At 39.2% G+C, this 144,179-nt stretch overlaps 10 protein-coding genes and 2 long non-coding RNA genes across 14 annotated transcripts in view; 1 reads left to right on the top strand and 11 right to left on the bottom strand.

Moving 5' to 3' along the window:
* Positions 1–42,265: 42,265 nt before the first annotated feature.
* Positions 42,266–44,733, bottom strand: LOC117825768. The gene is made up of 2 exons (XR_004633898.1): positions 44,704–44,733; positions 42,266–42,739 (listed from the first exon to the last, which is right to left on the bottom strand). It is a non-coding gene; the product is annotated as an uncharacterized LOC117825768 (long non-coding RNA).
* Positions 44,734–48,668: 3,935 nt separating this feature from the next.
* Positions 48,669–53,211, bottom strand: LOC117825514. Its single transcript, XR_004633859.1, has 2 exons — positions 53,067–53,211; positions 48,669–50,541 (listed from the first exon to the last, which is right to left on the bottom strand). It is a non-coding gene; the product is annotated as an uncharacterized LOC117825514 (long non-coding RNA).
* A 15,595-nt stretch (positions 53,212–68,806) lies between these two features.
* Positions 68,807–70,836, bottom strand: LOC117825527 (protein FAM181B). Its single transcript, XM_034701420.1, has one exon. It carries the CDS (start codon positions 70,590–70,592, stop codon positions 69,633–69,635), a length of 960 nt encoding a protein of 319 aa, XP_034557311.1. The 5' UTR covers positions 70,593–70,836; the 3' UTR covers positions 68,807–69,632.
* Positions 70,837–74,408: 3,572 nt separating this feature from the next.
* Positions 74,409–86,903, bottom strand: prcp (prolylcarboxypeptidase (angiotensinase C)). Its single transcript, XM_034700861.1, has 9 exons — positions 86,396–86,903; positions 80,976–81,116; positions 80,792–80,893; positions 80,395–80,576; positions 80,154–80,311; positions 78,439–78,611; positions 76,396–76,563; positions 76,099–76,286; positions 74,409–75,330 (listed from the first exon to the last, which is right to left on the bottom strand). The coding sequence occupies exons 1-9, from the start codon at positions 86,567–86,569 to the stop codon at positions 75,117–75,119; spliced, it is 1,500 nt and encodes a 499-aa protein (XP_034556752.1). The 5' UTR covers positions 86,570–86,903; the 3' UTR covers positions 74,409–75,116.
* A 1,817-nt stretch (positions 86,904–88,720) lies between these two features.
* Positions 88,721–93,590, bottom strand: rab30 (RAB30, member RAS oncogene family). The gene is made up of 5 exons (XM_034700862.1): positions 93,423–93,590; positions 91,320–91,418; positions 91,154–91,237; positions 90,881–91,064; positions 88,721–90,411 (listed from the first exon to the last, which is right to left on the bottom strand). The coding sequence occupies exons 2-5, from the start codon at positions 91,410–91,412 to the stop codon at positions 90,161–90,163; spliced, it is 612 nt and encodes a 203-aa protein (XP_034556753.1). The 5' UTR covers positions 91,413–91,418; positions 93,423–93,590; the 3' UTR covers positions 88,721–90,160.
* A 1,621-nt stretch (positions 93,591–95,211) lies between these two features.
* ndufc2 (NADH:ubiquinone oxidoreductase subunit C2) lies at positions 95,212–96,807 on the top strand. The gene is made up of 3 exons (XM_034700274.1): positions 95,212–95,481; positions 96,014–96,157; positions 96,627–96,807. The coding sequence occupies exons 1-3, from the start codon at positions 95,343–95,345 to the stop codon at positions 96,674–96,676; spliced, it is 333 nt and encodes a 110-aa protein (XP_034556165.1). The 5' UTR covers positions 95,212–95,342; the 3' UTR covers positions 96,677–96,807.
* A 135-nt stretch (positions 96,808–96,942) lies between these two features.
* thrsp (thyroid hormone responsive) lies at positions 96,943–97,658 on the bottom strand. Its single transcript, XM_034700273.1, has one exon. It carries the CDS (start codon positions 97,484–97,486, stop codon positions 97,067–97,069), a length of 420 nt encoding a protein of 139 aa, XP_034556164.1. The 5' UTR covers positions 97,487–97,658; the 3' UTR covers positions 96,943–97,066.
* A 1,318-nt stretch (positions 97,659–98,976) lies between these two features.
* On the bottom strand, positions 98,977–101,450 carry guca1c (guanylate cyclase activator 1C). The gene is made up of 4 exons (XM_034701483.1): positions 101,256–101,450; positions 100,561–100,710; positions 100,004–100,091; positions 98,977–99,827 (listed from the first exon to the last, which is right to left on the bottom strand). The coding sequence occupies exons 1-4, from the start codon at positions 101,448–101,450 to the stop codon at positions 99,688–99,690; spliced, it is 573 nt and encodes a 190-aa protein (XP_034557374.1). The 3' UTR covers positions 98,977–99,687.
* Positions 101,451–106,323: 4,873 nt separating this feature from the next.
* On the bottom strand, positions 106,324–110,996 carry LOC117824823 (TPA-induced transmembrane protein homolog). Its single transcript, XM_034700291.1, has 8 exons — positions 110,603–110,996; positions 109,246–109,323; positions 108,920–108,997; positions 108,573–108,653; positions 108,114–108,237; positions 107,857–107,990; positions 107,223–107,293; positions 106,324–107,074 (listed from the first exon to the last, which is right to left on the bottom strand). The coding sequence occupies exons 1-8, from the start codon at positions 110,681–110,683 to the stop codon at positions 106,879–106,881; spliced, it is 843 nt and encodes a 280-aa protein (XP_034556182.1). The 5' UTR covers positions 110,684–110,996; the 3' UTR covers positions 106,324–106,878.
* A 1,828-nt stretch (positions 110,997–112,824) lies between these two features.
* zgc:153184 (uncharacterized protein LOC751652 homolog) lies at positions 112,825–130,207 on the bottom strand. Its single transcript, XM_034701991.1, has 6 exons — positions 130,008–130,207; positions 118,314–118,400; positions 117,137–117,202; positions 116,613–116,681; positions 115,231–115,458; positions 112,825–114,604 (listed from the first exon to the last, which is right to left on the bottom strand). The coding sequence occupies exons 1-6, from the start codon at positions 130,011–130,013 to the stop codon at positions 114,176–114,178; spliced, it is 885 nt and encodes a 294-aa protein (XP_034557882.1). The 5' UTR covers positions 130,014–130,207; the 3' UTR covers positions 112,825–114,175.
* Positions 130,208–134,927: 4,720 nt separating this feature from the next.
* mlnr (motilin receptor) lies at positions 134,928–138,666 on the bottom strand. The gene is made up of 2 exons (XM_034701484.1): positions 137,843–138,666; positions 134,928–135,292 (listed from the first exon to the last, which is right to left on the bottom strand). The coding sequence occupies exons 1-2, from the start codon at positions 138,624–138,626 to the stop codon at positions 135,003–135,005; spliced, it is 1,074 nt and encodes a 357-aa protein (XP_034557375.1). The 5' UTR covers positions 138,627–138,666; the 3' UTR covers positions 134,928–135,002.
* Positions 138,667–143,645: 4,979 nt separating this feature from the next.
* The window catches only part of fndc3a (fibronectin type III domain containing 3A), a 64,969-nt gene continuing 64,435 nt past the window's right edge, over positions 143,646–144,179 (bottom strand). For all 3 annotated transcript variants that reach the window (XM_034700719.1, XM_034700720.1, XM_034700717.1), the window contains one exon: positions 143,646–144,179. This exon is cut by the window's right edge and continues 661 nt beyond it. The gene's annotated coding sequence lies outside the window, so the exon portion shown is untranslated.

The raw sequence follows: 144,179 nt of genomic DNA, 5'->3' as shown, positions 1-144,179 counted from the left end.
GATCGCTGATAACTTCAAGATGAATTACACTGCAGCAGTGTATACGGCCATTAGCAGTCTATTCATACGACCAACCAGAGGGTTTTGAGCAGGCAGTGTAACATAAAACCAGAAGAATTGTATTCATGTCTCTGCCTCTGGCCTGCCTGTGAGTGATGATTACCTGTGTAATTACTTCCATGAACATATTCACTAACTGAAAACCATGTGCACTGTATTATTTCTCAATAGCATACTGCGGTAAAGTTTTTGGTATGTGTAGTGCAACAATGTGAAATTATTTATTTCTACTGCTGTTGTTGTGTAAATAGCACTCTCAAATGCCGCACACCATTTGAATACCCAGACAGCTGGACATTTTTATTCTCAATGAAGATAAACAACTAGTTCCTCTCTCTCGCTGTGTTAACACAAGGCATGATGTTTTAAGCGGTTAACTCGATCCTTTCATTTGGTTTTTGAGTGTTTTTGCAAATACAGAATGGCATTTGAACTTGGGTTGCACAAAATAATCAGATTTAGAAACCCAGATGTCTTCCCAGTAAACTGATTTGTTGGGGAAAAAAAGCAGAAGCCAAGCAAGCTGAAGAAGCTCAAGAAGAGAAAATGTGGATTTTACATGAAGAAGGGAAGAGATATTTCTACTGATATTGTAAAGACAGCAGGAATTTCATGTGGCTTGGCTCAAGTTTATGGGAAGTAGCGTTTGAAACCAGTTAAGTATCTTCTTTAACAGATTTTTGGTGAGCAAAACCTTTTGGGATCCCAGGCAATCATTTCATACAACCAAGTATCACAGCCAAGTTTTCTGTCTTTTGCCATAAAAAACATTTCAGATGAAAAACAGGAACAGATTTGATCAGTCTAAGAAAACTGTGTTCATTTTGGGACCAACATTTATGTTGTGTTACATTTTGCTCTCTGCATTCACACACACAAACCTTTTCTGTCTTTTCTATAGAGCTTACTTGTCATTATGATTCTGTTCAGAACATGGTTGTGTAACTTTTTTGATATTGTTTGTATTTCTAATTGTCTGCTCGTCTTGTCCTGACAGCCTTATCTCTACCACATAAGAAGTTTGTATGCCTTTGTCTTGAGAATTTCTGACATTCTATTTAGGTGCTTGGAAATGTTATGGATGGATGTATAAAATAAACAATCTTCTACAAAACTTCTTAAATACAAGTGAATACTTGCTCAAGGGCAAGAAAAAGAATGTTTTTTTACATTTATTCTAAATGATATTACACAGTCTTAACACTGCCACTGAACAATTCAGCCAAACAAAATATACTTCACCTTTCAAACAGCAAATATCCTTGTGTTCTCTTGGCTTGAAATGCTGCAAGGATGCCAGAGAGCCTCTGGCTCTAACTCTAAAAAGTTATATCTAATTAATTCAGTCAACAGTTATGCCACCGATCAGGAAACATTGACATTTAATCATTTCATTTATCTTTGCAATATTAAACCATATGATGTAGAACATGCCTGTTGTAAAGCAGAAGCAGACATACCTCAGCAGGCAAAAACAAAAGTGAAAAAATAGTTTAGAAAGACGAGCAAAACATTTTTTTCTTTGCAGGATCTAACAGCTGATAAGGTGTGAAAGTTACACCATCGCAGGAAATGCTCCTGGTGTGTTTACACATAATAGATAACAACAAAGGTGCTAATGCTGCATGTAAATGTATCCTGAAGATGCAAAACTCATCAACAAATCTTCCCCATCACTCAGGCTTTTCCACCAGAACATCAGCTACTAGTTGAAGGACGTTCAAGGTTGTGAAAGGTTGTGCTTCCAAAAATAAATGATCCCTGAGGTGACAGAATGAACCGTCTGGATGGAGAAGATTCACAAGTACGTGATACATGCAGGGACAGGTGTTCATATGGTGCACTATTCTGAGTTTTACAGATACTGATTTAGTTATCTTTGCAATATCAGAGTCATGACTTCACTACTGGATGTACTAGTCCATCATTGGCATCATTCACTTAATAACCCAAAAGTCTCTGAAATGATCACTGAACTGTTAAATTGAACTTTTATTCATGAGCTTCAACTGCATATGTTAGACATGCAGGTACCAGGGGAGGAATGCTCATATAGACACCATATTATATGTTTTATATGATGTCATAATGTAGGGTAATACTAGTAATCATTTGTATAATGAAAGTGACTTTAAAGTCTTCGAAATTATGATGTCCAACTATTTATAGGATCAAAGCAAGCCTGCACTGATCCCAGTTTCTCTTACATAAATATACTATGCCTTGAAATGAAAATGTAATCATGTAATTTATCTCTGCAGGTTTAATATAATGGACCCCCTGCATATGTTGCATTTATATCACACAAGCAGTACAAAGCTCTTATAAATAAATACTGTTTTAAGGAATTATCAGCTGAAAATACATTTTAAAGGGGCCAAAACTAAAAATACAAAGTAGCAAAGCCATAGTGTCATATACAATTGAAACTGAAGTTTCAATATGCCAATGAGTCTCACTGGGATCTGTGTAGAAACAATGCATGTTTTTAAATTCAATCCTATACATTGCAGGTACAAGACCTGCAAGACATCTCATATACTGTGACATACAATAGTCTTGTAAGATATTGTATATTGAGCAGAGATGGGTTCAATCATATCACAATTATAAATTCAACATTCAATCACCAAGTGCATTCAGGCAGTGTGATATACACCATGAATGAAACAGTACACGAAATGTACAGAGCGTCCAGAGGTGCACTACATCAGCGAAACATGAGGTAGTTTTACAGAATTGAAAATGACACACAAAATGAATTATGAACATTGTAGAGAATGGATGTAATACTTGGGGCTGAGAAGTGGCATTGTGTGGGAGGACTGAGTCCCAAAGGGTGGCAGATGGTGTGAATAGTGACAGATAGAGCACATGAAGCTTTGTTAATAATATCCAGGTCAGTCCAGAGACAGAGAGGAGGCTAACCACCCTACATTTTATTCTTTCTGGGATTCTGGAGATAATGAACCAAATGACAAAATACAATCATTTTGACAGAACACTTCTGATAACCTACAGAAAGATTGATATTAACTGACTAAAGAATACAGGAAATAAAGTAAGGGAAGTTATTGCTAAAGAAGGAACTGGGATTTTCACTTGAGGGTTCATTTTTCTTTTTACCACCCCAACTCAACAAAATAAGGCAGTCACACTATACAATAGCTGTTTTCAGTTGACAGCATGCATTACACAAACATAATCTCTGTCTCAAATTTTCCAAAGTGACAGATTCTCTATTTCACAGAAAAACTGCCTCCAGACATTTCTGATTTTAATTTTCAGGACATATCTGACAATAATCATGCTGTCAAAAATGTGCCCAGGAGCTAAAGACAGCAGTTAAACAGGGGCACAAAACCTTCTTACAATAATGGGCAATTAGGCTCCATAACAACCCTTCCATGGTGCCAATCCTGAAAAAATACCATATGACAGCCAAGCAAATAAATGCCCAGTCTAGGGTTTGGGGTTGTGTCTTTACAGTCAGAAGCAGCCTGACATGCTGCAAACCAACAGTGAAATTGACTCTTACTACATTAAGCCATTTATTATTTCAGTATAATGAAGTAAGTCTAATGTAATTTTAAAAACTCTGAAGAAGCTGAACTGTGACTTACAGTGCACAGCAACTGAACACTTAGCCGCTCTCTTTGTGAAGTAACCTATAATCAGTCTATTCACTAAAGGTGCATCTCATGACTCCAACTTCTCTTACGACATTTCAGTCTTCTATTAACACTGAGAGCATGTGCTTATCTTACAGTTTACACCAGAACTATCTCTGCACTCCATAAACATTCAACCGCAAACTGATTCAACCACAGGTACAAATCTTCAGCAGTACTGTGAATCTGCATTTCTAATCATCTGCAATTCCTGTGACATGTTTTCCTTGCCAAAAATGCTTACCATTATCATTGCTGTAACTAATTGCTACCTTTTGGGGGCCATTGGAAGCAATGTAATCATGCTGCGACAGAAGAGGGGGCACTACAGCGGATTTTCTGAGCTCTCAGATTCATATTTGGAGTCATGTTCTCTGACCATCAAGTTATGAAAATTCAGTCTATGTGTCTAAACCTGAAAGTTACACACTTTATGCCATGAGTTATTTGATAACTGTTTCTTATCTGGCACATTTGTAAAGAGGTCTATTTTTGTTAAACCTGCATCTATGAGTGCATAAAAATATCAATGACATCTCATTTTGGAATCCAATATAAGATCTGGTTTGAGAAAACATAAAGCTTGTGCTCTTTTGAATATATTTGGCCTGGTCTACAAAAGTGAGAAAATATGTTTGGCTTAATAAACCGATCAGCTCAGAGATTACCAATGATGTATTTGGACTGCATCTCAGAGATGAAATATCTTCACTTGGTAAGTTCTCATTTGTCTGTTTTTTGAAACAAGTTTAAAGTTGTACTGATACCTTTTTATGTAAATATTATTATGTCGCTTTTGGCTATCATGATAAAGTTTCAAAACACTGAGGATTCATTGAAATATTGTATGTTTATGGTAACACATTTCTTAGCTGATGCTAAAGTCCTTATATAGATGCACTGATGCTTGGATATCACAATTATGATGGGCGACAGCAGGAATAAAAGGACACCAATTTGGACTAACAACCCAAGCATTTTCTGATATGTAAATAATCATCTACAGTACATCAGCACTGATACCAAAGTGTGCCTAAATGAAATGCTTAATTGGAGGAAGCTCGTAATTACCAATAAAAACAAGATTCAAAGTGTGCATGATAACAACAGTGGGGATCTTGAAAGTAAGTTGATGTGATTGCCATGATGTTACACTGTTATTTGCTTTATATGGCTAATTTACTAACAGAAAATATAACAAATTATATAGGATAGTACTGGAGCTCTTGACATTGTAAGGCTTTTACTGCTTTCTCTAAAGTGGAAACCTTTAAGCACAAAAAAAGTACACTTCAAATTACAATACTCATTAATCCACAGAGCTAATTACTGAGACTTTGAAAGGGTGAGAAAAATAATGAGCACCATCCTTGACAAACAAAATAGATGGATAATAACAATGCTGCTAGATACAAATTGTTGACAGCATGTCAACAAAGCCTTTCATTCAGGAAATGAACCAATCTAAAGGGTGATTCTCAATGCATGAATTTCCAAGCTGAAGAACTCAATTTGCACTTAGATTTTGCAGTGAAGCTTGAGCAGTCCTCAACTTTGCTCCCCCGAATGTGTTACTAGTTAGGATGAACATTTTAGTTTTGTCTGCAGCAACAGGGGTAGAAGATAAAATATGGTTGCATTGCCTTGTAATCTTACACATTGGAGCAACTTGGTCATAAAGTTACCCAGAGTTGACACATTGTGAAACTTTGTTAATTTCAGTATCACAATTCTCATTGGTGGAGCATTACAAGATACTTTAAACAACAAATTAGCCAAACAATCTCACTACAAACAGAATACAGACTAAGGATATAAGTTAATGACCATACAAGAATCTCTTTTTTGATTTATTGGTATAATGTTGGTATTAATGAAAATGTACCTTCTCCAAAGCAGTGGCGGTTCTATACCAATTTTACTGGGGGGGGGGGCAAACTGGGGCCAAGGGTGTTGTCAGAGGCACACATTCAACCCTGACAAAAGAGATTGAGAAGGGTGAGGACCGGCTGAGAACAAACTGGCAAAACATCAGTGCATCCCTATATACTAGACATATATACTACTGTGTACAATATCAACATGCAGACTGACAGCAGCTGTTTGGCTGTTTACACTCAACATGAGTCCCTTAGTGCTCTAAGGGACTGGAACCAAGTGCCACACGCATGTGTTCTGCCTGTAACATCGGCGCAATACTGAAGCTTATTTATTGTATAATATTTGTTTGGTGTGGAGGGGTTGGCCCCTGCCCAGAACCACCACTGCTCCAAAGTCATGATGCATGAAGCAAGGGTTGTTAAAAGTCACAAAACTTAAATTATTATCAAACCATAATAATTTAATTCTTCTGTTTCAGATAATATTGCTGTGAGTTTATTAATCCAAAGACTTGAAAAGATCAAAGATAACAACAAGCCAGGTTGAACAATGAGTACAAAGTAGTAAATTACTGGAGAAAAGTTCCTTTTTAATGCTTTGAGGCAGTTACATTTCGAGGCATTAACAAACACCCCCACACCTTCCTAAAACACAGAATCTTGGATTTTGTTTAATGCAAGAAAAGCTCAGGTTTCATCCTGCCTGCTGCGGGTGGCCTCTTGGCCCTGCTCTCGGTCACACCTGCAGCTTTCTCAACATCCACATCCCAGCAGCTTTCTTCTTATCCCAGGGTCTTCAAATACCAATGCTTTGTCACAGCCCACTGGTGTCTCATACGGACGCACAAGGTACCCTTTAGCATCCAGCCAAAGGGTTGCATACAGCCAGAGAGGAGAGAGAGCAGTGTAGCCCGTCGCTACATTTTTTAGGGGGGGGGGACCTGACCTCACATCCTGCATGCTGTTGGCTGGAAGCTACGCATCACTACCCAAAGGCTTATGCCCGGAAAGGAAATGAAAAAATCCTGGCTAAGGGTGAGGTACTGGTATTTGTTCAACCAATGTTCTGTACCAGCACTGTGTGCAGGTAATACAAAAGGAAATGATCCTCTTTCTTTGTGTCTAGAACTGAATTTTCTTTTACATGTTTTGACGATCCAACAGAAACCTTAGAAAAATGCTCTCTGACTAATGAAGATCTCTTTTCTGTGGACAACTAGGGACCTGACAGCAAACGTGATGATCAGGGGCGGATCTAGAAAAATATTTATGGGGTGGCAAGAGGGGGGCAGTACGATTTTGATTGGTGGCAACATGGCAGACGTCTATGTGCTGAATTCATTTAAATACATATACTTGATATTTTGAAGATTTATTAAAGACACAGCATACAGCTCACATCTCTGATCATCCTGGACAGACAGACAGACCCAAAACCCAAGAAGCGCCCCTTTCCTCTGCTTTTATGGCCTCTTATCGACGTCACTGTTCTACGTTTATCCGGATAGTTACTATGGTGACAACCTCCTACATGGAGGTCTTGCTTAATACCTCTCGCATCCCATCAACATATTGTGTAACTGGGACACGTACGAAGTGTTTCATCATGTTGACCTGAGTATCTGTGGTTTTTGGGAAACTATGTAACACCCCGTGTAGTGCCAACTGTTCCCCTTATATCATGTTGACCTGAGTACTTGTTTGTGAGAACGTGAACCAATGAACCCCTTTAAGGACAAATAGAGGGAACATCTGGTTTTTGGGAAACCACTTTCTCATGCACATTTCTGGGACTTTGGATAAGTGAATTCGCCACGCCACCTAGCCCTAACCTTAAAGCTGGGGTTGGTAATCAGATTTAGATACACTTTTTGTCATACTGGTTAAAATGATCTTTATGTCCTGATGGCAATCATTACATGATGTGTTTCTGATCATCTTATGTTTGCTTGAGTTTCATTCTGGTACCGGTTATGTTTGCTTGAGTTCGGTTCTGGTTAATTACTGGTTCGGTTCTGGTTCGGTTCGGTTCTGGTTCGGTTCTGGTTCGGTTCTGGTTCGGTTCTGGTTCGGTTCTGGATCTGTTTGCTTGTGTTCGGTTCTGCTTCAGTTCTGGTTCGGTTCTGCTTGAGTTCGGTTCTGGTTCGGTTTGCTTGAGTTCGGTTCTGGTTCGGTTCTGGTTCGGTTCTGGTTAGGTTCTGGTTAGGTTCTGGTTAGTTTCTGGTTTGGTTTGCTTAAGTTCGGTTCTGGTTCGGTTCTGGTTCGGTTTGCTTGAGTTTGGTTCTGGTTCGGTTCTGGTTTGGTTCTGGTTCTGGTTCGGTTCTGGTTGGTTCTGGTTTGGTTCTGGTTCGTTTCTGGTTTGGTTCTGGTTCGATTCTGGTTCGGTTCTGGTTGCTTCAGTTTGGTTCTGGTTCTGTTTGCTTGAGTTTGGTTCTGGTTCTGTTTGCATGAGTTTGGTTCTGGTTCGGTTTGCTTGAGTTCGGTTCTGGTTCGGTTCTGGTTCGGTTCTGGTTCGGTTCTGGTTCGGTTTGCTTGAGATCGGTTCTGGTTCGGTTCTGGTTCGGTTTGCTTGAGTTTTAGTTCTGGTTCGGTTCTGGTTCGGTTCTGGTTCGGTTCTGGTTCGGTTCTGGTTCGGTTCTGGTTTGTTCTGGTTCGGTTCTGGTTCGTTTCTGGTTCGGTTCTGGTTAGGTTCTGGTTCGGTTCTGGTTGCTTGAGTTTGGTTCTGGTTCTGTTTGCTTGAGTTTGGTTCTGGTTCTGTTTGCATGAGTTTGGTTCTGGTTCTGTTTGCCTAAGTTTAGTTCTGGTTCTAACCCTAATCCTAACCCTAACCCTAATCCTAACCCTAACCCTAACCCTAACCCTAATCCTAACCCTAACCCTAATCCAAACCCTAACACTAACCCTAACCCTAACCCTAATCCTAACCCTAACCCTAACCCTAACCCTAACCCTAATCCTAACCCTAACCCTAATCCTAACCCTAACCCTAACACTATCCCTAACCCTAACCCTAACCCTAACCCTAACCTTTAGCCTAACCCTAACCATAACCCTAACCCTAACCCTAACCCTAATCCTAACCCTAACCCTAACCCTAACCCTAACCTTTAGCCTAACCCTAACCCTAACCCTAATCCTAACCCTAACCCTAACCCTAACCCTAACCCTAACCCTAATCCTAACCCTAACCCTAACCCTAACCTTTAGCCTAACCCTAACCCTAACCCTAATCCTAACCCTAACCCTAACCCTAACCCTAACCCTAATCCTAACCCTAACCCTAATCCTAATCCTAACCCTAACCCTAACCCTAACCCTAATCCTAACCCTAACCCTAATCCTAACCCTAACCCTAACCCTAATCCTAACCCTAACCCTAACCTTTAGCCTAACCCTAATCCTAACCCTAACCCTAACCCTAATCCTAACCCTAACCCTAATCCTAACCCTAATCCTAACCCTAACCCTAATCCTAACCCTAACCCTAACCCTAACCCTAATCCTAACCCTAATCCTAATCCTAACCCTAACCCTAACCCTAACCCTAATCCTAACCCTAACCTTTAGCCTAACCCTAAACCTAACACTAACCCTAATCCTAACCCTAATCCTAACCCTAATCCTAACCCTAACCCTAATCCTAACCCTAACCCTAATCCTAACCCTAACCCTAACCCTAATCCTAACCCTAACCCTAACCCTAACCCTAACCCTAATTCTAACCCTAACCCTAATCCTAACCCTAACCCTAACACTATCCCTAACCCTAATCCTAACCCTAACCCTAACCCTAACCTTTAGCCTAACCCTAACCATAACCCTAATCCTAACCCTAACCCTAACCCTAACCCTAACCCTAACCCTAATCCTAATCCTAACCCTAACCCTAACCTTTAGCCTAACCCTAACCCTAACCCTAATCCTAACCCTAACCCTAACCCTAACCCTAATCCTAACCCTTACCCTAACCCTAACCCTAACCCTAATCCTAACCCTAACCCTAATCCTAACCCTAACCCTAACCCTAATCCTAACCCTAACCTTTAGCCTAACCCTAATCCTAACCCTAACCCTAACCCTAACCCTAATCCTAACCCTAACCCTAATCCTAACCCTAATCCTAACCCTAACCCTAATCCTAACCCTAACCCTAACCCTAATCCTAACCCTAATCCTAACCCTAACCCTAATCCTAACCCTAACCCTAACCCTAACCCTAATCCTAACCCTAACCCTAACCTTTAGCCTAACCCTAACCCTAATCCTAACCCTAATCCTAACCCTAACCCTAACCCTAACCCTAATCCTAACCCTAACCTTTAGCCTAACCCTAACCCCAGGGTTAGACTAAGAATGGTTTTGTAACAGAATAAATGCACAAAACTTTGCAATTTTAAGGCTTCTCATAAACACAGTGTACGTAAAAGGGTTTTCAACAGACAAACCATTAGTTTTTGCAAAGTTAAGGTAAAATATACGGATACAAAAGATCCTAAATTAAGATCCGTTTGGGAGTCAAAAGAGCCGGCTCTCTGAAAAGAGCCGAGCTTCCCATCACCAATGCAGAGAGGATTTCCATGTTAAAGTAAAAATTGTTGTCTGCTATAAACCAACCAGTTTAGTTCTTCAAAGCTAAAACATGTCACTCATACATAAAGACTACCTCCAGCTCCCATTCTGTATCAAAGTAGACATTTGTGCCTCTTTCAGTCCCAATAGTTTAGTTTTCCAGCTCTTTCACATTGTAGTGTTTTTAAATGCTTATTTTTGCTGGACATGAGAAGTATAGTGCAGTCAGAATGTCTGATGGAAGCCCTGTTTTAGTTGTTATTCTTTGAAACTGCATACTTGTCTGGGACTGAGAGACTTTTATTTATTAGTTAGTTATTAATTACTCTCCTGTTATTTGCTTTCTCTCTCATCTGCTGTATGTGCCACACAGTGAAGAGACCAATGGGGAATTAATGCATTAATAATTATCACTCACATATAATAAAGACAATATACTGTTGGTTATTTTCCATTTCTGATAATCCTCCTCACTGTTGACTGCTTTAAGAGCTGTTCCTAATTAGAACAGATAAAGACTACTGTAGTGTTTAATAGCTTAGCTAATATCAGTTTAGATTTGTTTTTATAAATGATAGAAAATATGTCTTATGCACTCATTGTATCTTGAGAGCTTAAAAGCCTGTCACCATAACGTTTATGGTACTTAATTGGTCATTAATTTAAAGTCTGAAAAGGCAAAATCATTGTAAATGTTGAATGCAGCCACTGATGATTTTCTTATGCAGACAGTGTAAAGCTTATTTGGGCAACACGTTCTTGATTGTTAAAGATCCTTAAACAAGCAGAGAAGAGGAGGAAGAGGAGGCGGGATTAAATCATTGGGATGTGCTGCTAAAACTAATGTGACCCTATATTTCTGTATAAATCATGTTCATGATGCAAAATATTAAAAAGTAGCAATTTGACCCTCCCTCTGCTCTGATCCTGCAGTAGGGATTGGTTCTGTGCTGTTGGGTACTCATCTCCTGTGTGGCACAGTATTTAATCACACAGTCCTGTGGTTCATTTACAGAGCACAGATGACTGCTTAAAAAGAGAGATCCATTAAAACATCATCCAATTCAGGCTGAATTTGGAAAATGTGGTTTCACTGCTCTGGTATCCTTAGACCGGCCCAGTAATAAGTGTAAGTATTGTGTTATCCTCATTTAGCCTCAGCCTAAAGCCACAACTTTCAAGGTTCTGGCCTCAGGAGTAGTGACTTCAACTTGTTGATGGGGCTGTGGCAGTTTTTGGGATCTGTGACCTCTTGGGCTGTCATTAAAACAAGCAATGCTAAATAAGTTACCAATAATATTAAATTATTTTTACTAAGCTGAAAATGTAACTTAAAGGCCCTATGAGGAGTTTTTAACCAGTTGAGAAACAGACTGAAACCAACACTGATGCCTCTTTATGACCTTCAAAAGCCAACAAGACCATGAACAACAACACTGATACCTTCTGTGTTGTCATTTTTAATGCCTTAAACCACTCAGAGGGGGTAGGTGTCAGACCACATGATTGACATTTGGCTTTAGAAACATCCTGTTTTCATGGCAAATAATCACATTGAGTGATAAATCTGGCTGTTAAAGACAGCAGGGTGAGTTCTGTGTTGAAAACACTACTTTTGCATGTACAGCACAAAAGATAAGAGGTAACACTTTGTCCACAAGGGGGGCCCAAAATTGATATAAATCAAAAGTTCCTCACAGCAGCTTTAAGAATGAACCCAAACTAAATCAGCTGTTTATGACACTACCGCCATGTGACCATAACATTGCTGGTGATGAAAGGTTTCAGAGGCTTGTTCTTCCCAAATTAAAGAAGCAAGTATTTAGATATGAACCCTGCATATAAACAGCAAGGAGTCAATGATGCTGTTCTGACTCTATTGCATGGTGCTTAAACTCGTCTTTAGAGGCTCAAAGTCTGTGAGATAATCATGTTTGTGGACTTTTCAAGTGCCTTTCACAGTGCAACCTCACACCATGACAAAAGAGTTGCTGTTGATGGGTGTCAACCCAAAATTGATTCTGTGTCTTCTTTCTTTTCTGACAGAAAGGAATCAGGTGGTGAGATTAAATGCTTCACTGGAGCCCCACAAGGATCTGTCCTCTCACCTGTGCTCTTCACCTTATACACTAACAACTGCAGAAGCTGAAACTCGGAAATAACCTACATTAAATACTCGGACGATGCAGTCATTGTAGATTTCACAAACTCTGAATGGCACTTCCAAACTGAGACAGACAGTGGTGTTGTGAGAACAGCCTGGACCTTAACTCTGAGCTGCTCATAGACTTCCGTTGTGGACAGTTCATCGTCCCCACACTGAAAATCAACGGCCAGTCTATTGAGGTGGTCGTACAAAAATCTCGGCACCAAAACAGCAAACTCTCACATTCAAAGCAAACAGCGGTTATCTTTTCCAAATGTCAACATTGACAGGAAACTGTAAAATGCAGGTCCATCTACCAGTTTTACCAGCTTTTTATAGGTGCTTCATTGAATCCATTGACACTTTCCACATAACAGCTGGTTTTGGTGCTATATGAGAAACATACACTTCAACCTTCTTCACAAGATAATTCTAGTAAAATCATTATACTGGACCTTGAGCCTCTAAGCAGCATCCAAAGCAGAAGGAATAAAGAAAGGACTACAAAAAGCCTCTGACACCTCACACACTCATAACTACTACAGTTACCTTCAGGATGCAGATACAGATCCCTCCTATTAAAGACAAAATGTGCCATCATGCCTAGCTTTGTGTCAATGCCATCAGACTCATTAAAACTTGAGCTTGTGTGTGTGCATGGCCCACTTGAAATGCTTTCATTTATTGACTTTATCATTTATTAATTCATCCATTCATGAATATTTATAGTCTAAATTATTTCCACTCTTGACTTTTTGAACTGCTTTCTTTATTAAAGCTGCACATGTCTCTTGTCTACTTTTGCTTTTACAAAAATGTGTTATCTAACAGAAAATTAAAATTCCTCAAAGTTGAAAGGATTTTTAACTCCTTTCAAATCGATAGATTATTTTTAAACCATTAGCTGTTAAAGTCACAAGCATTCACACATTTGCAGGACAGTTTACAAGCAAAAGGCTTTTGCCCCCTCTTGGCATGAGTAAGAATATTGATCTTTCCTTCTTGATGACAGGAGTCAGCTGTAACTGATCCAAATCAATTAAAGCACCAAGTTTCCTGATCACTATCAGGAAACTCCAGAGTGTGAAAGCCAATAGTATCAGAGAGTGCACTCAGTTATTGTGTCTCTGACCCTGCCAAAGCCTTTGAATGAAGAAGTTAATTATAACGCATGGTGTGATACTTCCTGCTGATTGTTATTTGATTTTAATAACCAAATCAGATGTATCATAGTAAAGACACATTTTTATTTCACCTTTAAAAGTGAGGTTACTGTACAATATTTGTATTCCTTTTATCTCAAGTTAGATTTTTAATGAATAAAGTGAAAAGATCAGAATGAATTGAATCCAACACCATCCCCAGCATTATATGGAAAAATGTTCCTTACACTATAACAAAGGTTTACAGGAGTAACAAAAGAGACAACCTTAGAAGTTGCATGCTGTAAAGATGTTAATCATTGACATACTCGGTGCATCTTTCTCCTGAGCTCTGTGTTTCTGCTGATACTCCAAAATGTAATCAACCGCTTTAATTGATTGAATAATCTTATTCCTGTAAATTGCATCTTTAACTTCTAAGCTTCAAGTCATTAAAAGATAAAGTTTGGGGGCAAATGGGGCGTTTGAGTCCCTGCCAATACTGTAAAAATATCCACCAATGATCCAACTGGGATATTGTTTTTGATACTGCATGGTGCTTTTTATTAGAGTTTTAATAAATCAATAGAATAAGATCCTTTCAGTAGGTTTTAGTCTAGTCTGCAGCAATACTCTCTGTATAGGACAACATTATGAAGCAAACAGCACTGTTTTTTTTAAAGCACAAAACAAAAACTTGAGGTCCATCTCCAGAACAGATGCACTCGGTCTATCATTGCCAAAGACAAACTGTTTTCAGAACTCATCCTCACCATATGTTGATAATGTCTGCTCGCACAAACTTTTACACTAACGAAAGTTATCCATCTTAGTGCTTCCATTCCTGTGAAGTAATGAGACATGCCCTATTTTCAATAAACATGAATGACTATATTGACTGGAATTTCCTAGAAAATCACATCACACCACAAGTGTCGACCACTCCTGTGCTCTGAAATCATCAGGGACAGAGACAGACCTCTGCAAGCTGTCCATAATCATTGTTTTCAGCTGGTTTCACATATCTCCAGGCACAAAATATGTTTACGGGGTCAATCACCTGCCACCTACTCACTCTGAGTAACTGGAAATGACAACTGTTATAAATTGTATTTCCAGCAGAGAGCAAATATAGTTAGCGGTTCTGTGCTTGAGAAATTCTTATTGCATCAGCAGGGTCCTTTTTGCTTTACATAAACATCTGCTTGAGCACCCTTCAGAGGTTGTTGCCATGAATTTACATTAGATAGTGTGTCTGACAGTAGCCAATAAAAGAGCTCAGTGAACACTCAAAGACCAAGTAAACAAAGCTAACCCAGGGCCATAAATGAAGATAGAAAAAAAAAAGAGATCAGCAAAAGAAATAATTCAAACTTTAACAAGTTGCTGGAAATAAACATTACGTCACATGAAGAGTGCTGAAAGGTATTTAAAGCAGAGAAGTTAACACAATCGACATTCATCACCTTCCACTGTTGCTGTTATTTCACCTAACAGAAAAGTCCATCAGTCAAATCATTAAATATCAGTGCTAAATGAAAATAAATAATTGCAGGAGTCAGAGTATTTAATCAATACAGAACGAGGAATTAACAGAGTGCAAAATTACAGAGCCATTTGCTAATAATGACTATAAGGAACTCATTCATTACAGTATTTACAAAAGCTTTGGTATATGCCAGTTTAGCTTTTTAGAATAATGAAAGCTAATGACAAAGACTGTGTTTGTCCTTCACATTACTCCCCTAAAATAACATTAACAGCCCCACCCAACTTAACAGCAGAACTACTTGTTTCAATTAGAGCTAAAGTGCCATTAACCAAAGTAATGAGAGGCACTCTCTTTAATTTTAGTCCCTATGTACTGTAGGGTAATAATGAAAAGACGACTTACCTTTTTAGTGGGGAAAATGTAATCAAATTTATTCTGCAATTGAACGCTCTGGGAATAGATATATAAACAAAAAGCACAAAGGCAGAAGAGATGTTCACGCTCATTGTTCACAGAAATGATGATGTCCAAAACTATGTTTATTACATCTGCTTATTCTATTCTCGTTGTTTTAAAAGCTCCTGCCAGAAGTAGTGGGCGTGTAAGAGACGGTAAAGCATGTCAATCATTTAAGGCACTGGAGGTAAACAAGATGAGACATCATAATAACATCAGTCTTGTGTAGGGCTATCTTTAAGCTGCAGATTATTTTATACAATAGAAATAAATATCATGAAAATGTACACAAAATTGACCTGTGTTTCATAACCATTTGTCAGAAATGTAATAAAATGTGGGAGCAAAGAGGGATTTCAACTTTACTGAACATATTATACCATAAGATGTCTAATGCTATTTATACTCTAGCTTTTCTAAGCTGGAATAAAAGTACATGTGAGTAATCTCTCAGTGTTGTGAAGTAGAAGACAGTGTTGCTGCAACCTTATTAATAGTTTAAATATAGTGAAGTCCTGTCACCTAGCATAATTAATATAATTATCTGCATTTCTCCCTCCACAGTGATGGAAAACTCAAGATCAAATGAGGACCTCTTCAAGTAGAGGACTGATAATTGGAACCTGTTCAGAGCAGAATCAAACGTGGGGGTTTATTAGTGTGTAGAAGTGTGAGTTTTTCCAGTGTGGTTTCTCCATATGAGGATTACAGCACTTCCTGTTTCACCTTCCTTTTCAGTTTTGCTTGACATAAATACAAATGAACTTTCGGAACAAAGTGAACGCCATAATAAAGCTTTATGATCAGAGCCAGGCCGTTACCCAGCACATGTAGAGAGGGATGTATTATAGTTATTAGAGGATTAATATCTTATCTAAACTTCCTATCAGCACAAGATTAATGGCATAATAAGATGAACCAGATCCGAGGGTGGACAAGGTCACAGGAACCTTTTCAGCTGAATCCATGTATATCGACGTTTAACAGCCAAGGGTGCAGAGCAGAGTCAAAGACTAATGTGAAGTTTTAACACTCAGTGTCGAAGGTAGAAGCTCTCCCTGATAAATTCACTTCTGTGTATGAAGAGCAATGATATATACAGAAGCCTAAGGCAGACATGAATCAATACATTTCACTAACTTCCAGTGATAACAAGTTCATTTTGATTTTCTCAAGATCTGGACTTAACGTCAGACGATCCTGACTCATGTCCCAAGAGTTGAGGGGAACATAGAGACATATAAATAGGCTTAAATAACCTTATTAGTGTGAGCAATGGCAGTGATCTATCACAGTGATCAATCTTTTGTTTTGCTTTGAGATCAGAAGAACATTATCCCATTATCATGAGAAAATTGGCTTTCGTTATCTTGAGGTATTGACATAAGTTAATCCGTTATTATAGGAGGATCGACTTTTTTGTCCTCAGATAAAGAAAATAGGGATCTCGAGAAAGCAACTCAAGTTAACTCGTTATCACTTGTAAACGAGGATACTTGCCTCAAGCTAAGGACAAATAAGTTGAGATCTTGAGGAAAGAACTGGTATGACTCATCATTACAGGAGAGACGAGTAAATAAAATGATGTCATCATCATCAACCTTTATTTATACTCGAGAGAGAGATCATTGAAGGGCAACCCTCATTTACAATGAGTCAGTTACAGTGACATTTAAAAAGACAAACAACAAACAAACAACAAGGCATCAAGAGTATCAAAGTCATCCAATAGGATAATTTGTGATTTGGAGATAAAAACAATTAAAAGATCAAATAAAATAATACAAATAAAAGGAGGTGTATTGGATTGACTATGAAAGCACTAAAATAAGAAGGGACTATAGATTCAAATGATACAATAAAGATATACAGGTAAACCTAGCTAAAACAGTTACACAGATGGGTTGAAAGGTTGAAAATTAGGTTTCTAAATTGTCCAAAATGTATATCCACTTAGAGATTTCATAAATACGAGGCACATGCCATTAACTCCTTATTTAAACACGGATCAGGTTAATAGAGAGCTTTTTTTTTTTTTTTTTTTTTTTTTACAATTTCTCAGTTTATGTTTGATTTTCCCAAAGTGTTACACAATACAACCACAATCTTGCCACCTCTGTCTCTGACTCTAAGTAACTCCTTCATATCTGTTGTGCTGCCAGCTAAGTGGTCCAGATACACATCCCCATCCTGACCTGTGTGATACAATTATCAACCAGTGGAACCAGATACCGATATCTTAACTGAAGAAAATATGGCGCTCTAAATCAATTTCCCTGCCAATTTCATTCAACACGTCACTACTTCATGACTCCACATGGTGGCACTAGTGATACAAATGAGGATTACTTGAACAAAAGCTAACCGACCGAATAAGAAGTTGGCGGCAGCATAATACCAGAAGAAGACAGCAGGAGGATACAATCAAACAGCTGTGAGAAGAAGTTAAGAGATTGGCGAGCTACTTCCAAAACCAAAATGATTATTGCTGTATAGTGATGTTGTCGTTATTGTGGGCCATGTATCATCTCTCTTATGGTTTGGTTTGGTATGGTATGAGTCACCTGGTGATTACCAGCCATACTTTATTACTGATTCAAATTTTGATTGTCATCTTCAAATACTAAGAACGGTTTGGAACCGCCACCCAACCAATACACTAATGTACTCATATCCCATAGTCTTATCTGTAATCTATGAAATGGGCCTGCCATGTTATGGCCTCTTAGTACAGCTTTCTAGTCTTTAAAACAAAGAATAGCATGCCCACAGCACACATCGTGTGTGATGCATCCCAAAAACCAAAGTGAAAACATTTTCAGCTTAGCTCTTCCATCCCCACAGGCACTGCTGGTCAAACATAAGTGAAAGGAAAACAACTAATTCATGCAAATTTCCACGTTGTTAGCAGTCTAATGAATTTTAATGCAGGTTATCAATTCTGGAGCAAGCAATTCACCGGAAAATAAGAGGCTTTGCCTTACTAAGCTGCTGTCTGCTGTGCAAACTATCAGTCAAAGAGGCTATTCCCTAAGTATGAGAAACCCTAATGAAATTTTTTTTTTATTTCCCATTAAAACTTTTCTTTTATCTTTGAAACTTTTTTTTTTTTTAAATTGCATTGAAATCTGACATTTGTATGTATGAAATAATGAACTGATCTCATTAAACTAGAGATAAAAACAAAACATGGTGGATGACAGGGATCATATGGTAAAATACTTTTGCTTTTTGTCAACCCCAAAAGGATAAATCACCTTCAATGGTGAAGGAGAAAAGCAGAAAGACTGACATCCATTTATTCTATCTGTAGATTCTCAGAAGAGACAAGCATGTAAACAAGTGTGTTTTGGAGTCTATGGTACAGTCGGCCAGAATATTTTATGTAAATAAAGCTGCAACCATTTAATCCCAGAGGAAAATAAAAAGTGGCTTAACTGCTTAGGGAAGGAGGAACTGGCCCTCAAGTTGTGACTGTGCATTATTATCAAGACTGGATGAGGAAATTTGATATTGGCCACAGTTATTTATGTGAGTAAACTATCAGGTGTTTTAAGGAAATAATCACTTCATTTTATTGTGATAAATAAAAATACATGTTTGAATCTGAAGCCTTGGAGTTTGTTTTGTACAAGAAGTATTAGTAATGTAAGAGGTAGAGCCTTCAGTTATCAGCCCCCTCTCCTTTTTGATAAAGCTTATAGTTGGGGGCTGACTGCCAGAGAAACTGGCACACTGAGCTCCTGTCTCACCCTCTCTCTCCTCTATCTGTCTGCTGGTCACTAACTTTAAATCCTCATGCCCCTTTAAAGTTACTAACCATAAATCTTTTTGGGATTCCCTGAGCTGACCTGTCTTGTTCCTCTGGATCTTTGCTGTAGTCTGCCTGCTGCTGCGGACCTGTCAGATTCCAGCTGCTTCAGCTATTAATATCAGTCTCACCATTATCATCACCATCACTGTTACAATGCTAAAGTTAATTTCAGGCCCACACTACCCCAACTGCTGTAACTGATGCTTTCATTCCTAACCCTATTAAGGACATTGTATTATTGTCGTTGTTGATGCTAATGTGAGACCTGTTGACTGTAACTGCTACAACTATTGAGATCAGTCCATTATCATTAATGTTTAGTCCCTGCAAATAGCACTCATACTTTTAACATTGTTGCTGGCACTGTAACCATCAGTCTGCATGAGCTGCTTTTTTCTTGTTGTACTGTTTGTCTGTCTCTATCCATCTCACTCTGCATCTCCCTCTATCCTCTTTCCAACCCCAACACAGTAGAGGCAGATGGCAGTTCAACATGAGTCTGGTTCTACTCAAGGTTTATGCCTGTTAAAAGAACGTTCTTAATTGCCACTGTAACTTTCTAAAAGCTGCAAAGTGCTCTGCTCATGGTGGACTAAGATAAGATAAGACTGAGTCTTGGGGGCCATTGGCCTAGTGGTCTAAGCGCGCACCCTATATACAGAGGCTGTAGCCCTCGTCCCAGAGACCCCAAGTTTGATTCCAACCTCGACCATTCACTGCACGTCCTCCCCCACTCTCTACTCCCCACATTTCCCGTCTCTCCTAAGCTGTCCTATCCATTAAAAGGCAAAAATGCCCCAAAATATTAAAAAAATAAATAAATACTGAGTCTTACCCTGTACAATGGGACTTTATGACCCTCATAGAAGAGGGTGGGGTCTTCATTAGGGTTCACTTAAAACATTTTTTTAAATTTTAGAAAGATTTTTTGTCAATGTGCTATTTAGGAAACTTAACAAAAGGTGTGGTGCTGTTTATTCAGCAAGGCTTAATTCATTCATAAGCACAATGCCACGGCAAAGAATAAAAACTTTGCTGATATTCAGGACAAAGCACTTCCATCTGAGGAGTTTCTACAAGAGGCAAGTAAAAAGTAAAGAAACACAGCAAAACAGCTACTTCACTGCAACTGTGCTGTTGCTGAGCAACATATAAATGTTCTCCTTCTCATCTTAGGGCACGTCTACACTTTACAGAGACCAGACACTTTGTATTACCTACATTTATGTCCTTTTATGGTCTAAATAGCAATATGACAGCCTGTTGAGAGTTACTTTGTTGAAGTAAATCAGAAAAAGACCTTATGGTAAAATTAACAGTATTAACTATGTCTGAAGCAGAGCCACAGTTTAAAGTCCTGGTGCCTTTTTGTCAGCACTCTCAGAAATCTCGTATCCAATCGAATTACTTTGTTGGTACCAAGTGTTCCAGAACAGCCTGTAACTGAAGGTAAACTGCAGCCTTTTCATTCTTATTCCTTATTATTAACTGCTCTAAATGAAAGACTAAATAGATCTGATGGCTCTAGACAATGGAGGCATAAATCAATCAAAACACACAGAATCCACAAATAGTGAAAGAACATAGAGAACTTGTTTAAAGCTATAATAGCTTTTCTCCCTTGATCTCAGTAATTGTGACTTTAGTTTGATTGGTTCATCTCATTGTCTTATCTCCACGCCAACTGCAGGCATGACCACACATGTGGTTAACTAATTGGTCAGACATTTTAGCATGATACATATCTCATGTTGTGATCTAATTGTAGAGCTTCCACGCCAATGAGTCACAAGTTCACTTTGAGATTCATTACTCTCCTTTTGTTTGAAGGCTACTCTGCTGCAGGAAAGTCTGAGTAAAATGTGTGGAGTGACTGAGATGCAAACGCCTCTCCTTTGTGTCTGGCACAGTATTCACCCTCACTATCTCGTTTCTCCTACTCTCCTCTGAGGACATCATTTCAGTTTTGTGGTTTGAACATAACAGTGATGCGTGGGCTGGGCAGCATCTTTGTCTTAGACTTTCAAGTAAAGTGACCAGGACAGCTGAAAGCACTGATACAATAAAAAGCCATAACCTTTCTCTTCACTCGATTAATACCATATGCATTCCTCATTCTGACAACCTGGGGTCAAAAAATACTTCTTCCTGTAGTTGGTAAGTGAGGCTATGCAAAAATTATTTTCTGTCCTTTTGTGAAAGCGCAGTTTGTCGAGTTCTGTCCCATCCTTTTTCAAAGGGAATGACCTTTTTGTGTATGTAGAGCCATTCATCTGAATCACTGCTCTGACATGAGAACCGAATGATAATGCATTGATACTGTCAAGCAGGACTCTATTATTAAGCCGGATCACAATGCCGTTATGATTCAAGGATCCACAGCTTTTTCGAAATAACAAAAAATGAATGCAATGACACTGCTTACAGAATTGTACCTAACAAATATCAAAAGAACTTGTCAGCAGAAAGTACCAACTAATATAGTGCAATGCAAGAAGCCTCCACTGTGAAAGCATAACTCTTTTTAAGGAATATAAATTTAATTTGTTTTATCCACAAGTCAACATGGTCTTAATTACTTAAATTGCCTCCCTTTTCAGTGTGTTGGTGGTCATCTTGGAGCCTTCTAAAACCTGTTAGAAGGCTTTGGTGACTGCTGTTGGGAGTGTTGGCTTAATATTATAATTAACACATGGCACACCTGCAGCGTTCACAAGCTTCAGAGCCCTGGGCAATTAAGCTGGTTTCTGTTTCCTGCAGGCTGGCAGCTCTGGAGTAAAGTCTAGTATCATTGAACTATTGGAAGATTACAGCTGGCACCTGCTGACAGTTTCTGGTATAATAGCATTAGGTCCTGTTTGATGTAACATGACAGCTTACAGTATATTGTACAGAATGATGTGTGAAACTATAAAAACTTTGAATTCATTCATTAAGTTACAGCTTACTAACCAGAGGCTGCTGATAGATGCTCTTACATAGGGATTACTCTACATAATCTCAGGTTATAGGGCACAGTATGGTGTTAGTTCATTTGCTGGGCATGCTGATAATCATACATGTAATTATATATTATGTACTGTATATCTTAAGTAGATTTTTTCCTCACATTCTTAGTCTTTATTCACACATTCTCCATAGATTACTACAAGGGCTGGTTTTATAATTGCAGAAGTGTGCAGCAAGTGTTTCAAATCCAATAATCTAGTGAAGAGGCATCATATTAAAAATAGAAACAATGTGTTAGGCATTAAAAGGGATCCTAATTCAATCATCTTCAAAACAAACTTACTCCAGGCCTCTTTTTTTAGCTAACTCAGGCGAGAGCAAGTTTTATTCATTTTACTCGCTTTGAGGTTTTGATGCAGGCCAATAGAAATACTTCATAAAAGCTTGATGCTATACCAGAAACACCACCATTCACTTAAGACTTCAATTCATATTTTAGTGCATGCATATATTTTGTTATGTCTGTATGTCACTGTTTTATTTGTTTTCTACGTACAAGCTGCTCTGTACAAATTACCCATAGAGGGATTAATAAAGTTGTTTGAGCTGTATTAAATTACCACTTCGGCTACGAATCACTAATTCACTGACATTGTTGCAATCTGTTTTAAAAAAGTTAGCTTGCAAATATGGAGGGAATACAGTTGGGAAAGCCTGATAAGATATTTTATAACACCTTCATAGATATCCCCCCCAAGTGATGGAGGAACTGCAGTGGCCAAATTGCAAACCATTACCATGTTATGTGGGACTGCCCTGTTATTAATGGCTACTGGAAAGAGGCCCTACAAGATATTTTTGAAGATGTAATGTGTCTGGAGATCAAGATGTTGTATTTTGGGATTATCCCCAAGACTGGTCTGAAAGAGACAAATGTTTAATGAACATTTTGCTGGTTGCAGCTAAAAAGGCTTCACAGGAGAGCCCAACTCTAAAGGGATGGATGGACATTACAATGGACATTTACAATATGGAAAAGACTACAGCACTTGTTAATCACAAGTGAGAGCAATTCACTGCTAACTGGAGGAAATGGGTTAATTGTGTAACCCTCCATAGACAAGATTTTATTTTCACTGCTTATTCATTTTATTATAAAGAAAAGACTACTCCTTTGTTGTACATTGTTTCCTCTTGGTTTCTGCTATGTTATCCAATTCTGTTGGTATATACAGTATGTGCTTTTGGAATGACGATTTTAAAGCCTCTGTTGGGAATGTATAGATGATGTATATACCATGGAAATGTTTGATGTAAAATTTAGTTAGTTAGTTTAAGGTTAGTTTATTAACATTACAAGGATTCAAGGTTTTTTATTGTCATGCCAATACAAGCTGTCGCATGATATGGAATGAAATTCCGTTTCTCAGGTCCCGTATTAAGCCAAAAAAAACCCATACAATTAAAGCTCCTGTGAGGAACTTTCTGTTTGTGTTGACTTTGGTGCCCCCCTATGGACTAAGTGATCTTGCTTATTTTGTCCTGTACATGTGTAAATTATGTTATCTCCTCCTGCTTTCAACTAACAGTCAACTATTTCACTCATTAAGAATATTTACTGCAGAAAAAGGGTTTTTCGTGACATGCTGTCCATCACCTCATCTGACACCTACCCTCTCACAGTGATTTCAGGCTTTAAAATAACAAAACGGAAATGATCAATACCTTTTTTAACAATCTTGTTTGCTTTTCTAGGTCATAAAGAGGCATCACTGTTCTTTTCAGTCCATTTCATGACCACTCAAAAACTCCTCACAGGAGCTTTAAGGGAAGACATATTAAAAAAAAAAATGTAAAAAATGTAAAAATATAAATACAAATATAATGTGCATAGTGCAATTGAATGTCCAAATGTATAGTGTGCAAGTTTGCACATTCAATTGCACTAAGCACATTATTTATATTTTTACATTATTTTACTTTTTAAATTTTTTTTTATTACATACATTGTTCAGATGTTGCTACTAAGAGAAGATGCTATAGCTGTAATTAGAAAGCTCGCAATCTGGCTCTTGACTGGTGATTTCAAGACACATAACTGTACATGAGAGGACAATTTTCCACACTCTCTTTGAAACAGAAAAGATAGCGCTGACTCTAACAACCACTCTCTGCTGTGACCCAGCTCCACTGCAAACCAGTGAATAAAGTAACTACTCACCACAACCCCACTCTTTGCAGTCTATGATCAGCAGCAGCTGGTCCCAAAACAATATTTTGATATTGCACATCATTTGACGTATTTCAAAGACACACATGGAACGAGATATGAACAGCCATGATGAGGAATGGTGAAACAGTACTGTTAAAATAAATTCAAGTGCGTTCTGCCTTTTTAAAAGTGGTCTTAATAACAACACAGAGGGTGCTATTATCGCTCAATCTGATGGATGAGCTGTTGGCTGGAATGTGAAACCGCCCTGGTCTCTGCTTTAGTTCAAGAAAGTGCGATTCCCTGAGGGGGAAACATGCTGTGATTGAAGTATTAACGACAAGACAGAAATGTGATGGCACACAGAATGTGTGTGACAGTGACGCATGAATGAGCAGATTAATGTATACAGACTGTGGAGCGACCATTTGAATTGTGACGCCTCACTTTATTGTGCTGAGGTTAAAAGGCTCACCTGTGAGGGAAATGCATTACTCTATGCCACACTCTTTTTGATATGAGAGTCCACAGAACAAAGAGCATGTCAGCAAAGTCACACGATCCCCTACAGACAGGGAAGGCAAAACTCAGAATGAACTGTGAAAGGACTTTGACAGAACTAATAGACTGACACTTTCTCTAACAACTTGATGTCTCCTCCTGCATGATGAAAAAATCCCTGCCTCAAAACACATTATTTTGCACAAGCACCCGGAGTCTGTTTAATATCACTAGTGGTGGTAAGTGCTCTCCTCTGTACAAGAACCTGTTTTCAGCAGGAAATACTGCTTAATGCGATACAGCACTTTCGGCAAATGCAGATGACTACTCGAATAAGAGCAGTTTCTCCATCTCTGTGGTTAATATTAATCGTGTGAGTAGCTTCTCTGTTCTTGGTACAAAGCAAACAGAGAAAAAAAAGAGGGGAAATCTTACTCCCTCTGTCCCTACAACCAGACATCTGCATATTCCTCTTCTTAATTTTAGTGCTTCAGGAATGATTTAATAGATTAATAAATAAAAAGATGTTATTTCATGTGTATTGTTACATGGATATCTGGGAGAGAACCCATTACATTAGCATGAACTAAGTGCAGAAGCTAATCAAGTAACACTGGTTACATCTCTTGGCTTTATAATCATTATTTGGCTGAAATTATTAATGAATCAGACGTGTGTCCTGCTCTGCAATATCCTACCAAAGTACTGAAAGGGATGGCTGCACCTTGGTGTCATGGCCATGAGGATAAACAACTGATGTTCCTTATTTTATTTCAGGTGTTTCTTTGCTAATCAATGCTCTATTCTTAAAGCTAAGACAATTTTCACATGCAGTCATTTTCTCTGTATCCTTGGATGTTAGCTCTACATTTCTTTTTACATATGTGCTCAGGGAAAGTAGTAAAAATAGTAAGGTCCAGATTGTCACTGCTCTGCTTGAAGTTCAAATACTTAAGCTTAATTTTAACATGTTCCATTTAAATTATGAAATCTTAAATAAAGTAAGCTGATCCCCTCAGTGTTACCTTCTATGGTTGTTTTTCTGTAGTTCTAGAGGTTCAGTTATTTGTATTTATTCAAACAAACGTTCATTGAGCTTAGATCAAATTATTGGATAGTTGCCAAGAGGCAACCTCCTCTAAAAATATGAGTCCAATATGAGTCCTGCTAAAAACTGCAGTTCATCAAGGATCCGCTTGAGGCTGGCTCCGGAAGTACCGGAAACCACATACACACCAATTCAAATAAGCCGATCTTTACAGCAGAAATAAACATGTTTACAGCCTGGTACAAAAAGACAAGTGTAGTCTGGATAGCTCATTTCTTGATCGGCACACACCGTACGGTGGGTGAATTTTTTTCTAACGTGGCAATTTCGAAGATATTGAGATTACTAGTCTTCCAATGAGAGGCACAGCTGACTTGATTGACAGGCGAGAACACTGTAGCTGTTGGCTAGGAGGCTCAAAGCCCGCCTCTTTACGTCACAATCGCTCGACAGCAGCAATATGGCTCCTGCCGACGATTTGCCTCCAAACAGCACTTCAGAAACAGACGGGTGAAGTCACAGATACTACGTCCATATTTTATACAGTCTATGATAGTTGCACACAAAACAGTGGCACATTTTATCTGATGAAATTTAAGCAAAGCAGATTCTAGGTGGTTTCTTTCAGATGCGCTCTCTGGAAATATTCTAGCAATTTTGATTGCAATTTTTATTCTAGCTCTGCCCCCAAAATGTATATCAATGCAACATGCAAAAGCATGGACGTGCATTGTTCTCATCTTGAAAATGATTCTCTGTTTTTTACCCCTGGTGTTTTTAGTAATCATGTGTCGCGTTTCAAGGTTCATGCAAGTCTCAAATATTTCCTGCAGGGTTCTCAAATCAGCGTTTCAAGACTTGTATGTAGGGGGCTGGCAGGAAAAGTTCCAGGTAAAATCAGGGTGAACATTTCAGCTTTTTGTGTGACTCATGAAGCTCGCCCCAAGATTTCTGGAAGTGTTTCTGAGTTTTGTTCTTACATGAATACAGCTCTTATGAGATGCACAGTGAAAGTGCAATACATTAACTTCTTTTTGACTTTACAGTTTCATTATTAATAGTAACTTTATCATACTCAGAACTATACCATAAAAGCAGAGAGAGGATCATTTCTGACTCATTGGCTTCTCTGACAGATGGGCCCCTTATATTTATTTCAACATCTTAAAAGTCTCTTCAGTCCATAAGACCCCTATCATTTTTGCTTCATCTCACATGTCATAAAGATGTGAACTATAAAATTTACTGCTTTTGAAAGGGAGTACAATCCTCTAGTCAAGAGTACAAGTGCCCCTTTTGTGGATTTCCACAGCTGCAGACACATATCCATCTGTTCCCTTTCAAGGGAAGCTGATACAGAGTGATGTACATATCAGTGTCAGGATATAAATCCTGCTGTCAGTCTCAGCTGTTGCTATCACTTTATGTCCTGTGAAAATGAAGTGGTTACCTGAGCAGATCACCACTGCTCACACTGATTGTACACATTGTTAAGCAGCTGTGAAGTCATTCTTTTTCCTTACTGCGGGGCATTTTAAATACACTGACAGAAATAAAAGCTGGCCTGCGGGGGCTTGCAAGATTTTTTGGTATTCACCAAGGCCACACAGGCTTTTGACTTTATAGCTTTTACCAGCATTAAGCCAGTTATTAACAATCCCCATCGGTTTCTATAGCCAAGGTTATGAGTTGTTGTTTTTTCAGATATCAGGGTCAAAATAAATTATCAGATTTATATTAGATTGAAGATGAATTCATATATTTGATGGCGTATGAATTAACAAAAATACAACCAAGTACTTCTGACCTGTTTCCTTTTTCTCTTCCAGTATATAATGATTCCATGTTAAGACGATCTGACACTATTACAGATCAGTAGTTTGTGATGTTCAGAGCTTCAGGAGGTATTTTGAGTTCAACTGCTTTAATTTACTTCTTCCTTGGTATACCTGCTTTTACCTCAACCTGCCTTATCTACTTCAGTGAGTGATTTTGTACGGTACCCAGACAACTAACAACCTCCTGTGAACTTTATGCTTACAGCTGTAGGTGTTTTGTGAAGGTGGGGAGAGCGATAGTGATAATGATAGTGCCGGTGATAGTGGGAGCAGGAGATACAAATTTTTTTCTAGTGGAGGATGGGAAAAAGACATATCCCTTACCAAAACTGTAATGCATCTACTGTCTTTATTGCACAATGGTCTATTGAAGCTACTGTTAGTACAAACATGAACCTCTGTCTCTGCTGCCAGGAATTTCCTTCTTGAAAGCCTAACACCGGAGCTAAGTTAACTTACAGAAGTTGTTTGTGTTTAAATCTCATGAGGAGGCTCAGCCACAGAAATTTAATTTCAAAAGTCGATACACGCCGAGTACATTAAAGCAAATGTGTGTTTCAGTTTGTGGAGTTAAACTTTGTAATTCTCTGGATGATGATATAAAATGCTGCTCTAATATTTTACACTTTAAAAGAATGTTAAAAGGAAAAGTAATGGGGAACTACAAACTCATCCAGTAAATCTGTATTTGATTGTTTCAGTGTTTATTGTTATATTTGATGTTTGGTGAAAAGAGAACAGGTTAGCCATCTGGTTTAGTGGTAGATTATGTTGTGATTAAGCGGAGGGGCAGGTATTATAAAATGTTTCTTCTTCCTGCTCCTGTTTGTTCATGGACAGTGAATACTCTATTTTGTGAAGATGTCTATTGAATATGTTGTGTTGTCAAACACTGAAGTGAGCAAATAAAATTCTTATGAATGAATGAAAAGTTTTGAAAAAGTCCTTGCTGTTTGCTTTAAACCTAATGTTATGTTACGGGTCAAATTGACCCTTTTTGAAGTCCATTTTAGGCAATATGTGCCTTCCAAGGTAGCTAAATGCAGCATATAAATCTGGGCAGCATGTGACAGAAGAGGTGTCTTGTGTTAATTTATCAACATCACTTCATAAAAAGAAAAAAATTCTAAATGTAAAATAAAATAAACAAAAATGTATGTCATGTAAAACTATTGTATTTATATTTAGGTCTTTCCAATGTACATTAAAAAAAGTTTTAACATGAATTTTCATGAAGTTATTCTCATTGAACCATGATCTGGGAGAATTAAAGAACACCATTGTACTACATATTTATTTAAATTGTTAGTAATAGAGTTAAAAAAGAGATTTAAAAAAAAAAGATTGAGATTTTTTGGGGGTTTCTGACACTTTTGGATAATTGAATATGCTTGGCTCAAATTGACCAAGGAACATTATTGGTGTTGCTGAGAAACAAACATAACAGGAGGGTTAATCTGACTTTCATTATTGGTGGCTTTTTGGGTGCAACATGCAGTTAGAGATCTAAAAACTGCCCACTAAAACACTGTACACAGTCAAAACTCTGCATAAGCTTCCCAGCACAAATCTGCAGATAGACAAAGTTTGCAACCACTCGGTGACCATCCCATCTCAGCCAGGGAATCCAAGTGTTCTCTCAGGAGTTTAACGAGAACAAAATCAATTCAAGAGGTGCTAATGTTAGCCTTAAATTCATCAGATGAATACACCAGATGAATTAGCAACTGTTTGCTAACAAGTTTCCCTAGAGTCAGTAACAAGGGGAGAAAATGGGTCAATGTTTTGTTTTCGACTTGTTTTTGCTCCCCGCGTGGCAGATACTTAACTAAACAACTAGCCAGATAGCTTACTGTAGCAGTGTAGAAACACAGGATGTGCTGTGGAGGAATCACTGCGATGTGGTGTTAAAGGGATAATTACCTTGGTTTGAGTCCAACTCATTGTAAAGCATCCAGCCTGCTGCAGTTCCCTTGAGCTGTCCATCTCCCGGTTGCTCACTTTCCAGGGAAGTGGTCGTCCCGAATGGGGAAAAAAACAAACACACAGAGGCCAACAGGTTTTTACTGAAGTCTTAAATGACGATATTGTACTGATACAGTATACTGTGCTTATGGGTCTTACAGTCAGTTCCATTAGATTTTGGGAAGAAACTAAAAGATAACACAATCTGTCATGTTACCTTGCGACTTGTCACAATCCTCTTCGTTTCCCCATTTCTCACAATATGACAAGCTGACAATGATATTTTTGGCCCCAAGACATATCTCCAGGTAATTGGTTCCTCACCCCTCACCTAATGGGAGGTGTGAGCTGTTCTGCTACCACATGTTTACAAGTTTAAGGGGAGCTACCCAATGTCCTCAGATTGAAAGCAGGGGGTCCAGATGCTTATTATCTATTGACATTAATGTGTCATATCGCCAGTGATGATTGAAAATCCAATTATCAAAATATCTATGATCTCGTCTTGTGTGTATGCAATCTATAATCATCTTTCTTTAATAATGACTAATTACAATGCCTATACTAATAGTAAGAATATTTACCACAAAAAGCCCCCTTGGAAAAAGAATCAATATCAGTTTATGTCTTGCTCATTTAAAAAGCTAACAGATCCATTAGAATAAAGCATACAAAGAAAAATTGGATTTAATGCTCATCAAGCCTCACTCTAAAATCGTATCCATCACACTATTCTGCAGTGTGATGGATAAGTGCAAACTGCAGTTCAGTCGTATCTGTAACCATAGCTGAGATTGGTTTATATTCACAGGCATCTGAGTATCAACATATGTTTTTACTTTCCTTTTTCATTAGATTACTTGTTTTGCAGGAGCAGAGATGAGCAGTGAGACAGGGGAAATGCAACACCACTGCAGGATGAGTCTTCAAAATATATCCAGTGAGTGTTTCCTGAGAGGGATACCTAGTCATGTTCTGTCTGCTGAAAATTCAAGCTAGGCACTAGGATCAGACCTTTGTCGAATGGCTATGAATGGGTGTTCGACTCTTATTCTGGCTCTCAAGCAATGCAGGGATTGAATAATGCATTCGCTCACACCAGGATGATGTGATAAAAAAACACACATTCAAGAGTCATGTCTGGTAGGCTTCCTGTGTGATTCAGTCGTGGTTAATTTCAGTGGTTGGAAACACATATTTGGAGTGCAGAAGAAGTAATACTATTTAAAGATAAATTAATTTAAGCAACTTTGAGTATTAGAAAAGTGCAATATAAATCCTATGAATTATTATTATTAAGATACTTTGCAAAATGTTTGCAACAGTTACTGTTATATGATACCATCAAACCACAGCTCTGTCTTGACATTATTTTTCATGTACTTACAAGTAGTTTTCAAATCATTCTTGAGAAAGGTACAGTATCAGCAACAACTTTTAAACAATACACTCCAGTACAAGACAGCTACCAACTACATAATCTGTATTAGGGGAAAACGGGGTTGGTTGTCACACTTTTTACTGTTTTGATGATTGCTCATCATCAAAACATCTTTCAATAGTCATTCCTACATTAAATTGAAGCTTAAGGTGTTGGCTTCAAATGTGTATCCCTCTCATTTTCCAACTCATTGTAACAAAGAGGCAATTAACTATCAAAGACACTCTGACACATTGTGACAACCAACCCCATCACAGGGATGGTTGTTAAACACTAAGGGGTTGGTTGTCACACACTATGGGATGGTTGTCACACACTATGGGGTTGGTTGTCACACACTATGGGATGGTTGTCACACACTATGGGGTTGGTCGTCACACACTATGGGGTTGGTTGTCACACACTATGGGATGGTTGTCACACACTATGGGGTTGGTTGTCACACACTATGGGATGGTTGTCACACACTATGGGGTTGGTCGTCACACACTATGGGGTTGGTTGTCACACACTATGGGATGGTTGTCACACACTATGGGATGGTTGTCACACACTATGGGGTGGTTGTTACACACTATGGGGTTGGTTGTCACAATGGTATTCTAATGGGAAAAATCTTTTTAAAAAGTCAAGAAGGTAGAAATAAATTTGAAAGTTTAATTACACTAACAAGTGATAGGCCTACATAACTTAATGCATTTAACATAAAATGAGCAAGGAACATGAACAGGAAACACATCTTTAGGCCAGCCTATATAACAACATAAAGAACAAAACAAATAGGCCTAACAATAACGGCCGACTCAACTAGGCTACATGCAGTCACTGTCTGAGCAAATGTAGGGTCTGCCCACTCCAACTCATTTCACCATGCATGATTTTGCCAACATAGGGGTTGGTTGTTACATGTGACAACCAACCCCAAAGAGAATGTGATGACCAACCCCAACTGGATTTTTTTGCTATCATCAAGGCTAACAACCATCTAACAAGTAGTTAGCTAGCTAATACAAATCTAAACTATAGCTTTCCCCTCACACTTTGTAAGGGTAACACTTTTTTTGTTATAAACCCATCGTTTAAAAGCCTAGAAGAAAAATACTGAGGAGCTGAATATTTACAATTTGACATGAAAAACACAAAAAGTCCTCTCACCTCAAGTTCAGCTGTCTTACTCCAGAGAAGTCTATGTAGGTGAGCTCTGATCCTAATTCTGGAAATGTCCATACCCCAATTTGAGAGACAGTGCCCTCTGGTGGTGAGATATAACGAGTGTGCCAACCAACCAGTGTGACAACCAACCCCGTTCTCCCCTACACAAGAAGCACGATTAAAACTTTTATGACTATGTTAATGGGATTAGTTAAAAAAGGAGCATTAAAACTGAAGATTAGATGATGCTTAGAGTGTCCTGATGGAATTTATTGCGTATTTTCTAATTGCTACATAAATGTTTGAAACTGCTGTGGTTGCCTGCGCTGATTAACATATTTAAATCAAAGATGTCATCGTCAAAAATTTACACTTAGAAATGACATTATAAAAATCTCATGGGATCCAGGGAAATAAAACAAATCTAAAAGTCCACATATTCAAAATGTTTTCATACCAAACCAAGACCAAAGATTGAGATGACAATAACAGTACAGTAGATCAATATGCTTGACACAGATGCTGTTGCCAGCAAAACAATTATACTACCAATAAATTCAGGAATTTTAACTAGTGGTTGTCCAGGTGTAATAAAAGAGAGGGAAAAAAACTCTGGCTGAAGGCATTTTGTCTTCCCTAGCATCCTGCCAGTTTTGTTCGACTGCCCATTTGTCAACAGTGATGTCCAATCGCTCAGTGCCAGGCGGGCAAATCAGCACCTTGTCACTTTCAAAATGACAATTTGAGTCTCAGTCAAGTCTGCAACCAGTTTGTGCCTTACAGCCACTCTCTACCTCAAAACAAGTACTAAAAATAAAGCCATCCAATCTGAAAGCACAGCCCTGCATGCAATCTACAAAACTGGCCACATTAGGGCTTGGAGGTGACTTTGAGATTGAGGAAATTTCTTTTTCATTTATCAGAAGCAGTAATGCAAAGTTGAATCTGAAGACAGAAAATCTGTGTGGAAGCTTATTGGACAGCGTGACAAAATGTCAGTTTCATCTCAAAGCAAAATAATCTAAAAGCGAGAGGATCTGTCATGGTCAATCAACCATGAAATATAAGCAATCTAAGATGAATATAGAGCCCCAGCAGTGCTAATGCACAAATTGAAGACAAACACTATTTTACGTGATGCAAACCCAGTCACAAGGCAGGTCTCATTGTGGCAATTACTGTTGAAACCATCCTATGATTACCGTATCAATCATGTCTGAAAGTCATTTTGTCGCTTTTAGTTCTCCATGCGCTATGATTGTCATTATAGCTTGTGAATATTCCACATATGGATTCAAGCACAGCTATGTACAAATAAATACGGTTTTTCAGTGAGAGGATGGATTTAGACATAGATGCCATACTCTGTCATCCTTGAGAAATGTGCTGGTGGCACAGTTTTTGATCATCTGACAGCTTCCTCGTTTAAAAGCCTGCGGATGTACTGTATGTTGCAAATAAGCATTTTCACACTTCTTTTGTGACAAATAAGCGTTAATGAGCCAGTGTTGCATTAAAAGCTAGAATCCTTTACAACCATTTGAAATCAAATTGCAGAGCTCACTTCCTTTTTATCTTTCATCAAAAGTGCATACACAGAAAGAGGATCTGATTGCATGCTTTTCTCCGTTTGACTGCCTCAGTCTAAAATGCAGATCTATAGCTTTACCCCTGCTCCCCTCCTACATGGACTGTGTGTAATATTTCTGAAGCAGCTGGTTTACACACTGCACACAGTCATGCAGTGAAAATACAGTGGGTGTCATTTTTACCACCTACTACAGCCCAGCACTTGCATTTATGAGTGGTCTCTTTTTTGAAACAGAACACACTTTAGCTCCCACTCTGCATCACGTCTGACTCTCTTGACTGCTTTCTATTGTTTTAAATTTTCTCCTTTTAACTGAAAGTTAGGAATGTGTTTCTCTTAAATTGTTAAGGTCTACCAATTTCACATCAGTAGATCATAAAAGCTTCTTAAAACACTGAAATTAAGGTGTGTGTTATGTTTCAGTTGATACATGTCTACTTTTACAAACTTGCCTTTTGATTTAGCTTCATTTAATAATGCAGAAATATAGCAACCCCCTTACTCAACACATATCAAACCATAACAGAGTGATCCTTGGATTAACCAAAATAATGCAACCTACATTTCACCAAACTAACCCTGACCTTTACTGAAGTATTTCACCACACTGACACTCTAAAAAGTAAACTATGCATTATCATTGCAGTAATTTAGCTATTTGAAATACTTATAATCAGCATTGCCCAAAAAATGACACCACAATTAGAGCCTGTCTAAATAAATCATGCAAATCACTGTTAGTAAGAACAGAGATCATTCTAATAAAGTGCCATAGCAGTTTTAACATTCCTCATTGTGCAGAAATCAATATTACACCTTAAATAAAACCTGAGCCAACCTGAGAAGTCAAAAACCAAGCTTTACTTTCTGTTTAAGTCACAACCTCACGGATGAAGATATCCTGGGGTAAATGTGAGATTTGAATATTTCACCTGAAATTAGATTTATGTAAATGCAATGAGAGCATCAAACACTCTGCAAGCCTGTTTATTCATCAAGTGAATTGGCTGAAAATGGATGATGACAGGAGCTCTGGCGGTCAACATGGACCTTAAAAGAGACCAGATGATTGATATGCTCAATCCCACTTTATTTGATTAGCTTCTGTTCCCAGTTTAGAGACAGGCAGCTGAGGTCCTACCCAAATTTACAAACAGGAAATATTTAATTGAGTCTGCGATATACTGAAATGGCCAAGGACCTCTTATAATGTTGTTTAATCCAGTGTGTCATAATGATGTGATAGATGAAAGGATTTAAATTAGGGTAGCAGAAACGCTGTCAGGTTTTGTTCATTTTAACAGTTTAAGTTTGCTCGACTGCAAAGATCTAGGAATAAGATTATTCTGTCCATTTTTTAAATTTACTGGATCTGCTGTGCAGTTATGGTACAAAAGAGCAAAGAGCGGGGCGCTGCTCGCCTAGCGCTGTAAGCATAAGCTCCATACACAGAGGCCAGAGACCTCATCACATCGGTCACTGGTTAGATTGTTGGTCTCAACCATTGCTGTCTATCTGAAACATAGTTCAAGATGAAAGTAACAATTTTGGGAGACGGTTGAAAGTTGTACACAAGCTGCATAGGAGGATAACCATAACTTACCAGTCATAATAAATGAAGCCCCCAGTAAAGCCAGTTTTAAAAGACTCTTAAAGGAACACCTTAATAATAACTCTAACATTTATGAATTTTAATGAATTTTAGTGAACATCCTGTTTTTGTTTTTTGATTTATTTAATTGCATGATTGCAGCATTTTCATTTTTTTCTATTTTACCTTCGTAGCATCTTCAGTTTTCAGTTTTTCTACCTTATATTTGTAACATTTTCAGTTTTTCTATCTTATGTCTGTAGCATTTTCAGTTTTCAGTTTTTCCACATTGTGTTTTTAACAATTTCAGTTGTTGTATCTTACATTTCTAGTATATTCAGTTGTTGTATTTCATGTTTGTAGCATGTTTCTGTTTTTGTATTTCAGGTTTGTAGCATGTTTCTGTTTTTGTATTTCATGTTTGCAGCATGTTTCTGTTTTTTGTATTTTATTTCTATATAGCATTCACATTTTTTCTTTGTAATGCTTGTAGAATTTTTATTTTTGTATATTATGTATATTTTGTATGTTATGTTTGTTTTATGTGGACCCCAGGAAGAGTAGCTGCTGCGTTAGTGGCAGCTAATGGGGATCTGAATAAAGAATGAATAACCAATGTATGAATTTGATCAGTTAAGCTACAGCTATTCTAACACAGACACTTCATTTCAAATTTGCATAATAAATCAAATTAAATATATATGAATTCAATTATAGCAAGATAAATAAAATTAATACACTATTACAAGAGACAGCATATTGATATTATCTCCTATCCACAGCTTTAATTTCCAAAATGATTAACATGTTGTTGAGCTCATTATGGATAAATGATATGCATAATGACAAAAACTCACCTGAAAACATTATTTTTCATCAAACTCGAGTTGCACATCCTCTGAAAGCTTGACCTCCTGTCCAAAAATGGAAATGAAACTTGTTATCATGTGCAGAAACACACATACTGAGAATGAGGCTAACTGTTTGTAAATTTCCACCATATTACAGAGAAATGTTGAACAGAAGTTGTGAAAGACAACTAACCATTAAAGTCATGTGTTAAAATGTTGCAAATTGCAGTGATATTTGATAAATGCAATTACCAAATCCATGGTAAAAACTAAAGCCACAGTAAAATTCAGTTTACTGTCGCTAATAATGAAATAAATGAGCGTGTTGTATGTCCCAGTGCAGAACATTAGACTTCACCTGGTCCAGTCCTCGTGCCTTCATTACTCACAGACAGTTCACGTGTGCTTACGTCACCACATGCAAACATTCGGAAAAATCCAAAATAAAACCACAACAAAACCAAAACAAAACCACAACAAAACCAAAACAAAACCACAACAAAACCAAAACAAAACCACAACCTAGGAGGTCGTTAAACACCACTTACTGCTTTTGCAAAGGTGTTCCCCTGGACGTGAAGGAGTCCTTCAACATAACGGATTTTAATACAGCTGATTGCATGCTCAAAAGCCGAAAATGGACCGGATGTTGTGATTGTCCCATCACTCAAAAAAAGATTAAAAGAATTGTAGCCGGAAGTAGCGAACATATGGTCACTGTAGATATTACTCACTTCCCATTCCAAAAAAAAAATCATTACCTAGTACGGTTTCTTACACTACAGAAAATGTGTCCTCAATGCACCTACATTTTTATGTCAGTGTTATAGCAAAAAAATAATGTTTAACATTATATATGTACAGAAATGTTAAATGTTGTCCTGTTGTGTCTGCATGTGTCTTCTTTAATATTTCCTCATTGCTGCTTCCTGATTGTCTTGCTCCTTGTATTTTATGTCCATGGACACTTTCTCAAAAACTGTCATATCATGTCCTTATGTTGCTTTTAGTCATTTTTAATTGTATGGTGCTATTTGTACTTTTCTTTTCTTCTCTTTTTTGTTTGTTTGTTTGTTTGTGTTTTGGTTTCTCCTCTACCTTCTTACTTTGATTTTATTTTACTCTATTTTATCTTTGTTTAATCTTGATCTTTTTAGGGAGCCTTTTTAACATCTGGCAAGGGACAAGGGATGTAAACTAGCCTTTTGGCTAACTCTGGCATATTAACAGACGTGTTCATTAATATGCATGGTCCTTTTAAATAATAATTAAATATTAATTATATTAACCACAATGATATTAATTGTTGGTTCACCGCTTGCATAAAGTTATTCTTCATTTATAAATGAATACACATAACACACATACATACATGTGTTTTCTTACAGTCCCAGTTTCTCTTCTATAAACATATTATTTAATGTTATTTATAGCCTATATATTTTTTAAAGTTATACTTTTGGGCTTTTGCCTTTATGATTGGGCAGCTGAAGAGGGACAGGAAATGTGGGGAAGACATGCAGTGCATGGTGACAGTCGGGAGTCGAACCGGCAACCTCTGCGATGAGGACTATTGCCTCTGTATGTGGGGTGCTTAGACCGCCAGGCCACCAGCACACCACTTGTTGTTTCTACTTTAAATGTGCTGTCGCTGGAGGCTTGCCCTGCCTTTTTAATTTGCATTCAAAGATCTTTATACAAATAATAAAAATGTATTTTATTTACTGAACCAACATGTGTAAAACCTACATGGAGTTAAGTTACCATTCAGATCAAATTCATATTAACATAAATCAACTATCTTAACTGTTTTTGTTAGCTGTGTCACGCTGCAAGTGGAAGAATTATATGTGTTCACAGATTCAACAGCCACAGCCAGAAATGTACAAATTATTACACATGAAAGTATTTAGAAAGAATAAACAATGTGAAGTCTGACTGAACTTGAAGGCAATTCAGTTCACTGATGAGTTCTTAATGATATCTCTTGGAATGGGCTATTAAGGTAACAATTTCATTCTAATTGTCATGCACATTATGTTGTTTTGTAAATGACAGTGTAAAGTAGTGTGCTCCTGAATGTCCTTTTCGTAAACCCGGCTGAATAGACAAGAAATATGGGACACCTACTTCAGCTATACTACCTGCATTACATGTCATCCTATTCTTGTGTTTCCCATTTCTTATCCTACCTCAAAGACAAATAAAAGACACAGCTTGAGTTAAACAGATTTTTTTGCAGATAAACCAAATATTTGAACCACATATTTTTTGGGCAATTGTGTATCTTTAAAGTATATTGTTTGAAAGATATATTATGATGATGTCGTTGTATAATTCAGTCAACACCCTTTCGAAGTAGCAGCAAAATGATTGAAGGAAGGATTCATGGACCTTTTGCAGCAGGGATAAAGTCTGTAACTTTTTGGCCTTAATGAGGCCAGTCTCACAGTGTATATCTATAAGCGTCCTTGATCTCTGAACACATCACACTCCTGTGTGATCGTGCACATCAGAGTGGAGAGACACTCTTAGAGGAGTCAGAGCACTAGAGCAAAGTCCCCTGCTTGACATGCTTGTTATGGCTGAGGTAGGAGGTAATACTTATCCCCCAAAGGAACTGTAGCTTAACTTTAACATTGCATGATGTAGAATATCATTACATCTGTTTAACTGACTGAAATGTCATGTTTCCATTATTGCATGTAATGGTTAGATTAAGTTTAGAACCATTGCTTCATTTAGTTGCAACAAACTGATGGGGATAACAAGACGATGGGTTTTCTGTCAGCAGGCTATAGTGTGTTGCTTTGCATTTATTCAGGACCAGGTGTTCTAAATCTTCTTTTTCAGCAGGAACTCAAATGAGAAAAGTATTTCTGTCCCTCAGAGCCAGGCTCATTAAAACATCACTTTGTTAAATTGGATAGTCACCAGACAGACCCACAGCCTGGTGAAGGCCAGTGTGGCCCACCATGTGTAGGCTGGTGCTGAAGTGCTTTATATTCTTAAAAAACAGAGCTCGGATACTCATCTCCAAAGCAAAGTGATGCTGCCTAACAGGCTGCATATTTACCTTCAAATGTTCAAAACCCACTCACGAATAATCTGTTGTTAAGTAAGGTCAGAACTAATGGTATTAATTGAACGAAAGAGATATCATTTGGTTTACAAAACACTATAAGAAAATGTCAAATGCCAATATCCGGTACTATTGATGTGCTTTATCTGGTAGTAATGTGAACTCTGATGAGAGAGCATGTTAATGTTTTTTTTAGGTCTTTCTTCATCAACCTTGTTTTCCAAATCTCCATATAACTGTAACAGCCAACAACTGAGATCTTTGGATGAGGGATTGAATTGACAATCAACACATGCTGCATGCTATAATAAATACATGCATATAACTCACACAGATTGGATGACAGGGCAGAAAATAGGCTTGTCAAGGTGAATGACACCTCATATTTCTATGTATAATTCACTGTGAATAAGCACCTGAAGCTTCACCAAAAATGAAGACAAAGTGCCTCAGTCTTCCACATTTTAAATTCAAATATGTTCTTTTTCTACATTGGCCAAACTTATCAAGATAATAGTGTGCATAATCATAATGAAATTTCATACATTTGCTCACTACTTATTGTTGTAACAAAAGTCAATGAATTTGGTATTTTATACAAAGTGCACAAGGAGCACAGAGCTCTATTTGTTTTATACCTCTACAATATTGATTGTTTAATTGCTTCAATCCAGCACCCCCAGCTTTTCAGCAAATGCACAGATCTGGAGTGACACCACAATCTGTGCTCCATGACTGGCACATCAGTGTGCTGTCAGTCAGTCTGTCAGCAGTGCAACAGTGCCATCTATGGTGGTGTAGCAAATGAGTCTGGTCATCCGTAACACAGTGATGGCTTGATTGGAGTGCACACAGTTCCCCAATCATTACCATGCCAATGAAGAATGGTTTGTCCATATTAGTAAAATGAGTGTTTTTATGCCTGACAAAACCTAATGACATGGAGAGGTGTAAGTAATGTGCTGGAACCCCATTATGTCTTGGCAACACATCTTAATAATCTCTGGACGTTGACCCTCTCTCTGCAAAAAGGACGTTCACCCTCACCACCTTTTATAAAAGGCTGCTATTAACCCTCAGATTACAGAGGCCATGAGCTCTTTTATACCTTTACATTGTACAAGAAATGTAAAATGCTGCTAGGAGATTGGAACCAACTTCAAGCAGTAATGGAGCATACAATTTTGCAATTTGCATGCTGTGATAGGTATAAAGACAAGACCATCATTGCCATTTCTTTCTTCTCAAGGTTATGGAGTACTTCCTGAAATCTTGGCTGCTGAACTTTTGAAAATGAAGGCATGTACAAGCGAAGACATTGCTTTACCACTGTTGCTCACATAAGAAAGTCACACTGTGCTCCCATTGGAGGGACGGGTATTTTTAATTAAAACAAAGTTACGTAGTTATGTAATTAAAGTCGGAATAATAACACATTCTTTAATTATGAAGTTCACTCAGTAAGGCCTCACTGATTAGATGCCCAAATATGGATGAGATTAACAAGATGTGACAGAGGAAAAAAAAGGCACTGGAGGTGCTGCAACTCTATCAGGAAATATTCTCTCTCTGGGGTTTATAGGCTTACACGGATTTGGGGGGATATTACTCATTCAATTTTCGAAGAGTGTGAAATCCCCTTCATGTAAATGAAACAATCAATATCAAATTAATAAACCTTTTAAAAGCATACTTCTTAATGATTTCCTGTAATTCAGGAGAAAGAACAGGATTGAAAATCCATATAAAACGCATTGTGTAAAGCCCCTCCTCACACATCAAATCCCAATTTTCAAATCCAATTTGAGGTTTAATCAGAAATTGCTATGCCTCCATAACCTAGTACTCATCATTGAGGAACAAAAAGCAATTTTCAGACATTCATAAATACTGCCTTTTTAAAAAATATATATTTTACATTGATTACATAAGAAAACTAGAAATTGCTGACTTGATTCAGGTAGTTAAATAAGCAAATAGGTGACAAGGGGTGGATGCATATGACGCGTTTAACTTGACACTGACATGTGGGTTCACAGGCACACTCAGTTTCTGCAGTAATGAAACCAAAAATAATTCTTGTTTCACTCTCATAATGGAATTTCAGGGCCATTACGGGCAGTGTTGCCCACCTCAGGACGGCATGAAAGCAACCCTTGACCAAAGAATGAGATTGCTTTAATTCAGTCCCACAACATACTGAAACCAAACCCATCTATTGCTTCCCAACCTGCTTCCAGTGGGTACAAAAAAAAAAGTCCATTAGGCTGCTGCAGATGTATTTCAGCAGCTTGGAAACTCCACCAAAGACATCTTTACAAGCATTCATTTTTGCCGTGTATGCTTTCTACTAAATGACCTTCCGCTCACACTGAGTCCATACTGAGCAGCAGCTTTTACAATCATATTCATGAGGCCTGTTTTATGGGACTCATAAGGCCACCTTCATCCAGGAGTATAATATGTTTGTGTGAGGGGTATAAAGCTCATAATGTGTAATAAAATATGTCCTTTAATGAACTTATTGAAAGATTGAGGCGCCCAGGCTGCCATAAGTATGGGGCACATAAAGAATGGCTAATGGCAACTTACTCTACGACTGCTTTTAGGGAAAGTGATCTGTCTGGTCATCACCTTTATAAACTAAACACAATGCTTGTCAAAGATCATGCAACCAAAGCTCTCATGGATTATTTTCATGCCATGTTGGAATGTTTTACCTCTACAACATGCATGCAACAAGGGCTTTAAAAGTTCATGCAAAAAAAACCTAATTATTCACTATGTCAATGAAGAAATATTGATCCAAAAGAGTTATCATCCTTTCATATTTAATTTTGAACTTGAGTTTGCAATGAGTTTGATCCAGGGTAATTTTTTGTCAAACCTAACCTTCTGAAATCTGTTGCATGCCATGAATCTGACCGGCACATGATGGATGATAGCGGTGAAGGAGCTGAGAGGACTGGTGGACAGGGCAGACCCTCACACCTGAGCAGCCAGGGATGGCTTGGCCACATGCTGTTTGCATCATTACACAGACTCAGCCTGGACCTCTGGTGCCGCCCTGATTGATGGGCTCCACCAGGCCAAACGGCCCAATGGAGGCGTTCCATCCCGGCTGTAGCCCAGCCCATCCATCTTGAGTCCCTAGTAGAGAGTCACGTTACTGTACGTCTCGTCTGGGGCTGGGCTGCTCAGCCTTAATCCGGCTCCCTGATTAAATGGGCCGCAGGGTGCAGTGAGAGCAGGACTCAATATTGTAAGGTAAATTGCCAGTGACAAAACCTGGAAGTGGGAAGAATGCAACACAAAATGAATAAAACACAAATGTCTGTTTGTTGTGATCACCACATCCACCACCACCTGGAGAGGATGATGAAGACGAAGAAAACACTTAATGTGCAAAAAGCAGAAATGTGGCTTACCATGCATGTGAAAGTCTACTTACTACCCAAAGGGTACATTAGAGGCAAGACAAGGGAAGTTTATTTATATAGCACGTTTTGGCTACAAGGCAACTCAAAGCACCTCACACAAGACATTAAAAGGATCAGACAAAGGTCAGAGCACATCATATCACATCTAGACAGGACCACTGTTACCTAAAACCTAATATTATAGACACTGAAAGTAGAACCAGGATGGTTAATAAACCAGTATAACAGGTAAACTCTGCTGTGTGCATGAGGATCATCTGATCATTAATGATTATTTATGGGTTAAAAAGGCTGCATTAAACAGACAGACTCATTCAAAAGAGTGCAAAATCGTTTTTAAAATATAAATAAAATGCAGTTAACAGCAGAAGCTTTGTTTCATTAACTGTATATTTATATAATGACATGTTATTATGTTGCTCATGTGAAAAGTCATTTTCCTTTTAAATAGAAAATTGTTTCCCTGCACATTTTGAGGGAAAGTGGCTGCATTGTGTTCACACCATGAATTAAGTGATTAAGTATGAATACACAAAAGAATTGGGAGAGTTTTTTTTTTTTTTTTTTACACAATTGATACAGACAAAATATTGCTTTTCTTTTTACCATTTTCCCATGCTGCCTACAATACACATTGCTATAAATGTTTTAAAGAGACTAAAATGTTAAAACGTTTCCATGACTAAACAGATTTTCAAATAAAGGATTATGGTATTGTGCATAATGTGTTCAAAACCCACTTTGCTGATGGTAATAGATGGCATGATCCTAATAATGGTTTTGAAGCAACATTTAGGGGAGAACGGGGTTAGTTGTCACACTTTTTACTGTTTTGATGATCACTCATCATCAAAACATCTTTCAATAGTCATTCCTACATTAAATTGAAGCTTAAGGTGTTGGCTTGAAATGTGTATCCCTCTCATTTTCCAACTCATTTTAACAAAGAGGCAATTAACAATCAAAGACACTCTGACACATTGTGACAACCAACCCCATCATGGGGATGGTTGTCACACACTATGGGGTTGGTTGTCACACACTATGGGGTTGGTTGTCACACACTATGGGGTTGGTTGTCACACACTATGGGGTTGGTTGTCACATACTATGGGGTTGGTTGTCATACACTATGGGGTTGGTTGTCACACTCTATGGGGTTGGTTGTCATACACTATGGGGTTGGTTGTCACACACTATGGGGTTGGTTGTCACACACTATGGGGGTGGTTGTTACAATGGTATTTTAATGGGAAAAATATTTTAAAAAAGGCAATAAGGCAGAACTAAATTTTAAAGTTTAATTGCACTGACAAGTGATAGGCCTACATGACTTAATGCATTTTAACATAAAATGAGCAAGGAACATGAACAGGAAACACATCTTTAGGCCAGCCTATATAACAACATAAAGAACAAAACAAATAGGCCGAACAATAATGGCCGACTCAACTAGGCTACATGCAGTCACTGTCTGAGTTACAGTGATGCCAAATGTAGGGTCTGAGCACTCCAACTCATTTCACCATGCATGATTTTGCCAACATAGGGGCTGGTTGTTACATGTGACAACCAACCCCAAAGAGAATGTGACGACCAACCCCAACTGGGTTTTTTTGCTAGCATCAAGGCTAACAACCATCTAACAAGTAGTTAGCTAGCTAATAAAAATCTAAACTATAGCTTTCCCCTCACACTTTGTAAAGGTAACACTCGTTTTGTTATAAACCCATCGTTTAAAAGCCTAGAAGAAAAATACTGAGGAGCTGAATATTTACAATTTGACATGAAAAACACAAAAAGTCCTCTCACCTCAAGTTCAGCTGTCTTACTCCAGAGAAGACTATGTAGGTGAGCTCTGATCCTAATTCTGGAAATGTCCATACCCCAATTTGAGAGACAGCGCCCTCTGGTGGCGAGATATAACGAGTGTGCCAACCAACCCGTGTGACAACCAACCCCGTTCTCCCCTACTGAATAAACTTAGATTGAATTAGTTTGTAATCAGATTTTTGTATTGGATTATTGCACAGCAAAGTATGGCTGCTTTTTCTGGCTGTTTTTGCCAAAAATAAAAGATGATGATTCGAGTCATATCAGCAGTGGATAATATCTATTTTGTTCTCATCTCCTATCACAGAGGGAGGGACATGACTTGCCCACTGAAAGCCATTCCCGCAATTTACCCAAAATGACTTCTCCCAAATTTCTGACAGAGCACTTGATACCCATAGCAGGGCATGCATCAACACTCAGCCTGTGAGATCATTTTCAGTGCATGACAATTACAGACGAGCCATTTCTCCATCCACAGGGAAGGAATGACTATAAGAAATGAATGCCTTCTCCTCTGCCCCTTTGGATGCTCTTCCCTTGCAGCCAGATGCAGCAACCAGATGCACACAGCTTGTCTGCTACCTTGCCGCTTCAATAACTCTCATTACGGTAATTGTTGCTTAATGTTTTCATAATCTGCTGCTTACAGGAAAATGTTTTCCTTTCTCTAATACCATCGCTGCCTCCCCATGGTCCCACTCTCAATGCTATTTTTAAAAATTCCCTCTTTCATTTTTTTTCATGCCTATAATGAATCGGGAACTGTCCCAGCTGGCTGCTTTCCCTGATCGAAGAAAGTCTCTGGCAGAGAAGCTGCTGGTTTGAATGAGCGACAGAGCCATCAGAGAAAGGCCAATGGATTCCTCTCTTCTGATTTAATGAGTCACTCACATGCCATGTTGGCACCAGCTCCCAGCATCTGGCACTTGGGTGGCCATGCACATTCACAGAGTTTACTTACATTTCACCTCTGCCGTTACTCAGAATGAGTGATTGCCTACTTAGCCTTGCTCTACGGGGCGTTTCCATCCTAAAAACACATACACTCACTTTGGTGGAGTGATAATCTAAGCCTCACAAGGTACAAATGAACTCTATTACAGCCTGCATATGGGCACAGGAAATGCTTTATTTTACATGTCAAGATTTGTGCACACCCTGGAGGGTTAATTAGTGGGCAATTACTGTTAAAAACCTGTATTTCCAGTTTTCTGAATCAGCTGAATCAGCCAGTTATCACCTTTATAATCAGTGATTCTGAACAGGGACATGTCAGACAATTTCATAAAGACTGATTCCTACCTGGCACACCTCACAACTTAAAGCTGCTGTTGGTAGTCACAGAGTAAACATCTGTTCAGAGAGAGGGACTTCAAATGTCAACACTATCCCTCCCAACCAGATTTCCTCTTAGCCCCATTACAGATTGGCGTGTGCAGTCATGATAGTGCTGGACTCATCACCAATCGGAGGACGTAGTAGGGGCCGCCCCCTAACCAATCAGGACAGAGGATTGGAGATTAGCTATGATTGGTCCGTCATAACGGGAACAAGGGGAATAATAACATTAGTGCATACAAAGGCATTGGAAAACGCAGAGAATAGTCTGAAATTACTCCACTTACCGGTGAGTACCGATGAGCATTATGACCTTTTCTCCAAACCCAGCAGAAAAAAAGCAATGTTTTTTTTCACCATTTTGCGTAAAATAGGAGGATTCAAAGGATTCAAAGGTTTTTATTGTCAATTTTCACTGTATATACGAGACATACAGGAAAAACAAGATGCTGTTTCTCTCTTCCAGCTTTTAAATATCTAAAATTGAGATATAAAATACAATAAAATATAATAAAATACAGTTCTATAAAAACATCCTATGTACAGTACACAGTGCAGGTAGTGCAGTGACGGTTTAAAAATGGACAATGAAAATAGATAGCAGTGCAAATTATATTAAGGTGCAGACAGTATTCGAGATAAGTAAATGATTAAGTAAATGGTTAATGTGCAAAAGATAGATTGTTATAGATTGATTGATAGATTGTTAGGCTTGGATTGCCTTGTTAAGTTGATTTGCTGTTTGTCAATGTTTTATGGTTGATACATGTTGTGGTGTGAATAAAAAGAACATTTACAGTGTTCTGATTAAAGTCACCTCACAGCTCTTTATTATTTGCACAATGTAACTACTTTGGCTCGATAACATTTTGTAAATCGTTTGATTATATTTTTATTATTTGAAGTAATATTCTACAGCAATCACTTTAAAGACATAGCACTGCACTGCAATTAAAGCTTGAAGTTTGTTCGAACATTAATAAGTATTCAGAGCTCTGCTGGCTCATTTTAGTTATGATTTTTTTGTGTAAAACATGCAAAATAAGCATAGACTGTATAAAATCTGGACGTAGTATCCATGACGTCACCCATCTGTTTCTGAAGCGCTGTTTTGTGGCCAATTGTTGGCAGCAGCCATATTGCTGCTATTGAGCAATTGTGACGTAAAGAGGCGGGCTTTGAGCCTCCTAGCCAACAGCTACAGTGTTCCCGCCTGTCAGTCAAGTCAGCTGTGCCTCTCATTGGAAGACTCATAATCTCAATATCTTTGAAATTGCCATATTAGAAAAAAAATCACTCCCTGTACAGTGTGTGCCGATCGAGAAATGAGCTATCCAGACTACACTCGTCTTTTGTACCAGGCTGTAAACATGTTTATTTCTGCTGCTGGTGTGTATGTGGTTTCCAGTACTTCCGGAGCCAGCCTCAAGCGGATCCTCGATGAACTGCAGTTTTTAACACTTCCTCATTGGACTCATATTTTTAGACTGGAGGTTGCCGCTTGTGTAAAACATGCAGAATAAGTAAATGCAGAAGAAAAATGCACTTCTCAGTTGCCCCCTCTGCTGAAGTCAGCGCTGAAATCTTTACGTTGAATGATAGACTTTAGCATCAACAAAAGTATTGATCAAAATATTTGAAATCTGTTACACAATAAACCCCTGGGTTTGCCACAAGCAATAACGATAAGTAACCAATCCATCCGTGGATCCCTCATTTATCTCTAATTATCTCACATGTGCGTTCTGCCTGGCCGTGACATTTAGCAAGGGCTTCCCAGTAAGTCAAAGGGTGGGCCGAGATGCCATTAGGTGATAAGGTTCATTTATTGTGGGGCTCTCATCAGCACATTTTCCTGCCTTAAGGCATAAAATACAATCCACACTGATTAGCATCAGGCCCATATCAGGAGAACATAATAGCCACAGTCTGAAGGTGAACCTTTTGAGGGCACAATCTTTACTCAGTGCAGACAAATGCTACAGATTCTTTGCAGTCAGTGGATTATCTCCCGGGCTTTGTGTCCTCAGAGGTGATCACACAGGGGAGGGATGCAGTTGTTTTGTATTCACGCAATGTTAAGGTAGAATTTAACCATTAAGTAAAGGCATGTCCTTCATACTTATAGTTTGTACCTTGATGTAATGTTGCTGTCAAGGTTTCTTAATTGATATAAAGACAAATTAGAATAGAGCCAGCCAAGTGTTTCACCAGACACAGTAATTGAAATGAACCAGCCCCATGTTTGCCCTTGAGAACAAGTGCCTTCAAAAACAGGAAAAAACAACACTGTATGTTTGTTTTCATCGGAAGCACCGCTGATAAGCGTCCTGTATCTGTTTCCCATTGTAATGCGGCGTTACAGAGGATATGAAGATAAAAATATGCTTTTTCTTTCACAATGCTTTGCTAGCTTGCTCTCAGATGCGATTCATTACAAGCTGCAGGAACACAATTTAATAATGAAGTTGATTATGTAAGAGTAACCACCTCCAGCGTTGTTAGTGGATGTAATGGTTAGGATAGCTAATTAGTTGGGTTGGTTGTCTTTGATTTATATAGTCTTTCCTATCATTCCTTAATCAGCTGAAAGCAATGATCCATGAGCAGACAAAACCCATTTAATTACAAAGCCCGTGATCGTGACAGAAATGCCAAGCTCTGAGAAGGGTGTTTAAAGCTGACACAAGATTGTCACATTTTCTACATTGATAATTCAGATAATTGAGTCTTAATTTGACTCATCACATTGTTTAGGGAGTATCAAGACAACATACGAGTGAATCATTTAGTTAGAGCGGAACATTTAGGAGCTAGACAATAAATCACTTATGTAAGAGAGTGTCTGCCGTCGATGCAGATCTGTTTACTACAGCATATCAGATATTGGCCGCCCAATGTGTTAATAAACAGGCACAGAATTAGCTTTGATTCTGGACTAATCTAAAGTGGGTGATTTTTCTTTTTAACATTTTAAGATAAAATGTGTGTCAGCATAGAATGCAGCAGATTCACAGACAGCAAACACAGACAGATAAGTGGCATTTCCTTATGTTACAGAGCTGGGATCATTTTGCCTCTACGAACACAAAACAAACAGAGGAGCAGCTGTCTGTTAGTGTCTAAAAAGAGCAGCCGAGGAGAGGTCAGGAGGGACATCAGTTCGATCAGTGGCAAGGGAGTCGGAAAGAGACAGAACACAAAACTCAAAGAGATATGTTGAGAAAATCAATAAGCAAAAGAACTGCGATGAACAAGTTATGACAGATGGACACACACATGCACACTCTCTCTCACCCAGACTGTGCAAACATCGTTCACACTGGTGTGTTGCAGAGCCAAGTTTCGTTTGCTGTTATCCTTTTGGAAATCACAACCATATGAGGACAATATGTTGAATTAAAGACAAGTTTTGTTTTTAGAGTGATTTGGAAGGAGATAGATCGTTCCTTATGTAAGCCAGATTTTTTAGAAAAGGGCAGATTTAAATTTCCTTGCTACAGTAAAGCTTGGTGACATGGTAACATTGCACCAGGCGGCTCCCTACGATTTCTCTAATTGGGACACACAGCATGAACATGATTCATGTCGGATTACACACTTTTTGGCTGAGCTGAAGTAAAACAACTACTTATTGTGCAGTGTGTGTAATTAATGTACAAGTAGAGGAAATGCACAAAATGAAAATATCATGTTACAGTTCACTTAAGGGCAGGAAATGTTGCCTTAGGATTATTATACAGGTTTGAAAACCAGAATGCTTCTAGCATGAAAAGGCTGATCCATTTAAAGCTCAGACAAAACTGACAGAGCTGTGGTACAATAAACTATTTCTCATCTAGAATGTAATGAATAGCAACACCTACAAGCTCATCCTATTTTGACATGAGCTGTGGTTCTTTCTTGCAGTGTACTTTCGTTTTAGAGGAGCTTTATTTTTCACATCTGCTTTATAAAGTTACCCACTGATTTAATCCATACTGCCTCCTTTGCTCCCTGGAAGGTCTTCAGCTGTTGGAGTAAAGGTCATCATGAATTTGTTAACCTTGCAGTATTCTGTCAGCTATTTCACAGCCTTGGAAATACCTAAAAGATGGATTTTGTTTGAAACACACTCAAGGTTAATCCTCTGCAATAAAATAAGCTAGATTAAATATACAGGTGTGTCATTGGTCGTCCAAACCTTCTGACATGCCTTGTTATAAGCACAAATGTTTGTTTCTTTCCTGTCTTTAAAAAAAACAAACGTCTTTCAGTAAGTAAGGTTGGATTAGTATCGGTCTTGTAGAAAAAAAATAATAGATTTGTTTTCCATCCAGTTTGTAACCATGGCAAAGACATCATCATCATGCCAGAGCATCTGAGTCCCTGCAGCAGGGAGCAGCAGGGCATGCGAAGATCAGCAGTCCACGATTCCTCCCACTGTCTCGCTGTTGTTCACAATACAAGGGCACCTCTGACCAGAGGACGCCCAGCCTGAAACACAGAGAAGCCTTAACAGAACTCTCTATAACACTGCTCAAACACAGCTATTGGCAATTATACTTTCACGCTCAATTTTAGTGGTGCTGAGAATGTGAAGGGATGTAACACATTGCTATTTGTAGGTTTCCACTGTTTTTCAATGATAAAAAAGACTGCTTTGGTTGGTAAAAATGAATGCTAACATATGGTTTTGGTGTCAAAGACTCATATCAAGTAGCTTGGAGACTATCTGATTCAACCATTGCATGGAGGATTTCATTCTACACAAGGCTGAGACACCAATTTCATTACTAACAGTAGCACCAGCAGACCAATGCAGCCACAAGACCCTGTATTTTGAGTGGGGGTGTGTCTGCAATCACATACAGTCTCGCTAGCTATATTTATACTCCAAGGCAATGCAAACATGTTTGATTGAAAGTAACAAGTTCACTCCAGAGGTTGTTCGAAGTTCTGCAAGAAACATAAATTACCAGCTACAGGAAGAGCCGAAGAGAAACGTAGGAGGGAAAGTGGGTTCACTAAAGATAGTTAACTCGAACACTTCATCAACAATTCATCATTTAAATAATACACTGGACTACACAAACTGCTCATATCAAACAATGTTAGAGTATCTGAGGGTAGATTTTTTTGTCCCCTTTAAAACCGGCACTCAGAGCCGCTTCCCTTGATCATTCATTTTTGTCGGCTGAGTTGATTAAGCATTATTTTCCTCATGCTATTATTAGTCCACGCTTTCAGTTTCATCAGAAACTCCAAAGCTATTTCATGATAATCTCTGGGATGACATTGAGATGATATTACACAGTGGGTTCCACGCCTGCACATTGCCAAAGCCTCTACAGTGAGGCAGCACAGCGTCAATGCATTACAGTGCATCTAATATAGCCTGCACAGCATGGGTATCACTGAGAGATATGTGGCTCATTAAATTGTAATTTCATATGTACTTGGACTATTCTTTGAAGGGAAACTGTCGACCTCTGATATTGTCTTCACCTCCTGGAGCAGAGGTTTGTGGGAACACTAATGGTCCGTTACTCTGATTTAAATCTGTGTGACAAAAGCACCTTTCCTGTTATTACCTTTTCCAGAAATATGCAGTGGAATTGTCGTCTGTCTGCTATAACTGTATAATTTCTATCAATCATCCGAGGGGGGATTGTCAAGCAAGGCACAATGATATGAGAGAGAAGGATCAGGGCAAATCCTGGGAGGACAAAAACATGTTTATTGCTTTTTATCTTGTTTCTTTAACGCATGGCACATCAAACATCACGTGCACTGGAATACATCACAGAAATACAGCGTGTTCAATGAGCTTCTTTGTTAGTTCGTGACCCACTTCAAAACATTATTAACGAGGGATCTCTTGATTTTCATTAAAAGGAGAGGCATGTTCATTTGCCCTGCCCCTTGCATTTATCAGACAAAGGGTGAATCGGGTGCTTCCCATTACAGTTTTAAAATAGCTCTTAATTAAAATCAAGGCAATTCAATTAAGATGAGCTTAAGATTCATGTATGTTAATTACAAAATGAAATGGTAGGTAAGCAAATTGGCAAGAAAGGACGCCTCAAGTGCTGTTCTGTTATCACAGCCTGTACCTCGGTTGTTACTGGAGACATTAAATGTCATGTTAACACCTACACAAAAGGCAAAGAGTCTGTGAAAATATCACATTTTCAAGAACAGGACAATGCAAAACAAAGGATCCCCCATTGTTACCAGTAGGAAAGTATTCCTTTTATGAGGTTGACATTTTACTAAAATGATTGCAATTTATCTCCAAATTATTCTATACACTGGCGGAACGGTTAGTGTAGTGTAAAAAAAGCAATCTCAGGCTCAGGCAAAGTGCTCAAAATAAAATTAATAGCAGTATAATATGCTCTCATAACACCTTTGACTGGGTGCCAGGATGCAGCCATCACAGAGCAGTTAATCCTTTTTGTCATGAATGTCAGTTACTTAATGCGCTTTCTCTAAGTTCATTAATTGAATGCAGCACGAGTATAACATTTTCACATCAAGGTGTTTTGTGTGAATATATCCTCAAATAACATGAGTTTTACATTCACACCCAGCTCAAAGTGACAGAAGAAGTGACTCATGTTGTCATGGAAGGGAATTGCAGGTGTTGTGAAAGTGACACACCTCTGAGGTTGTGAAAAAGGAGCATGCAAACTGTCAGATGACTATTGACCAACAGATGGCGTCCTATTAAAAATAGCATATTCACGGTTGTGACGTAAGGCCGCATTTTTAGTTGCTGCAAGTTATTTTCTTGGCTGAGCAGGGCTTAAAATGCTATCATGTAGATTGTTGATATTTCAGCTGAATTAGATAGCCATGGTCACTGTCAGAAAATACTTTGTGTGGAGTAGTTTGCTGGACTGATTCAGGAAACTGAAGGTTTAATCATAACAAGCCACCAAAAGAGTGGAGTGCCAAAGGACAACTGCAAGATGGGATTCATTGAATGAACAAAAAGACAAAAACAAAAGAATTACTGTAACAGAGTCCTTCAGTGGAAGATTAAACAAAGAAATATTCAAGAAAAACAAAGAGGATGAGGTCTTTTAAACTCTAGCATAACCATGTGGAACACATTGTGCAGGTTGAAGATGTTCTCACACAGAAACAGGGGATGCTACTGGGAAGGTGACCGTAATCAGGCACAGGTGAGACAATCAAAGCACAGGTGAAAGCAATAAAAACAGGGCACACAATCACAGGAGCTGGAACAGGCACAAAGGCAGAAAGTACAACAGATAAGATAAGATAAGAGAGGAAAAGATAGCTGGACTCTTAAATTGAATACAAATACAAAAATACCCAGACTACTGGGGCTAATACATGATGAAGCAAATTCTGCAAATGAGAAGAGACCAAAAATTTCAGCAATACTTTTGGAACGACGTTAATGCTTCTTCTTTAATACTTTCAAGCTTAAACTCTTAGAATTATAATACAATTTATTTCTCCATAAGCATTTATCTGATAGACAGGCAAATTCACATTTATTCCATAAGCCTAAGGCTTCTTCGAAACATATTTATATTGTACATAGCATCAGTCTATTGTGCCACTGTTTTGCTTTCCCAAAGAAATTAATTAATAAGGTCAAAGCTTGGGTTGTTATGAGTTCATCCTTACCTGACCAGAATTAAGTGGTGAGTCAGAGCTCTCAGTCTGATGGAGCTGCTGCTGCAGGCAAACTGAAGGTATTTTCATGGGGTGAGACAAGCTGACTGTCTAGTGCTGGAGCTTGGATGGTGAGTCATGGTTAAGTTTTAGCTTGTTTGTGATTTGTAGAATTACACCTTTTCTAAACAAGCAGGAAAACAAACTATCAGGAAGATCAGTTCTTCTGTTTTTTACATGATTCCTGAACCAGGAAAATTCCAATTTGAGACTTCGGTAGGATTTATAAGAATTTGAAGGTTCTCTTGTTCTTACTTCAGAAAAAGAGTAACTTTAAATCATTTATAAATGTGTTCAAAGCTTTAAAGCTACTGATGTTGGTAGGAATGGTGTAAAGAACGGTCATAATACCAATCAGTACTCATTGGTAAGTGAAGTAATTTGAGATAATGGCGAAATCTCTGCGTTTTCCAGTGCCTTTGTATCAAGCAATGTTATTATTCCCTTTGTTCCCATTATGACGGACCAATCAGTGCTAATCTCCAATCCTCTGTCCTGATTGGTTAAGGGGTGGCCCTTACTACGTCCCCAGATTGGTTATGAGTCCGGCACTATCATGATTGCATATGCCGATGTTGTATCAGCTCATACCACACATCATGCACACACACATATACACAGCACACTTAAAACATGAAACACACATACATTAACAAACACACACACACACACACACACACGATTTTATCTTCCTCTACTTTAGTTTATTTTATCTTCCTTATTCTCACCTTTCTTCCTTTTTCTCTACTTTATCTTTATTTATTTACCTCTTGTTTCATTTTATTATATTTTTTTTCTTTACCTCTTTATTTCTCTACTTCCTTATTTCTTTATTATTTATTTTGGTGCCTTGGTCCACAGTATCCTCTAACCTCTTGAGTCCTCTGCCTCCCTCCTCCTCCCTCCACCACAGATCAACAATGGACAGAAAAGGGTTACAACACCCTGAGCTGTCCCAGCAGGCTCAAGACTCACCTTAGCCTTAGCCTGATCTGTGTTGTGGGGCTAAGAGGAAATCTGGTTCTGAGGGATAATGTTGACATTTGAAGTCCCTCTCTCTGAACAGATGTTTCCTCTGTGACTACCAACGGCAGCTTTAAGTTATAAATGCAAAGATGTCACACGACTTATTAAGATGACTTTTTTTGCAAGAGTTCAACCAAAACAGTTTAAGACAAAGTCCCCATGACATCCATGACATTTTAATCGGGGTGTAACAGGTCAAAAGTTCATCTGTAGATTACAAACCGATGCTACTGTGATGTTCATTAACAGTTTCCTCAACCTGTCCTGTAATATCTAAATCAGAGCAGCTCACATTGTGCCGTTCTTTCTCGGTACAGAGCAGACACCAGTTGACCTTCTCACTGTGTTCGCTATCATAATACGATCTGAAAAGGTCACAGAGGACTACACTCATACTAATGACATTTGTCCAGGCTGATAGGACTGGAGCTGTAGTTACACACTTTATATTAAATAAAGAAAAAAAAGATAATCTTTACTCTAGGCAGTGTTTGTACACACGAAACTCAGGTAGGCTGTCAATTCTACTTTTCTCCACAGAGGTAGAAGCCGTTATTGGAGAGAGGTTTGTGTAACTGTTTTTGACTTGTTGTGCTTCTTATATAGATGTTTCATTTGGACGCTGCAGGTAGGCCTCGAATGAACCAGCTTTAATTTGGCACCATTTGTATGCAGATTGGCAGGTCTGTGTTAATGTCAATAGAACACATTAATGCGCCCTCATGTTTTGGACGGGACGCTGCCGGTTTGAGGTTTTATTTGATTAAGCATTTGACAGATTTACTGGTTTGGGATAAAGATTAATTGATCAGTCAATAATTATCTTGCTGTGCATGTAAATTAAAAATCCTGTTCCGCTCCTTGTACTCCTCACACCTTGAACCCCTGGATGAGGGCTTTGGCTGTGCTTGACTGCAAAGGACATACATCTCTTATTTGACTTTCATTCACACTTTTGTTGGAGGTTATTATACCATAGGAGGAATTAACACTTTAAGTGATCCCTGCTTATGAGTGTGTGTCATTAACAGTCACATAATTAAGAAATACATCTCATTTTCATGCCAGCAGTTTTCAGTGAGGTCTCACCTTTGAATACAAAGTGTAATAATGACTTGTAAGTATATGTAAGTGCTGTAAGGGAGTCTTAGCTGGGTATTTGGATATCAGCAGAATACATTGACTGTAAAACAATAACATCCTCCTGAGAATGTGACTGCTGCTTGTAGCACAGGTGTTTATCATTTGTCTTTGTATGGTCAATGAACCAGTATTAAACACAGCTGCTCCAGACTATTTCACCTTTTACACACATCTGCTTTAGAGCTGGGCTTTCACTTCTTAAGCCAGTGTCTGTGGATGAGTTTGAGGTATTGGACGTGCCATCATGCACAGTGATTTCTACTTGAGGAGAGGCTTCCTGCAAACCAGCGATGGGACAGAAAAATAAAAAAAATGAAAGTTGATTTTCTGTTTTTACACATACACACACACACACACACACACACACACACACACACACACACACACACACACACACACACACACACACACACATACACACACACACACCCACACAATATAGATTCCCTTGCAAACTGTATTCGACAGTACTGCACGTTTATGAGGCATATCTTTCCAACATGTAATTGTGTTGTCGGAAACTAGTAATAATTATTGATATCGCTGGAGAATAGGCAGTCTGGTTTTTTGGAAAGCCTAGAATTTTTTTTCGGAGGAAAGCTAATGGAACAATTTACCAGACGGGGAAAAAACTTGGCTGGGCTATATGAATTTTTTTGGCCCCAGAAATACAATCAGTACATGCAGACATCTCCTGGGACAAAGATGCTAATGGTCCCTTAATCTGCATACATTAGCATATCAGAAAAACGAACAAGGACATTAAGAGGCACCGTGTCTTTATAACTTCATGCTTCAACTCTGGAAAGAAACAGTGATTGAATACATGTGAGTAACATTACAGTAGACCAATTGTCACAGTAAATATTGGAATAATTTGTATTTTATTGTTTAATATTGATCAGGTATTTGGCAAAAATTGTATTGCTGTCATTGTGTCTGTATTTTACCTCACATAAAACTAAACCTTTCCACAAGAGGGTTGCAAAATCTACATTTTGTGTCTTGAGATGATTAAATACAAACTGTGATAGCAGAGATTATGAAAGTATTTAAAGGTATAAATCAGTTCTTTGTTAATTCAGTGTAAGCTTGCTATTGCTGCCATATTGCGTCTGCAATCTGCTACTGCATTGACCCAGTTTCTGCTCAACAATCAGAAAACTTTATTTTATTGTCCTTGGGAAATGTACAATCTCACACTAAGAGAGATGACCTAACCTACAGGCGAGGTCAGAGAAGATTCCAAAATACATCTCCATACCCTGACGGACACATACTCAGATTCCTATAAATGATTTAGTGTTATAAAAAAAAAATAGTTGTTCTTACTTTTGTCCTGCAATCACTCTGTGCTCTTTTAAACGTGCACATGAATCTGTAAATTTCCAAAAAGACAAAAACCATCACAGGTTCTCTCTCTGTCTGTTTTTGTTGCTCTGTCTGTCTTTTTATGAGCAAACATCAAACACTGCCAGCACCCAGACAAAAGATACACACTTCATTAAAAATGAGGGCATGCCATCATTCACAGACTCGCACCACTAGACCTGCACCATGATGCAGAAGAAAGAGCAAGGTAAACAAAGAAAGTAGTCTTATCCAAGGATACACCTGGACAGAATGATTTCTTAAACATTGGACAGATCATCTAAACAGACGTGAGGATTAAATGAAGAGATGCAGACATGCAGCAGAAGAGAGCTGTAGCACAGGACAACATAAAACTAAAACAAGTGTTGCATAAGGAAGGCATCATTACTGCTGCTTCAATAAGCCTGATAAACTATATATAGACATATATTAGAATTTGTGTGAAGAGACCAGTGTATGTATAATAGCCGCAGCATATGTTGCTCATGATTCTTACATAACTTGCAGATGATTACAGGTTTATTCATTTGCTTTTATTTCCTCTAGAACAAATAGACTAAATCCTATTTGTTGTCTGGTCAGAGGACAGAAAAACTCTGCCATTTAGTGGAGAAGAAGACCACAGGTATTGTGATACACTGTAATTGGGTTGACTTAGATGTAAAGCTGAACAAACGGAGCCAGTGAAACAGAACAAACAACTGCCTGGACCGTGTGATCTTTGGTGACAGAGAGTGTGACATTAAGTCTCTGATGTCTCACTGAGGCTCAGGGTCTGTGCTGCTCCAAAGGGGAAAGTGTTTGTGAATCAAGGTGATTAAAGTCATCTTTTTACACTGGGTGGGTAACCGATCATCTGCGTTGTCGGAGGTTTGCACCTGAGGAAGGTTTTTTGGTATGGTTTTAATAGAGACAGCAAAAACAGGAGATGTATTGTAGCATTGGGAGTTGGCCCATTCAGTCTTAATGTATTTTGTGGACTGGTGCTGTGTCTCTTAGTTGTCTCGCATTGGGAGACAGTGCTACAACCACCAACCCTCACCAAGAGGAGACATTTAGATTTTTATGTAGCCCAAGTGCTCCATGATTTTTAAGCTCAGGCGTCCAGACAGGGTTGGTTGCTTTCATACAGTTAGACCATTTTCAGCTTTAACCCTCCTGTTATGTTCATTTCTTAGGGACAGCAATAATGTTCCTGGGTAAAGTTGACCCAGGGCATATTTAATGATCCAAAAGTGACCAAACCCATAAAAATCTCAATAAACATTTTTTTAAATATCATCATTAACTCTATTACTAACCATTTAAATCAATATTTAGTGCAATGGTGTTCTTTAATTCTCACAGCTCATGGTTCAATGAGGATAACTCACTTGTTTTTTATGAAAATTCATGTTAAAGCTTTTTTTAATGTACATTTGAAAGACCTAAATATAAATACAATAGATTTACATGACATAGATTTTTGTTTATTTCATTGTTATTTTTTCTTTTTCTTTTTTTATTAAGTGATGTTGATAAATTAACAAGAGACACCTCTTCTGTCACATGCTGTATATGCTGTATTGAGCTGGTTTGGAAGGCATATATTACCTAAGATGGAAGGAACCTCTGATTGCCACTCACCTTTTATCCACTGTGACATTAGAAATGGGAAATAATACTTTTAACATTTTATTTTTAGATTTTTGAACTTTAAAATGGGTCAGTTTGACCCGCAACATAACAGGAGGGTTAAAACAAGAATGATTTATTTATATGAAACCAGAATCAATTAAATTATCTGTAGGTGGTGGCTCTTTCAAATACTATTTTGTATATAGACATCTAAATTACATAGTTATCTATTCAACTGAAAGTTACAACATTTTTTTGAGTTAGGTCAAACAGAATTGTGCAAAAACTTTAAAGAAGTATTTGGATTTGCACCACGCTTTTTGTTGCTATACTTTCTCAAGCTTATTGAGACCTTACTGACATCCTTCACTAAGTTTCTGAGATCCCACTTAATATTTCAGAGACAATCAAACCAACATTTAGCTCTAGCGAAATTTCAGACAGGAAGACTATAAAGCAATCACAGCAGTTGTTTAACTCTCCTCTCCCTCGTTCAATAGCTCACCCGCTTCCAGCTGCACGCTCCGGAGCTGTCATTGGTTAATCAGCAGCTGTGTCATCCAATAGCTCAGTGGAACGCCCTTATCGTCAGCCTATCAACTTTCTGCTGTCTTTTTAAATGCGTCTCTCTCTCCTGCTAGTTCCTTCTTGCATTGATGGTGTGTACCCCTCCACCTCCACATCTCCACCTGGTCTCTGCAAGTCTTCAATTCCTAGGATCATCAACCACCAGTGTCTGGACTCTAGGGGGATTTCTTCAGCTGCCAAATTCATGCATCCTACGCTCACAACATTATCCCCATAGAGTCCTTACGCCAAAGATTTCTGTCAAGTTTCATCATTCATTCAGTTGTAATAAATAATCTTTAATATTCAAATTGTGTCTCTCCTGATTGAAATATAGAAATAATTGGTATCTGGAATAGTATCTAAATCATTTCCTATTAAGTTCAAGGTTTAAGGTATGAACCTTAAGGTACGTAGGTAAATTGGTTATGCAGTTTGGAGATTCAGCATTCAAAAGATAAAATACAACTTATTACAGCAACACAAATCACAAGTTCACAAAACCAGACAAAATGCATTGAATCCAGACATCATCAAATTAAGCAATCAGGACAAAGTGCTTAGACAGCCACCAATTTAAATTTTAAAATAACCCTACATGGTTAGAGTGCATCATCTTGTGCTAGCTTTGTTAAGGAGTGCTGTAGCTGCAGGTACAAAAGTGTTGCTGTAGAGGTTTGTTATCCCCTTAGGATAATAAACCGACAGCCAGAGTGAAGAAGCTGACACTTGCCATTCAATTTATGGTCTACAGCTTAATTCTAAATAAAATGTATATTTTGAAATTAACATTTGTGTCTAAAAGTAGAAAAAAACATCCAAACAATGTGTTATTTTCCTTGTCATCAAATGATACTGCTTAGGTTTAATTGTGACAACGTTTGAAATCAAAACTCGTTTTTCAGGGTTGAGAAAAGTCAAACCTCGCTACAGGAGTGACGAGACGAAAATAGATGTCCCCTAGATTTCTCCTGAAGATAGTCTGATACCAGCGTGTGTGGCGTCCTTCACCCCCCATCCTTCCCAAAGGGGAGGCTCTGGCAATTACGAGAGAAGAAATCTGTGACAGGTAATAGGATTTCTGCACTTTTAAAGATTATTATGCTTCTCAAGGGATTTACAGGTGGTATAATATAACTTCTTTCTCTTCAGATGATAGGCACATCATTTATATCTTTAGTTCAGATCCTGCGCTCAGTGTGATAAAGACAAAGAGGCTTCACGGTGCACATCTCTTCTAACATGCTTGAGCATTTGCATCTGAAAGTAGCCTCAGATTTTTTTCTTGTCTATGATGTAATGAGTCACATGTCATGGTCTTCACACAGAAAGATAATTGCAGCATAAAATGAACCGCTTTGTTGGACTTGTTGGCTTCCATTTTCATAGGATGTTTCCCAGGGTAACAGCTATTTTAAGGTGATGATTTTACAAACATTCACTGTTTGCATGAAGACAAGAACTCAAAAAAAGAAAGCCCCATCATGCAGCAACACATCCCCAATCCTCAGCTGATGTGTGGAGTGATATTGTGGAATCTTTTGCCAACTATAGAGCCACGCTGTGAAAACTCAAAATTTCAAGGCAACTGTCTGCACTAGATTTTTTTGAGTTTTGATGCTAACTAGAAATCTTACATTTGAGTAAACTGATTAGTATGTAGTGTAACTTAAAGTTTTCAGTTCTACATACTAAGAAGTGAAAGTTGTGCCAACATATTATTGTTTGTTCAGAAAATGTACCTTTCTTACTGCACGTTACTGCACCGTTTTCCCACTTGCAAGGTAGCTAGCTAATCAAGGCGTCTAACTGTTGGTAATGACCATGCCTTATTAAACTAACTAACTAACTAAACACATTAAAGTTACATTAACCGGTAATCAACTCACCATCAAGTGACTGACTGTAAAGCTAGAGTTTCAATTCAATACTCAAACAAAACACTCATCTTCAGGGTGATAACATCCACACAGGAGAGATGGCGCCACATGTGGGAAATTAAAAGTGTGGATGACCCCTGTAGATTTGAGTTGGAGACCCTGTTCTTTGCCTGAAGCATACTCAAATAATTTAGCCTAACCTCAAACCCATAAATGGAGCGACGCCTGTGAGCTAGTTCAGGCATCTGAGCTGCACTGCTATACACATGTCACATGTCCCACTCTCATAACCATCATCCAATCACGCCCTCTGCCTCTCAGTTTGGCGGTCTATTTAAACCAGGAAAATCTCCCATCGCTCCCTCTGCCTCTGCTGCCCTGCATTCCTATTGCTGCATATTCTTTCATCCTCACCACCACCCCAGCATCCACCTGCAGGCTCCGGGGGGTGTTCAGTATGCTTTGCCCATCACTCCTCAATGTCTGCATGTTAACTTATCTGCAGGGAGTGATGAGGCCGGAGCCTGGGCGCCAAACGTGTAATATGTATTTGCTGCAACAATAAACAATTGAAACGTGAGTTGTCTGAGTGAATTTCAAGTTTTGTCAACCTAACTTATGAAATGAGACCAACTTTACACAAGAAACTTAAAACAGGTAGTTGAGATAACTACTTTCATGTAGTTTGCATTTTTTGTTTACTTAACTAAAAAAACTTTTTTAGGCCAACCTTTTTTAAGTTTTCATTTTTACAGTGCAGTCGGTGATTTTAATAAAAATAAAATGCTAACTTTTGTTTGTCCTCTGAGTTATTGGACACAACCATAAATGGACTGCATCAGACTCAATCTGAAAATACCCTCCGGCAAAGTATGAGAGCTTGCTGAGTAAGTGTCACCTCTAATTTGTGTTTGCCATTGCAAATTATGATGTTGCTCTTTAAATGCTCGGAACAAAGGAATTTATGACAAGGGCAGTGAAGAAAAAAGTACATTCTTCTTACTATTACAGTAGAGCTGCAATCATAATTGGATCATCAGATGTACTGTGCATGCTGTTTCTTCATTCTTCTGTAAGTCCTTTGTTTCTTTGTCACACTGCAGAGGTTACGTGGGACATGCTGAGGATGTCACACAAACATTATCACCATTGTTCATTCCATTACTAATGTCACTGTTGAAAGCATCTGAATGGAATTTGGCTCAACAAGCCCACTTTGCTTGAACTGCAGCCCAAAAATTCATTTTCATGCAGCTAATATCAGCCACTGCAACACAGTGCTGGAATAAAGCAGTGAAAACAAACAAACAGACAAGTAAACAAATAAGCAGTCATGATTTGTTTTATCTGTAAGCACTCAGGCGAGACTTCAGGCGGAGCAAGGTTGCCTGGACTGAATTATATTAAAAGAGACGTTACTAAGAGGCACCTGCTTCTGAATGTAATACTGGACAATTAAAGATGAATATTTTTAATGAAGCACTTTTTTTTTAATACAAATTCTGTCACTGTTGGTTTGTCTACTGAAAGCTAATGCCAGAATGTGCAGGAAGAGACTATTTCAAGCAATTATCTAACTTCACATTTCTGCTTTAGCCAAAGGAATACAGGCATGCCTATTTGAGTCTCATGAAGAGACCAGAGGGTTTATGGGAATATGCAAATCTTGTCCCTATGTGTTTGGGGATTTGGATAAAGCTAATGACCAAGTTCCCAGTGGTACAGCATGAGTGAGACTACTGAGATCCCAGTTAGGCTCTGTTCCCTCTCCTGTTTCTGATATTCAGAGACAGAACATTTGAAAAGAATTGGGGGGAATCAATGCCCAGCAGCAGCAGCAGCACCATGTGATCGGTTCTATTATAAGAAAAAATGCCATTCTGCTGTTTGGTGTTGGTGATGGTGTCCTCTTTTAATGTCTACCATTAAATGAAGTTATGGTGTTAACTTAAATTCAGGACCAGGACCACGCCTAAACCACCCCCCAATCACCTGACAAGCCTACTTAAACATATCCAGCCTACTCTAACCGTTTGTCAGTGATTCTTCAACCCACCCTCTTTCACCTTTCTCTACTCCACTTAACCTTTTTCCTTATCCCCTTCCACTCAACTTGTACTCGCTTCTTCTATGCCCTTGTCTACTTCCAGGTACAACCCAAGTCAGGATCAGCTCTGGCAGGATAACGCTAAGACAGAACCCCCATCCTGAGTCTCCTTCTGCTGGGCCACACAACGCACAAATAATTCATTAAATGTTCAAATTTATATCCTTGTGTGGCGTGGTCAGGGGCGCAGCCAGGGATTTTGGGCCCCATGAAAAAAAAATCACATTGGGCCCCATCACCAAAGGCCACAAGAACCCTGTGCAACTGCTGTAACCACATCTCCAGGATCCAATCGACCCAGTCAAAGCTTTACATAGCTCTACCTTTTCAGCTGTCTTGCCTCTTGGAGTCAAATATTTACTGTATTGACATGCTATGTTGCTCACCTTCTTGTTCACTGAGTTGTGGGGAGTTGTTGGGGAGTTGTTGTGGGGAGTTGTTGTGGGGAGTTAGATTTGTGGGGAGTTGTTGTGGGGAGTTAGAGTTGTGGGGAGTTGTTGTGGGGAGTTAGAGTTGTGGGGAGTTAGAGTTGTGGGGAGTTGTTGTGGGGAGTTAGAGTTGTGGGGAGTTGTTGTGGGGAGTTGTGGGGAGACAGTGCACCTGCTGACATATCAGCTCCTGAGTCTGTTAGTGAGGGTGGGGAAACCCATTTAGTATAATTAGCTAAAACGTAGTTCATCTCATTGTGGACATCAAACTAGCAAACAGGTTGATTTTAACCACTTAAAGACTATACCAACCTTTCCTGGAGAAAAACTGGGTGACATACTGTCGCCCCTACTTCTCTCTCTCCTCCCTTTCTTTTCTTTCCCTCCTTTTCTAGGACCCAGACTATGTCTTTCCAGACATTTTAGCTGTCCTTAGCTCCCTGTGTAACTTCTGACTGTGGCACAGTTGATTAGCGCGACACAGGCTGGGCTGTACCATTTCATGCCCCCTGTCAGTCATGGGCCCTTAGAATCATCCTAACTTTTCCCCCCTATACGGCGCCACTGGGCGTGGTCCTTGCTAGTGAACATTAATGTAACCAAAAGATGAAGCAATAGAAAGTGGTAAAGATGATTATTACTTTCTGGACAGTAGCTCTGTCTCACATAAAGGTCAGTACCAGGTCAGACTCCCTGATGAGGGTAATAAGGTTTGAGAGTTCGGCTGTCTTAGCTGCAGTAATATGGACACCGTATTGTGAGGATAATGAAGAAGCACAACACAAGGCTCTTGGTTCAGCTAATGCTCATCTCTCTGACCTTCACCTGTGGTCACATGCTTCAGATAGTGACCGGACAGCAGTGACAAATGGCTGAAATTGACAGGATGAGGGGGTCATCAATAAGAGTTGACCTCAGTAGGAGGCCAGAGTCACCTCTCTTTCGAGGTGAACAGAGGACAGACACACCATTTGGCGGAGGGAACTTTGAATTATTCAGGGTCACCGTTGTTGGACAGGGGCCTTAGGTGATTAGGTATTCAGAGTGTTAAAGGTTCTGTTTAGCTGTTGTCAGGGTACCCGACATTTCTATCTGCGGCTCTGATGGAGCATGACCGGCTGTGAGGAGAGGAAGCTGAAGGAGCTGCTTGGGTGAAACACGCCTTTGATGCTCAGCCTGTCCAAGCATGACCCTGACTCAGATAAGCAGCAAGAAGATGGAAGGATGAGTTTCTCATAGGGAGAAAGACTCAGATCATAAGCCAGAAAAAATATATGTAAATGTCCAATTTTTCAAATGCACTTTTTCACTTTTCATCTTTGATTCTGAGGTCAATATAACTGTTTTTGATCACTTACGACTCTAGATCTGTGTCAGTATTCTGAGTTGTGTAGCTCCATGTATTGAGCTGAGTAAATGCTGTTTCCTTAACAACAGAGCTGGAGTCTATTACAAGGCCTGTCCCACAAATAAGAAAAAAAAAATCAAATAGATGAAATATCCTATAGTGACACTTTCATTTTGCTTTCACCGACTCTTTTATTAGTTCAGGTTTGTTCATTCAGCCATGCTGGAGTAAAAGGAGTTGTCTTTGTCATCGCAGCAGCAACTGCAACTTAAAAAATGTGTCATTTGAGCAGGGGATGGCTTTGAGACTGATATTTTTTTAATTCGATTTGCATGGGAGAATTATGTCTGTCAATGTGGTTTTCATTTACTGGGGGATGAAAAATCTCCACTAGTAATGTCTTTAATCTCGCCAAGACTTCAGTCAGCTGCACAGCTTGCAATTGTTATCACACTGACAAAAACACACAGATGTAAGCAAGCATACCCACAACACCCCGAGGAGGAAAACAGTGCATCATGGCTGCTAAAAATGAACGCATACTTAAATGGAAAGCGGTGAGACATGAAATGCATACTGAGAGAAATATACTCTGCAAGCAAATTGTCTTTTAGGGGTTATCTCCCTACTATAAACTAAAAAGAGCAGTTATTAATTCTGAATTAATATTCACTGATACTAACTGCGATTACTGGTTGAAATCTTAGCAATACATAATGTGGAGAAATGCAGGGAGTACTTTGAGGTCAGATCTCTCTGCACTGACTTTAATCACACTCCTTAGAGAGTGTGCAATAAGAGGTCCTTGAAAGGTGGGAGCCAGCCTACAATGCTCTTCATGATGAAATACAATTTCTGTAGTTAAGAGTTTAAAGTCTGGTTTGGTGATGAAAAAGGACATATCTGAACACTTGGATTGGAAATCTTTGAAAGGACACAGACAGACTGCAGGTATATCTTCAGCTGCTGTGTGGGCTGGTAGTAGAAAGGCACTGTGTGGTCACTGAAATACACATTAAATAACCCACCAGTGTGGATCATGATAGATATTACGAATTGGCATGTAGGAAAAAAAGAAAAATAGTATTTCAATTATTATCCCTTTGTGCAGACTTAGCATGCTTAGCAACCACCATGTACAATTCAACCCTGATTTTATTGAGCCACTGCTTCAATCCTGCAGAGAATCAAATCAGAGATAATTGTAACATCATTCTTTGAGAGCTTATTTGAAAAAATATCTCTAGCTGAGTCTGCCATTTCTTTTAAACATATGACTTGATGCACTAGACCTGACTTAATTTTGAAGACAAAAGTTGCATGTCACTGAGAGAGGTTACAAAGGTCCTATGGAAATCATCCGGCAATGTGCTTCTACCGCGGCGGTGTTAACAAGACACAGGGACTCGCTGTGAAAGGTCAGAGAGAGGGCAAGTGTGGATGGATACTCATTTTTTCACTCGGCACAATGATGTGAACCACTCTACATGTCCAACTTTCTGCAGTGGAGTTCATTTCAGCAATGGATGTATTTTTTTGTGGTACTCCTGTGTTTTTCAGTATAAGTGGGTGCATAGACAGCACGGTACATTGCCCATGGGTATCCCTCCCACCCCGCCTACCACCACCACCACCTTCTTTTGTTTTGTTTTTTTGCATTGTAGGACATCACATACCATGCCAGAGAAAATCTGCTGTATATTATCTAGTTTACCTAGATGTCTGGCTCTTGTTATTCAGGTCTGCTCCAATACAGATCTTGTTAATCGCTTTGACAAACACACCATCTCCAGTGTGCCATAAATCAAAGCAGCATAGAGTTGTGGCTCCATCAGGGCCTAATCTGAATGTATCAGCTGGTATCAACTCACGGACAGAAAATCCATATGCCTTCTGTGTGTATAGTTGCTGTATAGCAAACTGACAGCTATTGTTTTTTTTCTCCTGCGTATATGGCATATAGTGTTGACCATTCTGCAAACAAAGCCAGCGGGGAGAAGGTAAGAAAAATAAGCCTGGCAGACAATATAAGATAAAAGTAGAGCATTTATGCACACCATCACATAATACGCTTACAGGAGTAAGCATCTTAACACTAGTGAGCGGCGAATGTCCTTAAACCAGCTCTGAAAAAGACAGGGAGATTAAAAAGCACAGATTAAAAGCAGTCCTTTCTCCTATGGCTTTCTAACTTCAGCACAGATTGATTTTATGAGAAGACATCTGAAAACCATTCACTTGCCCAAAAAAAGCTACAGTTTTCATGTATAATCTCATACATCAGATACAAGTGCCTCTCTAAATGGGAGTGGTGGACACTGGGCTTTCCGTGGATCATTACTGCCATCTAGTGTGTTGGTTGAGTAAGTGCTTGCAGCCCTGTGGTAAAGCACTGGAAGGCATATTTAACATGATGTACATTTTGAATGTTTCTTGGTTAAGAAGTAAAGGAAATGTGTGAGCTCTGGCTGCAAACTGACTGGGCTTCGATCAACAACAAGCCAAGGTACCCCAGTAAACCTTATCTGAGCCAAACTATCAACAACTTAAGACTTCTAGTTAGGTGGCAGCATGATTCATAGTATGGTTATCTTCCATGCTCAGTTAACTAAATAGCTGTACTTATTTTTCTAAAATATAAAAAGGGATTGTTCAAAATGTATATTTGATTGTATTTTAAATGAATGTGCATGAGGACTTTCTTTGATTTGGACATCCTCTCCAGTAGTTTCTTGCCAATGCAGAATAAGCTGCTAGAAAATTGACTGTGCATCATCAAGTGCATACAGGGTTCAGCATGCAGACTTAAAATCATACCTAAAAAAGAAGTCTTGCACCCTGATGAGATTTGCCTCCATGTTAGAGGGTAGATGAATAAGCCTTCAACAGCCAGCAGAGGGAGATATCAGTGTGCATCTAGAGTGGGGTTGCAGGTTCATATCTTCTGGGGAAAGATTCTACAAGGAAAGTTATATCAATGTAGACTGCATGTTTAAATTTCCTGCCAACTCCTCTTGAAAACTGCTGGACATGAATTATCTTCAGAAATGATCAACACAGGCCCATTATTACACATTCTGCCACCACATGGAGCAGTAAAGTGGTGTGAGAGCCAAAAGCGTGAACTTGATTTTAATTAATGTCACACTTCCTTCATCTTTGCTCATTAGAGGAAATAAGAACACGCTGTTGAAAACTTGAGGAGTTAATTGAGGGTAATGATGTTAAGAGGTTTAATATTAACTTGAAGTTTGAAGTTTTTTTTTCCATCTTGAATCACGTTTGTGGCTTTATTTGGTACTGAGTGTTTACTCGTTGGCTCACTGCTGCAGAGGAGATGTAAAATAAATCAGTCAGCATTGATCGGCATCCTTTTAATGACTCCTCCCATCACTCAAATGTCTGCATCCTCTGCTTTGAACATGTATTTTTGTTATTGGATTATCTCTGGAGTTTTTCTCATTTGCAGAACATTTCAAAAAGAGAGAGCTGAATGTGTTCAGATACATCACACCTCAGGAAAAAAAGATAACCAATGAACACAAAAACAGCAGTCTTTTCACAGTAATAAAGGCCAGCTTTATTTTGTCTTCTTACAATAGATACATTAGAGGTTTTTTTTCCCAGCAAAATGGATACAGGTGATAACTCTGACAGCATAAAAACCCATTCTGAGCTGTAAAAAGTGGTAAAACTAACATGGCATCACAAATTCTTGTGATAATCATCGTAGCAAAATGAGTTTTCCCCCTCTCTGTCTCTCTACACAGGACTGTTTTTTTAACAGGAACAAAAAAAAGTGCTTCACTAAGAGATTGTTGCAGCATGTTTTGTCAGATGAGACAAATAGCACTATGATATTTTATGGCAAGATGTGATGTTTAGTAGAAATCAAAAACTGTATTTCAGCAACTTGTGTGTGTGCGTGTGTGTGTGTGTGCTTTCAAGAATAAGAAGTCTGTATTAACACATCTGAAAGAGCAGACCCGCATACTCTAGTGACAGAGATGGAGCACAACTGAAATCAGGTGCATTTTCATTCAGAATGACTTTAGACATTGCCTGAGATAAACATAATAATATCCATATGTTAAACAATTGAACATCAAACAAAACAGTGAAGTGAATGAATCAGGAGTGTGAAAGTATGCAGTATCCAGCTACCTAAAAAGCTTTGGACATTTCCTTTGAATAAAATCACTCCATGTTCCTAGTTTCTCTCAGGGAAAGTCACGTATTGTTGTTACAAAATGTTTCAATCCAGTTGCAATATTTCTTCAACAACAGAAAAACAATGACACAGGAATATCAAACTCTTAGACTAGTGTTAAACTTATCACAGCATCTTTCTCCTCCAGCTCTCCTAACTACAATATAGATTCTCATAGAGATGAATAATTAACTCTGTTGTAACTCCCACTTAAATCATAAGAGACCTGAGGTATGGTGCAGTCTGTGAAGAAGTTGGGAAAGGCCAAAGTGCACAGTGCGTTGTCCTCTATGGCTCCAGCAGCCTCAGAGGGACAGTAGACAGGAGGCTGGGTCAGGCCTGTACGCAGGCTGCCTCCTACTTTCTTAGAGGGTCCTGAGCAGCTAGTCCAGGGCTCAGAGTAGAGGAGGCCACTGACCAAATGGTGAGCATCATATGAAGCAGGATCTGGGCCTCCCATCTCTGGCTGCACCCGCAGAGGCATGCTTTGATAAAGGTCCTGGTCACTGACCATGTTGCTGTAATCAGGCCCCAGGAGCTCAAAGAACTCTGCAGCCTCAGGATTTCCTCGCTCCAGGTCCTTCAGCGTCATCCCAGATGTGGAGCTGACTTTGGAGCAGTTGGCAGGCTCAGTGAAGAAAGAAGGAGGCAGATTGCGATGCCTCAGGGGTGGTTTCTTGGCTTTCTCACCCCTTATATCCTTCACAGGGCTGAAGAGTGCTGCCAAGCTCTTGCTCTGCAAGTTGGCCTGGACCCCGTCCCTCTTAGGCAACGTTTTGCTCTGCAAAGGGCTGGGCTGAGCCAAGGGGGAACCCTGTCTTTTAACTGGAGCTTCTGCTATGTTTCCTGGTGTTATAATGCCAGTGCACCTTTTAATCTGCTTCTGGAGATACTTCCGGTGGTTGACTTTCCTCTTGGATTTCACTGGCTTGTCCAGAGCCAGCTTGATGTTGCTGGAGGCTGAATCTATGAAGCTCAGCAGGTCCCTGGTGGTCTCTTTGTAGTCCTCGTCATTTTCTGCCTCTCCAAGGAGATTTCCATCCAGACTTTTCTCCATGTCGTACTCCATTACTGAACCAGGGAAACAGAAATTCATGAACTGAGGGTTCATGATTGCAGTCTGAACAGCCATTACTCTGTTGAGCCCAGCGGCTACACCTGAGGCACTCACTGTAATCCCTGAACCAAAAGTTTCTTCAGAGCATTTCTTTTTATCTCTGACAAACACTTGGTCCTGATGCTGCTCATGAAGTTCCTGTAAACATTCCCAAGTAAAAGTGACGGGCTCTGAGGAAAGCAAGGAGATCTTTCAGGGGGCCGGACTAATGATGTCAGAACATCAAAGAGGAGGGGCAAAGGGACCGCAGGACTTAACTCTTTGCTTGTGCCCGACCACCTGCATCTAAGAGGGATTTGTCTGAAATTCCCTGCTGAGCTGAAGACAATAACCTCCGTCAGAACTCTCCCCCTCAGTTTAACTGTTTGTGTGTGCTCTGAACCAAAAACGCTTTCATGAAACTGGAGGTCTGTTACTGTAACAGGGTGCTGAAAAGCCTTTAAAATCCTCATGGGGATACTGCTATTACCGGGCAGAATTTTACAGGAAAATCTTTCTATTGAAGTTTGAATGATTTCATCTTACATTTATAAGAACAGCTTATTTAAATCTTTAAGTTAACAAACCCCCAAAACCCTCCATTATTGTTTCCAAAATCTGGCAACCACTTTTCATTCACTGTGCCCAGTTATGTGTTTCTTTTCTGTATTACCAAACAGAACTGTTAATCTAATTACTGTTCTTTAAGACACCGAAACAAACCCGACTATCAAGTCCTGGCTATACAGTGCAGAGAAAGGCCTCTTCTCTGTGGGAAAATCTTTGTGCCCAAACAGATGCCACTATTTGGGAGAATCTTCCCAACTGCTTTGCTTGTGTCTTAATCTGCTCATGGCAAAAGTTGATTTCTAGTGCATTCCCAGGCCAGTGGGAATTTCTGCCCTGGCCTGACAACTATTATGGGCTGCCTTTGACATAAAGCCCTACAGGGTCTAAATAGCCTCTATTCTTCGCCCGGCAGTGAAAGGGAGCTTTGTGCCAGAGATTCATTAAATTGCACCTCACAGCCCCTTCGTAAAATGGGTCTCAATAATGAACAGTCGATTTAACTAGAAAAGCTGCCGGAGCTGTTAAATTAAAGGGGAATAAAGTGCAGTTCAGGCTTAGTGTGCCAGAAGAAATGTTGACCTTAAGAAATCCAGGGTATGAAACTTTGGTTGTAAACAATAACGCATTTACAGGAAGTTTCTTGGACAGCAGTGAATACAATGGAGGATGTGTTCAAGAGCCAGATTGTTGTTGCCAGCACTTATCCCTATTTAAGTGGAGTTTCGATCGAATGTTCCCTGAATGGACAACTAGACAAACTTTAACTATATAATAAGAATGTGAAATTTGATGTCACTCTGCACATATTGTCTGCTTGTTTACCGGAGGGGAAGTCTCATCCTTTAGAGTTTATGCTGTTATGCTGAATTACTGAAAGAAGATCACTCCTCTGGCGAAAGTGCATGCTGAAGTGAGGCAGTGGCTCATTTAAGAGCCTGAGTGATGAAAAAAAAAAGGGCTGAAGCAGCGAGGGAGTGAGGCCGTTAAAAAAATTCTTTCTCATGTTAATTCCTGAGGAGAAAAGGGACAGTGAAACTGATAGCACTGATCTAATTATCTGTGGCCCAATATAGCTCTGTGAGGAAGAGGATGTTTTAAAAACTCAAACCTGGGATAATGAAGGGTTTAAAAAATATAAATACATCTCTGTAAGTACAGCTGGTCATGTACGACTACTGTTCATAAATAGAACAAGAATAAAAACTAATGTGGGAAGACTGAACATTCAGCTGCTTCATTTCAAAGATTTTGCCCTGAATTGAAAACTTGAAGTAATAATAATAATAATAATTTTATTTGTAAAGCACCTTTCAAAACCAGGTTACAAAGTGCTTCACATGGGCAGCAAAATAAAACAGGCAGATCATAAAAACACACAGGTCAAGATAAAGAAATAAAACATATTTTAAAAGATATAAAATTCCCCTAAAAGAACTCCAAAGGAATAGAATTATTTTAAAATATATTTCTTAAGATGGTCAAAATAAAATAAAGTCAAATAAAATTCAGATAAAATCCAGGAAGGCTCTACAATAAAAGTATGTTTTAAGAAGGGATTTAAAAGAGCTAACTGACTCAGCAGACCTAGTGAACAACTGTGCTACATACAGGAGGAAAACTGAGGTTTTCAGCAGACATCACAACATCTTATGAATCCATTCGAGGAGTCTAGAGTTTTAACGCCTGCCTGAAGAGATTCTGCCTCCCTTCTCTTTGCTAGCAGCACAGTTCTGGCAATGTGACATCATCACAGTCATGGCAGCCATATCCCCCTTTTTCACGAAAGGAGCTTTGGCTTTTGTGCTGGTGGGTCATTCACATCACAGGGCCTGACGCACGGATCCCGGAAACAAGTTTCCATTGTTGCATAAAGGCTGAGTGGGAGAGAGAGAGGGGCTGGTCTGTGCCAGACCGGCAAGGAAAAAATATATGAAACCGAGGAACACAACTGTGAAGCTTTTGACTTGTTTCTACTCTCTAGATACTGATGTGAGGTTAATTGTTTACATTTCCAGTGTTTGTTTTTGTGTTAATCACAGAGGTCAAACTATTGATTGAATTTTTAAAAACTCATTATGTTCGGACCTTTGGGAAATTTTGATTGGAGGAAATAATTAGCAGTACACAGCGCCCTCTAATAGCATGTTGTTAAGTACACAGATCCATGCTGTTAAGTTTCTGTTAAACATTACCACCACGCCCTCTGTCCCTGAGAATTTAATTATTCAGCAGCAACCAACCCCAAGAGATCGGGGTGCTAAGTGCAACGTGATGTGACACACACAGGCTTAATCTCTTCCTAGTAGTGTGTGGTCCCTGTCTGAGGAGGGACATACTCAGAGTTTGGGGTCGAGCGAATACTAATAACACCTTTGATTGATGGCCAGTGTCAGAGACTTAGAAAGGGCTGGCAAAATTAATGACCTCTCAAAGTCCTGAGAAAAGTTTAAGGGAGGCATTTAGCGACGAAGACCCCGTCCTCCCCCATGTTTAGCTGTGTTTCTTTCTACTGGGGTGTCTGAAACCAGTCAGGCCTGGACAAAATGTTGGAAAGTCAGGCTTTGTGTCGCCTGGTAGAAAATCAACCCACATACCAGTGTAGGACATGCTCCCCTTCTGCTGCACAAAGTCATGTCGTGTCAGGAATTTCACTTTAAAGAAGAGGGGGGGGAGAAAAGGAATTGGCCTTAACAGTTCAAAGAAAATACAAAGCAAGAAGAGGCTCTGTCATTTCCAGTCAAAGAGTTTTAGACTCAGTATTTTCATGACATTTGGGTCTTTTACTTTGACATTTAAAAAAAAAGGAAAAAGGATAAAAAGTGACTTCACATTGAACTACAAAAAGCCTCTTGGCTCCTGTTGATTCCTGCCTTTACTCATCACTTCTCTCTTAACCTTCTATCAACTCCTCTCAACCTCTCCGGCACCCCGGGAGTTTATATTAATAATATTGCTAGCAGGGGGGAACAAACCAGAGTCTACAGGCAGCCGTAGTGCCACAATTTAGAGCTTTAATGGCTAGCCTGTGAATGAATGCGTGTCAGGGGGAATCCCACAGGTTGGTCCACAGGGGTGAGGTCAGCAGGCGTAGCTGCAATAACCTCCCACCTCTCACTTTATTGGCCTCCTCCGATTGGGTTTTTATTAAATCTCAAGCACATGCAATTGTTCCTGCTAGATGGAAGTCACTTAAAAGCCTCTGTGGCTCTAAAAACAAGACAAAGAGAGCGCTCTGACAGAACCACAGAGCATCCATAAGTGACTGAGAGACAACAGGAAAGATTTGATGACATTTTTTGATTTTTTTAATCAGTTTGACTGGAAGACAGGGATCTTGGGAATTACAGCAAATTAAATAAAGATGAATAAGACCTTAATAGAAATTGTAAAAAGTGATGAAGGCACTGTTCATCTCAGCACAATAATAAATCAAGCTCATTATTGTAATATTAGATTTTTTTTTAAATATACACTTGGTGTTAAATCCTTTTCCTGAGACTTTTGTGCGTGTATCACAATATTCACTTCATTTAAAGAAGAAAATCACCTGAATGGCAACAAGAATATCAATAAGACTGACAGCAAAAACACACAAGGTTCCTGTATGTAATGATGACTCTAAATGACAAAAATGAAATGAGAAGAAGTGAATGACTCAAATGTTCCCTGACTTTAAGGCAAAGAGGCCCTTGGACATCATTTCAATTTCTCCAAGCTCCTGGAAAGTTGTATTGGCAAAAGAAAAGGAGTGTCTGTCTGCAGCATGGCTACACAATTTAGATTAAAGTGATTAAAATCAAGCACAATGTTAAATTTATAAAAACAAAAATGTCCCATTGTAATCATTTAAAATCATCCCTTCATTAAACTTTGGCATCACGACCCTTTCACCCAGTGAAATATCTCACAACGTGAATTAAAGCTAGAAATCCTGACTGCTGTGCTTCTTCTGATTGTGTCACACTGCCTTGCCGTTAGAGTCTCGGGTGTTTATGCAGGATGCGGTTTCTTTTTGGCCTGCTTGATCCACTCTCGAAAATACTTCACCTCTAACGCGCGGGCTTGGCGCACTGAAGGAGGGTCATGGTCGTTGCTGTAGCGGAGGTCCAGGTGATGTGCTCCATCAGGAATCATAATAGAAACCAGAGAATCTGTTATGTTGTGAGTCACTCCACCAGCCGACCAAGGGTCAAGTCCTCCATTACTGAAAAACATCAGCAGAGACAGAGTGCAGTGAATATACTGCGTTACTCACTTCTGTGCATTATATCAAGGTGTGGATCTGTGGCATTGTAAAGACCAGCAACACATTATCCTACAGGATGAGTTTCAGTGCTATGGGTTTACAAGAGCACATACACAAGAGTTAGTGTTTGTAAGAGAGTGTCTTGAGTTGTCTTATATTTTTACCACAGGTTGTAAAAGCTGAAGGCGAGGAAGGACACAAACACAAGTTTCCTAAGCTTTTTGATCTACCTGGGTAAACAAGCTTTGAAAAAGGTAAGTGTGTGGACCTGTATGTTGACTAAGTATTAAAACAGAACCTTTCAAAGTAAGAACGTTAGCACAACAAAGGGAAAATACATCAAATGCATTTCTTTCACTCACACACACATATTTATTTATATATTTCCACATTGAATGATTTGCATATGTATGGTTTTTAGAAACCTTATTTGAGTTGCTTTAAATCACCAATACTGAAAATGTGATTGCAAGACCTTTAATCATTTGAGCCGAGCTTCTGTTTAATTGGTATTCAGCCTGATGTGAGTCCGATGTTTGGATTGAGCTCAGAGGCAGTCAATTTTCATTTAAGTTTTACATACTTCAGCCTAACTCCTAAGGCTGGATATCCAGGTGAGCGCTTTTAATTTGTCTGTTGCACTTGAATTGCTCTCACTGCATTAGAAAAGCCCAGAAAAACACAGAGAGCCTTCTGCTTCAGTCTGGCATCTTACAAGCTGTTTACCTGAAGATGATGTTGCTGTGAGAGGCGATGTCCTTCCCACCATACACAATGCCGGCCCAGTCTGCTCGTGGCCTGACACCGAACATGCCGTTACACTCGTCAGAGAAGGCCTGGAAGTTCCATTCCTCAGGTTCAAACATGTCCTGGACGCCATCTGTGCACATGGGCATCACCATCTCTGTGCAGGCCTGGGAATGAAGGATGAAGGGTTGCAGATGTATTCATTGTGACGGACAAAGCTGGCCTGCTATTCAATCAGCATGATAAGACTGAACCTTGTGCTTTGTGTTAACACACCTGGTAAAACCAGCCGAGCATTCCCAGGCTGCTGGTGGCGGTCTGAGATGTGTTGAGACAGGAGGCGCTTCCTGTGAAGTTGTAGTACACCTTTGCTGCTTGGGAGACGCCGTGCAGCAGCTTGTGGTCAGGCACAGGGGAATCGAAAGCAAGATTCTTGCACACCACCTTAAAATGTAGAAAATTGTAGAAACATTCATACAATATAACTTTATTATTACAGTAAGTTTAAGCTAGCTTTTAAGATCTGAAGTTCTTTTTTTCAAATGACCTTGAAGACAAACATGTTGACTTCTACTTCCCTTATATCCATGTTGTTTACTAGACTATGGATGGATTTCTTGCGGCCCATAAAGTCTTTCCACATAAAAAGTGGTGGCGCCTGATTTGCATATGAAATTCCCTGGAATGAACTTGAATTTATGGCTGTACTCTTGGCACGAGAGGAAAAACTTCAATTTACCCGAAGCCAGTGATCTAAATAATTTCAATTCAAAAGTTCTCACCAGCCGCTTTGTTTGACCACGGTTGATTCCTCAGAATTAACAGCATGGATGATAAATATTTGAGTTTCAGCTTTTGTTTAACTTTGCTGCGTGTTGTTATGGTTGCAGCAGCAGAGTTGGCCGCGGCTGTTGTTCTTGCACTCTTTGTGAGGCAGAGAAACTGAGCTTTCTTGTTTAGAGGTTGGAGGGGAGCTGTGCTAGTGTGGAGTCTGTTACTAAGGCTTTTGTCTGCGGGCTGGGGAGGAGTTGGTGGTCGATGGATGAGGAGGGCCACAGACATGTCCAACCAAAGATTTATACCGTGAAAAAAACACTGCAATTGCTCCAAAGCATCTTCTCCTTACTTTTCAGATAGGATTAGGCTTATACATTCATCTCTGCCAACAGATTTCCCTCCTCTAAGCCCTCAATACCCCGTTCTCACACTCACTCAGATAATCACATTAGCTTTGTCATTAAAAAAGCTCCTCTTTGCACCCACTGCCTAAACCGCTTAAACCACCCATAGGGGTCGCATACATTAGAGGCTAGGAGCCAAAAAACTCAAAATGACCATTTAGTGTTTATAACACCTCGCATGCTGCTCCTGGATCCACTCAGAGGTTGAATAAAATTAATAAAACAAACAATGTTTCATAAGAGTTTAAGTTTGGTTATGAGACTGCAGAGTGGGGGCACTCAGAGGGAACAGCAAACAGAGTTGGGGGTCAATAGTAGGGCTTGGTTTATGCACGTGACATGCCAAGGTGACAGGAGGAATCTACTGCACCCGAGTCCATCAGACGCTCCACTGTCTTTCCCTCTTTTTTAGGGAATCACATTTAGTTTTGTTAAGTTGCTAGGTCTGTCTCAAAGTATAACACTTTTCTTTTGCTAAAGCCACGTCACATGATGTCAGTTTCTTTTTCAATTTTGGCAAGAAATGCAAACGCTTTGCCCATCAAGTGTGTACTGAAGTATTTGTTACAGTCTCATTCAAATGAGAGTGCTGAGGCTTTGTTTTAATGGCCTCATGAGCTGCTCTGGGCAAATGTCCTCTTTCTGTGGTGCCATGTGAGCGTCCTAAGAGGAACACCTCAGAGATCTGACGGGGTGTGCAAATGAAAGGACCATTGGTGCGACAGCGGAAGAAGAATGGTGGCTTACTTGTAGCTGCTCATCTAAAGAATACTTACAATCCAAAAGAAACTAGATCCTTATGAATATTAATGAAGTTAATTGGCAGCTGCTGTAAACAAAAGCTAAGACGTCCACAACAAACACTTGGAACACAATCGGCTAAATCACACATTCATTTTAATGAAGGGCAGGCTGTCGGGGCCAAATCCGCCGCTTAACTAAAAGGTAAACAAAAATTAAAGGTGTATTTCACAACAAAGCTTTAAATTTGAATCAAACTGAAGTTTAACTAGAATGTAATCATTTATTGGATGACTTCTACAGCCAAAGCAAAACAACCTGTCACACCTGCTTTCTTAAATCCCATCCTGCATCTTGGACACAGTGTTTTACAGTAATGTACAGTGACTGGATGTACCTGGATCGGCCAGCGAGGGAGTGGCTGAAGGAAATTGGCTTCATAGGGATAGTCCACCATGGCCAGATTCACCCACGTCTCCTGAAGCCAGCTCTTGAAGCTGCCAATGTCGTTTTGGTTCTTAAGAGGAGAACACAGACTGAATTCTTCTGACAGCCACTGAAGACCAGACGCTGAGGAAGAGCCAAAAATCAATCATTACATTAGACATGAATTTTTTAACTGCATTGTTGGTGTTATATATTGAAGTTGTCTCTGTGAGGTATTTAGATTTGACACTAACATTGTCATTTTCAGCTAGATTAAAAATGTTGTTGGACAGTATATAGCTCAGTGGCATAAACACCCTATGCAAACACAAAATTTACATTTTTCTTACTGATATTAAATGTATATATTCTTTAAATGTCAAGTCCACTCACTTTAAATTGTACTTAAGCTGGTCATTCAAATAACAGGCGCTCTCAGTACTTTCTGTTTTTCCATTTCATCTCAATGCAGCCTCTGTGTTCTAACTTAAAGCTCCTGGAAGGAGTTTTGTCATAAACACAACTAAAACTTGTTCAGGACAAATCAGCACAGACATTAAAGGCACCACTTTGTCCACAGGGGGCGCCAAAATCTGCGCAAACCAGAAGTTCCTCACGGGAGCTTTTATTAAATACATTTTTACTTGATTTTGAGATTCTCTAGTGATATCAACAAACTGCTTTCTAAATATGTAAGACTTGTAAGAGGAATCCTTTAAAAAGTGTTTTGAATTTGTAACTACTGGCTTTAATGTTTACTGTTCAACATTTTATATTGCTTGATAGATCAGTTAAGACATTAATAAGAGTGGGTTGCCAGGTTGTGGACAGTCATCATCCAGCATGACTTGTCTTTTGCTGTCAAGTTAACTGTTACATCTGTTAGAAACTCCTCTCAAATGGACTATCAGACCGCTAAAATTGTACTTATTTGAAGTAGTTTGCAAAGTTTATGTTTGATGGATTACATCAGACTTTTAGGGAAACTTCTTATTGAATTAAAAAGTAAATAAAAAAGACAAAACAAGTGTTTTGAAGGAGGAGGATCTGCTCTAACTTGTAAGTGGTCCTATTAAAAGCTGATATCTGTTTAATAAAGCATTGAAAAACATTGCAAAACAATGAGTTAATAGCACTGACAATGGATTGCACTATGTAAAATTACTATCAAGATATATTCTTCTTCTTCTATTCTAAAGGAGCTTGTAAACCCTTTTGGGAGGCCGTGAGAAAGTGATATCTACCTTCTCACTGGTGTTTCAAAAACGCTGATGATCAGGATAAAAAGTGGTACTCAGTTCAGTTAAGCCAACTCTTCCAGTTTAAGACTGTGATAATGTAAAAGTATCCAGGGATCCTGTAAGAGGCACATTTTCTTATCTGAGCTGAATACTAAAGAACTGAGATCATCTGAGTTATGCAGGTTTTATCTTACAATCTGTCATCTGAGGAGAAGCTCCAGACTTTATACCCAACAGCAATGCAGATTTAAGTATCGGCTGTGTCAGGTTTAAAGCTTTAATGGACTGTTAATGAGTGTGGACCGTATGCACAAACATGGAGAGATTCTTAAAAAGTACGAGCTGCCCACACAGACAGGATTAAAATGTTTGATCTCTAATTCTAAAAAAAAAACAAAGAAGCCTCACAGATTAAATCCTGAGCATCATGACTCCACTCACTCACCACTGGAGGAAACATTATTGATCGCTTTCCACGACTTTCTGATGTTTGAATCACAGTTGAGCCCACTTCTGGCAAAGTCCTGTGTCACTACTTTGTAGAAGTCCCCACATGGTACCATACCAGGGAACGGCCATATTGGTGCAGAGGCTGCCAGAGCCCTGAAACACAATGAGAAGCAATTATTTGTGGAACAGCTTTGCAGTAGTTATACAGGCTGTGTGAAACTGCACCAGTTTCTCACCCAACAACTATATTGGGGTATTTCATCCTGAACCAGGCAGAGAGCATCCCTCCATAGGACCCTCCCACAGCGATGACCGGGCTGTGCTGAGCTCCAGGTAGAGTCTTCTTCAGGCTCTTAATCAGTACTGCAAAATCTGCCAGAGCCTGCTCTGAGGTCAGGTAGTTCAGGTGTTTGCTGTCCTGCAAGAACAGGAGAAAAAATTGTGAAATCAAGGGGAGCTGTCAATGAAATAATAATGAGAATGTCTTACTGAGAGTGAAACTTTTTACAGTAAGGAAAATGACTTCACGCTCTGTAAGGCCTTGTTTTGTTTGAGGTGGTGTTTTCTTTAACTAGCCAAAATAAGTTCAGCATTTTTGATTGGTTGTACATGTAACACTTCATCTTCCCTTACACTGTAAGAGTCTTGTCCAAATGGTAGCGACTCTCCATAGTAACGATGTTCTGCAAAAACCAGCATGGCGCCCAACTCCTCTGCCACTTCCCACATGAATCCCTGACGAGAAACAATGACAGGTGCTGAGTTAGACTGAGGATTACATACAGTATTAATGTGAGGTAACAGATGGGATGTTTACAGTGTTGTTGCAGAACCAGGTGATGTCGCCTTCATTGCCAGTGTAGAACAAAATGGGCCCTCCAGGCTGCTTCCACTGTTTGGCAGACACGAGGTATCTCTGTTTGAAGGTGCCGTCTTCCAGGAATCCAAAATGATCAATCTGAATCAGGAATACAAAAATAAGTGATGTATGATCTTAAAAATGCAACAAGAATGCAAACTCATCCCTAACATCACATTGCTTTCAAATCATGTAAGCCTTCAACTTGGACAAGAAACATTAAAAAGAATTCCATATAACTTCAAATATAATTTACACATGGGTGAGATGTGACAGCCTTGTATGCATCAGTCATATTTGTTGACAGAAAACTTAAAGGGGCAAAGCTTCCTACGAGTTAAAGTCCATATTTAGTGTTTTGTGTTGGACGTGATCGGTGCATTCCTGGCCCTGTGCCAACTACAGCGGTGTGAAGTGACCGTCCCAAGGTTTGATTGGAGGGTAATTAGCCTCAATTTGTATTAAAACTGTTGGAGCCCATTAAAGGGATGCCACATTAGTTCCACTTTAGATGAGCTCTGAGATATCCTTTCATCAAACCTCAGGGATTCCGTGCACATCTTCCCCTTTCAACTATTTTTCCTGTATTCTTTATTAAACAAAAGCAGAGAGAGAAAACCAACAACTTCAGAGAGAAGACGACCCCATGAGGGTGCTTGGTTGTCCGATCCTTGAAACAGTACCAGCACTTAATACAAAATGTTTTTGTTTTGTTTGGTATTTTTTTCCTCCCTCATCGCCCACTTCCCTCCTCGGTGGATACAAAGGAGGCAGCAATTTTATGAGCCAATGACAGCAGAAAGATTCTGGGGGCCCTCAATGTGTTTATTCAAGCCTCCACTCTTTAGCATTTGGCAGTGTTCTTAAGTGTGAGGGAGCCATGAGACCGTTTTATGGAAAACTTCTGCAGTTTGGCAGCAAAAGAAGTCTCTGCGGTGACGTTCTTACAGAGGGTTAAGTTATAGCTTCTCAACAAAGCATTACATTTGCATTATTTGTATCAAAGAGTTAAATACCTCATCTAAATCATGCACTGTTAGTTATCATTATTATAACCAGGGTGACAAAATACAATTCAGATAGAATGAGTCATATTCTCTTGCATTGCAAACATATTCCCACACTCTTTAACCTCAATGCCTAAAGGGGTTCAATGTATAAAGTACCTCACTAAACGGACCACCAATGAGTAATTGTATCACTTGCAGCCACTCAGTATGCACATCACAGAGCCAATGAGGTTGGTTTCATAACAAATCCACACCCTGATCAGTAGTGCCACCGTGTGGACAGGGGAGGCAGCATCAGGCCGCTTTAATTGATATTCTCTCCACATTCTGAACTTTTACTCAAACACTTTGTCCACTTTTCTGCAAGACAGACTTCATCTGTTGAGTTACAGTCCAGCAAACAGACACATGAGGGAAACAACCCAAGCACAAGCTCCACTACAAGCCAACAGTTCATCTGAAGGATGCTAAGGGACACTTCCATTCATTGTCCGGAGGCAAGAAGCAGCAGAGAGGATTTCCTCTGGACGACTGGAGGATCACTTGTGCTCTCCTCACAGCAGCTCTTCCCGCAGAGCGTGCAGAGAGCGCTTGTATGATTGATCATTCTTTGGTAAAAACAGCAGCAGACTTATTGAGGGGTGAGAGAGAAGTGGATAACAGGGGGTTTTATTTGTTGTGCTTGTCAAGAAGAGGCACACTGCTTCTTTGAAACAGAAAAAAAAACCTCTAATCAGACAAGACAATGGGCGTCAGACGAGAGGAAACGGTCTTTATCTTGTTGTCAGAAAGGCTGATTAGACAGGAAGCCGTGGGCTGGACCAGGTGTGGAGCATTGTCTGCCTCTCCAAATATTGTTAAGTGTGTTCACAGGAACAACATGAGTCTGGGTAAGGTAAAGGACTGCAACTGAATGTATTTTATGTCCATGGACACTTTCTCAAAGACTGTCATATCATGTTCTTATGTAGCTTTTAGTCATTTTGAATCATGTGGTGCTATTTGTACTTTTATTTTCTTCTCTTTTTGTTTGTTTGTTTGTGTTTTGGTTTCTCCTCTAACTTCTTATTCTGATCTTATTTTATCTTTGTTTAATCTTGATCTTTTTAGGGGGCCTTTTTAACATCTGGCAAGGGACTACAGATGTAAACTAGCCTGTTGGCTAACTCTGGCATATTTACAGAAGTGTTAATTAATAAGCATGGTCCTTTTAAATAATAAATAAATAAAAATAATAATAAATGTCTGAGGTTTCATTTTCAGATACATTTATTAAACTTTCATCTATAAAACATTTGAAAATAGTGAAAACTACTCTACACGGTTTCAGTCCAAAATAGATATGACTGCATTTTAAAGTTCAAGTTCCCTGTAAGTGTAACAGGAAGTGAAACATGGTTAGAAATCAACAAATACTTCTCAGTTCTGTTTTAGAAATGACTTAAATAATCACAGCAAGAGCAAATATGATTAATAAACCTATTAGAGATCTGAAAATACCTCAGTTCTGACTCAGTGACTAAACCCCTTATAATAAGAATCTGTTCTGTTATTAATGCTCTCACATTACGTTGTGTTTTGTGTTTGTGTTTCATGTTATGGGTTTCTCCAGTCTACAAACAAGGATGTTGGTGAGGGCTTTAGAACTAATTTTAAGATTTTAATGTTTGTTTTAAAGTCACTACATGGTCTGACACCTCATAAACATCTACGCCCCCTCCAGAGCACTGAGGTCTGCTGATCAGATGTGTCTCGTCGTGCCAAAAAGCCGACAAAACACTAGGGGTGACCTCGCATTTTCAGTGGTAGCTCCTAAACTGTGGAATGAGCGACCCACCCAAGTCAAAATACCCCCCACCCTGGATACTTATCAATCTTAAAACTCCTTTTTACTCCCTGGCTTTAAATACAGCATGAGAGTTAATGTTGGTCTCTGTTTGTCCTTTAATGTACTGTATTTTAAATTGTACTATTATCTATTTCTACTGTTGGTATTTGTTGTGCAGCACTTTGGTAACCTTGTTGTTTTTAAAATGTGCTATATAAATAAAATGGATTGGATTGGATTGATCGCTTTCAAATTTAGAGGGAACCAAGCCCAAAAGAGTCAAAGTCTGAGTGCAGACTGATGTTGTGATGGTTCTAGGGTTGGACTCAAGGCCTGTTAAGTCTCAGTGAAAAGAAGTAGGACTGAGACAGTCCTGAAGCACAGTCCGGCTGTAGCACGGCCCACCTGTGATAGATAGAGGAGCTTACGACGGACATGAATGCACCGTCATGATCTCTGTTTACCTTCCATAATTATTTACTGTGTTGTTTACATGGTGGGTGGAGTACTAAGATGAACTCACACAGCTCAGCAGTCAGTAAATTATTGAGGTGAGCAGTTCCCTCCACTCATTGTCTAATGGTAGTAAATTATTAAAGGATGTATTTTAAATGTGGGAACCCTGGCGATGTTTACGTTTCGCACCATCTGTGATAGCAGAAGCAGGAGAGTGATAAAGACATGCAGAGTCTTGTGACCGCCTGAGTCAGCTTCACAAGTCACCGAGCGTGATACTGCGTTACAAAACCTGTGCACACACTCAACATGTAATGTGATGCTCCATGAAGTAACAGTAAATGGGAAGTGTAAAGGCTGAATGAAGATCTAAGTGTTTCATATTCACTGGGCCCAGGAGACCTTCTCAGGCTGGGAGCCAAGAGGGACAGTTTCTCTTCTGCTGTGGTAGGGACTGAGCCAAATGTGATGGTTTTCCCTCCACTACAGGAAGCCAGGGGGAAACACTATTGTCTGCAAACACAACACACTAACAACGTGTGCAGAGATAAGTACAATGAACCTTTTAGAAAGTGGTGCTGAGATAAGAGAACAGCAAATATGAAGCCGGGTGAGGTTGTAAATAAAAAATACAACAACAAGCAAGGTGTTCGCAGAAATACTTTCAACCCACAACTTTAAGTTAAGAGCTTTTCAAGATCCTATCAGTGTTATTATACCAGTCAGATATTTAGGGGAATGTAGCTCCTCACATTCAGTGGTGGACAGTAACAAAGTAAATGTACTTGAGTACAGTACTTAAGTACATTTTTGGAGTATCTGTACTTTAATTGAGTATTATTTTTGGGGGAACTTATTACTTTTTACTCCACTACATTTCTATCAGTGCTCTAGTTACTCACTACTTTTGCTTTGAAGTCAGCTCTCATGAATTTCCTTCTCTTTTCTGAAATCTGCTCCCAAAGACAGTAAAATGTGTTTGTGTAGTTCTGTTTATCTCAGTGGTTTAGCCATACCTGCATGTTGTATACATATAGAGGAAATTTCACTCAGATCAGGCAGTTCATGTAGAGGTGGTAATGATGGCTATACAGTTGTGCTCATAAATTCACATACCCTGGCAGAGTTTGTGATTTTTTTTGGCCATTTTTCAGAGAATATGAATGAGAAGAGAAAAACTATTTTTTCACTCATGGTTAGTGGTTGGGTGAAGCAAAATTTTTATCATATAGCTGTGTTTACTCTGACAACAGAAACTACCCAAGAAACCATAAATTCTGCAAGGGTATGGAAACTTATGAGCACAACTGTAATTCTCCACATGAGCACCCATGGTCATATCTTCAGCCCATGTTAGAGGTTTTTAAAATGAAGAATGAGATGTATCATTTGAAATGTTCACCCTGTTTCCCACTCTGCACAAACATACAAACATTCACTGTCTAACCTGAGAAAGCGTGTTGAGCTATAACATTTGTTTCATTCCAGATGAACATTTCAAACTAAGGTGTCTGTGCTTTGAGTAACTTAGTTTCTGTTTTGATTCCATGGTATAGTTTTAGAGATTTAAAGTAATGGTTCCTAAATAAGTCAAGTCAACTTTATTTATATAGCACGTTATATAGCACAAAAAACAACCTCAGTTGGCCTAAGTGCTGTACAAGCTTAAAAACCCAATCAATATAAACAAATAGCATAATAAACATAATAAACATAAATAAACAGAATGTAACAGAATGTACTTCCATGTATTCTTGACTGAACTTATGTATTGTGAAAATGCAAAGTTTTGAGATATTTTAAAAAGTACTTTGAATACTTCAGTATTTTTTAAAAGCAAGTACTTTAAATCAAGTAATAATCTGACTGAACAACTTTCACTTGTATTGGAGTAATATTTGACATGGAGGATCTATACTTTGACTTAAGTAATGAAGCTGTGCACTTTGTCCACCACTGCTCACATCACTGTAATCAAAATCAAACATTTAAATAAAAAAGAGGAAGAAGTGAGAAAGAAAGAAACACATGTGACATACAAGAAATCTGTGGCTTTAAACATCTATGAAGTGAAGAGAACTCACCCTCTGGTCATAATAAAAAGTCTCATAGCTGATGGGAGGCTCAGGGGAGGAAGGTAACCCTCCATGCCTGGTGAAAAGTTTGGATCTGAGGGCGATCACGTGCAAACAGCCGAGACACAGCGTCAGGAGGACGCAGGTCGCTGCAGCTCTGCTCGCAGTGCTCGGACCCTCCATCGTGACTCCAGCCTTCACTGTCACACACACACACAGCTCTCACAGCAAACACCGATCTTCAGATACAACAACAAGCTGGCATGATCTCTCCTCTGTGCACCAGGGAGAGGAGACCTGTCCCGTCAGAGAAAGGAAGTGAGGAAGGAAGTGAGACTGTCCTGTCAGCAGATCCAGAGAGGTGAAGTCAGGCAGCGTGAGGTAATTATAGCAACCTCGTGATGCATGTGAAACATCAGGTTTATCAACTTTAATGTCACTGTGTAACCACAGAAACATGAGCAACGAGCAGATGGTTCATTCTGTGGAGGCGCTCGCAATGGTCGATGGGAAACTGAGTTTTAATTGTGGACTGGATCAAGTGTCTCTGAAAGGTACGGAAGCCCTAAAAGGACATGATTCAGTACATTTTATGATCTCCTTTTTCGATCTGGACTTGATAACAGGATTATTTATCTCTTTTAATTTTAATCCAGATAATGAAGCTTGTTTTTTTTACTTTTTTTTAATCTTTAACCTGTAAGATAGATGTCTCTTAACAAAATGTATTTTTATTCTTTACTGGGGAAACATTTTCTAAACAATGTTTGTGAAAAAAACAAACAAAATCAAACAATTAAAGAAACTAACAGCCTTTATTAGCTGAAGTTACTTGGCTGTGTATGAATGTGCTCAGTGTATGTTTATTAGGAAAGCCCTATAAGAACATGAACACTATTGCTAACATTATAACACCATAACTAACACAGGGTGTTTTTTACCCGATATAGTATACTCAATAAAAAGTACTTGTCATCAAAATATATCAAAATATGACTATACATGACAAATTACTGTAGTGTTCTTTTTATTTTAAACTGTGCCATGTCTAACAAAATGAAAAAAAAAAAAGTATCATGGGGAGACCATTTAAAAATGCTCCAAAATTACTGAAAATTTGGAATTCGGGACCAAAAATGTCTAAAACAAAAAATGATGAAACTGGACACTTTGTGTCCGGTCCATCCATTCCTGGGACATTTGAGACTTCCCTGGTGAAGGCACAGCCTCCTTGACAGACAAACAGCTGCAGTAGAGAGAGACAAAAAAAAAAGGGTGAAAATCACCCGAAACTACATATCTACTACTAATGCATATTATACTCTACTGACAGTTAGTTGAATATCAACTGTAACTGGTTTGTCTTTGTTCTGAACCTCTGTCATTGTCTGTTATGTCCTATAATGCAGAATGTGGAATAAAGCAGTCCTAGTGGTCCATCCAACTGGTCTCCTGCACTGTGTGGAAGAGACAGGTTACATTTCGGCTATATGGTATAATTCAGAGATTAGTAGTATTTTTTTGTAGTCTTTTGGACACTCCGGGAGTATGTTCAGTAGTGCAGAGCTAAATTTGTTGCCGCAAAATCTAAATACCAGGGATTAAAATTCAAAACACTTTTTTCTTTTGCATTTCAACAAACACTGTGATGATTAATGGAAAGGGAAAGTTAGCAAAATACATTTTCTATCCTGAAGTTTTATGGTTATTGAGTTAGCAGTTCCACCATCGAGAGTTCATCACAGTAACTTGTATTTGTTGCCCTCTTGTGGTCACAAGGAGTAACTACAAGCACCAATAAGTCACTGTAGCATCAATGTAATTGGTCTACTTCCGGTTTATTGTACAGTTAATTGTTACTAGTAGTGTTCACCAATCATTAAAGATCACTGATACTGAAACATGTTCAGGATATGATGCTTTGCAAAGAGGACCACACAAAAATTCAAGCATTTTTAAGTGGTAGTCATACAATCTTTAAAATTTGACTTAGTCTGTCAGAGCATCGTCATATTACTAGAGCTCGATCAAGTTACATGTTTCCTGGTAGCTACAACATTGGGATTGGACTTCCCCAGGATTTGTGAAAAATGAGGCATTGCAATATTTCAAAGCTCAATATTTAAACAAATGATGTTAAACAAGATGATTCTTAGCATTTGCATGGTAGAGACGTAACAATAACTTCAAACAGATTAGTGTTTTAGTACTAAAAACACATAAAACAAAATAAAAATCTCCTGTATCTGCAGTTCAGTTGAGTATTCTGGCTGTTGACCATGACAACAATGCAATAATCAGCCCTTGGTAATAATAAAATGACAAACACAAGACTTTCAGTGTTATTATTTAATGTTATACAGAGTTTAGAGGATTACTTTGTACACATAAAGGAAAAGGAGCACAACATCCCAAAAGTGATTCCTTTGTATATCCCATATTGCGTTGACAAGTACATGAAAAGAGAAACAAGTAACTGCTGTTAAATATAAGATAAAGGCAATACAAAAATGCTTGACAGTTGCACAAATTACAGATTACTGCAAATTAAATGAATAACAGCAAAGTGCCAGGATGTTCTACATGTCTGTTCAACCAATAAAGACAAAATGTTATAACAAAAATAAGTGTGCAGTACATGGCATTGTGCAATACAGTACATTACAGTTATGGCAAATATAAAGTAACGCAAAGTTAGACACTAAAAAAATGAAAGCAAAACATGCTGGACGATCCAAAACGTTGGCAGTAAAAGCATATGAAGTACAACAAGTCAAATACAAAACTACATGAACATACCCCTTCAAACAAATAAAGAGTGGTACAACTTTAATGGCTAGGCAGCAACAACAGAGGCAGAAATGTTCACGTCTATGAATATAAAATAAACAGCTGACGGTCCATTGATCAAACTGTTTCTACTGATGATATCTAAACCCCTTCATACTAAATCAGCTGACTAAATACACTGCAGGAATGCTATGTGTCACAGAATACTGTTGAATGTAGTGTTTATACTTGTGTTTCAGATTTTGTTATTTGACATAAAACATATTTTAGCAGCAAGTAAAAAATTTCCAATGCGAACAAATATTTCACAGTTTGCAATGACAGGTGCAAAAAAAAATATCAAACACTACACTAAAAGGGAATTAAGAGAGTTAATTCAAACATATGAAACCATCAGAGTGAGACAAAGTAGTGGGGAAATGATTGTGCAACAGATTTTTAGGCTGAATTTGCAAAACTACTTTTTGCAAATTGATCCGATTCGTTTATCTCCAAAACCTACAGTATGTAAACATAGTTATCATTTACTGATAACCTCCAATGATCATGACACCTGATGTCAGTTATGCGGAATCTGTAACAAAATACCTGGTTGACCTTTTCACTCACGTAATACTGCTGGTGAACACCGGTGTTTAATGAAAATGGAAAAATCCAAACAAATGAATCCATTTCACCGTGAAGATGAAAACATGGAGCCCTACTTCATCCCTGGATTCATCTTTCTGACATGCTCTACATCCTGCTGCATTACAGGAACATTTTCTCCATGGTGACAGAATCTTGAAATGCTTGTCCTGGAAGGCCAAACTAAAGTTGACTAACTCCCTTGTACAGCTTTAAAAAAAAGGCATGGATCTAGAAATGACAGACTAAAAAGTGGCTTTATGCCATCTTAGAGGGACGGAGGCATTGTGGCTCAGCCATCTGCCCTCTTCAGTCAATGGCTACTGAATTACCACGGCCAGAAAGGCTCAACTCTTTTTAATTGACGCTGCAGCAAGTCAAATAACTGATGGTTTTACCCTCACCGGGCATCGGGGCAGTGTCATTGTTATCCAGCTTGTTCTGCTTGGCCTCTCTGATGAGTTCACAAGCCAGATCAAGGAAAAGTTTCTCAACGTTGTCGGACTCTTTGGCTGAGGTCTCCAGATACAGCATGCTCTGAGCCTCAGCGAAGTCTTCAGCCCTCTGTCGGAGAACCTCCCTCTTCTCTGCCAGATCGATTTTATTACCTGGAACACATTTGACATGCATTCAGACTGTGGACTATCCATCCATCCATCCATCCATCCATCCATCCATCCATCCAGACAGCACAGACTGCCTCCTGATCAGTGGTGGGTGGGTGGGTGGGTGGGTGTACTTGGAGTCAGTGTGGAGGTGTACATGTGTGCGTGAATGTGTGGGTTGGATGTAAGCTGACAGAGTGTTGGAGATTTTCATTCCAGATAAAAAAATCCTCCCTTAAAAACCTTCCAATAAAATGTTGTTAAAGGACAAGAGTGTCTTTGTGTTTCTTAGATCTGTTCACTTACTGTGGCGTCACCTCATTTCTTCACGCTCACATTAAACTGAGCTTGAAGAACCAGCTCGAGTCTAATGTGGTGCACATTGATATTCAGTTTTTCTCACAATGGACAAAGGATCTCATGATAGAAAAGTTCCAGCAGTTATTTGAGTACAAAGAAAGCTTCTTCTTACCGACTAATATAGTCACCACCTGGTTGTTGGCATACTGCTCGATCTCCCTCAGCCACTCTGGAAGGCACCTGAAGGAGTCCTCACAGGTAATGTCATACGTAAGAATGAGGGCATTGGCACTGCGGTAATAACTCTGAGTAATGGAGCGAAATCTCTCCTGTCCAGCTGTGTCCCATATCTGCAGCTGGAGAACAGAATATTTGGAAATGAGCAGCTGTTTCATCCAAGCTGTCACAAAACATAGAAATAACAACAGTGTGAACCTGTGCTTACCTTGACTTTCTCCCCTTTGATTTCCACCGTCTTAATCATGAAATCCACTCCAATAGTAGCCCCTTGTCCAGGAGGGAAAAGGCCCTAAAACAGAAAGAGACATACAACCATATTAACATCCTAATACTATGTAATTAAATGACTCAAAACTCAAATGCATACAAACCTGAGTAAAGCGTCGGACCAGGCATGTCTTCCCAACTCCAGCATTTCCTATCAGGACTATTTTGAACAGGTAGTCATAATCCTCCATGCTCATGCTAAACTGTGAAAACAACAGAAGAAAAGAAACATCAGATAAGTACATGCATGAACACTAAATCACTTCATTTGATTCAATATGTCTCCATGAGATGATGATTATATGAGCACAACACAGGAGAGATTACAGCAGACAATCGCCTGAATAATCTTAAATTTAAACATAATCTGGTTCAAATCTTCAGGATGTATTGAGTTAAAATTGGCACTGAAACTGTGTGACAATAAGAAGACTATTTTGGCATTACCTTCTTAAGACAGTTATTGTTGCTTCAACACCTTGTGTGTTGATATATGTGATAGGGATAGTAATATGATATATAGATAATATGTAGTGAATATGGTGTGTGATTAATGTATATGTGGTGAGTGTAGTGTGTTGTGAATATATATAATGTCTTTGTTCATGCCAATAAAGCAAATTTGAATTGAATTGATAGACTGATTATCAGCCGGGCCGATTATCGGCGCCGATATTCGGCATTTTGACGCATATTGGAATCGGCCTTTTTCAAAAATCCGACAGCCGATAAGAGATCAATTTAAAACTGGGTTATTTTGGCTTGAAATTCACTAAATCATTATTTGTTTAAGTTTTCATTTAACTTTATAAGACATGCTGCTGAGCCTGGGAGCTCAGAGGAACAAAGATGTCTATTGTCTAAGATAAAAAAAAACCTGTAACATGTTGCAAATCTGAAAAGCTGTTATGCTTAAAGGCATTTAAACAGGGTTAAGTGTTGGATTTTGTAATATTCCAAATTTTGGCGTCAATATTTTCCCCTTTTATTGCAAATTAATATATCGGCTCCAAATATCAGTTATCAGCCTCCATATCAGTCTATCTCTAATAAGTGATAATAATAATAACTTTATTTCTATAGCACCTTTAAAAACACATGTTTACAAAGTGCTTTGACAAACAAAGCATGGTTCAAATAAAGTGAACATTTCAACAGACAGGGAGGAGGGAATTTTAACAATGCAAAACAAAATGCAACACAAGAGGTTAAAAAGAATACACTTAAAAAATTAAACAGAATGAAGGGGTGGGACAATAGACCAGTAAATCATTGTTGAGAGGTTTTTCAAGGGTAAATAGATACTATGAATAAATAAATAAAAATGGATAAGTAAATAAAAGCATTAAAAGGACTATAAAGGGGTTTTCAGAATAAGAAAATATATTATTGTTGTCCTCTTTGCATTAGTGCAGACACACACCACAGTTTAAACTTTGACAACATTGATTCATGTTCATGTTTATGTTTCATTTCTCCACAGACTTCTCCCTTTTTTCCTTCATTTTCAGAGAGCTGAGAGTGACACTTCCATTATTTTGGCTAAGTGCAGTATTTAGGGCCGTGCATCCCTTTTGGGGGATAATGGAGACTCGACATGCAGTTGGAATAATTAATCTGCAAAATGAAAACCCAAAGTTGTGGTTCCTTAGCAGATTTTTAGTAAGTCTCCACACACACACATTGCATTGTTATGTGAATGCATGAAAGAAAGGATGTTAAATGTGTGATTTTGGTATTCTCTGCAGCACCGTTACATCCCCTCCGACAGCAGAGACTGAGGCCTCACCGTGCGTAAAACTGAATATCCAAAACATTTAGTGGAAATCAAACTGTTGCTTACTAAACAGCGTTAATCTTTGATCTCCATCCCTTCGTCCATGAACCAGGGTTTAAGGATGAATCAGGCTGAAATCGATGAATGTAAATGAAAATGTCTCTGTGGCGCATTTCCCTTTTTCGCTCTTTTCCTCTTTGGAAGCACAAACGCGCATTTCCACATTCTGATCCCAACATGATCACAGTTTAAGATGCCTTTCCTATAAATAATGCTCACAATCAGTCTGAATCCAAAACCATCAGGGCGAAGCTAGCAGCAGTAGCATAGCATCTACCGTGTGACTCTGGCCATTTTGCCTCTTTCTGCAGATGAAGAGAGGAATCAAAGTCAGCCCAGTGCATCGAGCCTGGACATGGTCTGCACTTACCAGAAACACGGGGGTGTCCCCGGACTTAGAACCACTTGGGATGCATAGGTCACCTCATCAAACAGGCAAAGCCACCGCTGGGCAGGGCATAATTCCTCTGACTATGTATCCTCAGCAGCAGCAGTCTGTCTGATAGAGGATGAGGAGGAGGAGGAGGAGGATTGCTTGCAATGATGTCATCAGCTCACATGCAAAGTAACTCAGTACATTTACTCAAGTAGCAGAGGCGTGTCCAGACTTCTCTGACCTGGGGGCCAAAATGGGGCCCTGACTCTTTAGTGCATTAAGACTTTTTTATTTTATTTTATTTTTTTAGACTTTTATTGAATTCTTTTCCACAGCACCTTTCTACATTTTAAGAGACATAGACAAACACAAGAACTTACACTGAGCTCAACAAACTGTCCACAAAGACATCAACAATAATGCACATAATATATACTCCTGGGTATTGTAATTCACACAACATGGAAGCAAAATATTAGCCTATGAACTAAAAATAAAAGATGTCTGTTTTTATATGCTAATTTACTTTTTTCATTGCTAATATTTGTTTCAATAATTACTATTTTATATGCTTGTTTTTACTCTATACTGTTTTGCACTGTCTACTTTGCTGCTGTAACACTTTAAATTTCCCCGTTGTGGGACGAATAAAGGAATACCTTATCTTATCTTAAGTCGCGGTTTAAACTACTTGAAAGATTGCAAGAAAATCACAGCACATTGTCTGTATTCTTTTTTTTATTGATGACCCATTGGGGGAAATTACTTTGTTACAACAGCTTACAACAAATACAGGGAATACAATGATGCACTTATAGTGTTAAAATATAAATATGTTAAAGGTAAAACATAAAATATAAAATATAACAAATATTTATAGGCTACACTATGTACAATATCTACTTATGCATGGATAAGTTAAGTTATTGCACGAGGAAAAAGGTAAAAACTGAAGTCATAGATACATTTATCAGATTTTTTAAAAATAAGATTAAGATTGAAATTAAGATATACTTTATTGGTCCCTTATTGGGGGAAATTCTTTTTTACAGCAGCTTACAACACGGGGCAGGGGAAAACAACAGTGTACTAACATAGTTAAAACAATATAATAACAATAATAATATCAATGATAAAGGTAGAATAGAATAAAATAAAATAAAATAAAATAAAAAAAAGATGGCAACTATTACAGCTGTATACACACTATGTACACTTCTATCTGATAAATAGATAGGTATGTTATTGCATTAATAATTCCTCTCCTGATGTGCAAAGTGTTTTTCAAAAATTTAAAGTAACATCAAGAGAAAATGTGCTACATTTAAATGCAAATAAAACCACTGGCAGCCTGTTGAAAACACTATTGAAACAGTTCATTTTAAAAACATAAGTACCACCACTGATAGGGCTGTTAGCCAAACATAATGTAGGATTTTGGTGTGGTCAGTCAGATCTCTAGGAGGGGGCCATGCCATCCCCATGGACACATTGGCTGTTATAGATTGGACAAGAGGCCTTCATTGTCTCCCATTGTGAGATGTAAAGCCAAAAGACCCATCACCCTGGTGCAGAAAGGCATGCACAGAAGTAACCAGACTGGTAGAGACTGATGTCATGCTCTTTCTGCTAACTTAAAAACGCATTAAACTCTCAAATTAAACATTAAAAGAAACCTCAGGTGAGTACAGACCAGATTCCTACTCATTTAATTTATCATATTTCATATGAAGGTGCCGGTTGCTAGGAAGCAGAAAAAAGGCGGAACTGAAGCCGTTTCCGTTTGTCCTGCCCGGACGTATTATCCGGATGCGCACATGCCCTTGACTTCCTACGAGAGGTGATAGTAGAGAAGAAGACCCAGACAACTGGGAGGTCACTGTAAAATCTGCATTAACGTGTGGATATCTCACCATGGGACTCATACCAGACGAGGGGAAGTCTCTCCCTCCGCCCGGGGTCGTGAACAGGAACTCGGTGTGGCTGGCCGGAGTGGGCTGGTGCACCGCGGTGCTCCATAATGCCATCAACCACAGGCCGCCGCTGAAATCAGGTGAGCATGTTCTCCAGCTGGCTTTCAGACTATAAACTGTGTGCATAGTTGTACCTTTGACTGAAGTGTATATTTAATTTAATGATTAATAAAGCTGCAGACACATGGTGCAGTTAGCAATAACTCTGCCTGCTGTGTGTGTGTGTGTGTGTGTGTCATGGAGGACTTATAGCTTTGTTGTGATAGCTGTGTGGACTTCCTCCTTTGGTGTCTTTAGTCTCACCTGCAAAAAACAAGTGATGAATCACTGCAAACTAGCTATGAAGTATTTGCTTATATATGTGGAAACAGACAGAACAGACTGTGTGAGAAAGATCTATCTATCTATCTATCTATCTATCTATGTTGTATCAGAATTAGTTTCATCATCCTTTAGTAGCATAAAAAGACGCACAAACATAAAGTTTGGTGTCTTGCATCAGCAATTTAAATGATTTTATTTATGAGTTCATTTTGAAGTTGATGCTATTGAATATCTTGCTCTTAAACATGTGATATCATATGGTTTCATGTGTCCTGTTTCCTCTTCCAGGTGTCCATCGGCAGTTCCTGCTGGCATCGATCGGTTGGTTCCTCGGCTACCACCTCACAAAAAAAGAAAACTTCACTCACGCCAAACTTGATCGAGATATGTACGAGTATATCAGACTGCATCCAGAGGAATTTGCAGCAAAGGGTAAGAGGAATGTCGCTAGAACAGAAGACACAAGGAGCACCTTTCTGTACAGTTCAGTAAATCCTGCAGGACATCAGTGCTGATAAAAAAGTTTTTGCATGATAAGATGGGTGTGTTTTCTTTTTTTAAGGTAAAGAGCTGTTTGAAGAAGAACTGAAAAGTGATGTTTAATCTACTTATTATAAAAAAGCACACTGCTCTTTTTATAGTTTAATATAGATTTTTGTGAAGCACATTTTAATGATCTAACTATATCTTATCTGGTTCTATTACCCATTATTTGTGCTTTTTTTTGAGAATAAACAAGAATTATTTACATAAAACATAGTCAATATGAGGACATAAAGCTTGATGCTGGTGTTTAATGTGCAGAAAGACACCTGTGAGTCTTAACTGATACATTTATAATATGGCGTCAAAAGTAAGTAATCAGATTGTATCTCTCTCTCTCTGTTTTTTATCTCACCAGAAAAAAAGACCTTTGCAGAGATTGTGGAACCTTTCCATCCTGTGCGCTAAATGTCAGAGGCCGGCAGCAGAGAGTGGGAGAAAGAAAACTTGCAGACTATCACCGGTCGTCTTTCTGTCAAATCTTTCTGTCATTTATTGTGTGAAATATAGCTGTGTAAATAAAAGTGTCCAAAATTTAACTTGTTGTCACTATATAAGATTGTTTGTGTCAGCATAAGTCAAGCTGGAAAGAATGCCCGCTTGTTACATAATCATTTAATCAGCCAGTAAGTCTAAGATTTGAAATTGAAATGAAGAGAGAGTTTGAGGACCAGTTTTGGCAATGCATGTTTATTTTTCATTCCTTCAGTTCAGAGCATTGGGTTATGAACTGAGACTTTTGACATACACACTTTTATAACAAAAGATTGCACTTAATGTCTAAATATCCTTCATGTTTCAGCGAGACACTCCAATAATGCCCATGTATTTATCAGTAAGGCTCTGAGTCTTCTTGGTGAGGTCACTCATCACAGAAAACAATCCTCTCAGGTGGAAGCAGAAGATATCTTCAGGGTCTGTGTCCAAGAGAGGTTCCAGTGTCTTGCTGAGAGTCATGTGCTTCTTGGCCTTGTGGTCGTCCATGGAAATCAAGCCGCTCTCCACTGTGTTTCTCACGGCCTTGAACATCAGGTAGTGGTCATATAAGTCTCTGCAGGACTCCTCTGCCGCGTCACAATCCCACACCTCATCGGAGGGCACGTCCCGCAGCAGGCTGGGCAGGAGAATGGTCTGCTCCATGTCAGTGACGGCTGAGCTGTATCGTCTCAGAGTCAAGTAGAGGCTGTTTCTGTTGAATTTGGCTTCGGCATGCTGCATGGTTCCGGCTTGTGGTGGATGACTGTTCCTGAGCTGTGGTGGTGGTTAGAAGGAAGCAGTGTTGCAGTGCAAAGCCTTGAGAGCAGATACTGGTGTATTTATATGGGAAGCATAGGTGGGTTGATCAGTTACGTCACTGTATCATCCGATACATTTAGGAGGTTTGGGTGCTATGTGAAGTCAAGCCCTTATCTTTATTTGATTTGAACAGCCTGTAGTTTCTCTTGGCCAATGTCTGACCAGTTTGCACCGTGATGAACTTCTGTTAAATCATTAGCCACACAGACTTTAAATGTTAGAATGACCTTGGTTTTAAGAAATGAAGTGGTCTGAGATTAATTAAGTTAAAAATGAGAGGAGCAATGTCAAATTTCAACCTTACAAGACACTAGAACCCTAGTGTTATGTCAACCTGAGCTCTGTTGTGACTCTCTTTGGAAATGCATACTCCTGACTCTTCTGTTGTGTTTGCATGCATTACTGCAGAAACAAGAGACTATACATCTGACAGGGAGATTAAACATTATCCTGGCTCTATACAATCATTAAATAAAAGAAGCCATGCTGGGCTGACAGGTGGGCTGAGAAGGGAAAATGCATCTACGTTTGGTTCACTTCAACTGATTGCAGGGTTCTCTCATGTGTGAGACAAGCTCTGGTATTTTCTGCACAAATAAAAAAGAGAACTCTGCAGACACTCTGTCCCTTGGCAGAGGAGCTCAGCAGAGGAGCCAAGTACCACCCATGAAATTACAGTTTGTGTCACTTAAAAAAAAACAAAGATCATTGTGTGGATTATTATAGCTGCTCTTGAATTCAAGTAGGAATTAAAATATATCAAATCCATCCTGTATGCTGGATTTTTAAGATATTGTGTTAGCTTTAATTTGACATTTTGAATCAATTTTTAGTTGAACATGAAATTAAAAACCCAAGCAATCCCTCTGATTGGACTTTAGGTTGATAGTGTAACAAAATAAATCAAAGCCTCAATGAAGAACTCCCTTAAATATGATAGTTCAGTGCATTCCCGTTCTGTGTTTTGCACATAGCCATTGTGCTCACAAGATGGCATTGTTGAGCTCTTGAAGCAGCCATTGGTCTGAATTGTGCATTCATGGGTTGTGTGACAAATAATAGAGCTTCTACATGCTATATGTGATACAGGCCAAATGGTTTATGAACACAGTTACATCATTTTGTACTGATGTCTAACATAGCCTCCATTATTTGTTCCTGTAGTTTGCAGAACTCATACTGAACAAAGTAACAGAAAAGTTTCAGCCAAAGACAAATCCAAAGAAAAACAAATAATGTATAATTCATACCCCTGTGTCTCAATCTGAAAAAAAAAAAAGTGAATAATTACTGAGTAGATTACCGGTATGGAGCTGATTTCCTGTCAAAAAAAGAAAAGAAAATAGAAACTTTGAAAAAAAAGGTTGTATTCAATTTAAAGGCAACTTTGAAACTTTAACATTATTGCAACATATGATTAACCATTGCATTTCAAGTCCCACATTTATACACTGGTACACTCACTACATGGCTATTCATTTACAACCTACATTTTTTTTTGAACAAACAAAAGAGAATCTTTCATGGAGACAACAAAGAACAAACGATCGCAGTGATATTGGAATACTTGAAAATTGAATGTTACACCAAGTTAAATATTTTTGATGACGAACAAAATATAAACCTAAAGCTGTTTGACGTTTTCGGAAGAGGAAACCCACTTTACTATTCCAGATGCCCTTGACAGCTCTGCCAAACAAGAGTCCCAATCAATTTCCGGCTCAATAATCTCTTAATTAAGTAAATCAAAGTGCTTTATCCATCTTGTTTGTGTACAGCATGACAGGAACTCAAGTATAGACCAGCCTACCACCATGGAGACTCTTCAAACACATCAGCTATTAATTTGACAAATTGACAAAACTGAAGGACCGATTTTTCCAGAAAGGTGAGAGCACAAGCAGCAGAAGATGGAGACGTTCTCTGTTTCCCTTGATCAACGTACAGAGAGGTTGTATCTGATGGGACTGTACAGTCAGTTCATTCAGCCCAGTCAGTGCAGTTTGAGATGAAACTTGGCTCTTCATCATTCAAATATATACAGTACATTCTCTCCTCAACAATGCTGCTTTCTGAAATCCACCAAACTTGATCTTGATTGTCCACACAGTCCTGCTTCTCCATTACGAAGTGACAGGTTTCTTCTGTTGACCTCTGATAATGATTTCCAGGACGGTGGTGAGATCCATCATTTTAGCGAGCATATCCATGATGTCAGGATGATCCCTGGCTCCGCTGATGAACTCCTCCAATGTCAGCTCACCTGAGCACACAAGTAGGACAGATTAAAACCACATCTTATATTTTCTTTTTTTTTTTAAATCCTCTTAAAAATGAGGATTGCTCATGTAAGTTTTCACCGGTCAGGACTCGTCAAAGGGACTGCATTTAAAAAAAACAGGGTTCTTTCTAAATTGAGAATCCACAATAGAACATTACCTTCTCCGTTCACATCGATCTTCTCATACACAATATTCACAATCTCTTCTGGAGGGACGTCATAACTTCTGGTGATGTCTTGAATAGCCTGAAAAAGGAGATAACAGTTACTTCATTGTTAATTAATGCATACTTGCAAAGGCCAGACATTTACCTTCTCCAGCTGCTGGATTGAGGGACTTATATGAGTCTCAATATTTAGGTTATAAATCAACCGCAACATTTTAAACATACAAATGTATACAGGTTCTAATACTCCTAATACTGACTTGACTGGGGTAAGAACCTACCTTTGACAAGGTCAAGTGTTATCATGTAACCTGTGGGGTGATTATAGTATATGTTCTTGCGTGAGAGAAAATTGTCACTAGCAAGGCCAATTTTAGACTCCAGGTTAGATAAGAAGCCCCCTGGATTAAGTGTCCTTTCTGGTTCATGTCCAGCTAAACCCACCGCTTCTCATTCAGAGCTGAGCAGCTAAGCTTTGTAGTTCAAGGAAACTGCTAACACCTCGGTCCTGTGAGACACCAATAATGAAACATTCATTTTCACTGTACCTTGAATATAGTCTCCATTTCTTCCTTGTCAATTTTCCCGTTTCCGTCTTGATCAAAGAGCTTGAAGTACCACTTTAGCTTCTGGTTGATTTCTCCTTTCAGTAGCAGACTTATTCCTGCGATGTATTCCACAAAGTCTATGTAGCCATCCTGCAAAAAAAAAAAAAACACATGAAGGAAGCAGTTAGGGGAAGTAATACATATGCATGCCAACACTTAAATGTGCAACTAACCTACACTGAAAACTTCAAACATCATTTAGCATTTATCGTTATATGGGGCCACAGAGTTAATCCCATTCTACTGTAATAATTACAGATATTGTACATGTAATTCTGATGTTCAAAAAGACTTTTCAACCTCAAGTTTGTGAAAGAGTTAAGGATTCACATAGCAGAGAGAGAGGTTCACCTCAGTTGATCCCTGTTAAAATGCCATAGATCCCTGTAATCTCTCCGCAGTCCTTTTAAACGTAACTCTTTCCTTGTTAACCATTTGAAATACTACATCTGGGCTCTTTATCACGGCAAAGTTTTGGACTGAGATACAAAACACAAGATACTGATCTGATTGTTTCAAGCTTTCAGTTAGTCTGGAAACAAGTGTCTCCTCAGTTTGGAAAACAACCTGAGTGACCACACTTTTCAAGTAACAATAAAATCTGTGGAGCAGAGATGATATCTATGTTTTCTTACCCCATCCATGTCAAAGGTGAAGAAGACTTGGTCAACATAGCTGTGTGCCTCCTCTGTCATTCCATTCATTTCCAGCATGGTCTTGAGCTCGAAGAGCGTGATGAGCCCTGAAGGAGACTCTCGCATGAATTTAGTGTACCAGTGGTGCATATCCTCCTCCAGGATATCATCCAGGCTGGAGCAGTGGGAGCCCATAATTCCTCCACAGATATGAATTTGTCCAGAATCTTGCAGAGAGCTAGTTGTAAGGTCTAGATAAGAGAGGACAGTGTCTGTACGGATCACTAGCAGCACTGAGGTCTGGCAGGAAACTCATGCAACGACCGCCTTAATCTATAAGTCGAGGGACAGCCAAAAGAAGCCAAAGCCCTTTAATGGGATAACTGGGGAAGTCTTCCTAGAACTTCAGGGCATTGCATGCTTGATGACTGGAGCCCACTTCAGTCATAACGCTTGCAATGTACAGTAGGTGCCAAATCCCTGAAGGACAGGATTCAGCTAAAGAGTTGATGACCCACATCTGCAATGGCACTGATTGTTTTTCACATTTTCTATAACCCAATTCCTGCATTTATTAATTTTTTTTTCATTTGTAGTCACAGTTTTCACAGGGTCTGTTGGTGAGGTATTCACTGAAGTCACATTCCTGAATGCATTATAATACTTGATGTTAAAATGACCACACAATGTTAATGTTATCCATACTTTTACAGAGGTTACCACACATAGTAGAGAAAACTACAGGGGAATACTGAAGGGAATTCCCTCCTGTAACTTACTTATCTTCTTTCAAACAGGAGATATTGCTGACCTACAAACCCACATTCTAAGCCTCTTGTGAAAAATTACATGCAAGTTATTATTATCTGTGATATTTTTGGATAGGCATAGGAAGTATGCATTAGTATGCATGGCTTATATGTACATTTGTGTGACTATCTAAAAGCAAATCAATTCAATAAATGTACACTACCAGTCAAAAGTTTGGAAACACCTTCTCATTCAAGGGTTTGTAATTATTTGAATTATTTGAAACACTGTAGATTAATACTAAAGACATCAAAACTATGGAAGAACATATATGGAATTATTTAACTAACAAAAAAAGTTTTATATTTTAGATTCTGTAAAGTAGCCCCCTTTTTCCTTCATGACAGCTTTGCACACTCTTGGTATTCTCTCAGTCTGCTTCATGAAGTGGTCTCCTGGAATGGTTTCTAATTAACATGAGCCTTGTGAAGGGTTAATTTGTAGAATGACTTGCCTTCTTAATGTGTTTGAGACCATCAGGTGTGTTGTTCAGAGGTAGGGTTAGTACACAATGGATAGCCCTATTTGACTACTGTTGTAATCCAGATTATGGCAAACCAAGATTATTTCTTAGTTTTGATGTCTTCAGTATTAAACTACAATGTTGAAAATAATTTAAATAATTGATATAAATAAAAACCATTGAATGAGAAGGTGTGTCCAAACTTTTGAGTGGTAGTCTACATGTTATTATTTATTCATCAGTAATGAAACGTGACATTTTCTGGGCCTTCTGTTTTATTTTTAAAGAATACATTTTCAAAGATACCAAGAAAAAAAACTACGGAGTGTAAAAGAGAATATGTGTTAATGAGTTGATGGCTAAAATATGAATTTAGTGCACACTGACAAATAACACAGAAGGAACTTACTTTATAATGTGCAGGAGGGAGCATATAGGAACACTGCCCACGCAGGAATTTGGTTCCCCACAGTTCAGTAATGAGCATGTGCCAGCTATAAGTCATCCAGGTCAAGGTACTTCAAAACTTAATTCAAAAAGGAAGCTGGACTTGGCAGTAGTTCTTGAAGATGCTCTGCCTCTCATTTGAAAGGCTTCTTTAGTTCAGTTGTAGTTTTAAGTTAGTGTTCTATAACACCCACACACGTGCTCTGATAATTTCTTTAATATCTCTCTGTTACACTTAACCAAATATACAACACAGGGATGCTTATTCCATAAAGAAACACTGCAAGTGTGTCACAATTGAGTTTTGCCAGTATGTTAATAAATGAATAGGGGAATAAACAACTGCAAGACTAGCCACTGTAACAGATCTATTTTGTTATCAAGAGTCCAACAGAAGAATAATTACAGCAAGGAAACACTGCTCTTACTTTCAGGTTCATTTCCTGATAACTACACCAAATCCTGTAGAAGCTTTAATCAAGCTTTATTGTCATTTTATTCATACCAGTGTAAAAACAAAACGAAAGCGCATTTCCAGGAGATCATTAGTGAAATATACAAATAAAAAAATATGGCAGTAAAAATACAGTTATGAAAATGTATATTAAAATGTATGTTAAAACACAGCATTCATACACACACATAAATATGCAGCATATTCATCTACAGTGATTTATCTCTAACCAAATATGATCCAGGTGTGCTTTGAGTTTGTGAGATGTTTGTGGGTTAACATTGTTTTTGCATGGTTTTGTCTTTGTACTCTACTTTTTAATAATATTATCTGTTGCTGCATGCTTGCCTAGAGTATAGCCTGCAAAGAGTAAAACCAACTTCCAGCTGTACTTTCCTCAACCAGGCGAAGAAACATTCAAACATTGCTATGAATTTAAATATCCAGGGATGCATACTTGATTCATACTTGGCTCTTTTATTGGTAAATGTTAAGAAACTAATATAATAACGGCAAGACTGGTATTGAAGCTTTCCATCAGACACTATCATTCATTAAATAAGATCAAGTCTAGCCTGATAACATCATTTGTTTAGTATTGCGTTGTCTATGATAAGGTCTAAGTCAATAAAACTGTTGCATTGCATAAGCACAGCAGAATGGATGAATACATGCTTAATCAGCAGTGTTGATCCATGATTGACCTTAGAGGATTATGTTTACAATCACGACCTGTGAGTAGGGAAGTCCGTTCAAACTTACCCAGCAATCAAAGCTCAGAGTACCTGGTATAGTAAATCTGGCTTCAGAAGATTAACATTTCTTAAAATAGGACAGAGAAGCTAGACCACCGGGGACGGCTAGTAGCCACCTCGTATATACAGTATCAGCCTGGAAGGTATATACACAACCAGGATCCGTGCTGCTGCCCTGTGCCACCTTATCTCTCACTGCTGTCAACAGATTAAGTAAAGTGTTTACTCTCACAGATCAAAGATAGACACCTGCACAGAAAACAAACTCTATAACCCATAACAAGTTGACCAGTCTAACTCAATAAATCCTGTCTTGACAGAAAAGTTTAGGTTGGTTCTTATTTATCTCAGAACGCCACAGGAAGTCATTCCTGCCTGTGGCCATCAGACTGTACAACTCCACCCTCTGATCACTGAACAATAAACTGTACTCTGTGCAATAACTGTACAACAACTGTGCAATACACTGTGTAATACACTGTGCAATACACTCTGCCACTTTAACATCTTTGTATATATCACCTTCATTCCCAGCACTTTTGTACAGAGGTCATTTGTAACTATTCTGCGCTTCTGATATACTTCATTATTATTTTATTTCATTTGATCTTTATTTTATTTTATTTATATCTTATTTTATTCCATCTTCTATTCATATTTTTTAATTTCTTACATACTGTTTATAAGAGCTCTGTAATGACCAAATTTCCCTCCCCTGAATAAATAAAGTATTTCTGATTCTGATTCTGATCTGAAGCATCAGGAGGCACGTGGCGTGATTCAGTTTAATGTTTTTGAACTGTCAACATCTCTTTGATGCCACTCGTGTTGCTGTTTAAACTTGACCTTTTGACCAGCATGTGACTGTCATGCACCAGGGAGGTGCATGCAAAAATGAATTTCCCCATCAGGAGAGAGAGGTAAGGTAGTCCAGGAGGTTTGCAAAAGCTTAGTATTTCCCCTGAACACAGCACATGTTATACTAACCATTTGTCCATAATAACTGTGTGGGTCTTTTACAAAAAGCAGCCAGTTTATGGGGTTTGTTCACATTAAATGTAGTCCATAAGTGAAAACTAAAAGTTTCTAAATTTGATCATCATACTGGCTCATAAAAATCAATGATAAGCTGTGTCTGTGGTTAAAGTGTAACTCCTGCATGTTGAACTTCACATCATCTACACAGTATAGACAAACGAAGACTCTGATCCTGTAAAAACATTCTTTATTTTTTAAATTACAGACTTTACACGTGTATCTTTAAGGATTATTATGATTAATCCATAACCATAAGATGTGTTTTTACCGGGAAAATGAACTTATAAAAAAGGCATTGATTGTCTTTGTTGACTCAGACATAAAAACTTCCCACAAAGCTTTGTGCCACCAGCTCAAGCAAAGACTAATTAAACACCATCTGCAAAGAGATTACTCTTTGTTACCAGACAATTGGTATAAACTTAAATCACAGCTGTAATCTTATTAGAGGACAAACCTGTGGGCATTCTAACTGATAGGAAACAGGCCACATCAGATGTGCTGACAGTTTCAATTGATACACATGCACAATACTCAAAGTGCTGCAAAACAACAAGCTGCCGTTAACACATCTCAAGAATTAAATACGAATGACAATCCTCAAAGGCTGACTGCAGAGAGGCTCAGAGAAGGCAAGAGAGACGAAAACAAAAGGGGACAGAGACTCCTGACTTGCATGTGGGACCTTGCATGTGGGCCATGCACTCCCTCTAGTGTTCAACCATAAAGAATATTTCACTGCAGGTTCCACAGGACAGAAACTGCATCCTGCTTTATTTTCTAAACAACAAGACACTGACAAATGAGATGTGTTTAGCAGCAAAGTGAACAAAATAGTGATTCTTTGTGAACAGACTTGTACAGACATGCAAAGCCAGCTTTCACTTACAGCTCATTTCCCTGAACAGTTCCCTAAGGCTGATTTCCCTAAGGTGTTCGCTGCTCTCTCTAGGCAAATATTTTAAGAGCATTCCACAGTTGTGATTTACAAATCATGTCTGGTGGCAGTGGTTGTTTGGCACAGATATGCAAGTATTAAGACTTATATTTTCATTTAAAAATACACACGTATCCAGCCACAGGTTTTGTACAACTGGTTAAACACAATCACAGTGATAGGACATCAGATAAATAATGATCAGCAGTGTCATTTAAACAATACCTTTACGCTGTTTGAACTTGGAGTTCAACAAGGCACAGTAACACTAAGTAAAATCTCAAATAAAACATGGATTATTCTGTAAATATATTCTGGAAAGTCCAGATTTTTCTGTACATTCTCTTGCAGGTTAAAACAATCAGGCAAGGCAGTGCACAAATATCTCTTTTACCTGACAATTCCTCTACTCCTGATTGAATTTAATTAAGATCAGTCTTTAAAAGCCTATTAAGCAGATCAGACCATTAGATCGTCCGCATGACCTCCAGCCATAATGGGCTTATGTGACGGCAGTCATGTAATTTCCTGTGGTCAAGCTGTATCATGTGCAACTTCTGTATGGACTCACGAGAGAACCCCACAGAGGAATGATCCCACAGATCATATGCTACAAACACTCACCTCACTGGAGGTGGCTTAGTGTTTGTGAGAGGTCTCCCATCAATGACAAAGACAAAAAGACACAGGGAATTTAAAGTGTTTGTGAACATTTAAGACTATTGTCTTAAAAACATGACAAGGGAAACTGGGTTGATATACATTGGCTCTGACTCATCGGACTCCTGGTCATACAGAAACTGTCTGAACACATTGAACACCATTTCCCTGCTCAGTATAAAGCGCCTCAGCTGACCCTGTTGTTCTTCAGGCATGAGAAATTTCAGCTGGTAGTCAGCTATGACTGATCCATTCCTGTGGGAGAGGGATATACACAGTCACTGAAACTTACCACATTTCTCACACTGTACAAAAAATAAAAACTCCAAAAGTCTACACATTTTGGTTTCATGCTTCAAAAGAGGATATTTATCAAAATCACTGAAGGGGAATGTGTTTTTACCTGAAAGCATGTATCTCAACGTCTGAAAAGAACCGTCCGAGAGCCGGTGAGGATCTGTAGAGGTCAGCAAGCTGGGTGGGGCAGGATCAGGAATGCAGACATAAACAATGAGTGTGAAATGTGTTTGGTTGATACTAAAATACTTTAGCCTCACATTGCCTTTATTCTAATGCAGAGAGCTTTTAGTTTGAACACTGTGTAAGAGATTAAACAAGCCACAGGGGGTTTAGAGCTTCTGATAATAGCAGCCAGAACAGGTTTATATTGTGTGAAGCTTGTGGCTGTGCTGTTTCAATATATAGAAAGGCTTTTTTATCTTCAAAGGACTTTAATGTCAGTTGTTGGTCAGGTCAGCTATGCAGCTCTGACTAATATAGCTATTAGATCAATGAATGTGTTGCCATACTAGATATATAAAGCCATTATAGCATGCTTTAAGTCACTTTTTATTCAAGATATTAAGTGGGTGTTGCTGCCAGAAGCAAGGGGATACTCAAGTTAACTGTATTATATTTGATGGCATATTTCACAGTTCTTAGATATGCTCCTACATACTGATTTGCAAATGTAATCAATACATTTGCATAATCAAGTGCATCATTTGAAGAAAACAGAGGGGTGTAATTGGTCAAACCTTGTCCTGCAGGTCAGTTGCGAGTGTTTGGGTTTCGTTGAAGACCTTGTTGGGGAGCTGGAAGCTCCCGTTGAAAAACAGAGGAAAGTTGAACAACGATGGGTCGTATTTCTCATCCACATCCTCATGGATTGCTGCCCAAAAAATAAAGTGGCATTGTTTAATTCTCTGAGAGGAGACAGACTCTCTGCACTACTCACTGCATTTGTAATCTTTGATTCACAAAGTACCATTTAACATTCCTCATGCAATCTTACCTGAACATACTACCAGCGAAATTATAATCACAGCAAAGATGAGAAGAAAGATAAAGATGATGGCCATCCATAGTCTGACTTTCCAGAAGATGATCTCGTTTAGCTCTCTCTTAATTCTCATAACCTAGAATCAAGATAAAATTGCATTTTCAAGATGTGGTGAAAGTTTTTTGGGGATTCCAGTCAGACAGGTAAATACATTTTGAGCAGAATATTTATTTTATGCCACATAATTTAAGAAAAACTGCAAAAAAGTTAAAAGCTATCTTGAATGTGAAATCCCTGATTAATTTTCATGATCTACAGCTGCACTGTCACTTTTGGTTTCAGATTGATTAACAGGAAAATTGTACGTGACTTATCACAAAGTAACAGAAAAGTTCACTTCCTTTATTTCAGGAGAGGGAAGAGATACTGAAGAACAGCAACTTTAAGACATTTTAATACAAGTTTTCATACCACTTGAGAAGCTTTTCCTGGGGTCCTTTGAGATTCTGCATTATCACCAGGGAGTAACATCTGCCCATTACTACTGTTGACCTGACACACACACACACACACACACACACACACACACACACACACACACACACACACACACACACACACACACACACACACACACAAAAAGACAAAAACAGAATGTTACCTACCTCATGCACTTTATTATTACACACATATTATTATCTATGTACATGGTGATGATTGTGTTATTCACTTGAGGAGTTGATACAACAAAAAAGACAATTTTTTTCACAGAAAAAATGAAAGTTTTCAGATATTTTTTTCAATGAAAGCCTGTATACCTCCCCAGAAGTATCTCCTTGGTTCCTGTGAGACGCTGCTGCTCCAGAGTGTATGGTCTCCCCATTAGGACTGTCAGTCTGACCAAATCACAACAGACAAACAGTGAGTCACTCTCTCATCCACATTATTGTATATGTTTAATTATAAAGGGACAGAGCGTTCTTTTGTTCAAGTTTAAGAATGGTGAAGAATGTCTCCAATGCAATATGCTGACATATAGGCAAACACTTTTGTTGTTGTTGTTGCTGCAGAAAACAGAGGGTGTGCATTATTTAAACAGACTGTCAACCTGAAAATAAAAAAACATAGGCCTACAAGAGCTCACCTGTACACCCAACAACACATCTGTCTCTGTTGCAACAGGGTCCGTGCAGGTCACACTTTCTCCATTACCTGCTGTCACCTTGGAGCAGGTAAACATAAGGGAATATTATAATGAGTTTCAATGAATTATAAAGGACATTTTAATGCAATATGATCATGTGTGTTATGGCGCTTTCAATGGAAAAAATTTCATTCATTGGTTTCTTTACATTCTTTCCTAAAGGACTGATTAGCTGATGTATACAGACATTTTATTTCTAAATGAGGTCCATCAGTGTACCTCAACTCAACTCAACCTTATTTATATAGCACCTTAGCCCATAGTGCTTCACAGAATAACAGAGATAGAAAACAACTGCGATGGTAAAATGATAAAAGGCATGATTATGAATAAAATACTTAAAAATAAAATAAAATCAACACAGTTAAAATTAATAAAACAAGTAATAGTGGAAAGAAAAGTTAAAATAAGATAGCGTTAACAAGATCAGATGAATACAAGAAATAAATAGATAAATAAATAATTAAATAAGATAAATAAATGTTTAAGCAATAGTTAAAATAATAATAATTAAAATAATAAAAAAATAATACTCTGCTTGTTTCATCCTGCTGACAACAAAGCCAGGGAAACACTTTGTTGTTAACATTACATAAGAAGAGGACATCTTCATTTGATGTCTCAGAAATAGTGAGTTTCTTTAATTGTGTAGCTTATTAGCTACATTATTATTATTAGCTTATTCTAATCATAAATTTATTCTTATCATAAATATTTTCTCAAAGTTGATATCAAATTATGAAAGAGGATTAGGGCCACTGAAAAAAAATGAAGGTCCAATTTTTTTTAAAAATTATTATTATTATGAGAATAAAGTCAGAATTTAATCTCAGAATACTGACTTTTTTCTCAGAATTCATAATTTTTCTCTCAGAATTCTGACTTTTCTCTAAGAATTCTGACTTCTTTCTTAGAATAATATTAATTTTAAAAAATTAGACCTTCATTTTTATTTTATTTTTCAGTGGCCCTAATCCTCTTCCATATTAAATAAATTTGTGGTTGAAAATTGACCTAATTGACCGACTGTAGTTTCAGTTCTGACATTGTCTGGAATCCCCCAAAATGAAGTAGCCTATGGTAATACAGCAAGTAAATGGTACATTTATTGTAGTTTACATATACATGGATACACTTTCAGTAGCCTATTTCTAATTATAATCACAAGTGTACATTTGATTAGTATATATTATATACACCCATTATTATGTCATATAGCCTAATGACTGTCAGCCTTGTTACTGGTTTTAACTTTTATTGGAAAAGAGATCCAAACTCTCAATTAAAAAGCACATACCTGTTCATATCCAGGTCCATGGTCCCCATTCGTCCGAACTGTCTGCATCTCAATGTCCATGCTGGATTGCTGTAAGTCCATACGGTACAGTCCTCAGTCTGGAAAAGTCCCAACCCGGAAGTGTCTCTAAGTTTTAATTTGTAATACCGAAACCGCAGTGTCCTAAAGACGCACCAGACACGGGTCAAAAAGGCAAATGTTCCTGAAAACCAGCAGGTCACTCAGCTGGTTCACATGGTTGGACCTGACAACTCCAGTTAGTGGACTTGTTTCTCCTCTCGTCCTGCTCGTCCCTGTCTCTTTTCCCAGGCAGCCAGGTGAGTTCCTTCAAGTTTCGGTAGGTGACGTTGAAAGGCGTTGTCAAGGGAAGAACAGCAGTGGGTGGAAACGTTACCGTTACGCATGACACACAAGCCTGCTGTTCCTTAGAAAGAAAATATTCCTGTTCAGATTACTTCATTCACATTAGCTGCAAATTGCCTGTAAATACCACATGTTTATTCTAATAGCCTGTCTTCTATGTAAAGGTATTTGAGCTGCGTCGGACTCATGGTGCAGTTCTTTCCTCCAGCTGGATGCAATAAGGATTTTATTGTCCTAATATTTACTTAACCATATAAGGATACTCCTGTTGTATAATTTTATAGGTCTTACTGTATTCATCATATTTAAGGAGCTCTCTATGTTTGTTTTTTATATGTAACTCATGTTTTATTTATTTGTTTTTGTTTTAATGAATGTGATAAGCCTATATAATAAAAATGAATCCACCATCATAAATCTCAATTGAATTAACCAGAAACCTCTGTTTTGCATTGTGCACATATTTACACTTCTCATCCCTGATCCATGTGACACCTGTTGGCACACATGCTTTTAATGGTGTTTGTGTAAAAAACAATTAAGCTAAGCTACTTATTAAGAGTAGATACTCGATCTGGGCTTGTAAATAAAGTAATTACATGGACATTATTTGTAATGAGAGCACAGTTAAACTCTGTCTTAATTTTGAAGTACACAATACAGTGAGTATTTCAGGGGGTTTCTTTTGACAATTATTGCTTTAACTGAAACTCTACATGTTCACCAGCAGGTGTCGACATAGACCATATATGAAAACAGAAATGATTGTAAATAAGTAGGATGTCACACCTATGCTAAAATGCCTTTAATGTCATGCAAATAATGAAGGCATGCATGCACATAATGTTTTTTCAGTGGCTGAATATTTCTCTGCTGAGGTTTGCAGAGTCATAGGGGGAATAATGTGACAATAAATAGGAATGATCAAGCTGGTGAGAAGGAATAGATTAAAAGGACAGTTTTAACATTAACTCTAGGGCATATCTCTAAAAACCTTGAATCTTGGGTCTTCTTCAGTCTGTATCATTTTCCACATCAATACATTAAGTGCTTCATAAAATAAAGATCTATTAGAAATAGATATCTCAATTAACAAACAGCTTCTCCCGCCTTAAATGTAGATGTAACCAATCACAACTGTCCATGATATACCCTTAATAATATATGTTTGTAGATGTGATGGATATGAGTCAACATTACTAGATATAGGTTGTGCTAAACCTCATCTTTTTAGAAGCTTTGTGAAAAACATTTGAGGGAAAGCTGCAGGCAGCATGTGGTATGTCTTCTGATCGACAGAGATCTGAATATTCATATTGTTAAGGCACTGCAGAGTTAAATGGCATGTCCTGTATCCAGTATGTGGTGCAAGAGGACACACAACACACAACATGTGTTAATCTGACAAGGCTTTGCTACTCTTACCAGATGATGGTGCCTGGATTTAAAGCCCCTATGAGGAGATTTTAGTACATTACAATGAAATGGACTACGTCAAAACTTGCACACTGTACATTTGCACATTCAATTGCACTAGGACATAAATAACTCAATCAGTCCATGCACAATATTTATATTTGTATTTATATTTTAATATTTATTACTGATGTCTTCCTTTAATTGTGTGTTCTTTGTGGCTTTATACGGGACCTGGGAAACAAAATTTTGTCCCATATCATGCGACAGCTTGTATTGGTATGACAATAAAAAACCTTAAATCCTTGAATCCTTGAAGGTTATAAATAATAATTCAATTCATAACGTTGCATCTGTATGAGCTGTAGTTGTAGATGTTAGAGAACAACTTCCTGTTTTTTCAATAAAATATGGAAATTCAGCAACTCACCCCAGTCACACAGTTGAACTAAATCTTTAGTTTTTAACAACATTTTATTGGCATTGGTAAAAACAATAAAATATTTACATTGTCATCTTTTCTTTTGCCCGTGCAGTGTCAAGAATATTTTGGAGCACCTTTACCCCCCAACATGCACATCATTCAGACACAGAAGAATGAAAGACCAACAACCGTAATAATCCCAACAGCAACATTTTTAGCTTGAACCCAATTGAAATGCATCAGCTTTTAAAGGGTTAATGATGTAAGCAGTATCAAGTGTGCTCATATCTCATGTCTTTCTAATTTTTGTGGAGAGTTTAAGGAGCCACACTGATCTGGAATGAACACAAAAGTTGGCATGTTTTATTAAAAGTAGGAATTATTGGATTTGCTGAAAACATTTGGGACTGTTAGTCTCCAAAAAAGCAACTAATAAAGCAAATAATCAAAGTCACCCCTGTGAGTGTTCTACAGATTTGTAGGATTTTCCAATCAGGGCTTTACAGTCATCATTATTTATAACCTCTAACAATAATGCCTACCGTCCTGCCCTCATTTGACTGAAGCTTTGACCAAACAGTCATTTAAGGAGATTAAATTCAACTCTCAGTAATGACTGACAGGCATTCCAGATTAAATATATTCTGACTTTTATTTTATCATTTTGACTCATTTTAATCTTTCTACCAAAAAACTCCACCATACCTAGGTCAGTCAACTTTATTCTTATATAAGAATGAGGCTGTTTATTTTCTTAATTTCAATTTACATCATTTCAGATGACCTGAGTCAACAGTAGCTCTATAATTTCAATATTTTGCAGTATCCAAAATAAAAGACAGGCAGAGAAGTACTGAATATGAAAAAATGAACATGATCATCAAATGTCAAAAAACAAAAACATAACAAATTATAAAATTTCAACCAAAAGCCATTGTGGTTTATGATGTTAGAACATTTAATATCTGTTAATTTGAGGTCAGATAGTAAATTTGCCTCTGCACATAACATTTCTGACATGAAAGTACACTCTCAGAAAAAGTCTTTGACGTGTGTCAAATCACAGCAAGGAAGAAAATGCAACTTCTCATAATAGCAAGAGTCTGGTTTTCCAGACAGCATGACATAGATTCCCTCTGTCAGATATTCATACAGTATCAACTGTAATGGCCGTTTTCATGTGCAGAGAGCAGCTGCATCTGATAACCCTCCAGTGTTCATTGACCTGTTCTACTGACAGCAGGAAGAGGGTGACGGAGGAAAACAAAGTCAGTACCAAGACATTACAAAACTTTCCTGACATATTTTTTGTGCTCTTGGTCAAAGCACTAGATACCTTTTTATATATATTCTCTCTCTCAAATAGACATTCACATCTGACAGCCCACCATTTGCTTCTTGGAATCCTCCTCCATCTCCTCCTGCCCCTCTTCTGTCTTCACATCGCTCTCTGTCTGCTTGGTGGTGTAAGGCTCTGTTGGCTGCTCTTCCTCCTCACCGGTGTCGGAGATCTGGGCTTGTTTAGTTTTGTGCTCCTCCACCAGATCCCCGCTGACATTTGCTGCCTCATCTTCAACCTTTTCACAGTCTCTGTCCTCTTTGACTTCTTTTGGACTGGCTGGCTGTCTGTATTCGTCTTCCTCTGCCGGGCTATTAAAAACCAGGTCCTCCCCATTTTCTCTTGGTGTGTTCAGTTCACATGGGGACAGAGCACTTCCAAAGAGACCCGCCTCCTCTCCTGCTGACCTCCTGTGCTGCCTCGTAGGTGGACGTCTCTTGAATGATAGTCGTGCACGAGTCTGTGGAAAAAGACAGTAAGATCCAACATGAAATCAACAGTTATTAGACATTTAAAATAGCTACACATTTTATTCAATATCAATTAATTTGTCTCAATGAATAGTTCCTGTTTGCTATCTCAGTCTAATCTGCACATGCGTGAGGGAAGTGCACAAATGGCACCTAGGGACTCTTAACTAGGCTAAGGGGATTACGGCAATCCCCCTTGCAGCAGCGTCCATGCACTACAGGGGCATGTTGCTTGAGCTTATCTGAGGCCTGCTTAAAAAGAAGATGCAGGACACCCACTGAGAAACATGTCAGCGGGGACAGTGCCATGTGTCCGGCTGTGACGTCACCGCTCACTTGGCAAATAGTGTGGGAAACGCTCAAGGGGCCTCAATGTGACAACAGCCCATGTTTGTTATTTTATGTCTCAGAGTTTGTGCTAAAACAAGCACAGTCATATGAAACAGAAGTGATGTGCTGAAGACTCAGATGATCTATGATAAAAACAAGACTAAAATAACTCCATCGAAGGGAGGTGGTCAACTTAAAGCCAGAAATCCAGACCAGCTGCATTAAAACGGGAGATGTTTCAACAACAGCTCAGATCTTGTTGTATTACATGAGTCTGTGTGTTTACCTTGTTGAAGCTAGGCAGAGGAGTTCCCTCAGGAGGGTTGCTGAAGCTGACGGGGTCCTCCTCTTCGCTGGATTGATGTGAGGGCCTCAGGTTGGGGCTCAGGTTGGGGCTCAGGTTGGGGCTCAGCGGGCTGCAGGTTAAGGTAGGGGACGACGGTGCAGGTTGGAGCTTCACTTCAGGACTTTTAGGTGAAGGCAGCAGAGAAGTTGGGGATAGAGCAAGGTTGGCCTGTAGGGGGGAAGGAAGGAAGATCCTGAAGCCTGGACACGGTAATCTCTTGAGGACATTGTGTTCAATACAACCTGCCAAACAACGCTTTACATTTACAACACTTTTTAAAATTAATACCACCAGATATGACGCATGTTAGTGTACCAGAAGGGAAATTTATCTTGGGTAATCAGAAAAGCTGATACTGTGTTAGAGAGCAGTGAGCCACATTATGTTTAATGTGAGACATACATTTAGGAAACACAAGTGTGGGAAAGATTATACATTTAAATGTTACAATAAACAGCAGCATGTCCTATAAAACAACACATAAATTTAGTAAAAACTACTGACTTATACTGAGAGTATGTCAAGATAATCACACCACAGCATTTTGAACCTTGCTTCAAAATGTCCTGTAAAGACCATAAGATGAGTATTGTACTGGTAAACACATGAGAGCGCCTGATTGCATAGGTCACGTTCCTGTTTTGAAAACACACTGCTTGAGGAACATCCTCACATTCCCTCTTAAGAGTGACACCTGCTCACCATGATGAGGGCGGATTTTCATAACATGGTTTGTTATTCGGCTTGCCTTTTAAATATGGTTTGATTATTTCTTTGCATTTTTACAATAAAATAGCTAATGTAATCGCATTTCCTCATTTTTCAAATGACTGCTTTGTTTTTCTCCATACTGAATCACTTATAATGTTTACTCTGATAGGGCAAAGTCAGCCTATCAACCACTGTGAAGTTCAGAGGAAAGACTCCTACCTGCACAGGTGAGAAGAGGAAAAGGGAGAAGCGGCAGCCTTTTTGTCCCATTGCTGCCCACCGAGTAAATTGCTAACTAAAGGAACGATGGTGGCAAGTTAGTGCCTCACCAGAGGCTGAGTGACCCATGATCCTATTAGCTCGTTAATCTGAGCCGATTGAGGCATCAGGACAAGCCCTTCCTCTTTCTTCCTGCATACATGCAGCTCAAGCACCGGTGTCAACTGAACAGTAGGTGGCAGTAATGCTTTAAACATGTCTGGACTGTGCACTCCTCAAGACTCTGTACTGCAACATCAACCCACAATACTGCATCTCCGGTAGGGTTAGCATTTCCTCATGTTTCCTATTTCCTTTTTATGAAATATTGAAATAATGACATATATATTTACCTGAAGTTTCTCAATGATAGCAGAGTTCTTCAGCTTGATTTTAAAAGGATTTGGGGTAACAATAGTTTTCTGTAAGAAACAGAGCAGAGGACATGAGCAGACAGTTTTCACAGACATCACAGAACAGCAGAAACTAACGCTCATTATCGATACTTAGACTGTGTTTATTATATGATGTGACATTCAAGCACACTTCAGTAAAGGGATTGAATGGATACAACAACTTGGTTAAAATCTATGTTTTGCACTTTTTCCATTTGATTGGTCAAAATGCAAACAGGTTTTGTTTCTTTCAAGTCATTAGATGAATAACAGCATTTCAATCACAACTCATCCAATTTTAGATTAAGACTGAAGAGAAAAGTGGTAAATTGATGATTTTTTAAAAAGTACACTGTCTACTAGGTTGAGAAACAGAGATGGCAATTAAAACAAGCATCAAAATGTGCCTTCTGGAGACCACCTTTGTATATCGTTGTAGATTCGTAGCACCTGGGTTAGCAAAGAAACAAGAAAATACTTACATCTGAATCCCCACTGTCTTCTTTTTGATTGTGCAACTTTAGGGAACAAGGAGGTCTTCTTCGAAACTAACAAGAGGAGGAAGAAAAGGTGGAATCACAAAGCAGTTCATGTGTTAATCAAAACAAAACATGTACAGGAAAGGAAGCACTGATATTCTAGCAACCTTAACACACAGTATTGTATATTTTGTACATGAATAGATCAGCCATAACATCATGACCACCTGCTTAATATTGTGTAGCTATGCCACTACACAACAAACTGCGATGCACTGTGTTCTGACACAGAATCAATTATTTCAGTAATCTGAGCTTCAGAAGCTCTTCTCTTGGATTAGATCACGCTGGTCAACCTTCACCCCATGCGCATCAATGAGCCTTAGCCGCCCTTGACTCTGTCACTGGTTCACCCTTTGTCCTTCCTTGGATCACTCTTTGGGTTGGTACTGTAGCACAGAGCAGGAGCACCCAACAAGTTTGCAGTTTTGGAGATGCTCTGATTCAGTTGTTACCATCAAAATAAAGCCCCCATTGGAGTCACCCACATCCTTACTCTTTAATTTTCCTGCTTCCAACACATCAACATGGGGACAAAACCATAGACTGTATAAATAATGGATGTAGTATTTGTGATGTCACCAATCTGTTTCTGAAGCGCTGTTTTGAAGCCAATTGGATATGCTGAACTCAACCAAACTTAGTGTGAGGTAAAGAGGCGGGGTTTGAGCCTCCTAGCCAACAGCTATGTGTTCCCGCCTGTCAGTCAAGTCAAACTTGTTATCTTAATTTGCATTAGAAAAAATTCACCCTCTGTACAGTGTGTGCTGATAGAGAAATGTGCTACGTAGATTGAAGCCGTTTTTTGAACCAGGCTGTAAACGTGTTTATTTCTGCTGCAAAGATCGTCTTGTTTGAATTGGTGTGTATGTGGTGTCCAGTGTTTCTGCAGCCAGTCTCAAGTGGACGCTCAATGAATTGCAGTTTATAACACTTCTGCACAGGCTTCATATTTTGAGACAGGAGGTTGTCGCTTGGACAAAACTTGTTGCCCAACATATCCCAAACACTGAAAGGTGCCATTGTAAAGACATAACCAATGTTATTCACTTCACTTTCCAGTGGTCATAATGTTATGGCTGATCATTGTTTATTGTCACTTATAACATATAAAAAGTACCTCATCATTTGAAGTGGGCATTGGCAAAATATGACCTTTGAACCTTCCAGCAAGCTCAGCCACAGAGGGCTTGGATGGAGAATCCTTCTGTAAAAGAGAGGGCATCAGTCAAACAACTGTCAAACACTTTATCTGAACAACAGTCTGGGGAAATTGTTGCACATGATCATGATGTGAACAAGATGTGAAATGAGAGCCACAAAAGCTGTACTCTAGGGCAGGGACTTACAAGACACAGACAGCTTTAATAACAATATGTAATCATTGAGAATGAGTCAACAAGGAGTTGTTCTAAGATAAGGAACACATTTCACTTCCTCCTTCTCAACAGGAAAATGCAGATGGGTCGAGAAACATGTCAGGAAGAGAGAGTAAGCAAACAAAAGAAAACAAATCCACCAGTGTAATGTGTCCGACGCTGTCCTGGGAGGAACTTATCTCTGCTTATTGAGTATTTTGTGAAGCAGGAAATGAGCCCCTCTCTCTCTCTCCACAGCTGTTTAACATCACTCTGCAGCATGTGACATTAGGGACCTGTCCTTGCAGCCTCACACTGTTATCACTCTTTGGCCTCTCTTCTTTCAGTCTCTCCCACTATTCCCAGGCTGATTGCTACACTTCCCTCTTCAGCGGTGCTCTTTCATGACTATTAACTGACTTCACGTATCTGTGGCCTAAGTGATAAGTTGGCTGATGGCAGCTGGCTGGAATGTGCAAGAAAGAAAGTCTTGAATACAACATGTAAGTGTTACACAGTTTTTCAGGACCAAGTCAGTTTAGTGCTACGTATTTGGACCCTGATTGTTCCGAGGTGTTTGTTTACAACTGTGCCAGGACTAGACATATGCTCTAATGTTTTGAATCATGCACTTACTGCTTTTGATGCTCCTCTCTGTCTCTTCTACTTTTATTGACCGCTAAAAAACTCATGTCTCTCCTCACAGCGGTCAGATCTGTCACATTTCCTGGGTATGCACTTTCAGTTCCCCTCCCTGTCTGCACTGTTTAAGCTGTAACCCCTGGAAACACTGGATTCTGCAGGCTTCGCTGTTATACGAATTCCACATTTTAATCACACTCTTTATTTTCTCCTTTCCTTTGTTCTCATATGACCTCACCACCTTGCTCCCTCCACCCAAAACGTATTACAGCATCAGCAAGCCCCACAGCACCGCGGTAATTCTGCCCCTGTGCTGCATCTGTGTCCAAATCCTCATCTCAGCCCCTTTTCCTGAGTTCTATTTTTCTCATCCATGATAAATAGTAATCATCAGGGACCACACACACCCTCCACTACATTTCTTTTATAACCTCTATTTGTTTAACACTTTCCTGTCCTTCAAAATCAAATGCCTCCTTCAGAGCAAAACTGTAATCACAACAGCACAGTGAAGGAAGTTGGGGCTTTGTTCATTTTTAAATAGCTGCTCTGATGTTTTGGGTAAAGAAAATCCCACCTTTGGGTTTTCTTTTGTCCAACAAGTGGCAACAATGTCAAATAAACTCCTGAAATATACAGTCGGAGTTACTGTTTTCTACTCCTGACAACATTTAGTTGTGAAAGTTTATTTTTGGGAATAGTATGATGTAAATCAGGGGTTCCTGCGACCCCCAAATATAGGTGCCAAAGACTCGCGACCCCTACTGACCCTCAAGGTGATTCAACGTGGCTTCATTTAGCTAGTCTTCAGAAAATTAGCCTACCTATATGAGCATGTGTCTGTGTTTCCTGTGCTGTTAGGAATTAACCTACTGCTTCTGATGCTTTTGATTATTAACTGTTCACTAATCCTGAACTTAGGAGTCATCAGGCAACAAATGAAGGCAGAAAACTCATTACATTTTCTATTTTCAAGATTTTATTTCAAGTTTAGCTACTATTTTTGTTGATAATTTTTACTTTAATGGGTAAAATGTACTATTTTTAGACAAATAATAATAAAAAAAAAACTTCTGGAAGACATCTGAGGACCCCCTATTTGTATCTCGCGACCCCCCAGTGGGTCCCGACCCACACTTTGGGTACCCCTGATGTAAATTATGCACTTTTACTGCATCTCTGCGATTTACAGTTGAATTCTATTTTATTTTGGCAACAACAGAGAGTGACTTGCAGATGTGACTTACTGTATATCAAACATGAGAGCGAAATAAAGACTGTAAATGTTTCTGCAGCTTAAACTATTCATCAACTTTATAGTTTTTGAAAATGTCAGTCACATCCATTCATATCCATTTGTGCGCCTTTTCGCAGTAAGCCCTTATCTGAAATGAGCTTCTTCATGTGGAATGAAAACAATGTCAGACCCAACACAAATACCTCTCTGACTTAAAACACAATTTCATTCATGAAGTTTTTGCAGAAATACATTCAGTTTTACTCATGTTGAAAATCTAAATGGCACTGGAATATGAAACTCAGAGGATTCTAAAGGTATAGTTTGTCATGAGCTTTTTAATTTTTATGTATTATCTGCCACTGGAACCTTTCATGGAGCACATATCAGCTTCTTTAAACACATCATAAACTTCATAAGGTCAGATACCTTGAAAATACTCCTTATGTAACAATTTAATGGTTTATAAGTTTGTGCAAAAGGGCATTTTTTCTTCCAGTTAAACTCAGATTATTTCTCTTACTGTTTCTCTGATATAAGAGACGTTCATTGAGCCATAAAAGGGCTTCACTTGGTTATCAGTACTGTGCATAGTTAACTCAGCTGGGACCCCAAGCTCTGTGGAAGAGTGGGAAACTTTGGTTCACTGCAGGAGAGAGGAGGGCAAACTATTTCTGGGGCTATAGGCCTGGGAAAAAGCCCCAGAGCTGTGTGAGCAGCATGGATCATAGCTTTGCTCTGTAACCCCTCAGCTCCTCAGAGAGAGCGTCCCTGGATATGCTGAACCACATCTGAAAGGCACTGTAATCTCGCATACAGCGCAATTGAGCATGTGTAAACACAGAAAGTATGAAAGAAAACATCTTAAAGCAGCGCCTTACACATGTGATTAACGTTTTTTCCGAATATAGGCCTGGGTTGATTCTAAAAAAGACACAAGTTATTTGTGAATGCAGACTTCCCTGGAAAAAGCTCCTTCAGATGTCACTCAATTTTACAGTTGCAAATACAAATCAGACTTGATGCTCTTCAGTTGAGACATCATGATTAAAAAAAACTGCTTATGCATGTAGAACATTCACAGGCACGGTGGTTATATAAAGGGTTAATACAATTCAGAAAAAGAACTTCCTAGTCAGGTGATCACAATGTGGAAAATACACCAGTCAGCCAAATTATGAAAACTGCCTTCCTGATATTGTGTAGATGCTAAAACCAGTCAGGGTCATTGAGCCAAAGACTCCACGAGATCTCTGAAGGTGTTTTGTAGTATTTGGCTCTAAGAAGTTAGCAGGAGATCCCTTAAGTTGCAAGGTGGGGGCCTTGTTGTTCCAGCAAAGCCCGCAGATGCTTGGTCAGAATCAGATATGGGAGATTTGGGGTCTGAGTCAACACCTCAAACTCTTCATGTTTCATGAACCATTGTTTTTTTGCAGAAACAATTTTTGCAGAATGGCAAGAGCATAACCCTGCAGAAAACAGTCCATGTGTGGTTTGAAATCATTCCTAGAAATCATTGAGGCGTTGGCCCCCATGTCTCTGTCCCTGGTTCGGAAGTTGTCTCTTTTTGGACCAGTTTTTTTGGGTGCTAATCACTCCATCCTGGGAACACCCAAGACCTGATGTTTTGGAAGTTTCTCAGATGCTTATCCTTGACCGTGCGCCCTGCCCTTCACTCTCAAGAGCACAACCAGAAAACTTTTGACTTCAATTATCCTGCAGTGGTGGTATCAAAAATGAAACAGAGGCAGAGAGCAGTGCATGCTTCTTTCCGACTCTATGCCAATCACAATCTTAACTTTGAATGTTCTGATGAATCACACTGCTTGGAAAAATTCTGTCTACCAACATGCAAATCAAAACAAGACCACCAACACAGCCGATACAGCAATGCCTCGATAGCAGACCGTTTTGATGGTGAATGTGAAGCAGAGTGTTGCAGGAAAAGTTGATAAACCTTGGTGAGCCGTGAGAGGATAAGTAAAGGTTAATCCTAACCAGCGTCTTAATTTCCAGGCTATGGATGGAAACACGAGGCTTACTGTATGACCAGCAGATGAAGAGGGAGAACACGGAGATAAACATATCACACAAAGCTTACTATTGTCTGTTCCTGTGACTCTTATTTCCAGAGGCAGGGGGAAAAGGAGCACATGATATCAGTCTCAGTAAATCTAACATATCTGCTTGACATAACAGCGGCGGTCAGAGAGCAGCAGGCCATGTAATCTACCACAGAGCTGATGAAGATGATGTCTGGCTCAGGATCTTTAACCCCTCTCTGACTGTGCTTTAACTCTGAATCCTCATAAGCTCTCTCTCTCTTGTGAGCCCTAACAGAACTGATCTTTGATAAATAAAACACATTAGAGCACAGCTGTTCAGACAGATCTTGTTCAATAAGCTCCCTCAAACGGCTTCAGTTCGATTCTGCAGACTTTGTTTTCACGAGTCAGCATGTTCTGTGATCGGGGAAAACCACCTCAGTGAGCAGCTCCCTTCTGCCTACACTTCTTAAGTGGTGTGAGAGCAGGCAGGCACCTTCTCGCTTGATGCCAGTCCAGGAAAACATGATGTGATTTGGACTGGACCTCACTTGAATATCACACTTTTCCAATGCCTGCACTGACACTGTGTTTGTGTGTTGTTGTATGTGACGTGTATGTGTTAGAGTACACTGGAGGACCCTGAATCAGAGGGATGAGGTAAACTGACTCTCTCATCTTGAAGTTATTGCTTCCCTTGCATCAGAGGAAACATGGAGGTGCTGCAAACATAGACTACTACAGGGAGGGGTGATACAATCAAGTATAACTATAAGCTTTACAGGTAGAGGTAAGGTACATCAAGATGACCTAAGAGCTGAAACTGTTCATTAAGATCTAATTCTAAGAAATCCAACAGGACTTAAACTTGTTTTTTTTTTTTATATCAATGGGGAAACTGCATAACAAATCCATCAAGAACCAAAGAGGCTTTTTAGATATGGTGTTAAATTGTAGTTTGATAAACAAATGATGATGATGATAAGTGAGCAGATGATGGAGCCAGGCGAGTTTGTGGATATTTCAACATGAGAACTACTTTGGTCTGCTTAAGATAAACCTGAACTGTTGTGCAACAAGAAGCAGGGTTAGAGGAAGATGGTGAATAGAGAAGTTATCAAAAAATGTAAACAGCTCACGGCCCCCCAAATGTTTGAGGCTGAGCAAGCCTGCTTTGGTGCAGGCATCTGTTGGGGATTTTACGTGGTGTTCTGGTATCCTCATCCACTCTGGTGCAGCAATCAAGAAGACAAAACCATCTGGACATTGGATCAGTTAACACTGAAGCTGCACGGCACAGACATGGGATGACTTCATTTAGTGACGTCCTGCATCTTCCACATTTAAACAGTGTGTATGTCTCACAAAGACCCAGAGCCACAGTGCTTGGCCTCTATTTATGCATTATATTCATCTTACATGCCTTAGATGATGAAATCCCTCACAATTTAGTTTAACTTTTTACTTGCAGTCTCCCAGAGAGGTGAGCCATACACAACTTTATCAGTCCTCTGTCTCATGTTGCTGGCACCAAATTTAAAATGAGCATATCTTTTTCATTACACAATTAAAATGTCAACATCTGATATTCTTTCTCTGCACTATTTTAATTTGGTATAAGGTTTCGATGGTTTGTTTTTATCAACATTATACACAGCATTTCAACTCTTTAGGAACTAGGGTTCAATCATCAATCAATCCCAAATCATAACAAACATTATCTCAAGATGCTTTTACAAATATAGGAGGTCTAGACCACTCTATGTCAAATTATGAACAGAGACCCAACACCAAGGCAGGGTAAGACTTAGTCTTACCATGCCTTAATCCATCATGAGCATTGCACCTCACAGTATTTAGCTAGTTACAGCGGCTAGGAAAAACTTCCCTTTAAACAGGCAGAAACCTCGAGCAGAACCAGACTCATGTTAGACAGCCATCTGCCTCGACCGAGTTGGGTCTGGAAAGAGGGATAGAGGAGAATAACAGACAGAGGGAGCGGTGATAGAGGGTTGTACATGCAGCTTGCAGTACTTATCATGTTTGCACTCCTTTCTGCCAAAAAAGGAAATAAAGAGCATGGCTGGATGCCAGATTTAGGGGAGGGAGGTTTAAGGGGTTGCAGGCAGTATGCAATGTGTATGGGTGAACATGTTCTGTTAGGAGATTTAGATTGTAAGTTATGAAGTCATATGTATTTTGTTTTGGGGACTTTTTACTTCCTCTCATGAGTCATTTAGTTTTCAAAATCTGTCTGCACCTATCTCTGATTTATACTAAATGGTTGTTTTAGATTTGCACCTTCAGGCCTCTCAGTGTGCCTCTTTTACCCGTTTCAACCGAGCCAGCTATGATGTCAATTACATGCACTCCCTGGCACTAGTTTTGTCTTAGATCCAAAAACCAGTCTGAAATAAACAAAGTGGAACAGAGGTTGTGTGGTCAGCTGGATTCACCTTTCAGTTGCGACAGAATTTCACTGAGTCTGCCTGCATGTAAACGTTCATGCTGCTTCTTCTTCCTTAAAAGTCCAAAAAGCATTTGGTTTGTTTTTGTCCTTTAACAGATCCCAGTGTCCTCCTCATTATCTCCTCTGTGGTTCCCACCCCACATATCTCTCTGACCCACACACTGCTTCAGACTGATACTCAGGGGGACGGAGCATGTCAAAACCTCATCCCTGATAGCAAACACACAACAGGAAAAACACACTTTGTGCAAAGGGCCTAGAATGTCAGCAAATATTGACACTGTTTAAGAACAACAACAACTACAGCCCCTCTGCAGCTACAAATCAGCTGAGGGACTTCAGCGATTAAAGCTTTATGAACCGTTTCATTGGTCGTAAAGGTGCAAATATCTGACACACAACTACCTACAAGATATAAGTGTGGGTAGCAAATCAGAGAGTAAAACCTTTACACATAACACAACCAATATGAAGTTTAAAGTGAAATATTAGGTTAACTTAAAGGGACTTTACAACTGCTGCAAACTATGTAAATACCTCAGTCAGCAAGTCCGTGCACATTCTCAGAAAATAAAGTGAATACATCTCCTGTAAGTCAGAGCCTGTCAGAGCCGGTTCTATAGGTCAGCGCCTTCAGGCTACACAGCACTGCAAAACTGCATCAAAGTTACAAGTTTGACTTTTCACTTAGACTCAAAAATGTTAAATTCTCTTCAACACTAAGACTACCAACACATTTTCTCAGCTTTAAAACCTTTAATGGTCATACTTCAAATGTCATGAAACTGGTTCAGATGACCTGTAGGTCTTTTTCACCTGAACTTTAACAAGTGCATTCCACTTTTCTGACACACACACACCTCCATACATCAATAAACATGGACACCCATATCACTCTTTCATAGCATGCATCTGAGATCTGACACATGGACACAGATCTATTTATGTTGATATGTCTGTATGTGTTCCTGTTGGTGCCTCTTGGTCAGGTCATGTTTGTAAATGAGAACTGGTTCTCAAACATTTTTACCTAAAAAATCAGGCACCCTCGTGTCTTAAAGAGCTCATAGTGCCCTATTACCCCTCTAGAACTCTACGCTCCCAACATGCAGGCTTGCTAGTTGTACCTAAAATCTCTAAAAGTAGTATGGGAGGTAGAACCTTCAGTTATCAGGCCCCTCTCCTTTGGAATCATCTACCAGTCAGGGTCCGGGAGGCAGACACCCTCTCTACTTTTAAGAGTAGGCTTCAAACTTTCCTTTTTGACAAAGCTTATAGTTAGAGCTGGATCAGGCTTGGACCAGCTTTTGTCATGCTGCTATAGGCCTAGACTGCCGGGGGAACTGGCACACTGACACACTGGGATCCTAGCTCACCCCCTTCCCCCCAACCCCCTCATCACTTACTTTAACTCTGCCTCTCCTATTAAAGTTACTAACCATAGACCTTTCTGGAGTCCCTGAGCTCCATTGTCTCGTAGATTCCTCTGAGCTGCCGTAGACGTCCTCCTGCTGCAGACGTGCTGGACTCCAGCTGATACGGATGTGCTGGACTCCAGCTGATACGGACGATCTGGACTCCAGCTGATACGGACGTGCTGGACTCCAGCGGCAACAGCTTCTACGACTCATCTCATCACTATCACTTCTCTCTCTTACTCCCCTCTATCTGTCTTTCCAGACCCAACTCGGTTGAGGCATGATGGCTGTCTAACATGAGTCTGGTTCTGCCTGAGGTTTCTGCCTGTTAAAAGGAAGTTTTTCCTCACCACTGTAACTAGCTAAATACTGCGATGTGCAATGCTCATGATGGATTAAGGTGGGGTCAGACTGAGTCTTACCCTGTCTTGAAGTTGGGTCTCTGTTCATAATTTGACATAGAGTGGTCTAGACCTCCTATGTTTGTAAAAGCGTCTTGAGATAACGTTTGTTGTGATTTGGCGCTATACAAATAAAGATTGATTGATTGACCTGGTAAAATAAAAGGTCTAATAAAAATGAAGCAACGACAGTGACAAACATGAAGACTGCAAATTCTCTACACTTCTGCAGCTTTCCTCTGTTTTCTTGCTGCTTCTGCAGTTTGGAGTAGTATAGTTCTGTGTGGTTTTAGAGAGAGCATTTTTGGGGTAGACAACATTTGAAAAAAACAACACAGCAGTTGTTGTTTGAAGGGATTTTTTTTTAATTCAGGAAAGACGTAGGAAGACTCAGTGAAAACAGATTATTTCTCAGTCACATGAGACTCCGCTGGCTTGTCCTATCATAGATATGTGCTCTTCATCCAGCACCTCATCTTATCGTGACTCAAAAGCCTGTAAGTCATAGGACTGTAATGAATTTTAGAAGCTGTAAAATCAGCTTACACACCTTGCAAAGCGATCTGAACAGGGATCAAACCATAACGACCACCGTAACTCAGAGAACGGGGCTAAAGCTTCAAAGGCTTTCCTTGATGCTGATGTTTCACATTCCACTGAGCCTCATGGTCACTTAGGTGTCCAGTATATGTTCAGAACAGAGTGAAACATTCATCCTATGATATACGACCACAGCAAACACCTCTGACAGCATCTATGTGTTTATGTCAGGAGCGTTCTGAGCATAAAACCAGTGGATCTCTTAACTCCTTGTCATCAAGTGTGAAAAGATGCTCGACAATCTCCTCTTCTAGTGGTTCTACGGGTTGTGACTGCAGTACAAATATTGGCGGTAGTATAAGAGTGGAAGTCTTGGTTCATAATAATAAGTGTGACACTATTTGAATGACATAATGTGGCGAAGAAAAAGGGGAAAAACACCAACTCTTTGGGAAACGTCTGGCTGGCACAGACTGAGTTCCTCTGTCATTGGTCTCTTTAACTTAACAATGATTACATAATAAATGTGCACACCATATGCTTGGCAAAGCAATCCAAAATACTCACTCCTCTAGCTGTCGTGTTGTTTTTCCATCAAAGGAAACCCCACCCCCACCCTTACCCCAAAAACCCAGCAAACACATATAGTACAAGTCCTCAGGCGTATGCACACATACGCACATGAGTGCAAAACAAAAATCCAGTTAGTCTACATGTTCCACAGAGGGAAAGAAAAAACTTCAGACTTTCCATGTGCTAATCTCCTCTAAAGGCTTTCTTGGGGCTGCTGATGTAAGTCAATGTTTGCAAACATGAAGAACTCTTTCTAAAGCTGGAAACACACAGAGGAGTTAAAACTAGTATGTGGTGTCACCGAAGGACTAAGCTACAGCAGTTTAAATGACAGTGAGTTTCAGGATAGTTTACACTGGTTTGCAGGTGCTTGAGGCAAAGTGTCATCTATCAAACTCAAACTGAGCAGTCCAAAATGTCCCATCCCTCTCAGCTGATCTGTACACTGGTTTACTGGTATGAGTGCTCAGCAACAAGGAAGTGACGTATCAACCTTTCAGAGATAAATTCAAAATTTCTCAGAAAAAGCAGCAAAAAATACCCCTCCAAAACCAGCAGAAAAATTCCATTTCATTTATTCAACTGATGTTGCAATACTCAAAAAGCATTTCATCGTGCATCATCATCAATGGGGGCAAACCAATGTGACTTTGAAGGAAACTTCTGACACATGACTGAGTGAAATGCCTGAAACATCAAACACATGAACCTGACTAGACTCAGTCAGATGTCCACAGGTATTAATTCAAGTTTAAAAATTGAAATCACCTCACTGTGATGGAAGTGTAACATTTCACCTAAAGCATGTACAGAAAATGGTTTTGGATTAAAGGTATGAGCTGAGAAAATCTATTGATTTCAGATTAAACGTGACATTTATTCTAAGAGCTTTTAGTGAAAACTACAGTTGTGGCTCTTACTCTCAGCTATGACGGCTGTGAAAGAAAAATAAGCACTACATTTAAAACTGAGCAGACCAAAAGCATAGCTAAGTCCAAAAGTTGAGCTATGTAAGTATATAAGAGTATTTTTGTGGATACCTAATGTTGTTCCTCACATGCTGTGGGGGGAAAATGGGCGTTTCTCTTCCTAAAAGTCTGAGGGAACAGCATGTTTTCAGGGAGGAGACCACAAACCTGCAAGCAAACCCTGCAGGAAAAACATGTGTGACATGCCCTGGAAAAGCCTGATGTACTGTGAAGAAGCACACTTTTTTCATTTTTAGCTTCAGAGCAAGTAAAAGACAAGTTTGGTCTTTGAGAAGAGAAACCACAGCTCGTCAGCTGAAGCCACGATGGGTGGGAAGTTACTGGTTAAAAAAAAAAAAAATTGGCTTAAAAGCAAAAATAAAAGGTCATATTTGAAGAGATCAATGAGTAGCATTTACTCCAGGCATACATCAGACATGCAAACATTTGCTGATGACAGATGTTCTGTCAGCTGGGTTTCCTTCCTCTTACTCTTTGCTTACTTGTTATGAAGTCCTCACCACAAGTCTGCTTGAAACTGCAGCAGCCTGAAGCTCAAACATACTCAGTCAAAGATGTGCCGGAGGCAAAACCCTCCTGCTTTTGGGGAATCTACGTGTTGTAGTGTGTTTGTGTGTGTGTGTGTATGTGTATGCAAGTTAATTAAAGATCAACACCCTCAGGAAAGAGAAGCATATTTATCCTTTCAGAAAGTTTGAAATGACTTTGGAAGAATATAATTTTTAGCTGTTCTATAAAAGTTCACATAAAACTTGTAACAGTTTGAGGCCTACAAAATAATAAAAGTTAAGTTGCACAATCTTTAAAGCACATTATGAGATTGTTTGGTGAGGAGTTCACACAACTACACATGCATTAGGGTAAGGGTTACTCCATATATTTGCAGTGATGCAAATGCATTATCCAGTATTGGTCACAAAGCCAAGCCAGAGCCTCTTCCACAAACAGCAAATATTGATGACACAGACTTTAAAAGAAGCTTACTATAAAGTCATTAAATGAGCTTCTATGATGTAATGCTTCAATCCCAACCACACACATGGCTGCACAAAACCACATTCATCTTAAAAACATCTGCTAAAGTAGCCCTGAAAGTACAAACTCCAGCAGCAAACTAGGCTCAGAGTCACATAATCGTTACCTCCATCCTGGGGAATGTGCCAGAGATCGTCCCCTCGTGCTTTTTTTTTCTGTGTTCGGCCTCTTGGAGCAGACTGTCTGCTGGTGGAGAGGAGACTGAGGAGCTCGGCAGGCACAGAGAGGAGCTCTGTGTTTATATCTGGAGCCAAATCACACTCATGAGGGAGGAGTGGACAACTTTTACGCGCAGCTGACTCCCAGAGCGCTGTCAAGTTGTTGGGGTGAAAAATTCTACATCTGCTAAAGACTTTCAAAATAAAGGACAAATGTGAGGGACGCATACATAAACCCTTTGAATCGACATTTTAAGCCTTTAGTTTGAAAAAATGTTTCATTTTGAAGGCAATGTTTTGGGACATCAGCTGTGTGAGGAATGCGCAATTGTGCTTTCTTTAAGACATTAATTAGATTGAGACCATTCACCTGGTCCTCTACCCACAACACATACACCTTTATTAAAATAAAATATCCCAGTCATAATCAGAGTTATTTTAAGACACTGGACTTAAAGTGCAGGTCTAGACCATACTTTGTTTCTATATTGTATATAATGCTGTTGGTATTTGTGATATTAACATCAGTTTGGAGAGAGATTTTGAATGTCAACACTACCCCACCCCACCAGATTTCCCCTACTTCTATATGAGGAAGTCATTCAGGACAACCTAGTAGGGGCCGCTGCTCGACCAATCAGGACAGAGGGTCAAACAGTAGCTCTGATTGGTTCGTGATAATGGGAACAGAGGGGAATAATAACATTGCTTGATACAAAGGCATTGGAAAACACAGAGATTTGGCCAAATTACTTCAATTACTGATGAGTACCGATGGGTATTATGACTTTTTTTCCAAACCCAGCAGAAAAAAAGAATATTTTTTTTACCCCATTCCTACCAACTGTACCTTTAAAGGTCAAATGTTGACGTTTTGTAGTTGTAAATAACCAAACGTTTGATTTAATATAATATTGAAGACAGAGACGATAAAATAGCTGTGCTTAAAATTGGTTAAAAAGTTTCTTGTTGAATAATGACTCACAGTTTTTGCAGTGGTTTAAAGATTTGAAGTTGGCCTAACTCTAAATAGTTAAACATATTTAGGATTAGGGGTGCTTTTGGCCAAGTGGTCTAAGCGCCCCACATACAGAGGCTACAGTCCTCGTTGCAGGGGTCGCCGGTTCGATTCCTGGCAGTGACCATTTCCTGCATGTCTTTCCCCGCTCTCTACTCCCCACATTTCCTGTCTCTCTTCAGCTGTCCTATAGAATAGAGGCAAAAACCCCCCAAAAATATAACTTAAAAAAAAAAAAACATGTTTAGGATTATTGTAAATTTGCTGACACCTCACCACATATTTCCTCGTCCTCCCCTGAATGCACTGCATTTTGCATTTTGCATCTTGCATCAGTTTTTTGCTTTGATGTGAGTTCACACTTCTTACAGCTAGTGAGTCTTACATTTTGTTTTCCTTTAAGTCCAGTTTCTGGATTTACATTCTCATATGAGGTTGAAAGATGTGGGAGTAACTCTGCTGTCCTGAGTTGATGCCAGGAGGAAGGCGAGTCAGTCCATCATGTGGTAGGCTATGTGGTGTGAGAGTGTAGAGCAGCTATCTAATGGACAGCTTTCTAACTCACCAACAGCACACCACACATCTGCAGGAGAGGCTGTTTCCTGCTGGTTTACTGACCGCACATTATTAAACATTACGTTTATGAGTTTACAGTAATTGTGGAGGGAAATAACATCACTGATTCCCTCTGTAAAATCAATGTACTGCTGAATCTGGACAAATGAAAAACTGATTATTTCTGTGTATCACTTACATTTCTGTTTACTTGAGAAGTAGCAAAAAGAAAGCTATGATCTGTTTTGTTCCTGGTTTTCAAAGAGTTAACCTTGTTCCCTCAGTGTGACTAACACCTAGCCTCCAAACTGCAGTGAACTCCTTTAAACTGTCGAAAGAAACAGGGCATTGACTCCGCGTGTAAACAGGTTCATTAAACAATGGAAGCTGTTTCCTTAGAGCATTAGAGGACAAGTTGATTAGTTCATTATAAATCAGGCTTATTATCATTATTACTATCATTACTGCTGTCATTAAAAGACATTTGGAAGCACTTTAAGACTGCCAGCTGGATTCTAACAGGCAAAGGAAAATTTATGATGGTTGTCTTGTCTTACGAGACAACAACAGTGCAGAGTGAGTTAGCACAGACACGTTTCACTCTCTGTGATAGAAACTAGAATAAACATTCAGGCTTTTATGATTGCACCTTGAATTCTGAAGGTTGATGAATATGAAACTGGGGAGGAGAATGCATGGCACCAGATGGCATGGATACATAGGAAACCAAGGGGGAAATTTGTGAACCCCTGCAAACTTTCTAGAAGGATTTCCTAAACATCCTCCTAAACATCCTCTATGTTGGCTCAGCTTCCTGTGGCTGCATGCATGGACCAGCAGCCACAGGGAGCAAAACAGGAAGTAACATGTGTGGCTGATAACTTGTGGAAATGAGCTTCAAAGGGAAGGTGATAAGATGTCTTAGTGGGATAAATAGGAGAATTCAGAAGTTTTGGACCAAAAGACAAAAAAAAAAATAAACATTGACAAGTCAGTGCCTGAAATATTTGACTAACTGTAATTTGCCTTCCTCATTCATGCACACATTAAGTCTCTGCTGACAGTAGTATCCTCTAGCTCCCCCTTCTGGTGGAAAACACCATTACATTGAAATGACCTGTGCAGGAGATGTGTCATTTCCTATAGAAGATAAATTTAGATTGCAGCATGTCATCTTTGGAGATGAATCCAAATAACAAAAATATGACAAAGCAGAACAGCGTGACATTAATAAGAAAGATGTGTGTACATGTGTTCAGTAAAATCCATAAGAGCTTTTCTTGTTTGTAGATTGAATTTAATTATCTTTTCATCTGTTAAGTCGTCATATTTCTTCATAACTCAATCATAAAACCTTCTCCACGTGTTAAAAAGAGGAGCAAAGCAGTAACAGCATCCTGCCTGCAAATCAGTTCAATTGTGTTTAGTGCATTGATTCTAAAAATATGTTTTTATCTTAGTTGCTTAACAACAGGCATTAGGACCTTTTACAAGGAGCCTTGAGGTGAAGGGAAAGCTGATTGCATGGTAAACAGCTACAGAAGCTTCAGTAATATAAAATCATTGTTTGATTATATGACAGTTTTGAAAAAGTAGCCTTTTAGGTCAGGACATTAAGTTTTGAAATCTTTCTGGGAACAAGTCATCACATTTTATTTGTTTTAAGAGCTCTTTCTATTATTCACACAAATGACTGCCAGCCAGTTACAAAACCTCGAGAGGTGTGTGCGGTTTGTTTGTCAGTGCTGACGGAGGAGGAGTCTTAGCCTGAGGAGTGGGGCCAAAACAAACAAACTGTTTATTTCTAAACCTGAACAATTTGAGGTGGTGTGAAAAAGGCCTGAGGGAGGTGATGACAGCTCTGGCCGGACGAGCCACTCGCAGACACTCTCTTTATTATCAGTAAAGAAAATAACCAACAGAGGAGTCATGCAGCTTGCTGATCTCTCCCCAGGTGATGGCAGAATGGTTTGAGGTATATAATCTTTTCCCCGCTGCTTCAGCTCCTCTGGCAGAGATGAATGGCTTGGTAAAAAAAAAAAAAGAAAAGTGTCATGAGGATGAGTCAGCCCAGCGCGACTTTGTCTCTTTGTATTTGTGCAAACCAAGGCCCTATGATTCATGGGCCAAATCATGACAGTTCTTTTTAAAGGACAAGATTTATGGTAGACAGACCCTGGAAAACTCTGGGTTTATTTTTGGATTAGACATTGTTCAGGTTAAAAATACATAACTCTGACATTAACTTTTCTTCCCAGAGTGCATGGGACACAAAAGTGAACAATTTCTAATCTGAAATGCAACATCAAAGCAGATTTGCACAATGGTGTCAAGATTATGCAAGTGGAGGCAATAAAAGCAATAAGCTCTGCCGCTGCTGACAACCTAATATCTTTATTCCTCTTTGAAATGCACTTAGAGCAGCCATTACTTTGAATATGGTGATGCAGGGACATTGGCTGCCAGCATAAATCTAACTCAGAGTCCAGGTAATGTAATATCAGCGTCAGATTACATGTGATGGTCGGCACGTACGCAGCCCCAGAACCTTAAGGCTCAGGTGGCCTCTGTTTCCCACACAGACAACAACTGCCCCCATTTTCATAGTAATCTTACTAATCTGCTTTTATCAAGTTTATGTTCCATCCAGTCACAGGAGAGATGGTACAAGGCCCTGCCAACATTCACACACACACACACACACACACACCTACACACACACACACACAAACACACACAGGTCTGAACAGCTAATGGCCCACTGCTAATGGGTTTACTTGTTTTGATTTTCTTGATTAATGAGAACATCCAACAAACAGCGTGATAACAATTGTTCACCATACATTTAACAAATTCAATCTTACATGAGAAGCTGAGACACAATTAAATATTAGAAATGAGCAGTCATTTCAACTGTGACAAACACCATCTGTCATTAACAAAGTGGGATTGCTTATTAATTAGGTCTGTGGTGGATGATTATTTTTTGACTGAAATGTTGCATGTGTTCAAAACACACTGACATCAAGCAAGAAGTGAACACAACAGACATCCTTCTGCATGAGGTTGAACTGAAGCAGATAACTGATGTTTTTCGTATTCCTGTTTTCTTGTCAAAGTCATTTAACTGAGACATGTTTGAAAAACCTCGTGCCCTTTGTTTTAACTGATTTATAGGGAATCTGATTTTGCATTGCATGCTGTACATCTCTTCTTCCAACTTCAAATATAAAACAGACCAAGCAGTCCTCTCCTCATCTCCAGCATGTTTCTTCTTCAGCTGCAGCTTCTGAGCTTAAAAGAAGACTAGCAATATCAAACTTGTTCCTTGGTGAGACAAGAAAGCCTGTAAGATCATTTATGTGGTCTCTCAGACCCCTGTCAGGCTTTCATTCAGGGTGGAGATGTGGCAGAGTTGTCTCTGGGCTTGTCTGGGTCGCTGGTGCAGCAGGAAGAGGCGTTTGGCTGCAGCCCGGTACTTCCGAGACATGAGGTTGTACACGACAGGGTTGATGGAGGCGCTGAGGTAGCAGAGCACCATGGAGGCCATGTTGAAGTTCTGACTCAGCATAGCTGTGTCGTAGTCATCCACCTGCGCAAAGAGGTTCCTGCCAATGTGGTAAGGCAGCCAGCAGATGATAAAGGCCAGCACCACCACCACTGAGGGAGAAATGAGATCAGGAGGAGGGGGATGAGATTTATTTGAAAGGGGATACAAAGAAAATTCACTTGTTCCAGGAAATAGCATGACTCACAAACCCATGTAGGGCCATAAATGCACATTTGTATGAACTTCTAATGAATTAAACCCACATTATATTATGTGTACTTCAAATTTTATAAATTGTATAAAATATAACACCAATCAGCCATAACATTATAACCACTGACAAGTGAAGTAAATGTCATTGATAACCTCTTTACAGTAAGTGCATTGGATGTTACTCAACTCTCAACTCATTTTTATTTATATAGCACCTTTTCATAAATTCACGCTTGCAGCCTAAAGTGCTTCTCAAAAGAACAGAGACAGAAAAACAGAGTAGCAAGCAAGTGATTCTTTTCTCCTTGAAGTGGATGTTTTGGAAGCAGGAAAAATGAAAGAAAGAAAGAAACATGCTTTATTAATCCCTGGGGGGAATTACATTTTTCCACTTGTGTTATTTTTTGGTCATGCTACATGCACAGTTTGGTGTACATGCAATTTTATGCACAAACAGGCAGTGGACATGCACTTAGGGAGAGATGTCAGAGTGAGGATGCTGCCATCGACCAGCGCACCCTGAGCAGTTGGGGGTTCGGTGCCTTGCTCAAGGGCACCTTGGCAAGTGAACCAGCACCTCTCTAGCCACCAGTCCACTTGCCAAATTTCGTCCATGCTGGGACTCGGATCGGCCAAGCCAAGCCCCTATGGGCTGAGCTACTGCCACCCCAAATGTAATGATGGAAGCGACTTTGCCAAGGACCAAACTGGGATGGCCAGACACTGGATCAGAGCATCTCCAGAACTGCAGCTCTTGGTCTGCAGTGGTCAGTACCCTAAGAGGTCCAAGGAAGGGAAACCAGTAAGCCTGTGGCTCTTTCATGGGAAGCCATGAAAGTGCCATTTTCACTCCCCACTGATGCAAGTGGGAGTGAAGGCTGGCCCGTGTGATCCAACAGAAGAACTACTGAGCTCCAGTAGTTTGTGAATGCTGGTTCTGATGGAAAGGTGTCAGAGCACACAGTGTATCACAGTTTGTTTCAGACTGCAGACCAGTCTGGGTGTCCTGGCTGACTACTGTCCACTGCTGAAAGGGCTTACAGTGGTATCAGAACTGGACCACAGAGCAAATGGGAAAGGTGACCTAGAGGAATCCAACAATGAGTGTTCGGCTCCAACTAATCAAGTGTCTGTTGGATGAGCTGGACCCCCTAGTCTGATCCAAAGTGTTCCTTTCAAATTGATGACAGAGCCCTGTTCATTTAATCCAGTGTGAAGATCAATACACGTCTATGAAAAATCTCACTTTGGGAATAACCTGAGTTATCTTTATAACACTGCCAGATAACATTATAGTCATGCGGGGCTCTTTTATAATAAGAGACTGATTAAAATGTTGCTTTTCAAGCTCTTTAAGTAACCTGTGATCTACGGTCTGTGGCCACACTTGACATTTATCAACGAACCAGCAGCAATTTACGACCAAAGAACTTCCCTTTAAGCCCACGCACAAACACACTTCCATTACCTCTCTTGTGACAGTAGCCTATAATTGGCTTCAACAATAAAGTCACACTTTCACAGCAGGCAAGTACCAGAGCTAATGAGAGCATATACGTAACAGAGAAGGTATGAAGAAAACATATCACTGATCAGAAACAGGAGAAAGGTTGAGTTTTCTTATAACAAGGGGATTTTTAGTGCCTGTTGAGGTAACGACTGAGTCACTGATATCGATTAAAGGGCCCCTGCAGATAAAAACACCATCAATTCGTCTGATGGAAGCAGTAATTCAGGGAGGATAATAAATGTCAATTCAATAATTAAAAGAGAGGAACATCTGGGCCATATAACAGCTTTAGATTGGACACCTACATTGTGGACTCAGAGAGTGCACAGAACTGATTGTGTCGTACAGGAACAGCAAACACTGACAGACTTGTGAGATGTGTGTGACAGAAGGAGATTATAAAGGACTGTGGGAGCATGCAAATTTCCATTAGGTCTGATTTATGGATGTTTCTGATGACAATCCAATTTAGGATTCAGCAAATGTGGATACAAATGGCAGCAAGTCTGACAACATGAGCTCTGTGCAATGTGTGCTCGGCTAATGAACAGCTTTAATACCCTAATGGATGCTCCATGATTAAATATTTGGTTAATACAGAACTGCCATGCATGGTCTTTACTGTAAAACAGGGTTTCCTGCCAAACTGTGCCACAGCTGCGAATTAAACCAATCAGAATGAGCAGTGGCAGGACGTGATTGGCTTCAGACACAGCAGAGTAATTTACCGGCAGATATCAACATGAACACAGAAGCTTTCTCTTCCCCAGACTTCCAGGATAAAACGGCACAAAGCCCTGAGGAAACACTCACAGGGAGCTGGATTTAACTTCATGATTTGAATAGAGTACGAATCCCTTTCTTTTAGTTTATGTGAAAACAAAAGAGCAAATGCAGAAAAATCCTCTAGGAAAAATGAATATAACACGCCACTCACCCAGGATCTTTACTGTTTGCCTGTGTGATCTTTCTCGGGCCAGAGCACAGGGGCCTTGCAGATCAATCTTGCTTTTCCACAACTTGCACCCAATGGACCCGTACAGGAAGATGAGGCAGAGCATGGGGCAGAAAAAGTAGGTAGTGGACACCCAGAGCATGATGTGCAGCTGTCCAGAGCTGATGGCATAGTTGGTGTGCTTGCATTGCCCTGTATTGTAGTCCGGGTGTGTGTCGTTGTCATACTCTACCCCTACCAGGAAGAGAGTAGGAGCTGCAGACACCAGAGCGAAGCCCCACAAGGCGATGATGATGTACTGGACCCTGCGTCTGGTCACCAGCACCTTGCTCCTGAGAGGGAAGCTGATGGCCAGGTAGCGCTCAATGCTCAGGGCCGTGATGTGAAGGATGGTGGCCGATGTGCAGCCTTCGAAGATGTAGTGATAGAAGCGACACACCGCCTCCCCAAACAGCCAGGGCACGTACTTCCACAGGCGGTAGAGGTCAAAGGGCAAGCAGAGGAAGATGATGAGGTCAGACACAGCCATGCTGGAGAGGTAGAGGTTGGTGGTGGTCTTCATGTCCTTGAAGTGCTGGATGATGAGGATGGTCATGGTGTTCCCGGTCACCCCAATGATGAAGATGAGGATGCAGATGACAGTGACAGGGATGAGGGTGGAGGTGGGGAACAGGGAGCCTTCGTAGTGGTGGTCCTCTATGTTGTAGTGGTCCATGGCCTCTGCTCCACCAGCATGGGGATCCACCTGGGGTCTGGTCCAGGGCATGTCAACTTCTACAGAATGCACAGTGACGGGTGAAATGGAGACTCTAGGGGAAGCTGAGGAGAAAGATGAGACCGTATCAGAACCAAACATTTGATTCCTTTTGGTTTTGTGTTTTCAAACTACAGACTCATGTGGACTTAACATTTCTGCAGCGATACATTGAAGACTTTTCATCTGTATTTTCATCTCTCAGGGGCAGATTCTTGTTTCTAACATTTAATCTACATTATGAGCATTTGCAAGATCAACTGGGAAACTTGGTACGAATTTGAAAGTCATATTAGTGGATTCAAAATCTACATTATATTTTGTCTGTTTCAATATTTTTGCAAGTTAATCCAAGTGAGTTTAAATGATTTCATGCATTTTCTTGTTACAATAATTAAAACTCTGACAGATGCAAATTACACTTCATTATTGCAACAATAGAAGGATCTGATGTTTTGACATATCATGCAGAAATGAATGGAAACCAATGGATGCCTTGGAAATAATACTCAAATCTTAACACTACAGCATTGAAATATTAAACTTCAATGTAATTAAAAGCAGGTCCTCATGCATGCATGATCTCTGATTTAATCTTTTGCATTTACTTTAACTTGTGAATTAACATCCTCTGTGTAAAAGACACCTTTGCAGGTTACCTTACCTTGACAGCAGAGCAGGATCTCCCAACTTTCAAACTTTGTCTGAGTCTCTCTTCTCGTGTCACTTTGCGTCGGTGGAGAGAGCAAGCAGCCGCAGGAGGGTCTCATGAAGTGGCAGAGCCGGTCTCTGATGCTTGATAACCAGTCGAGCTATACGGTGAGAGATGAAGAAAGGAGACCCTCCTCCACAGCACCCGGAGGAGTCAGAGAGCATGGGGAGGTTGCCTGCTGTGTGTGTGTGTGTGTGTGTGTGTGTGTCTGAGTAATCTCCCTAATCTAATGATGACAGGACGGATGTCAGGAAAAACGCAAAAGATGGAGGGAACAAGAGCTGAGGGAACCCCCCTTTCCATCACCGCTGCACCTCTGAGAGAATAAATGCAGATTGAGGATCATTGTGATTTAGACTGAGCATCAATGTGTAATAAATACACATATGAATCAGCCTATGTAAGTGAATTAGTTAATGCATCAATCACTGGAACTTCTGCGTGTTTGCCAACCCATCTGGAAATGAAGAATGAGTTCTGTGTTTGCCTGATTATGCGTCAGCCTCATCTGTCTCTGCTTGGCTTCATCACTCCACACACCCACCAGTTTACTCTTCCTCCTCATCCTCATGTTTACTGTCAGGCTTGTTATAATAAACCTGTCTTCAACAAGGGGGTGTCATTTTCAGGATTGACTTAAACTTTGGTCACTTTGGACAATAAAGGTTGCATGATGACAGATTTTGATGTGGCTTGAGTTGAAAATCTGGCTGTACTCCAGAGACAGAGACTGAATGAATGAGGTGTCTAACTCCAAAATTTACCTGAGATATTCCACCTGGCTACGGCTTAAAGTTCAGTCATCAATATAAGATTACAAGTGTTGATTTGGTGTATTTTTACCTTACGTCCCACTAAGCATTTTTCAGTCTGATTTAAAGTTTTTACCTCAAAGAAAGAGAGTTAAAAGCCTTACAGATAAATATGACACTTAGATATTTGTTTCCTCTGTGTCTGAAATGCATCACTTCCTGATCTACCAGTTTTCCCCGTTGAGTACCACAAATCACCAAAGCCACAATGACCTGCTGGATGACCAGCTGTGTGCTCTCTTGGTTCAGAGCCACCAAACCCATTAGATCTCAATGAACCTTTGTGGCCAGAGTCACACTGACACCAGGCTGTATTTGTATGTTTACCCTGAGCTGACCCTGAGCCAGGGGTGCAGCTCTCAGACCTCAGTCCAAGGGGCAGCAGGAACGTCCCTCCCCGGTCATTGTTTATTTCTGTCAAAGCAGCACGACAGGGAAAGCTCGTTTGGGCCCTTTTTTTGGGGGGGGGGGGGGGGAATCCAGTCTTTCTCTCAACACAGGGTAATGTTGCACACAAAACGGTGACAGAGACGAGTGAGGCCACTTTCACCCTCATTAATCATGGCTCTTGTGCTCACACCACTTATGTGTGATTGTGCAATGAACAGGGGCTTGTATCTTATGAAGAAGCTGTAATTCAACGACATATATGGCTCATTGTGTCAGCCTGGAGACATCATAATAAAGAAGAAGAATTAAAACATCAGGGAATGTTTTGTGCTAGTTGACTTTGTATTCTTGTTAAAGCTTTGGACTGAAGTTTCTTGAGGGACACAATGAAAGAGGAGCAAATGATGAAACAGCGCAGTAGATGTAGGGAGAGAAAGTCTTCAGTTTAATGTATTTCTCCTTCACAGACCCTTTGATTGGACAAGAAAGAAGCTGTCAGGTTCCTCAGTTTTTAAAGCCAGTATCAGTATTTCACACTCTGCTTGGGAGGATGTTGACTTACAGTATCTCACAAAAGTGAGTACACCCCTTGCATTTCTGCAAATATTTAATTCTATCTTTTCATGGGGCAACGCTGCAGAAATGACACTTTGATACAATGTAAAGTAGTCAGTGTACAGCTTGTATAACAGTGTAAATTGACTGTCCGCTCAAAGTAACTCAACACACAGCCATCAATGTCTAAACCACCGGCAACAAAAGTGAGTACACCCCTAAGTGAAAATGTCCAAATTGGGCCCAAAGTGCCATTATTTTCCAGTGCTGCCTTAACCCTCTTGGGCATGGAGTTCACCAGAGCTTCACAGGTTGCCACTGGAATCCTCTTCCACTCCTCCATGATGACATCACGGAGTTGGTGGATGTTATAGACCTTGCGCTCCTCCTCTACCTTCCATTTGAGGAGGTCCCACAGATGCTCAATAGGGTTTAGGTGTGGAGACATGCTTGGCCACTCCATCACCTTCACCCTCAGCTTCTTTAGCAAGGCAGTGGCCGTCTTAGAGGTGTGTTTGGGGTCGCTATCATGTTGGAGTACTGCCCTGTGGCCCAGTTTTTGAAGGGAGGGGATCATGCTCTGCTTCAGTATGTCACAGTACATGTTGGCATTCATGGTTCCCTCAATGAACTGTAGCTCTCCAGTGCTGACAGGACCCATGCAGCCCCAGACCATGACACTCCCACCACCATGCTTGACTGTAGGCAAGACACACTTGTCTTTGTACTCCTCACCTGGTTGCCGCCACACACGCTTGACACCATCTGAATCAAATAAGTTTATCTCAGTCTCATCAGACCACAAGACATGGTTCCAGTAATCCATGTCCTTAGTCTGCTTGTCTTTAGCAAATTGTTTGCAGACTTCCTTGTGCATCATCTTTAGAAGAAATGTGAGGGGTGTACTCACTTTTGTGAGATACTGTAAGACTTGTTTCTGAAATCATCACAACATGTTAAAAAAAAAACAGCAACACTACAGTGTGTAAGACTTGATCAGTTCAAGTGTGTTTATTTTGCTGGATAAATCAATGAATTATCAGATTTCACTTCCGATATGAGCACTGATAGAAAAAGATAGGTGAACTAATTGTTGAAACCATGTTTGAAGTTTCCAGGTTAATGTTTTTCGACACAGCCCCGGTAGCCAATCACAAAGAAGCTCTGTCATTGCTACCTTTTACTGGACGAGTGACTCAAAGACAAATATATGCCCAAACTTCCAAACATGATTAAGAATTATAAATCTTTTATTGTGCATGGATCCTTTGTAGATATCATGGCTATACAGATACACTTTAGATACATATCTATGATTATACATTTTCCCATAACGAACATTTTAAAGTGATATGTCTGGTAGTATGTATAGTATAACAAATTTCATTTTGGAATGTACGGTGTATGAGGTAACTGCAAACATTAAAATTACATAAAAATGGTCTCTATTTTTGTGCATATTTTACTCATTTTTGTAGCATTTTGTTAATCTCCCCAACCAAAGGTAGTAAGCCCAGGGTGACGAGGTGTTACAATGGCACACGTTGCAATCGCTATCAAAAATAGGAATTTGAATTCTTTAAATGACAAAGAGAAGACATCTGCAGAATGTCCCAAAGACCAAATCATGTAATTATCCAAGACGTTTAGCAAGGTACCTGTATTTTCTTTTATACATTTTGCAACAGCAGTTATCTGCCCCAAAACCAAACAACACTAGACCCTACAACCAGATTACCACTGAACACTCAGTGTGAGCAATCTGTTACGAATACTTAACACACAGAGAAAAGGCAAATTTAGATGAACAGGAAGTACATGATATAACACATTTTTGTATCTGCCATTTCCATTCCATGATTCATGGGTACTCAGGATTTATTATTTTCTCTGGAGAGTATTAACTTATATTACTTCAATATTATAAAAAAATATACTTCACACATGTATAACCTGACAGAAGAAATCAAAAGAAATCATAAGTAATACACAGAACTACTTTCCATTTCTTTCCTGATTACGTAGGTTTACTAAACATCAAATAAATGCTGCAAAAAGTTAAAGTCAAAGTAAATAAAACACGCTTTAGTGTTTCTTTTTCTAACACTAAAAAGAAAAACATCAAAACTTAAGAGAAATTAAGAAAATTCTCCCGAGATTTTTTTTCCTCTCCAATTAAGGCCTCTGAAACAACTGGTACATACTTTTTTCTCTGTTTTTTTTTCTTTCTTTTTTTCGGCTGAGATAGATCAGCTGTTTCAGTGACATGTTATGTGGTAACTACAACTTTTAAAACACCCAAAACACAAGTAGGGCTTGCACAATCTCAAAGTGTGTTCTATAAAATGCATCACAAGACCAAGACGCAGTCAGTCGAGGTTTTCTTTCACTAAGGTGCAAAAAATCAATTACTGGGGAAAAAACAAAATAAAACAAAAACAAACATGTAAGCATACATTTTTTGTGCTGAACAACAATATCTCGGAGTAAAGCAGCAGTATAACTATATGATAGTAAAAATAATTAGAATTCACTGTTTGTTTGGTTTTTGTTTGTATTCTATCTTTATACTGAGCTTTTTTTTTTTTATCTTCTCAAACTTACAGGTCCTTGTGTCTTCACTGTACAAAAATATACTAACATTTCTCCAGTCATTTTTGCATCCTTAAACATTCTGAACATCAAAAAGGTTGGAAAGTGCTAAATGAACGTTCTACTATGTGAACAAGATTTTTCTCTCTGTTTTCTGCTCTCACTAGACCCCTTTAAACTCCAGCAGGGGGGTAAAAGTCCCTTCATCTGGCCCTGAAGCCCTCCCAGCCGTGTACCTCTGTGGCACTAACTACATACAGTATACACATCTGGACACACACACACACACCCCACTGTGCAAACACTGGCCCACCAGGTCCCAGGATCCAATAGCACATAGGCTAAAGAAACACCTACATACTATTTTTGGAACACATCTATCAAAAACAGTTTCATACTGGACACATAAATGGAAATATAAATAATGACTATTTCTATACACATATATATATTATATATATACTGTAATCAACAAGTACATGAGTCAAAGCGCCCCTTCCCCTA

The sequence above is a fragment of the Notolabrus celidotus genome, chromosome 14 (genome assembly GCF_009762535.1).
Source record: "Notolabrus celidotus isolate fNotCel1 chromosome 14, fNotCel1.pri, whole genome shotgun sequence".
NCBI classification, from domain to species: domain Eukaryota; kingdom Metazoa; phylum Chordata; class Actinopteri; order Labriformes; family Labridae; genus Notolabrus; species Notolabrus celidotus.
The sequence above is the reverse complement of the archived record's forward strand: the minus strand, read 5'-3'. Positions and strand labels throughout refer to the sequence as shown.

What these genes read in the sequence shown, in the direction of transcription:
- LOC117825527 (XM_034701420.1), bottom strand. Translation starts at nt 70,592, where the DNA reads ATGGCTGTTCAGACTGCAATCATGAACCCTCAGTTCATGAATTTCTGT.
- prcp (XM_034700861.1), bottom strand. Translation starts at nt 86,569, where the DNA reads ATGGAGGGTCCGAGCACTGCGAGCAGAGCTGCAGCGACCTGCGTCCTC. An exon ending in CCTGGTTCTGCAACAACACT is followed by an intron (nt 80,894 to 80,975) that starts GTAAACATCCCA and finishes GTTTCTCGTCAG; the next exon opens with GGATTCATGTGGGAAGTGGC. An exon ending in CAATAATGTTTCCTCCAGTG is followed by an intron (nt 78,612 to 80,153) that starts GTGAGTGAGTGG and finishes GCTCTTCCTCAG; the next exon opens with CGTCTGGTCTTCAGTGGCTG.
- rab30 (XM_034700862.1), bottom strand. Translation starts at nt 91,412, where the DNA reads ATGAGCATGGAGGATTATGACTACCTGTTCAAAATAGTCCTGATAGGA. An exon ending in TGGTCCGACGCTTTACTCAG is followed by an intron (nt 91,238 to 91,319) that starts GTTTGTATGCAT and finishes TTTCTGTTTTAG; the next exon opens with GGCCTTTTCCCTCCTGGACA. An exon ending in GGTGGTGACTATATTAGTCG is followed by an intron (nt 90,412 to 90,880) that starts GTAAGAAGAAGC and finishes AATGTGTTCCAG; the next exon opens with GTAATAAAATCGATCTGGCA.
- ndufc2 (XM_034700274.1), top strand. Translation starts at nt 95,343, where the DNA reads ATGGGACTCATACCAGACGAGGGGAAGTCTCTCCCTCCGCCCGGGGTC. An exon ending in CAGGCCGCCGCTGAAATCAG is followed by an intron (nt 95,482 to 96,013) that starts GTGAGCATGTTC and finishes TTCCTCTTCCAG; the next exon opens with GTGTCCATCGGCAGTTCCTG. An exon ending in AGAGGAATTTGCAGCAAAGG is followed by an intron (nt 96,158 to 96,626) that starts GTAAGAGGAATG and finishes TTATCTCACCAG; the next exon opens with AAAAAAAGACCTTTGCAGAG.
- thrsp (XM_034700273.1), bottom strand. Translation starts at nt 97,486, where the DNA reads ATGCAGCATGCCGAAGCCAAATTCAACAGAAACAGCCTCTACTTGACT.
- guca1c (XM_034701483.1), bottom strand. Translation starts at nt 101,450, where the DNA reads ATGGGCTCCCACTGCTCCAGCCTGGATGATATCCTGGAGGAGGATATG. An exon ending in TCACCTTTGACATGGATGGG is followed by an intron (nt 100,711 to 101,255) that starts GTAAGAAAACAT and finishes TTTTTTTTGCAG; the next exon opens with GATGGCTACATAGACTTTGT. An exon ending in AAATGGAGACTATATTCAAG is followed by an intron (nt 100,092 to 100,560) that starts GTACAGTGAAAA and finishes CTCCTTTTTCAG; the next exon opens with GCTATTCAAGACATCACCAG.
- LOC117824823 (XM_034700291.1), bottom strand. Translation starts at nt 110,683, where the DNA reads ATGGACTTACAGCAATCCAGCATGGACATTGAGATGCAGACAGTTCGG. An exon ending in CAGGAAAAGCTTCTCAAGTG is followed by an intron (nt 108,238 to 108,572) that starts GTATGAAAACTT and finishes TCTTGATTCTAG; the next exon opens with GTTATGAGAATTAAGAGAGA. An exon ending in TTCGCTGGTAGTATGTTCAG is followed by an intron (nt 107,991 to 108,113) that starts GTAAGATTGCAT and finishes TTTTTTGGGCAG; the next exon opens with CAATCCATGAGGATGTGGAT.
- zgc:153184 (XM_034701991.1), bottom strand. An exon ending in CTATCATTGAGAAACTTCAG is followed by an intron (nt 115,459 to 116,612) that starts GTAAATATATAT and finishes TCCCCCCTACAG; the next exon opens with GCCAACCTTGCTCTATCCCC. An exon ending in CTCTGCCTAGCTTCAACAAG is followed by an intron (nt 114,605 to 115,230) that starts GTAAACACACAG and finishes CTTTTTCCACAG; the next exon opens with ACTCGTGCACGACTATCATT.
- mlnr (XM_034701484.1), bottom strand. Translation starts at nt 138,626, where the DNA reads ATGCCCTGGACCAGACCCCAGGTGGATCCCCATGCTGGTGGAGCAGAG. An exon ending in GCAAACAGTAAAGATCCTGG is followed by an intron (nt 135,293 to 137,842) that starts GTGAGTGGCGTG and finishes TTTCTCCCTCAG; the next exon opens with TGGTGGTGGTGCTGGCCTTT.